We start from the raw sequence: 144,179 nt of genomic DNA on the forward strand, positions 1-144,179 counted from the left end.
AAATTATTTTCTTTTGATGTATGACATAACATAATCATGCATTAAGTTTAATTCCTTGTAATTAAGGACAAATGGCATTTAACGACACTTATTGACAAGTGACATCCTAGGTGGATGTCTAATATCTCTAGAATGCCTAGATAGATATGCATGATCCCTAGATTAGGGAAAAATCAAAATCCCACATCTCACAAGGACTATAAGGTGACTTTTCCGTGTTTTAGTGTACATTAGATACAAGTGAGATGTTAGGAAGATGAACAAAACTCAAGATGTTGATTTAGTGCATTCTTTTGAGTTTTAGGTTCATCAAAACACATAGTTATGTGTTTTCCCATCATTGGGAAAGCTAATGTACAAGTCATGTGCATTAAGCCCAAGGAATGTGATGGGATATTGGTTTTGAAAATTATTTTAAAAGACTTTTGGAAAACCTTGGTGAAGGCTATCTTTTGATAGTAATCACCATTGAATAGTTAGACATAAACTTGAAGAAAACGCTAAAGTTTTTGCAAGTTCTCAAGTTTGTGTCAATCTTTGAAAATATGATGTATTTTCATAGAAAACTATTTTTCCATGATAAATTATACCCTAAATAATGTCTACACAAATTTTTACGATTTTTGGAATTTTGTAGAATTTTCTAGGGGTTTCTGAAATTGGCTGAAATTGAATTTCAGCAATTTCAGGCCTCCAATCGATCAGTGGATCGATTGGAGTGCCTCAATCGATCAGTCGATCGATTGAGAAGGCATTTCTCGCGAGCAGAAGCTCGCTGGATCGATCAGCCGATCGATCCAAGAAGACTGAATCGATAAGTGGATCGATTCAGCAGGGTTCAATCGATTGGAACCCAACTCCAATCGATCGAAGATGCTGATTTTGGCTGGGAAAGCTTATTTTTAGCATTTTGAACCTATTCTAGTCTAGGTAACCATTCCAAACCCCTGAAAATACATTTGTATACATAAAAAAGGTGTTTTCGTGTGGAAAACAAGGATGGATTGGTTAAGGAAGGCTAAGTTGAAGTTTAGGTTGAGGTTTGTTTCAAATTTTGAATATTTGAACCTCAAAACTTCTAAAATTGGGTTTCCTAAAGTTTTGGGGATTCCAAGTCATTGTTGGTGCAATGACAGAAGTTACCATCATGTCTTTAGGGGGAGGGACTCTTTAAAGACATGAAAATTATTTTTCATGAACCTTGGAAGGTGGTTAACCTTCCGTTAAGAACATGCTCAAGGTTGAGCGTTTGAACTTGAAATGGGGAGTGGATATCCTCATTATTTCAAGTGGGAACTCAAGTGGTTAGATAATGCTCAAGGTTAGGTATTTGTCTACATTGAGGGAGAAGTTAAGGATAAATGAAGGGTATGGGACCTTCTTTATCGTGTTGATCACAACGAGTGATGTTGTGAACAATGATGAGTAACTCTTCAGGGGGAGAGTCGTCAACAAATGGATTTGTTGATGTGTACCCAAAATTGGGGCATGGGTTGATGTGTGCCCAAAGATGGGTTGATGTGTGCCAATAGGGGGAGAATGAAAGGACCTATGAATGGGTGTAAGTTAGGCTTTCATTACCTAGAGGGAGTGTGCCCTCGTAGGGGGAGAATGAAGAGCTTAATTTATATGTTCATTACCTAGTGGCATGAAGATTGAGGCTATAGGATTAGCCTAACTTACATGTGGTATTGTAAGTGTTATTGTGGTATTGTCAAACATCAAAAAGGGGGAGATTGTTGGTGCAACATCCCTCAGGTCAAGGTTGACCTGGGTGACCAAGCTGAGTCTTGGTTTGAGTTTAGATGTTTGACAATAAGAAATTGATTGAAGAAGAGTCAAGTAGGTCAAGGTTGACTGGATACTTGACAGGGAAGTCCTGGTGAGTGAAGCCAGGCAGAGTGAAAGTCCTGGTGAGTGAAACCAGGTGAAAACCCTAGTGAGTGAAGCTAGGTGAAAGTCCTGGTGAGTGAAGCCAGGCAGAAGGAAAACCCTAGTGAGTGAAGCTAGGTGAAAGTCCTGGTGAGTGAAGCCAGGTGAAAGCCCTAGTGAGTGAAGCTAGGCAGATGGAAAACCCTAGTGAGTGAAGCTAGGTGAAAGTCCAGTGAGTGAAGCCGGGCAGGAAAATCCAGATGGATCGAGGATGATCGGACATCGGTGTTGGGAAGTCCAAGTAGGTCAAAGGATTGTTGGATACTTGGCACGAGGAAATCTGATGGAGGTCGAAGGTTGACCGGACATCGATGGAAGTCCAAGTAGGTCAAGGAGTGACCGGATACTTGGCATGAATAGAAAAGTCTAAGTGGGTCAAAGGGATTGACCGGACACTTGGTGGGAAGTCCTAGCGGTCAAGGGTGACGGATGCTAGGCATGATGTACCAACAGTCAAGGTTGGCCGGATGTTGGTTTGAGAGGCTTGGAACTTGGTTTGGGCAAAACCAAGTGTTGGATCGATCGATGGATCGATCCAGAGGCTGGATCGATCGGTGGATCGATCCGGACTTCTAAGCGACAGAGCCTGCGGATCGATCCGTGGATCGATCAGATATTCAATCGATCGGTGGATCGATTGGGACGCTGCTCGCGATAAGCGCCGGATCGATCCGTGGATCGATCCGCAGCCGATAAGCGCCGGATCGATCCGTGGATCGATCCAAAGCCTCCGATCGATTGGGAACATTCGAATCGATCGGGATCCGACCGTTAGGCGTCGATAAAGGCCGCAGCGTTCATTTCCTTGACATCTCTTCTCCAATTCACTCCAGTTTCGACTCCTCCACGACTCACAAAGCTCGGATCGCGGTTCTTGAAGGATCTTGGAAGTTTTCCAAGTCAAGAGGCGGATCAAAGCCAAGAAGAGAAGCTAGGGTTAGAGTTTATACTCATTGTAAGCTTGTAAGCTTGTATTTCTTGTATCCTTTCCCTTTCTTCTTGTGTTGAGTCTTGTAGGGCTTCTCCGCCCTTGGTAGTTACCATAAAGGAGAGTTTTATTTAGTGGAGGGTGTGTGTGTTGGTGTGGATCCTTGGATTAGTCACCTCTTGTGAGGTGGATACCAAGTAAACCAACCGTGTTAGCGTTGTGTGATTGTTTCTTTGTATTTCCGCTGCACATCTTTGAAGGAACAAGCAACGCCGAGCAACGAGCGAACGCGACGAGCTATTCACCCCCCTCTAGCTACTTTTGGTCCTAACAAGGCGTACACGTGTCCTATACCATACCTTAGTATGGGCTTGCCAGAGGAGCATGCCTGACACCATACTGCTACAGTCTGAGCACCTCTTTGATGGGACAGCAGAACCTTCCTTCGTACGATTCTGCATATGGCCTGGTCGTCGAATATGCTTGCTGTCAGAAGATGATGTTCCCTAATGTCCCCTTGTCCTTGTCTCCTTTCTCCCCGAGCCGAGCGTCCATCCGCTCGGCAGGCATTGGTCCGACCGGGCGTAGGTATCGGTCCGACCGGGTGCTCGGCTGAGACTGTTCCTTCACAGCATTGATGCTTTACGCCTCGGCTGAGCGGGCTACCTGCTCGGCCCGGCGACCCTATTCACCATGAGCGTCGGAAACCCGACTCCCCGTCGGGTTGTCTTTGATTCCGCCCGGACCTGATCGGCCGGTTGACCCGACCCTTCTCCGATCGGATGGGCCTCATGCTGACCATTTTGCCTTTTGACCTCCACGTGGCGTTGACTCCCCTCCAGAGGGGGTCCCCCTACCTTTTTTAATTAGGTTTAATTAGTTTTAAGTTAACACATATTTTAGGTTAATTAAATTTTGATAAAAATAATTTTAAGTTAATTTGTTAAATTAATTTTGAAAAATAAATTAATTAATTTTGAAAAATAAATTAATTTTGAAATAAATTTTAAACGATTTAAAATGATTTTCTAATATTTTAAAAAGATTTTGAAATTACGTTTTAAAATAATTTTGACATTAAGTTTTAAAATAATTTTGAAATTAAGTTTTAGAATTAATTTTGAAATTAAGTTTTAGAATAATTTTGACATTAAGTTTTAAAATAATTTTGAAATTAAGTTTTAGAATAATTTTGAAATTAAGTTTTAAAATAATTTTGAAATTAAATTTTAAAATCATTTTGAAATTAAGTTTTTAAAATCATTTTGAAATTAAGTTTTAGAATAATTTTGAAATTAAGTTTTAAAATAATTTTGAGTTAATTAATTTTGAAAATAATTTTGAGTTAATTAATTTTGGAAATAATTTTAAGTTAATTAATTTTGAAAATAATTTTAAGTTAATTAATTTTGATTGGTTTAATTTAGTTGAATTAACTTGATTTAAGTTTAAGTCAATTTTAATTTTAATTTCTTAGTCATCTCACCCAATCTAAATTTTCAAGCAGGGAACCCTATAATTGTTGTGAGATGAATTATGGTTAAATTTTAGGGTCTGGTTTAACTTTGTGTTAGATTCAGGTTTAGCTTTGGATTCAACAATTAAGCATTCTTTGGATAAACTTCTGGGCTATGGTGAGTCACAAGGAACTCATTAAAGTAACCATGCCTTCGAGGTTTCCCAAATAGTCCTACCCATTGAACTTAATATTAAACCTTGGTCTAACTAGTTAGGATCCATTTAAGGGTAGCTTCGGTTAGTTCCACTTGGCCAAATGCACTAGGTCGAAGCCATATCTTCCTAGGCATGCGATGCCCAAGCTTCCCTAACGTACTATCATCCAAAAACTTCACCAGTACTGTGGGTCAAGTTAAACCTAGCCCGTTTTAATCTAACCTTAATTACCCTGCCGGGTAATCTGTTGGTGCAACCTTAGGTCAAGGTTGACCTAGTTGACCCGACTCGAGGTGACTTGACTCGAGTTGTATTTTGATGTTTGACTTGGGAAGATTGTTGGTGCAACCTTAGGTCAAGGTTGACCTAGTTGAGTTGCATGTTGATGTTTGACACTCGTGAGAGAGTTCTATTCTTGATATGGGACAAGAATAGATGTTTGGGAGATTATTGGTGCAACCGTAAGTCAAGGTTGACTTGGTTGACCTGATTCGGGAAAAGTCCAAGCAGGGAGACTTGACACTGGAAAAGTCCAAGTACGGAGACTTGGCACGGGGAAAAGTCCAAGCAGGAGCTTGGCACGCGGAAAGTCCAAGTATGGAGGCTTGGCACGGGGAAAGTCCAAACAGGGAGTTTGGCACGGGGAAAAGTCCTGGTGAGTGAAGCCAGGCAGTCGGGAAATCCTGGTGAGTGAATCCAGGTGAAAATCCTAGTGAGTGAAGCTAGGTGAAGGTGAAAGTCCTGGTGAGTGAAGACAGGCATTCGGGAAAATCTTGGTGAGTGAAGCCAGGTGAAAATCCTAGTGAGTGAAGTTAGGTGAATGAGAAAGTCCTAACTGGGATGTTAGGCAGTTGGAAAGTCCTGGTTGTTAGGACCAAAAGTAGCTAGAGGGGGGGGGGGGTGAATAGCTCTTCGCGTTCTCTCGGTGCTCGGCGTTGCTTGTTCCTTCAAAGATGTGCAGCGGAAAATACAGAAACAAACACACAATGCTAACACGGTTGGTTTTACTTGGTATCCACCTCACAAGAGGTGACTAATCCAAGGATCCACACCAACACACACACCCTCCACTAAATAAAACTCTCCTTTGTGGTAACTACCAAGGGCGGAGAAGCCCTACAATACTCAATACAAGAAGAGAGGGAAAGGATACAAGAAATACAAGCTTACAAGCTTACAGTGAGTACAAAACCCTAACCCTAGCTTCTCTTCTTGGCTTTGATCCGCCTCTTGACTTGGAGAGCTTCCAAGATCCTTCAAGAACTGGCGATCTTAGCTTTGTGAGCGCTGTGGAGGAGTTGGCGAGAGCTCTGGAGTGAATCGGAGAAGTTCTTATTGCAGCCATCGAACGCCTGCAGCTATAAACGATGTCAACGGTCGGATCCCGATCGATTCGAATGTTCCCAATCGATCGGGGAGGCTTTGGATCGATCCACGGATCGATCCAGAGCACCTCCGAAAGCGCTGGATCGATCCACGGATCGATCCAGCGCTATCGCGCGAAGCGGCCGCGTCCCAATCGATCCACCGATCGATTGGGACCTCGGATCGATCCACGGATCGATCCGAGCTTCTCGATCGATCGGTGGATCGATCGGAATGGCCTGATCGATCCATCGATCGATCCGGACATGGTTTTGTCCAAAAGCAAGTCCTAAACCTCCCAAACCAACATCCGGTCAACCTTGACCTGTTGGTATGTCATGCCTAGCATCTAGTCACTCCCTTGACCTGCTAGGACTCCCTTACCAAGTGTCCGGTCAATCCCTTTGACCCACTTGGACTTTTCTCTGTGCCAAGTATCCGGTCAATCCCTTTGACCTACTTGGACTTTTCTTTCATGCCAAGTATCCAGTAACTTGGACTTCCCAGCACCAGATGTCCGATCATCCTTGATCCATCTGGATTTTCCCTTGCCTGGCTTCACTCACCAGGACTTTCACCTAGCTTCACTTACTAGGGTTTTCCATCTGCCTAGCTTCACTCACTAGGACTTTCACCTGGCTTCACTCACCAGGATTTCCATCTGCCTAGCTTCACTCACTAGGACTTTCTTTCATTTTGCCTAACATCCCAGTTAGGACTTCCCAGTCAAGTATCCAGTCAACCTTGACCTACTTGACTCTTCTTCAATCAATATCTTATTGTCAAACATCTAAACCCAAACCAAGACTCAGCTTCGTTACCCAGGTCAACCTTGACCTGAAGGATATTGCACCAACACTGGTGAGTGAAGCCAGGCAGTTGTGGAAATCCTGGTGAGTGAAGCCAGGTGAAAACCCTAGTGAGTGAAGCTAGGTGAAAGTCCTGGTGAGTGAAGCCGGGCAAGGGAAAATCCAGATGGATCAAGGGTGATCGGACATCTGGTGATGGGAAGTCCAAGTAGGTCATAGGAGTGACCGGATACTTGGTACGGAGAGAAAAGTCTAAGTGGGTCAAAGGGATTGACCGGACACTTAGCGGGGAGTCCTAGCAGGTCAAGGGAGTGACCGGATGCTAGGCGCAATGTACCAACAGGTCAAGATTGACCGGATGTTGGTTTGGACTTGGTTTGGGCGAAAACCATGAGCTGGATCGATCTGGTGATCGATCCAGCGAGATATTCTGATCGGTCTGGTGACGATCAGTAACACATCAGTAGCATATTGTGTGTTAACTGATCGGTGCGGTGACCGATCGAGTCGATCGAAGCGAGAGGCGAAGCGCAGAGGGCTGATCGGTCGGGACCGATCGGCACAAAGCTGATCGGTCCCGGACCGATCAGAGGTTGATCGGTCCATGGACCGATCGGGGACGGAACAGAAGCGAAGGATTCTTCCCTGATCGATCTGCTGTGCCTGATCGATCCAGGCACTAGCCGTTGCGACGCAACGGCTAGATTTCTTCTGTGTTTCTTCGTTTTCTTCGCAGGTTATAAAAGGAGGGCTGCTGCTGCGAGCCTCGAACTTCTTCTTCCTTCTTCCTGTTCTTGGTGCTGCTAAGCTTGCTGTTGAGCTTTGTTGAGCTGCTTTGAAGCTTCGCGTGAGCTTCCGGCTGGGTCACCTGCTGCTGTAGGCACTTGGAAGCGGCTGCTTCTTCCAGTCGAAGAGAAGGCAAGAAAGTTTACATTTGTATTGTACTTTATTTCTTGTTTTCCTTGTACTCTTTTCTTGCTGTTGCAAGAAGTTTCTGTGGCGAGGTTTCTCCACCCAGAAGGAGTGTTTTTATTAGCCGGTTTTCCGGGGACTCATCCACCGACGGATTGATTGGGTTCGTCCACCTTACGGACACGCCGAGGAGTAGGAGTTTCATCTCCGAACCTCGTTACATCCTTGCGTAGAGGTTTGATTTCTTCTCCTGTTTTCTTTCTGCATTTAGTTTCCGCTGCGCTAACCCTAATTTGTAGAAAGAAACGCGAGCAATTGGGGTCGGCTATTCACACCCCCCTCTCTAGCCGTACGAAGAGATCCTAACATAATCTACTCTTGTTTTACCCATTTCGGGTAGATTAAGTTCGGTTACCCAGTCGGGTAGCTTAGTTAGAGGTGCCAGCTATTCTGGATCCTCCTTCTAAATTTTTATTTGATTGAATTTTGAATTTTAATTTAATTTCGAATTTTGAAGTTTGAATTTTGAATTTCGATTTTTTAATTTCGAATTTTAATTCTTGAATTTTGAATTTCCATTTTTTGAATTTTGAATTTTGAATTTTAATTTAATTTAATTTCAAATTTCAAATTTTGAATTTTACATTAATTTTGAATTTTGAATTTTGAATTTTGAATTTCGATTTTTTGAATTTTAAATTAATTTCAAATTTTGAATTTTAAATTAATTTCAAATTTTGAATTTCGATTTTTTGAATTTTGAATTTTAATTTAATTTAATTTTGAATTTTGATTTTGAATTTTGAATTTTTGAATTTTGAAATTTAATTTTGAATTTTAATTTCGTTTAATTTTAATGGTTTTTCTGTTAACTCCCCCTGGATCATAGCCTATCGAGGTAGTGTATTTGATCTTTCGGGACCCAGTATTGACCAAGTCCAATTTGATTGACCAATTTGAACTTGGAGACTCATGCTTGGATTACCTTTCTATTTAGTTTGTTTATTAAGGATAAATAAGATTTATATTTGTTTTTAGTTTTATATCCTAGCCCAGTTCTATTGTAAACGACTCTTTGTGTCCCAAGAATTTGGTCAAGATTCTTGGAGCCTAAAGAAAACCGTTCTAAGGTATTTTTTAAATCCTTGACCTGATTTTTCAAACTTGAATTTTCTTCCTCAAGTTTTTGAACATGAGTAGAATTTTCAGTCTGAACTTGATCAGGTAAGGATTTAGAGTTAGTCACTTCTTTAAGGACAACTACTTCCTTTAAAAGTGACTTAATCTTAAAGTTCGACTTAGCTAACTTGCGTAATAAATAATTGACTAAATTATTAAGTCTAGGAATACTTACAGTGGAGTCTCGCCCTTCGGAAATGGATGCGGATCTGTGGCTTCGCTCGGACTCGGCCTCTGACTCGCTCTCGCTCTCAGATTCGTCGATTTGGTCCTGGGCCATCAATGCGAGTAAACTCGTCTGATCGAGTTCGTCGTCGTCGTCCTCCGAAGAAGATTCGTCTCACGTCGCCTTCAGGGCCTTCTTTCTTCTTTGGTTTTTGGCTTCCTTTTGGTTAGGGCAGTTGGCTTTGATGTGCCCCTTCTGGTTGCATCCGTAGCAGGTTACTTCAAATTTTACCTTAGAACTCGGTTGGGCCTCCTTGGATTGTACCGCCTTCTTCAGGTCTTTCTTGTTGAAGCTCTTCTCCTTCTTGTAGAGCTTCTTCACGAGGTTCACCAGTTCGCTGGTCAGTTCGTCTTCTTCATCTTCTGAGTCAGGTTCGTTTTCCGACTCCGGTTCAGTTCTTCGTCGTGATCTTGGATCGCGGGTTCGACTGGTACCTGCAACCAAAGCAATGCCCTTCTCGGTTGGCTGTGCATTAGTCTGTTCATGAAGTTCAAATTCACTAAATAATTCATCTAACTTTAAAGAAGACAAATCCTTGGAGACTTTGTAGGCATCTACCATTGATGCCCACAATGTACTCCTTGGAAACGAGTTAAGAGCGTACCTTATTATATCCCTATTTGCTACCTTCTGCCCGATTCCGTGAAGGGAGTTAAGGATATCTTGGATTCGCGTGTGTAGCTGGCTTGCTGTCTCATTTTCCTGCATTTTAAAGTTATACAATTTATTGAATAGTAAATCACGCTTACTTACTTTGGTATCGGAGGTCCCTTCGTGAAGTTCGATTAGCTTCTCCCATAGCTCCTTGGCGCTTGAGAATTGACCGACGCGGTTTAGCTCCTCCTTCGTTAGTCCGCACTGGAGGGTACAAGTTGCTCTGGCATTTGCCTCCACCTTCTTGATTAATGCAGGCTCCCAATCTTCGCAGGGTGTAGGATTGTTGTCTTTATCTGTTGGCAAATCCAAACCAGTCTTGACGATCATCCAGGTTTTGAACTGGATCTTCAGGAAGTTCTCCATTCTGCCCTTCCAGTAACCAAAGTCCTCTCCGATGAAGAGCGGGGGACGGACAGTGCTATAACCCTCTTGTTGGGCCATTTTAGATTAACTACGAAGAAAATAAATGACAAGAAAATTCCAGGACTTGGTCTTGGATTAGTAGTGCGGGAAGTATTTAAAAATAGAACACGAACTCGGGTGGTGTTGCACCAACCTTGAGCAAAAACCGATTCGAGAAAAAGAATTAGAATATAGCTATAAAGCAAAATTCTAATTGACTCCGAAAATCTGAAATTACCACGAAAAAATTATTTTGAATGATGGTTGCACCAATTCAAAACGACCCCGCCTTGATACCAATTGTTGGATAGAGAAGCGCTAGAGGGGGGGGCGGTGAATAGCGCTCGCGGCTATTTTGTTCGATTATCGAAATCGTAAAATGTTCGTCGAGTAATTAAAGCAGCGGAATAAAAATAAGCAAACACACAAGAACACAGTCGTTTACTTCGTTCGGAGCCTAGATCGACTCCTACTCGAAGGCCCGCGATCCTTGATCGCTTTCCGTGGGCAACAACTAAAATATCGTGAATAAGTACAAGTAGAAATAAGTACAACTGAAATTGAAATAATACCGACAGTAGAATAATAATAAATGAAGCTTCGGGTCGTCGGCGACTGCAACAGTACTTTAGAATCGACTCTTGAGCAACACACAGCAGAAGGAAAGCTTGTAAATTGTTGTATTAGCTGCTGCCTCGACCCTTGCTTTTATACAGTGTTTAAGGCGCCTTAAACAAGCTCCAAGACGCCTTAAACAAGCTCCAAGGCGCCTTGAAGCTGAATTCTATCCCGATCAGTTCGCTGCGATAAGCCTTTGACTGCTGCGACCTGAAGGCGCCTTCAACGCCCTTCAAGGCGGCTTCAGGCTTCTGTCCAAGGCGCCTTGACTTCCTCTAAGGCGCCTCCAAGCTGGTTTCGCAGCCAGATCAGGTTTTGCACCCGAGGCGCCTCCAAACTCCATGGAGGCGTCTCGGACACTGTTCATCCAAGGGAAGACTTCATTATTTTGTACCTGCAAGACATGTTAGTCTCAAACAATATCCTGCAACACAAAGTTAGCACATAAAGCCATAAATAAGGTAACAAAATATTATCGATAGTCATCAGACTATCCGGGTCTGACTTCGGATTTCCGTCCGAAAATCCTAGATCGACCTGACGCCTACTGTTCCCTCTACGGGGAACGCATCCTCACCTACTCCACTCAGGAGATTTACCTGTTGCCAGTGCGATCCTCCAGATCGACTGGACTTTTGCTCAGCACTCGACGCTTCTGGACTTTCTGCTGGACATCCGTTTCCCGGCTAGTCCAGTCTTTCACCTGGTTCGCGACACCAGGACTTTCCACCTAGGGTTACCACCCCCTAGGGCTTTTGCTTGAAGCCATCGACCTGCCAAGACTTTCCGCATAGGGTTACCACCCTCTATGACCTAGGGTTACCTCCCCCTAGGATTTTCTCTTTGCCTAACCGCAACTAGGACTTTTCTGAAATACTCAAGCAGACTTGTTAGATCACAAAACACCTTAACTTTGAATCCTTTGTCATTATCAAAACACGAGTTCGATCGTCGGATGCTTCCCGCACCAACAATTTTTGGATAATGACTCGATATTAGGTTGTTTAATTTTGATTGAGTTCTTATTAGTTTTCTCCACAACTCAAAATAATAACCATCTAACCTTTTTACCTATTAAAGTCTTGTTTCTAGTATTGTATAGATCACCCTAAGTCATTGAACGCTATTCCTTATTATAATTTAATTTATATTTAAATAAATTTTATCATATTTTATTATTATTAATATATTTTTCTTTGTTATTTCTTTTTCAATTAATTAATGTGTATATTTATTAATATCTTAAACCATCTAATGATGGCACAAATAAACACAAAGCTGATCAGTTTAACCTCTCAACATGAAGATGATGATGACTCAATGACTCAATCCATTACATCTTAAAAACCGGAGAAGAAGAAACTTGATTCTCCTGATCAACTATGGTATGATGTATCCTGGTGGCTACTGCAAAAGCCAAAAGCATGAAAAAGAAAGGAAAACCAGTACCAAAACTGACATGTACAGATTCCCTCACTAGCCTACTCTCCATATCAGTTTTCTTTCACTTAACTATTCGAACACTTTTACTACTACTTCTTCTTCTTCTTCTTCTTCTTCATTCTTGTTTCTTCCACTTGGAAGATGAGAGGCCCTGGAAGGCCCCTCTCTGAGCTGTTGCAAGAGCAGCAGGAGCCATTTGTGTTGGACGTTTACCTGGCTGAGAGAGGCCACTACTGCTTAGAGAGGCTTCTTCTCCTTGCATCCAATAAGTCTTCCTCTTGCACCTTTTGCTGCCATGGTAATGCATCAAAGAAGCTGCAGTTCTTTACCAGCCACGGCTTCATCAAGTGTTGGAAGAATGCCTTCACCTCGTGTCACAAAACTCCTAACCACCACCACCACCACCATCATCATCATCATCATCATCACAGCAATTACAGTGTTGATCACTGTAAGTTAGCTGCTGAGCTCTTCTTTTTCTTTTTCTTTTTCTATTTCTATTCTAAAGATTCTGTCTGCGTGATCAGGTAGTAAGTAATATTTCAGTTTCTTGTTTCAGATGATGCGGAGGTTGTTCTTAGCTTGCCAAGGAAATTTCTCAGCATCTTCAATGAGATTCTTGAGGCTGCTTACACCCCTGCATTTCATCAGCTCATCGGATCTAAAAGAAGAGCTGTAACCGAGAAAAACATTCATGAGAAGATACTCTTAGTGGAGAGGCAGCAGAGACATTTAACATGCAACAAAAGGCATTTGGTGATCTCTTCAGAGTTTTCATGTCTCAGTAATTTGGAGTGGAGTGGACTGCAATCTGATCTGGTTGGAGAGGTTGGAGTGGAGATAGGAGCTGCACTTTTGGAAGACATCAAAGAGGAAACAATCTTAGACATGATAGGTCCTTATCACTTCAGAACTTTGACGAGTTCATCGCCATTGTTGTAGTAAATTTGAGTTGTCTTGTTCATTGTTATTCAGCTCAGGAAGTATACTGCCTGTCTCATGTAAAAGTCGTAGCAGCTGGCACTGCATCGAGAGTAGAAGGACCGCAACAACTTCCAAAAAAACTTTTCATATTTTGATCACCCAAATGATCATATTAATTTTCTCTTCCAACATTGAAGACATAAAGAAACAAAAGTGTGGCCAGATTCAGGAAGAAGACAAAGTGAAGACTGTAAGCATCTTGATACAGCTTCCTTTCTATCTCGGTCCAACAGTTCAGTTTCAATTCACGAGCGTACTGTCTTTTTTTGGGTTTCAGTTGGCGCCAATTGTCCAATTTATGCCGATTAATATTGGATCACAGATCTGGTCCATAGAAATTTTCACCAATCTATCCGTCTAACATTTTTAATTAAGTCAATCTTTCATTAAGAAAATTTTATTAATTAATTTATCAAAATTGAAACTCGATCCTGATATATAAAAAATGGAAAAAGTATCTTGCCGCTGAACTATTGTACCCTAAGGCTTTGCATTGCTCATTTGCTACGTTATTAAGTTGTAGGATAAAAAAAAGTGTTTTATGTGACTTTTACTAATACATATCCTACTTTTATCCAATCATACACCTCTTTTTAAAAATACTCTTTCTCTGGACATGTGTTTAATATAATGGTTTTGATTTGGCTCAAACTTTAATTTCAAAGCCTAAATAATATGTTATGGATTTATAAAATTTAGACAACTTAGTATAATTGATACAACTTGGTACTACATTAAGATCTATCATATTTACTCAACAACAATATCAATGTACCCCTGGACAATGGTGTAGTGGGAGGATACCTTCTCAGTTTCCTAGACATATAAGGATCGAATCCCAACTTCAATGTATTAGCGGATGAATTTTACTTAATAGACGGTTGACCTAAGTACGTTAAGCCCATGGTGAGTGCTTTCCAATTTACCCTAGTGGTTAGTGAAAAACTTTCATGGGGATGAAATGATCACCCCAAAATTAGTCAACATAAATTGGATATCTGATGTCAATTAAAAAATAACATTAATGTTTTCTTGGGACTCTTACCATGGTAAAAATTTAAAAATATGAGCATTGTACCATCATAAATGAGTAAGTTTTGACTAAAATTTACTATAGTCATATAATGTCTAAATTTTAAAATTTTTGATATAGTCAAGAGAGTTCCAGGACCACATTGATGTTGAGTGAATATGATATGTGATTCTATCTAAAAGTGAGAAAAATGGCTTGCTGACTAGGTGACTCCGATGTCGACTGTGAGAAGACTCTAGGTAGCAGGAACCTGGTGCTACGAATAATCTTGTATGGAAAAAATAAGAACTGAGAAAAGAAAACATTAGTAACTATGCTAGGGAGGAGCCCTGGGCGCAAACACTCCGACGCTCAAGTCAGGCAAGTGGTGGAAGAAGAAAATGAAGAGCAGGGATGGTGAACAGTGAACTCTGATGATGAAGTTTACTTGCACCTGTAGGTGGAGACCCCCTTATATAGTGTTACTTTTTCTCTAAGCACGAATATTAATGCATTACCAAAATATGATGGCTGTTTTGTCAATTTAACAACTTTCCTAAAATAGGCCCATCATTTCTATACTTTCTAGCGTAGAAGCTTCCGACGTACAACTCGCGCGAAGCATATTCCCTTGATTCTCTGATAACGGTTACACAAGATGTCAAAAAAATATTAGGTCGTTGATCTGATGGGTCATTAATATAATTTATTTGTAGGTCGGCTGAGTCCCCTTTAACGTCCGCTCAGACCTTGTTCTCAAATGGGGTTAGGTCGACTAAAGAGTATTGACCATCTCGAGAACTCAGCTTTTTTGAGGACTTGGCCCCCTGAAGGACTCAGCTCTTTTGAGGACTTAGCCCTTCTAAAGGCTCGGCTCAGGATTTCATTGAACCTGGAGGACTCAAGATCTGATATGGCAAAAGGTCCAATCCACCTAATTATTCTGCTAGTCCCTGTGATCATGCCACTTGGTTCTGAATTGAATTAGGATTCGGCTCGTGATTTCATCAAGCAAGGAGGACTCGAGGATCCAATCGAATAAGAGGTCCGATCGACTGGAATATTCAGCCAAGTCGTATGCCCGTGCTGACCCCGAGTGTTGACCCCTTTTTGATTTTGATCGCCACATTAGGCAGCTTCCATGACTTCGGCTCTCACATCAGATGCCCTACCTTATTTGTCATATCAATATGCAAGTCCAACAATGATTTTGTGTTAAAATTATATAAAACTATCTAAATTTTAAGAATCCTATAATATGCTATCTAAGATGTGAATTAAGGTGTGAGGACATAATGAAACTCAGGAGGTTTATAGAAGTATATAATTTTGGTTTGAAATGATTCTGATATTTCTAAGGTTATTAGTGAGTTTTGGCTAAAACATACTATAATATTCATATTTTAAAATTTTAAACACGGTCAAATTTAGGATAATTCTAGAAATGCATTGATGTCATTATTAAGTGAATATAACATGTCTAAATTCAATAGTAAGTTTGAGTCAAATTAGATAAAATTGTCTAAATTTTAGTAATTCATAATATGTTATCTAAGTTGTAAAATTAAAGTTTGAGTCCATAATAAAACTCAGGAGGCTCTTAGGAATGGATTAGTTCTGGTTTGGATTGATTTTGATATTCTTAAAGTCATGAGTAAATTTTGATCAAAATTTATTGATGATTATGTAATTGTCCAGATTTTAAGATTTTAAATATGGTAGAGTCGAGAGAATCCAATAAATACATTGGTGCTTTTATTGAGTAAATATGATATGTGTAAATCCAATAGTGAATTTATGTCAAATTTACTTAAAAGTTATATAAATTTTAAAAATCACAATAATCCATCTAGGATGTAAACTAGTGTTAGAGGGCATGGTGAGACTGATGAGGTTATTAGGAGTGCATTGGTCCTAATGTTGATTTAGATGTGGCTAAAGTCATGAGTGAGTTTTGATCAAAACTCATTAATAGTCTTATAATATCCAAATTTTAAAATTTTGATCATGATTAAAATCAAGAGAGTCTCAAGAATACATTCAATGTTGTTGACTGAATATGATATACCTAAGTTCAACAATAAATTTGTATCAAATTTACTCTAAGTTGTATAAAATTTTGAAACTCAAATCAATCTACATAGGGTGCGAAAAAATCATGGTTGGATGGTACGGTGAGACTTAGAATGCCATTCGAAGTACTAGTCCTAGTTTAAGTTGATTTAACTATAACTAAGCTATTATTGATTTTTGACCGAAACTTACTAAAGACTTTAGCCTTGTGAGATTTAATCCAAATTAAGATCATTATATTCTTGGAATCTTCCCTAAGTGTAATTATACCATCCAATTCTTGATTCCACCTTATAATTAATCAGCTAGATTTTCAAAATAAATATTTCTTTAAAAAACATTATACTTATTTTAAATGTTCCTCACACAGTCTACCTCAAAATTTTACAAAAGAAGATGAGAGAAGATAAATCATAAGCTCCTCAAAATCTTATAAAGTTAATTTTTTTTTAAGATTTCAAACTCTGGTCAGAATTCAGAAAATTTTGAGTTATTTAAATATTAATAAAAGTATAATGCCCCATAAACATGATGACAGTGATTGACTTGAAAAAAAGATGTATCCAGTAGTTAAACACTGTAATCTATTTTTGAGCACTATTTCTCGAAAGCAACCACTCAATGCGGCAATAAGAAAGATATATGCAGATGATGGGGCGATCGATGCTTTGGCAATCAGAAATGCACTTGTATCGAGACAGACATGAGAGATGCTTCTTACCTCTACTTGTTCTTAGATCTGCTCTATCCGACCATTCTGTCATGAACAAAGAAGTACTGGGCGTACTTGAGCGAACCAAAAGATGCCATTTCATCACACAGTTCAATTTTAATTGTGGCATCACCACCTTCATTGAAACTAGTTGCATGATCTGAGATGCCTTCATATTGGACATAGTTTAGGGTGGAGGGAGATAATACTTGTGAAGATATTAATTGATTCATGTGAGCATTCTCAATCATTAGATAGTACAAAGCAGAAGAGGCAATTGAAAATAATTTTCGAATTGAATCAGTGGAGTAGACAACAAGATGAGTGAACAAATTAACTAACATTAAGCCAACTGCGAAAATTACTGTCATTACAAAGTAAATACAAAGTGATAGAAGCTTTCAGTTCCCAAACATATAGAAAATAAAACATTATCAACTGAAGATTCAGAGAAGACTGGTGCTTATAGTGAACCAGGCAACTAAAGTTTGTACAGGAACAAAATAAACATATAGACTAGCATATCAATTCAGACTCACATAGTTTCATGTTCTTGATTAGCTAAGTCAGCACTCTTTTTTTTCGGTTGAAATTCTCATCATACTGTTGACTCAGATTTCAGAGTGGAGGGATTGTTGGAGCATCGACAAGGGTTGAGTCATTCAGGTCATTGCAGTGGCTGCTTGTACCCTCATGAAGCATGCGGTTCTCTGCCCTCGGACTGCTTCCCGTGCTGCTACATAATGATGCTAATGAAGTTTTCTGCAGTACACCAGTTGGCGAGAACTCCATTCGACTTCTTGAATCCCAGTCATCTGCCAAGAGATTTAGAGATGTAAAAGAGTTCTTGCTTTGATCCTTGGGTGTGCTACTGGTGCTGTTCAGCACCTCTCCTAAGGGTCCAGATATGGAAGCCTCCCAGGAGAGAGGTCTCCAATTCATCTGCCTCTGGGATGCATTGGTTAGAACTCCCATGCCTAAACCCATATGGACATGGTCGTATCCGTATTCTCTCGACAACTTAAGTGGTGAAAGTGCTAGTATGTCATGGTTAGATGAGGTGGTGGACGAGAAGTCAGAACAAGATATTGGATTGGAGATGGAGAGTTGGGTTCTATCTGTCTGTGTTTCTTCAACTCCAGGCCAGGTAGCGGTCAGATAGTTGGACTGGACTTTGGGGCAGTCATCGAAGAAGTGCCGAAGGGGGTTGGACTGATCATGGTGATTGAGCTTGGGGGAGGGAATCAAACTGACACTATCAGATAACGAGCTCCATGAGGAATTCAAAACTGAATCGTTGGCAAAGGCACCCAACTCAGCACTGGAAGGGGTTCCTTCAAAGGGCGTGTGTGGCTTTGAGATCGGATAGAAGTTACTCTGAGGTCTTTGGCAAACAAGATTTGGCACAGAGAGGCTTTTCAGATTCTGAGAATAATTATTTTGTTCTTCATTGTTCACCTGCATCCTGCAGATCCGTACATAGATCAGCATTGCAAAACAAAAGCAAAGATCTAATTTAAAGGTCCATCATTCGACAAATGAAAGATGTAGAGATAACAGATGCAAAGTTGTCAGCTCTATATATAGTACTAGAACAATATAATGGAGACAATTCATCCTCTCATCCAAGTAAATTTTCTGAAAGATTTGCAGGTAAATGTAGGCTGTTGAGGATTTCAATTTGGTACAGTCAGGAGAATCAAAATAAACTTTTATCATAAAAAACAAAGTACCCTAATACAAGTTTAGGGAACAATGTAAAGAAAGAAGAACGACTTGTGACAGTTTCGAACAGAACAATTTTTAAACCTAAATTTCTTTCTTCTCAAACACACTATTCTTATAAGAGGAAAATCTAAGTAATCTCTAGTATCATAATCTAATCTTTACTTATTACTTAGTTCTCAAGCTTTTAGTTGTTTCTTTTGGCCGGCTTTAAGAGATATTTGGTGTAAAATTTCTTCTACCCAATTAAGGCAGAAGTAAAAGGAAAATCCTGGGAAAGAATTCTCAAACCCTTTCTTCCCTCGCTCCATTTCCGTATGACAGAAGAGGGCATCAAAGTTACTTTTTTCTGGCATTGTTTCCTTCCTCAGTTGTGTGTACTCTTTTCCCCTATGTTAGATGAATCAATCCCTTTACCGAAAGTTTTATAGTGTTGCTTAGATATTTATGCATCTTATAGAAAACATTCATAAACCCTGCCAATCAACTTCAATGTGCTTTGCTTCAACTGTTTTTATACATATTCCTTACTGAAGGCATCAATTTACTAACTTTACCAACAAATGCATAACATCAAACAATTATGGAAGCTATATACTGAAAATCAAACCGAACCAATCACTAGTGTTGACTTACCCATTGTACTGCACAGGATCTTTGATGTTAGACTGCAAGCTTTTACTCAGCTGCTGCGCAGCCGTGAGAGCACCAGACGAAGCACCACCATCAGGAAGAGCAAAAGTCGGTTGGGAAGAGGTAGCTATGGGAGTTGCTTTGGCGGCATGGCCACTCTGACCTTCCACATGCTTTCTTGAACGATGGCGGCCCCTGTTCATGTGTCGCTCGCAGTATTTCTTGTCAGCAACTGCATCCCTGGAGCATCGCCATTTCTTCCCGTCGGTCCGACGGCATCTACCAGGCTCTGGGTCAGCATTCCCAGAATAGAATGACCCCCACCCCACTGCAGCAACCAGAAAGACAGCACAACATACCACCAATTTAGTCTCTAATGGTCGTTAGAAGACATTTCATATTTCAACACTTTAAACGCAGCAAGATCATGAAACGTTATGGTGATTAAATATACTTTTAATTTCTTTTTCCATAAAGCTCAACCTTTGATTTTGATCATAAAATTCAGCCATGAAAAAAAAGGGGGGAAAAGGAAAAGGAGAAAACAAAAACAAAAAAAAAAAAGGAGAAAGGACCTTCTCAAATTACATTTAATATAGCAAAGTTTGAATCTTGAGATGCATTAAGATGAGGAATCAAAATAATTGCTGAAAAGATTAGATTTTGCAAATCTATCTACCAAAACGAGCATCTTCAGCTTACATGCCACTGAATAAAGATGTCGGAAAGCAAATGAAGATTCTGAAAAGATAATATTCCACGCGAAGCTGGAAAACCAAGGATCAAAGCTATGATATGGCGACAAATCTGTTCCCGAGATAACAATGTTTCTTCTTTTTGCTAGAGAGAAAAATTCAACAAGCACCTGAGCCAAAAGATCCAGCTGACAGAGGAGAGAACCAGGAAGAAGCACCTAGACTCCGCCGTAGGGGGGCGATCAGAGTGGCTGGAATGGGCACATTTGCAAGGAGGTACTTGTAGATCAATGCCTGGTGTTCCAGCTCCAGCCACTGAGAAGGAGTGAAGGGTCCCCTTACCCTCGCCAAAACGCTTTGCGAGTTACCATTAGAACTTGCTGATAACAAGCCTGAGATAGAGATCCAAGAAATGCACATCAGATATAGAAAGAGATCACATCATGCCGCATAAAATGTCAAAAATATAATCTTTTTAGCGACAATATCTTTTCGAGAGGAGAAGTATCAGAGAAAGCAACTAAAATGATTCATGTGCTCTTTCTCCGTCTCGATACTGTTTAAAGCTTTCTTTTACCACAAGAAAGAATCTAAGCCCCTAAAAACTCAGGCTGGGGACGATAAGACCTAACCGAGAAGCAGAAAGTGAAAGGAAGCAACTTTTTCCTTGACAAGACTCAAACATCAGCCGCGTTACCAAAAAGACCCTCCTCCAATCAATGCCGGAATCAAATAGACAACCTAACTAGCTCCAAAATCCCTAATCTCAAACCCCCAAAAAACGAAAACCACCACGGCACAAAACCTTATCGACAGCGCCGCCCTAGCATGGGTTACCTACCTGCATTTCCCCTGAGGTAGCACTGCGCGGAGGAAGAGCTCACGGAGGGGCGGTTGTAGTAAGCCAAGGTCGCATCAGTCACCATCTCGCTCTTGGATGCTGACGAGAAGCTGAGCATTTGCTCGCCGTCAGGGAACAGGGGATGGGTTTCGGATCTGAGGAGGAAAGGAACCGCCTTTGCGGGTGCTGCGGTCAATGCATCGGACCTGGCCACCTTGGGCGATCTCCAATCGTACTCTTCGGACTCACCGGACCCTCTGTCGTGCTTCTGCAGCACGGATCCGAAGGGACCTCTCTGGTTACTGACAGCAGAGGCTGAGGACGAGAATAGGCCACCAGTACCATTACCGCCGCCACTAGCAGCAGCAGCAGCAGCTTCAGAAGAGTCTCCAGCTAAGGCGTCCATGGCGAAGTCAATGGTCCGCTCCGGCGCTGGTACTAGATAAGATCGAGTAGGGAGGCGGTGAGTTCGTGTGACGACGAGGAGGAGGAGGAAAAAGGAAGCATTTTTGCCGGCGAAGGGAAGGGGGACAGTGTGGCCGTGTTCTTATAGAGCGAGAAAAAACACAGGGTGGTTTTTCTTTTTTGAGAAATAGTAGGAGTAAATAGTAATGTTACATAATTGTTGATCAGTTTTCTTTTTAAAAATAATAATAGTAATAATAAAAATAAAAATAAAAATAAAAATAATGAGATATTTGTGGTGTTTACATGCGCTCGCGTCAACCTAATTTTATTTATTAACAAAAAAACGATTTATAATTATTTTTTATTTCAATAAAATTTTATAATAATTAATGAATCAAAAAGTAATGTAACTACTCAAACCAAAAGTAATTGCACTACAACAATTTAATGGGGTAGGAGTGGTCCCCCCTCCTCACGTGTCCTTCCACTCTCTTTGATTTGTTCTCTATGTCTTTGACCTGCTCTTTGATTCTTAATGGGCCAAATTAATCATATTTAATGACTAATTAGTTTAATTTAATCCTCCTGCCTTTTCAATTATATAAGAAAAGCACTGATAAGATTTTTATATTAAATCTCATTTCACATTAAAAAATATTTATAATATTCAAAATTACAAGTGTTATTTTTTTTAAAAAAAACGTAGTAATTTAAAATTAATTAATTATGTATTGATTCAGTGTTAATGAAAGGAATTAGCCTTTGCTCTCTCTCCTCCTCACGTCACGTGCATGAGCACGGTGTGTGTTCATTAGAGTGACTGTGTCATGCTTTAGGTGTTTCTTCTCCATTTGACCAAAAACACCACAATTATTTTGTCCGTACGTATTCCCATTAACGCTATGAGTTTTTTTAGCAAACGAATAAATAAATAAAGGAGGAAAAATATTCGGAAAATCTAGGAAGAGTGCACTTAAAGTTACAAAGTTTTTAAAAGACTCAATTAATTTTTAAATTTCTCATTTAATATTAAATTTCAAAGAATAATATCATCTTGTTACATTTAAAAAATCAATAATATTGATTTTTAAAAAATCAGCATCACTATGATTTTAATTTCTTAAATTTAATATAACTTTCATCTGCATAAATTTTAAAATCATTATCACATCACTTCTTTAAATGTAATACAATAATGATATTATTTTTTGAATGTAATATTGTTGTAATTAGACGGAGGAATAAAATAACAAATAATTGCACTCTTTCGCATGCTCAATTGACAGAAAATGGAGTCTCAGTGGCTGAGAGGGTAAATAGATAAAAATTTGTGTGTGAAATGAGCGTTTAAGCTTTTATTACTTGCCACTTGTCACGTGCCCATAGGAAGAAAAAGGAGAGAGGAGACAAATAAAAACAGGAAAGTGGAGGGAATCCGACACCATCGCATGACAGGGACGTCTCATAAACTCATCGGGGGGTTTCTGAATAAAGAAAAAGTAAACCCGGGTTTACTTTTACACCCCTATGTATTTTTCATATTACCGAATCCTTCAGTCTTCGTTGCGGATCGACACGGACAATTATGCATAACGATCATAATTCAGAAATAGAAAAGAATGTGGATAGGAATATTTGAATAAATCTGAGACGGAAATAAAAACAGATACAGTTAGGTTTTAAATTTGAATAACTGACAGGGACTAAAGTGGAAAAAAATAAAAGTGAAATTACTACAAATCGAGAGGACTTCGCCTCCTCGTGGCCGACATGTGGTGGACCCCGCCTCGGCCGCAATTAGTCTTCTCGCACGTCACCGGCGCATCGATTTGCAGTCGGAAGTTTTAAAATTTTGAGTTTTTAATAAAATTATTTTATTTTTTTTTAAAAAATCTAATAAATAATTTACTCGTAATTAATATTAATTTATATTATCCATTTCTATGTCGTATATTGAAAACCACAATCTTTTACTTATTCTTTTCTTGTTTTTTTTAATAATAGAAGTTAGTTTAAGAGATAATGATTAATTTATAAGAACGAAACACGATGCTTCGTAGGGTTCCACAAATTACACAATTTCCAAGCATTGTGTCCCATTGTGTTCTTGATATTTTATGCATTAAATTTTAAAATATATAAAAATAAATAAATTTAGATAATTATTTAACAATTATTTAATAATTTATACTTGAGAAAAATAACTTATTTACTTTGATTTGAAATTGCGAATAATTATTATTTTACTGTTAATAGAGAGTAATCTCTAGACATTTCGAGATCCAAACGGAAAATATATAAAAAAATACAGATAAATATAATAATAAAATAACACGAATCGCAAAAGACAACAAAAGAGAAGTCTTGCTCGGCATAGTTCACACATTCCTAGTAACACAATGAAAGATTCCACACGCCTTCATGCCTTGAAATGCTCATATCAAACTATCCTAATCGACAGCTATGTCATAGTATTACTTGTCTATTTATTAATAATAGATATTTATAGTTTTTTGATGAGAAAAATGCTAATTATTTGTATCATCAAAATCTCACCTCACTTTTAATTAAAAATTATCAAAACAAACTCTACGTACACTTTAATATTCATCTTAAAGATGAGACTTAGATAATTTTGATTTACAAAAGAAACAACTTTGGGACCATCATAAAAAATTATGTTGGATTTGAATTCCGACAGGATTATATTAGTCAAATAAACGAATCGAAGAATAAAAAACTTAATCCAGTTTAGCGAAATGATTGATTAAAACAAACATTTAGGCATTGATTTTAGAAAACAATAAATAGTGTGGTATGATGCTTCCCCCTAACCAAGGTCTCATGCATGCGTTAACTCACATGCAAATGTTGATTACATTAGTGATTAGCCAAAGCGTGCAATTTAAATAGTGATTTGCAAAAGCATCACCCCATGTTATAGGAGTTGGGCTTCGTGAAATAATCATATTATTATTTAGTGTATGTTAAGCATTAATTATTATATAATCGTTGTTTAGTTCCACGAATAATTGTGTTTATTATAGAATTAAGATTTTTTATTTGCCTCCAACATTATTTTAAAATCATAAAAAGATCCCAAAAATACAATAACAGCTGTGGCTAATAATATTAGTTGGGCCTAAATCAACAAGTATCGGGCCGGGCCCATACAGAACGAGACAATAACAAACGGCTTTTCTCTCCTCTTCGCCTGGATCCCTCGCTCTACTCTCCGTCGATCACCGCCGGAGGCGTCTTTTTTGTGGACTTCGTCAGCGGCACCGACGCGATCACCATGGATGCTTGGAGGCGCGTTCAGTAGGGTTTCTACCTGGATCGAGATGAGGTAAATTGGTTTCGTTCTCTTGCTTTGCAATTCTCCTTCAGAATAAGCGGATGGATTGGATCTCTGCTCGATTTGGCGTGCGATTCGTGATTCGATCGGATCGTTTTGGATTCGGCAGCTCGTAGGCTAAAATTCTGATTTTGGCTCAGTGAACTGCGGTTTCATCGCAGCCGCATCTGGTTTTCATCAGTTTGGTCTGATGAAGTGGACTGCTGTGGACCTGGGAAGGGAGTCGAGTTCTTCGTCCTATTCACACGTGCCATGGTTTCTCCCGCCTTCCGGATTCTTCTCTTTCGCCTTCCATGTCGCACCCGCGTTCTCCAATGAAAATGGGCGAAGGCCCTAACGCCTCCCTCTCAGAGATCTCGATACTAGTGCTTCAATGGCCTCTTCCCACTTCCTCCTCGTGTCTCTCCCTCTTACCCCTTCCCCTGTCCCAAAATCTTTTCGCCCCAAGCTCCAGTCTTGGCAACCTCGCAGATTCCGGCTCCGCTCCCGCCGCAGAGATGGACGTCTACCAATGTTCTCAGTCCGGGATCAGGAAGAGCTACCGAAGTCGTCTTCTTCACCTGTTGCCGTCGCTACCGATGAGGTTGGTGATAGCAGGCCGGATAAGGCTGTGGAAAGTGGGTCGGCGGTGGGTGAAGTCGCGGAGGGAGGAGAACTGGATGAGGAGGCTCGGCAGCAGGAAGTGGATTGGAAGACGGACGAGGAGTTCAAGAAATTCATGAGCAATCCTTCCATAGAGGCTGCGATCAAGCTCGAGAAGAAACGGGCTGAGCGGAAGCTCAGGGAGCTTGACAGGGAATCCGATGCCAATCCCCTCACTCTTCCTTTGAGGATTCTGCTCAGGGGTAGCCTAGCCAAAGAGAAGGAGAGATTGGAGAAGGCCGAAGAGACATTCAAGGCTCTGGATCTTAACAAGGTAATAATTGAGTTTGAAAGAACAATTCTTTTGTGAATTTAATAGTACCTTTGGGGAAAATGGACTCTTGAAATGGAATTATGCATTTGCAGCTCAAGAACTGCTTTGGTTTTGACACATTCTTTGTTGTGGATGTTCGGAGGTTTGGTGATGGTGGTATTTTCATTGGCAATTTGAGGAGACCGATCGAAGAGGTCATGCCGAAGCTTGAAAAAAAGCTCTCTGAGGCAGCTGGCCGGGACGTGGTGTTGTGGTTCATGGAGGAGATGAAGGACGACATAACCAAGAAGGTTAAATCAACTCAACTAAAATATAGCTTGCACCTATTTGCATTTTCCTTTTATGATTTTTATGATCATAGGAATTCCTGATAACTTCTCTTTCAATTACTGTTGATTTCTTAACTTCTATATTCACTCATGGAATTTCTCTATTTGATTTAGAATAGTCGTTTCTAGAATAGTTTCTTCATAAAACCTGGTTTTATCATGTCCCAATGCCTTAATAAACCTCAATCCACTGCACCAAAAACTTCTTCCTCTTTCCTTCTTCATGCCAAAGAAAGCATTTGCACATTGAAGAAGTTAAGAGAGGAAGGTTGAATGTTTTGTGCAATGTTCAGAGAATCTGCTACAATAACATAGTCCCACACCATTTTTTTTTTCAAAAAGGATCACGAAAATGCAGTAAGAGAGTAAGCATGAAAAATGTATTTTGTTTAGTTAGGAAAATACCAGAAAAAAAAAAGAAATGGTGAATAAGAGATTAAGTATGGGAAGTGTATTTTTGTTTAGCAATCTTGTTTTCTCTGTGCATGAGTTTTGTTATTCTACAGTATGTATGGAATTTCAAATCGTTACTATGTAGGTGTGCGTGGTGCAACCCAAAGCAGAAATTGATCTTCAATTTGAGTCCACAACGCTGAGCACACCATGGGGATATTTGAGTGCCCTAATGCTGTGTGTTGCGACATTTGGAACTATAGCATTGATGAGTGGCTTCTTCCTTAAGCCCGATGCTACTTTTGACGACTACATAGCAGATGTTCTCCCCCTTTTCAGCGGTTTTCTTTTGATCTTAGGTGTATCAGAGGTATGAGATCCATGTTTTGCTAAATTGTCGGCTGCATGTTGAGTTCTAATTTGGATTGACATTTCTTGTTCTACATTTTGGTCACGACACTATACTTTTGCTGGCCATTATTATGGTAATGAAAGGTTTGCTTTACAGATTACAACAAGGGTAACAGCAGCTCGCTATGGTGTTAAGCTCAGTCCATCATTCCTTGTGCCATCAAATTGGACTGGATGCATAGGGGTGATGAATAACTATGAATCACTATTGCCCAATAAAAAGGCTCTATTCGACATCCCTGTTGCACGCACTGCCAGTGCCTATATAACATCACTAATCCTTGCCATCACTGCTTTTGTAGTTGATGGTAGTTTCAATGGTGGAGACAATGCTTTGTAAGTATCCAGCCTTTCTTCAAGGCCAAACATGCCTTTTAGTTAACTAGAGATCTTAACATTATCGTTAACTCATGTCTTTCTTCTCATTTTCTCCTTGCTGCAGATTTATCAGGCCACAATTCTTCTATAACAATCCACTTCTTTCATTCATTCAACTTGTGATAGGACCTTATGCTGATGAATTGGGCAATGTACTACCAAATGCAGTTGAAGGGGTTGGAGTACCTGTTGATCCTCTTGCTTTTGCTGGACTTTTAGGTATGTTGGTTCTTCCTAGAACTGTGTTTCTCTTTTTCCCTTATGTGGTATGAATTATTTGTTAAGCATGTTCTAGTTCGGCTCAAATTGGATAATTTTGAATACGAATCAATTAGTTTTTTTTTTTGAGCCAACTTGAAAAGCTTGCGAGCTGGCTCTATATATAGCCTATCTATCTTCACTAGTATCGAGCTCCTAAGCACCAAACCTCATTCTCAAGTCCCATTGTCGAACATGTGAGTGTTGAATTTGTGAAACCAAATGAATCAGAGCTTAGTAGTTCACATAATTTGACCAACGAGTCTCTTTAGGCTAAGTGGGTTGGTTGATTGGGAGAATCAAGTTGAACAGGTCGACCTGAACAAGTTTGGTGAGTCGATTAGGTTGGACAAATTGAGTAGGTTGGACCAACCAGTTGGACAAGTTAGGTCCAATGATCTGGACAGACTAGTTGATTTGGTCATGTTGGACACATTGAATAGGTCAGTAGAGTTAAATGGATGAAACAAATTGATCAAATGGATCGTGCTGAGCCAGAGAACTTGTTGAATCATGACTCAATTTCATTAGTACCTTTATTTTTTCATCCTCAGAGGGAACAAATCAGAAATTTCTTCTAGATCTCTAGAACCTTGATGGCTGCTTACTCAAAATTTTATCTATCCTCTAGATTGCCTCAATTGTCTTCTCATCTCTACCAATCACTTGTGTTCTCGCTTTGGCATTTGAAAAGCACTGTAGTATGACAATATATGGTGCAGGGATGGTTGTGACATCCTTGAATCTACTACCATGTGGAAGGCTTGAAGGCGGGCGCATCGTACAGGCTCTTTTGGGAAGGAGAACTGCAGCCCTATTATCATCCGCGACATCCTTGCTCCTCGGAATCGGTGGCCTCAGTGGCAGTGTGCTCTGTTTAGCCTGGGGCTTATTTGCTACATTCTTCCGTGGCGGGGAGGAACTGCCTGCCAAGGACGAGATCACCCCGTTGGGCGACGACCGTTACGCTTGGGGTTTCATCTTGGCCTTGATTTGCTTCCTCACCCTTGTTCCAAATGGTGGTGGCACATTCTCCAGCTCCTTCTTTAACCCGCCGTTCTTCAGAGGAGACGTCTATTAGCTGAGGCACTACCTCATATGTTCTTTCCGTTGTCCATGTTAAAATATATTTTGACTTGTATGCAAATCAACTTTCTCATTTGGATAATCTTTAATGTTTAGGATTTTGAACTTATTCATGATGATTTTAAAGTACGAAAAAATAGAGCCCTCTAATTACATTTACCCCTTTTCAATCTTTTATTTACATATTCCATAAATATATATATATATTCATTTATCTTCTAAATTTATCTGTTCATTCTCATATTGTAAGAATTATCTCTTTCATTCTCATATATGTAGTAATACTATTTTAGAATTCACATTAAATGTTTAGCATTTTAACCGCTAAATTTCTATAAAAAATTAAAATAAAATTCACATTAAATGTTCGGCAATTTACCTAACGAATACCTAAATTTTGAGATTTTGAAAATTATTAAAGATGCATCGCATTTTAATTTTTAACAAAGCAGGTATTTTTTTTTTCTCAAAATTCCCTTTTTCATCAATTTTTGACTCAAATTAAAATTAAAATCTATTTTTTAATTAAATCGAATCAAAATAAGAAAAAATAAATTTATATTATTCATTTTGTTTGATTTATTTAATTTATTTATTTATTAAAATAAAATTTTCAATAAATAATGTTTTGATAGAATATTATTGATGGGTTAAAGAGTTTAATTTTATTCTAAATTTAAGTCGTTGCATCCTCTAAATTTATCTATATTTTTATTTTTATTTTTGTGTGTCTTAACAAAAAAACCTAAAACAATTATTTTTATAAATTTTATTTTGTAATATATAATTATAATAAAAAAAGGAAAACGAAACACAATTAATAAAAGAAAAAAATATAAAAAGTTAGTTATTTCATTGCGACTTTTATACAAAAATTTTTATGACATTAAAAAATATAAGATTTATATCAAATTAATATTGTTTACAATTAAATGACCTCTTTAATTTATTTATAATTTAAAATAAAATTGAGCCTTTAATGTCCTTAATCAAAAGTCATTGCTGAGTGGAAAATCAAGAGGTTTGTTTTAATAAGTTTTATTATGATAAAAAACTCTTGACTCAAGATTCTAAGATTCTATATGAAAATATTATTTAAAAAATTTATTTATCTAACTTTTGGCACAATATTATTTCTGGAGATAAAACCTCTATAATTCATTTTGAGATAATACCAATATTTTTTTTATATTTTCTTTATCTTCTTAGTGACAAAGGTTTAGAATTTTAAAATCATTTAATCCCTCAATAAATTTGGACAAAAACTCATTAATTAGAGAAAAAAAAAGCCAGATTCAATACAAACCAAATAAGTTCTTTTCGCTCACCCATAATCACCAAAAGTAAAGAAAATTAAAATTTTTAAATATATTTTTTTTAAAAAAATTGAATGTGGTAATCAAGAGTTTTGGGGCATTGTGAGATTCAAGATAGTAGAAAGAATCTATTAGATAAAGTTCGGGTTGAATCTAACTTATTTAGGTCCATTAATAAATTTTATTCAAAAACTAATTAATCACTTAAATACTTTTTAAATCCTAAAACTTTAGAACCAATAAAATCAAGAAAATGTAAGAAAATTATTGGTGTTGTACGTCCTATTGTGAATCAGAATTGGCTATCTTCCTTCAAACGGGATATGTAATTATGAGATATTGGATTTCTAGATTGTTGGTCATCCATGATTTATTTCCTTCATATTAGTCTAGGGACAGATTGACGGGGATACTAAGATGGATGAATCACCTTTTACAACATAAAAAAAATAATAATGCTTGGAGACGGTACGTATGAGGTGTTACTAGATGGAATTTTAAGGTCAGTATTCGATTATGCCTTACTTTATATCTTGATGACTTATACTAATAATTAGTAGTCATCTGTGATTTATTTCCTCCGTATTAACCTAAGGACAAATTGACGAGGGCGCTAGGGCAAATGAATCGTCTTTTGCCACACAAAAAAGATTATATTTTCAATGTTTTAATAAGGTATATCTAGAAATAGATATTTTAAAGGTAAATGAACACAAACAAATAAGTACTTTGAACAGTCTAGGGTGCCTCCCCATCCCGAGAACTTTATCTTCAAAGTTCATCCACGTGAGGGCGCCTCCGAGCCTCTCTGAGGCACCTCCTTAACCCTCCGAGGCGCTTTGAACACTATTGATTCGAAGATACTTTTAGATTTTCGCCCCTATAAGAAGTGTTAGTTCAAATAACAAATTATACCCTACAAAACAGAGTTAGCACAATTAAACATAAGGGGTTATTAATTAGATCTTGTCTTTCTAATACTGGGATCTAATCATAGTCTCAGCTTAGACTTCTAAAATGGATCTAAGTTGAACCAGTGCCTAAAGTTTTTAATTGGGACTCATCCTCACTGAATCACTCTCCTCCAGTGACTTAGCTCACTTACCATACAGAATAGTTTGACTCTCCTTTAACCCACCAGGTCTTTCTACTAGTTGTCAGGTCTGCAGACCTAACTGGATTTCAACTAGTTGTCAGGTCTCGCGGGCAGTCGGACTTCCCGCCAGATATCGAATCACTCCTTAATCTATCTGGACTTCCCACCAGCTATCAGGTCCAACATGCCTAACTGAATTTCAGCCTGATATCAGGTCCTCCAGACCCGTCTCATAGAGCCTGGAAAGCTCCCTAGTATGGATAAAAGCACAGTTTACGGAGCTTATCGAGTTCGAAGTTTGGGGGATAATTTTTGCAACTGATGGCGCCTAAGACCAGCTAGCAGTTGGTCGTTTAGAAAATATACCCCTGTTTTTTCCATTTTGATATCTGACCACCCTAATAAGCAGGGAAAAGTTACAGAGACGGATTCAGTACGATATCCTCACTCTACATTTATTTATATGGAGAACAAACGGCTTCGCAAACGCACGAGTGCGCGCGCGCGTTAGAGAGAGAGAAGGCAATGGCGGATCAATTCCTCCCGGGCATCGTCATGGCTTCGATCCTGGTGTTTCTTCTCCTGATAAGGTTTCGGGGATGCAGGCGGAAGGCTCATCTGGCCCCAGGAAACAGAAGTTCCTGTTCTATTCGAGATGGAAAGGGTGGCACTGGCACAGACGTTATCATCGTCGGCGCCGGAGTGGCAGGCTCTGCCCTAGCGTACACGCTTGGGAAGGTGAGACGTTTCTTTGCTGCTCTCTTCGATTTTTGCTTCTCTTAGTTATGATTCATGTTACCTTTAACACGATGGTAGACGTGTACATGTAATCGAGAGAGATTTGTCTGAACCTGACAGAATTGTTGGTGAAATTTTGCATCCAAGAGGGTACCTAAAATTGCTAGAGCTGGGCCTCGAAGGTAAGCCATCAAGTTGATTATTGTTGATTGAATTTCAATAATTATTATCAACATTGAAAACTCCAATTGAACATTGAAAGCTCATACCATCTTTCCCGGTATTTGTCCCAGAATGTGTTGATGAAATCGATGCTCAACGAGTCGCTGGTTATGCCCTTTTCAAAGATAGGAAAAGCACCAGGCTCGCATACCCCCTAGAGAAACATCATGAAGATGTTGCCGGGAGGAGCTTTCGTAATGGGTGTTTCGTCCAAAGGATGCGAGAGAAAGCAATTTCCTTACATAAGTAATTTCTTTTACGTTTGTAGAGACTTTTGAATATCTGCCATTCATGCAATAAATATTATTAGAGTATCACTTTTGAGATCAATGGATCACGAATCCTTCTTCCAGTGTTCAGCTGGAGCAAGGAATCGTCACGCCCTTGATTGAAGAAAATGGAACAGTCGAGAGAGTTGTTTACAAGACTAATTCTGGCGAAGAGCAGCGCGAAGCTTTTGCACCACTTACAATTGTATGTGACGGTGCCTTCTCAAATTTGAGACGGACACTCTGCTCTCCAAAGGTAAAAAGAAGACCCAAAGCTCTTCGTTTAGATTTATTTTCTATTTTCATATCGATCATTCTAACAATTTATTTATTTATTTATTTTCTTAGGTGGATGTGCCTTCTCTCTGTGTTGGTATGGTTCTTGAAAATTGTCAGCTTCCATTTTCCAACTACGGTTATATCATCTTAGGAGACCCTTCGATCATACTGTTTTACCCAATAAGTAGCACTGAGGTTCGTTGTCTGGTCGATGTGCCTGGAAACAAGATACCGTCTGTTGCTACCGGTGAAATGGAAAATTTCCTGAAGACTGTTGTGGCTCCTCAGGTACTTCAGATTTACTCGAATAGAAATACAAGATGCATTACTCCCTCACCGTAATTCCTGTAATAAATCAATTCAGGTTCCGACTGAACTGCATGATCCTTTTATTGAGGCCATTGATAAAGGAAGCTTTAGGTCTGTGCCAAACAAAAGCATGTCGGTCGCTCCACATCCTACACCCGGAGCACTCCTGTTAGGGGATGCTTTTAATATGCGTCACCCACTTACCAAAGGCGGAATGACGGTCGCCTTGTCTGATATTGTTGTGCTCTGTGACCTCCTGAGGCCCATCCCTGATCTCCATGATGCAGCTTCTCTGTGCAAATACCTGGAATCCTTCTACACCTTAAGAAAAGTAGTAAAGGAATCTGACTTTAATATGCTTGTCACACTCATTGTTTGATTGTGCCATGTGCACTGTCATTTTCTTTCACGAAGATATTTCGTGCCTCATCTGATAGAGCTAGAAGCGAAATGCGCCAAGCCTGTTTTGACTACCTGAGCATTGTAGGTGTTTATTCAAGTGGACCGATGGGCTTACTCTCCGGTCTTAATCCTCGTCCTATCAGTTTGATGGCTCACTTCCTTGCTATTGTGATTGATATGGTGCATGACTTGGGACGGGTTGGCGGGGGCGCTGGGGGCGAGCGTATTCGTCTTTTGCCACAATTGATACGGTGCATAACTAAGGGGTCGGATAGCCGACATGGATAGAAGTCAAGCCCATGTGGAGGTAAAGAGTCAAGCTTATGTGGAGGTCAGAAGTCAAGCCTACGTGGCGTCAGTTAAAGGTCTAGCTTACGTGGTGGTCAAAAGTCAAGATGACGTGACAGCCAGGGGTTAGGCCCACTCGGTAAGAGGAGACTCAGGAGGTAAGGCGAATAGGTCGAGATAAGCGAAACCGGACTAAGGCGAACTGGCCAGGACAAGTGGAAGGAGATTAAAGCTTACAGGTTGGGAATTACAGGACAGGATAGGCGGATTAGGGAAAATAGGTCGGGAGTCATAGGTAGAGATATGTAGGACAAAACACGCGGACCAGAATGTGCGAGGCGGGATAGGTGGAAGCAGACTAAAGCTTACAGGTCGGTAATTACAGGTCAGGATAAGGAGAATTGAACTATGGCGTACAGGTCGGAAATCGAACTAAGGCGTACAGGTCAAGACAGGTGGAATCGGACTGAGGTGTACCGGTTAGGACAGGTAGAATTAGATTAAGGCATACGAGTCAGGACAGGTCGGGACAGGCGGAATCAGATTAAGGTGTACAGGTCGAGACAGGTCGGGACAGGCGGAATCGAACTGAGGTGTACAAATCAGGATAAGCGGAATCAGACTAAGGTGTACAGGTCATGACAGGACCGGGCACACATGTCTGAGTTTACAAACCAAGACGTGCAGGTCAGAATAAGCGGACTGAGGTGTACAGGTCAGAATAAGGCAGACTGAGGTGTACAGGTCAGAATAAGCGGAATCAGACTATGGTGTACAAGTCAGGACAGGGCCGAGCACACAGATCTGGATTTACGAACTACGGCGTACAGGTCAGGCTAAGGGGAATCGAACTAAGACGTACAGGTCAGGACTTACAGGATACAAGATATTAAGGCTTGCAGGGTAGGACTTACAAGATACAGGATATTAAGGCTTGCAGGGCAGGACTTACAGGATACAAGATATTAAGGCTTGCAGGTCAGGACTTACAGGATACAGGATATTAAGGCTTGCCAGTCTGGACTTACGGGATATAGAATATTAAGGCTTGCAGGTCAGGACTTATAGAATACAGGATATGAAGGCTTACATGTCCGGATTTACAAGATATAGGATAAGATAGGTGGAATGAAATACTTGAATCGGGATGCACAGTTCATGGTAAGCGGATTAAGATTTATAGATCGGGATTTACTACAGGATGAGACACATAGAGTAGGCTGGGCGGATCAGGACATGCGACTCGGAACAGATCTGGGTTTATGAGGAACCCAGCCTGGGTTAACAGGCTGGGGCAGACAACGTTATATGAAAACCAAGCCAAGGAATCGTAACAACCTGTCAGAGAATAATCACCACATGTCAGGGAATATGCTAACGGTCTAGGGCTCGTTGCCCCCTGATTCCTCCTCCGACCTACAGGAGGAAGCCACGTGTTAATCACCGCTAGACAAAGCCTGACACCCGACGTTCCCTGACACTCGTCAGACTCCAGAAACACCCACAGCCGTATAAAAAGGGAGGCTTCGTCCTTACACAGGTATGCTCACTCGTCTTTACACACTCGTCTTTTACTTTTCGTCTTTTCACTGTGCTTCTGGGGAAAAGTACCTGACTTGAGTGTAGGAGGGCCTGACCCGGGGACTTTTTTCCTGGTTCTTGGTCTCTAATGTGAGAGCGACTTGTTTGAGTGTGCACAGGATCCTTACCTCATCGTCCTCGTCACCCACCCGTGGAAACCCTATTGGTAGGTGCCAGATCGATCAGGCGTCTCCGCGACTTTCCGTCAACACCAACGACAGCACAGCCCGCCTCTGGCCGACTTAGCTTCCGGACGGGATCAAATTTAGTGTCGTCTGTGGTAACACAACTACCTGTTCTGGGGCTTGAAGATGGAGGATTATGGGCGAATCAACGTCACCATGACAGCGGGAGAGTACGAGTTATTCAAAGAAGCCAAGAAGCGGACGACCTCTGAGAAACAAACTATCGCCTCCCGACCGCGAAAGATGCAGGAGGTTTCCAAGGATCCGACCCACGCCTCGGATAGAGGGTCTAAGAGAAAGCAACCCATAGAATTTCCCCCTGCTTTCTATAGGGAGCCTGGCCAGGGTTATTATCAGCCGGAGTCTGTATGTTATAGCCACAAGGAGCAACCGCAAGTCTCTGTGGCTAAAAGTTCCCTGCCTAAAGATTCAAGAAGGGGAAAGGCTACTGTCCGCGAAGAAAGGCGAGTAGAGCCAGAGGAGAAAGTGCCCTTCTCCTACAAGATACTGGAGGAAAAGCTGCCCAAAGGATACAGAGCCCCAACTATTGGGGAATATGATGGCAGCAAAGACCAAGAAGATCACCTCTGTAAATTTAGAAACACGACCCTGCTACATCAGTATAGCGATGCCGTTAAGTGCCGAGTGTTCCTGAACACTCTATCAGGCTCGGCCCAGAAGTGGTTTGATAGACTACCGCACGGGTCCATCACTTGCTTCTCGGACTTTAAGATCGCATTCCTGCGTCATTTCACCAGCAGAAGGAAATATCAAAAGACTGACCATTGCTTGTTCGCTCTCAAGCAAGGGTCCTCTGAGCCGTTGAGAAGCTATATCAAACGCTTCAATCAAGTGGCCTAGGACGTTCCCTCAGCCACTTCAGAAATACTTATGAGCGCTTTCTCCCATGAACTGACTGAGGGAGAATTCTTTGGAGACCTCATCAGAAATCTCGTAAGGAATTTTGATGAAATGTTGGAGAAGGCCGCTAGTTACATCAACGTGGAGGAAGCACAGACGGCACGAAGGAAGGCAGATATACCGCCTCCCTCTACTAACAGACCGGAGAGAAGAGCACCTCAACCGCCTGTTCAACCTCTCCCACGTGCTTGAGAAGTCAGACCTACCTCCCGTCAGGATATTCGGCCTGGCCCGCGTATAGCTGTAGTTCATGTCCCCCGGTCTGGGCCTTGGGGACCTCGCTATTGTACTTACCACCGGTCACACACGCGTGCCACCAGCGATTGTGTGCAATTCGCTCGTGACTCCCGTCGTGCTGCCGAGCTGGGTCTGCCACCCCCTGAGCTGGCCCTGCAGGTCCAAAGAATGATGGAGGAGCGACACCACACGGCAAGACAAGCCAGCAGACCTCTAGCAGATCAGTGAGGGCCTAGCATGCATCAACAAGGGCACACTAGGGAGCCAGGAGAATCTCACGAGGCCGAGAATAGGGGCAACGCGGCCATCCGGGACATTGGCATGATCTCTGGCGGGCCCACTGATGGAGATTCGGCCAGGGCACACAAGTCCCATGAACGTCGACTGGAGATCCATGCTGTTGGGTGCAGCTAGGAACAAGCTGCTGGCACTGTCATTAGTTTCAGGCCACAAGACTTGGAGGGCTTGGAGCTGCCTCACGCCAACGCCCTTATCATCAAAGTTGTTATCGCCAATAGCCGCGTGGCTTGAGTCTTCATTGACATTGGGAGCTCTGTCAACGTATTATTTAGGTCTGCTTTTGAAGAGATGCAGATCGACGCCAGCGAGCTACAGTTGGTGGCCATCTCTTTATATGGTTTCACCGGTAATGAGGTAAAACTCATGGGTCAGATCAAGTTGGTCATATCCTTGGGGAGTGAGCCACTAGTAAGAATTAGGAGGAGCACCTTTATTATGGTGGACTCACCCTCCTCTTACAATGTTATTCTAGGCCGACCAGCTCTGCATGAATTCAGGGCTACTATCTCCACCTTTCACCAAAAGATCAAGTTCCCCGTGGGAGAGCAGGTCGAGGAAGTTAGAGGGGAGCAGCGGGTTTCTCGGCGATGCTATATCGACATGGTCAAAGTGGAGGCTTGCAAGGCTCAGAGGACTCAGGACGGGGTCGTTCACGCCATTCAGGAGGAGCCTATGTCTATAGCAGAAGAGCTCATCCCCTGGGGGGAAGTCCAGCTATATCCTGAGCGCCCTGAGAGTCTCACCCGTATAGTTGGTGATCTACCGCCCGAGCTTAAAGAAGATCTGATTTAGTGCTTGGTTCGTAACAGAGATGTCTTCACTTGGTCCACTAAAGAATTACGAGGGGTCAAGCCTGAAGTAGAAGAGCACAGATTACATCTCTTGCCTGACGCCCGGCCCGTCAAGTAGAAGAAGAGAAACTTCTCGGCTGATCAAAATAAAATTATTCGAACTAAAGTAGACCAGCTCAGGAAAGCAGGCAACGTTAGGGAAGTACAATTCCCGTCCTGGCTTTCTAATGTGGTCCTAGTGGCGAAACCCAACAATAAGTGGAGAGTCTGCATAGACTTCCGGGATCTCAATCGTGCCAACCCTAAAAATTGCTATCCTTTGCCTAAAATTGATCAACTAGTAGATTCAACTGCCGGCTGTGAAAGAATATGTATGCTGGATGCTTATCAAGGGTACCATCAAATCCCCCTGGCCTTGGAGGATCAAGAGAAGGTTAGTTTTATTATAGTAGATGATACTTTCTGCTATACTGTCATGCCTTTTGGGATCAGGAATGCTGGAGCTACTTACCAAAGGATGATGGACAAAATCTTCCGGGAGCAGGCTGGGCGTAATGTGGAAATCTATGTAGACGACATACTCATCAAGTCTCCCTTAGCCGTGAATCTAATAGCTGACGTGGAGGAGACCTACGACACCCTCCGACGGTATGGGGTAAAATTAAATCCCTTGAAGTGTCTATTTGGAGCCAAAGGAGGGAAGTTCTTGGGATATCTCGTCACTGAGCGGGGAATTGAAGCCAACCCCGAGAAAGTCCAAGCACTTCGAGACATGAAGACCCCCCCAAAACCTGAAGGAGGCTCAAAAGCTGGTAGGCAGGATAACAACTCTGTCTAGATTTATCTCCCGATCAGTAGACAAAGCGGCGCCCTTCTTCAAAGTGCTCAGAAAAGCCTCCAAATTCCAGTGGGATGAGGAGTGCACGCGGACTTTTGAAGATCTAAAGAAGTATTTGAAGACTTTGCCTTCTTTATTCAAGCCTGTCATGGGAGAACCGCTCTGGATCTACCTATCAACTACCCCTGAGGCCGTGGGGGCAGTATTAGTGAAGGAACAAGACAATGTACAACGGCCGGTGTATTTTTTCAGTCATCTATTAAAGGGAGCTGAGTCTCAATACACAGCTCTAGAAAAGTTAGTCTACGGACTGGTGCTCATGCATCAGCGTTTAAGGCTCTATTTTCTAGTGCATCCCATCACGGTCTTGACTAACAGCACCATGGAAAAAGCTCTTACTAATGTGGAGGTCGCTGGTCGGCTTATCAAGTGGGCGACAGAACTGGGAGAGTATAATATAGCCTATCAACCTCGCACCGCTATTAAAGCACAGGCCTTAGCTGACTTCTTGACTGAGATTCATCAAACAGATTCAGAAGAAACTTGGAAAGTCTATGTGGATGGGTTGACCACACAGCAGGTAAGTGGCGTTGGAGTTCTTCTGATATCCCCTCAAGAAGACATCTTGCAGCTAGCTGTATGGTTGAATTTCAGAGTCACTAATAATGAGGCAGAGTATGAAGCTTTATTGGCAGGACTGCAGGCAGCCCGACATGTGGGAGTTGCTCGAGTGATCATATATTCGGATTCCCGATTAGTAACTCAGCAAGTAACCGATAACTTTGAGATCAATAGCGACAAGATGCAAGTATATCGGGAGGCTTATGAGAAAATGAAAGAAGAATTCAAGGAAGTCACGGTGAGCAAGATTCCAAGAGCAAAAAATGGCCGAGCTGACGAGTTAGCCAAAATGGCCAGCTCTCTGACCACATGGGTACTGGATAGGTTAATAGCACAAACCTTCCTCATAACCTAGATAGATCTGCAAAATAACAGGGATGAGATTCTTGATTGGAGAGCACCCGTGATTAGCTATCTTCAACAAAGTACCCTGCCAACAGACCTGGAGTAGGCACGGCTGGTCAGGAAAAAGGCCTACACCATGATAGGAGATCAATTATATAAGCGGGCGTTCTCCAAGCCTCTACTCAAGTGTTTAAGCATGGAAGAGGCGGATCAGGTCTTGAGAGAAATGCATTTGGGGTGCTGTGGCAGTCATGCCGGAGGTCGAATGCTAGCTCGTAAGGTGTTGTTGGCCGGATATTTCTGGCCCACTTTACAGAAGGATACTCAACAGCTGGTGAACACTTGCTTGTCTTGCCAGAAGCATCAAAATCTGACGCATATGCCCACCTCAACGCTAAAGACCTCTATAGTTTCTTGCCCCTTCGATCAGTGGGGTATGAACATTGTCGAACCCTTTCCTATTGTTGGTTGCTACTCGGAAAACCTAGAGGTTCCACTGTACAAAAATTTTGTACAAAGGTCTGAACCTTTTCCTAGCTACCATGTGTTCTTTTAAATTAAATTTTGGATCGCCTGCGGAACTTAACACGTTTGATCCAAAACTTAATCTATTTGTTCTTTAAGGTTTAGACTTGGATCTCCTGCGGAACTTAACACGTTTGATCCAAATCACCTAAGTTATTAATTCCATTAAATATTAATTTCCATAATTGGTTCCCAGTACTGACGTGGCGAGGCACATGGCCTTCTTGGATATGGGAACAACCACCACCGACTAGACAAAACCTTTTATGGAAAGCTAATATTTAATTTCCTAAAATAACTTTAGGTCAACCAAAAGGAACAATCAAATCACAAGGAAAAGAAAAATAAAAGAACACAACTTCGAAAAACATATTCGAAATACTAGAATCGTAAGCCTCTTGTATTTGGTATTATTTCCATAAATAACTAGTATGATGCGGAAAGAAAAATTATTAGTTATACCTTATAGAAAAACCTCTTGATCTTCTACTGTATTCCTCTTCTAACCTCGGACGTTGTGTGGGCAACGATCTTCCGAGATGAGAAACCACCAAAGCACCTTCTTCTCCTTTCTTCAAGTTTCGGCCAAGCACTATGCTTCCAAGAGATGAAGATCTTTTTCCATCAATCAAGCTCCAAGGGATGTAAGCTTTCTCTCCTTCTTCTCCAAGCTAAAATCCGGCCACCACTTGATCTTCAAGGAAGAAGAGAGGTCCGGCCACAAGATGGAGAGAAGAGAAAGGAAGGAGGCCGGCCACACCAAGGAAGAAAAGAGGGAGAAAATAATAGAGGTTGTTCACCCTTGAAGGCTCCTCTACCTCCTCTTTTATAATCCTTGGTCTTGGCAAATAAGGAAATTTTAATAAAAACTTCCTTAATTCTTTTGCCATGAAAAGGAAAATTTTATTTTAATTAAAATAATTTTTCTTCTCACTAAAACATGGCCGGCCACTTACTTCCTCAAATCAAGGAGAGTTTTAATTAAACAAGAATTAAAACTTCCTAATTTGTTTCCGGAAATTTATAAAAATTTCTCCAATAATTTTATCCCTTCATGATTGGTTTATAAAAAGGAAATTTAATAAATTAAAATCTTTCTTTTAAACATGTGGATAAAAAGAAAGTTATCTCTAAAAATTAAAATCTCTTTCAATCTACAAATAAGGAAAGATATCAAATCTTTTCTTAATCTTTTGTAGAAACTTATAAAAGAGAATATTTAATTTTTAAACTCTCTTTTAAATCATGAACATGTTTAAAAAGGAAAGTTTTCTTAAAATTTAAAATCCTCCTTTAATCAACAAATAAGGAAAGATTTCAAATTTTAAACTCTCTTTTAATCATGTAGATGATTTACAAATAAGGAAAGTTTTTACCAAAAATTAAAACCATCCTTTTAAACTACAAATAAGGAAAGAGATTAATCTCTTCTCTTAATCTTTTGTAGAAAGTTATAAAAGGAAATTTTTAATTTTTTTAACTCTCTTTTAAAAACATGATATCCACATAAGAAATAATTTTAATAAAAATCCTTTTTAATATTCTAGTGGCCGGCCACCTAAGCTTGGGACCCAAGCTTTGGCCGGCCACCAACTTGGCTCATCCACTTGGTCTTGGCCGGCCCTAGCTTGGGTTCCAAGCTAGCTTGGCCGACCCCATTGGATGGGTAAGAAGGTGGGTATCGGTGGGTATAAATCTCTATATACTAGAGGCTACGATAGGGACCGAGAGGAGGAATTGGTTTTGGTCTCCCGATAAAATTAAGCATCCGTGTTCGCCCCGAACACACAACTTAATTTTATCAATAATAATTCATTCCACTAGAGAACTATTATTGAACTACCGCACCAATCCCAAATTACATTTTGGGCTCCTTCTTATTATGAGTGTGTTAGTCTCCCTGTGTTTAAGATAACAAATGTCCACTAATTAAGTAAGTTACTGACAACTCACTTAATTAATATCTTAGTCCAAGAGTAGTACCACTCAACCTTATCATCATGTCGGACTAGGTCCACCTGCAGGGTTTATCATGACAATCCTTATGAGCTCCTCTTGAGGACATTATCAACCTAGTATCTCTAGGACACAGTTTCCTTCTATAATCAACAACACACACTATAAGTGATACCATTTCCCAACTTATCGGGCTTATTGATTCATCGAACTAAATCTCACCCATTGATAAATTAAAGAAATAAATATCAAATATATGTGCTTGTTATTATATTAGGATTAAGAGCACACACTTCCATAATAACCGAGGTCTTTGTTTCTTTATAAAATCAGTATAAAAGAAACGACCTCAAATGGTCCTACTCAATACACTCTAAGTGTACTAGTGTAATTATACAGTCAAGATAAACTGATACCTAATTACACTACGACCTTCTAATAGTTTGTTCCTTTCCATTTTGGTCGTGAGCTACTGTTTATAATTTATAAGGTACTGATAACATGATCCTCTGTGTGTGACACCACACACCATGTTATCTACAATATAAATTAATTGAACAACTACATTTATCACAAATGTAGACATTTGATCAATGTGATTCTTATTTCTAGATAAATGTTTATACCAAAAGCTAGGCTTTTAGTATACACTCTAACACCTATGGTATCCGGTCAAAAGCGATTCTTACTGGTGGCCGTGGACTACTTTTCCAAGTGGATAGAAGCCAAAGCTCTGGCCAGGATTACCGAGAGAGCGGTTATTCAATTTTTATGGAAGAACATTCTGTGCAGATTCGACATACTCCATAAGCTGATATCAGATAATGGAAGACAGTTTCATGGTCGGAAGATCCAGACCTGGTGTCATGGGTTTGGAATTACTCAGGCCTTCACCTTCATAGCGTATCTACAAAGTAATGGGCAAACAGAGGTTATTAATCGAGAGATTGTGCGGGGATTAAAGCTTAAGTTGGATCACGTCGGAGGAGATTGAGTGGAAGAGCTACAAAGTATTCTATGGACCTACCGTACAACACCCCGAGAGAGCATAGGCCTTACTCCGTTTCACCTTGTCTATGACAGTGAGGCAGTGGTACCCGTGGAGGTCAGGGTTCCTTCAACTAGGAGAATGCTATACAACGAGGAGAATGCCGAGCGACGACTGGCAGAGCTGGACCTTATTAGCGAAACTCGCGAATGAACGACAGCTAGGCTAGTGGCCTACCAACAAAGAATGAGACAGAACTATGATAAAAGAGTGGTTCCTCGCTTCTTCGGAGAAGGGGACCTGGTCTGGAAGTGAGCGAAACCCGTGGGAGACGTAGTCAAGCTAGCACCTCAATGGGATGGACCCTATAGGGTTATCAAAAAGTTGGCATCAGGTGTGTACTACCTGTAGGACGACCGGGGTAGGAATCTAGAACGACCTTGGAGCGCTAACTACCTTCGGCCTTACTGCACATAGACAACTCCACTGTCTGTAAAGCCTGGTCCCTATAAGTGCAAGGGTGAGGTAGGATAGAGCAGGTCATGAATATTCACCCAATTGGTCAGTAAAAATGCCTGCCTGGTTAAGATTGTTACATCCTCTTTGTAAGTCATCAAACTTATTTTGGACTCGTACCCAGAAAGTAGATAACAAGAAGTGGGACAGAGCATTAAGCATAGAATAGTTCAGCCTACACAATGTACGAATACAAATCACTTGAAAGCATAAAAAACTTCGTCGGGTATTTAATCCAAAATGCGACCATGATCTAAAAAGTCTTTGGGAGGAGCTGTGGTAACATACCCTTGCTCGAACAGTTGCCGCACAACCCCTGCCGCACCATAAGCTATAGAGATCACGAAGCGGTCCCCGACCTGGACGCCGAACTCCCTGGAATGGAGGTAGGCCTTTCAGCTCTGCCTGCAGCGTTCATTCTCTCTCGCCTTATATATTTCCAGAGCTGAGGTAACTCCAGAAAGGCCAGAACGGGCCTGTGACAGTTCATCTTTTAGGGCGAGCAGTTCGACGGCCTGGGATTCCAAAGTTCGGCTCTGCTCTTGTAGGAGGGCCTCTTTAGATCTCAGCTCCTAGGTCAGCTGATCTATAGTCTGCTTATGGAGACCCTCGGCCTAACTTTTTTCTTCACGAAGGGCTTCGAGCTCTTGGTCGGCTGCCCGTAGAGATTGAAGATGTTGAGTGTTGGTCCTCTTCAATGCCCCTATTTCGGCCCTTTGGGCGCGGCCGACTGCTGCAGGATCATTCAGTTGCAATTCCAGCTCAACTACCCTATCTAATAGCACCTTATTACGGTGGTAATGAAGATGAAGTGTTTGATTCACCACCAGAGATTCGACATGAGCCCGAGCCAAAAAAATAGAGTGTTTAAGAATGGAAAGAGTTTTTTTTGCACAAAGGGGTGAAGCTCACCTGGACATACAACTCAGAGAACCTATCCATCCGATCAGGTACAGACAGGCTCTCCATTTGCTGAATGCTTTCATCCTAACAGGTAGCCAGTTGGCCCTTAGAATAAGGCAGCTAGTGGGAGCATCCTGTTGTCGCCTTAGCCCTTGCTCAGAAGGCTTGGTGGAATAATACTGGTGATAAGAGGGGCCCTGCGGCTGTGAAGTTGCTGCCATCGGTTCAAGAGGGTTAAGGGGGGTCGAGTGAGATGGCCCCAGTTGGGATTCATCAGGCAGGGGATTAGTTGAGGGACCTGCCGTATCGCCTTGTACTCTTGAAGGAGCATTAACAAGCAAAGAGGAAGAGGCAGGTCAAGAGGAAGTTGGAGCTTGCTCCTGTGAATGTGTGGAAGGGGGATCCGCGGTGATCGCAGGACTGTAGGCAGGTACAGGGGTATCCTGGACATGCAAGGCTGGGGGTGGAATGGAAGACCTGAGGACTGGGTCGGCAGGCGGACTGTCAGCACTTAAGTCTGGTTCTGTATGCCTTCGGCGAAATATGTGAATCAAGGGTTGGTCGTCCGAGTCAGAATCCTCAGGGGAAGGTCGGGATCACCGAGCCGAAGGAGGTACTACAGTTCTGGTAGGATCGACAGTGAGACGCGCCTGCCAGGCTGCTCGGGAAGCCGCTCGGAAGGAAGGGCTGGCAGGGGGTATGTCCACTGACCCTGAAGGAGGTTGGGGGGTCGGTCGGACAAAAGGTTCAAGAATTGGGTGAGGGACAGACCGGGGAGTGTAGGTGCAGCGGAGGCCGGCAATAGGGGGTGAATTGCTCCTGAAAAATAAAATTATACCCTCCTCGGATCTTTCAACTCAAAATTGCAATAGTAAACAATAACAATTAAAAGGCAGAAAAAGAAAGATAGTTAACCTAGTTACAACCAAGGAGGTTGTTAATCCAGGGCAATGAGAAGCGCACTAAAAAGAATCTCCTTTGCTGAAGGCGGAGAAGCCTTTTACACTCTAACGGCTCAGAACTATTGCTAGGAATTGCTTACAGAGTTGAATGTAGAAGTTATCTTTAATTCCTAGCTCCAGGAGCCTTTAAATAGCCTCTGGAAATTCTATCCCAAGGGTCCAAGGCGCCTCCAACAAGGTCCAAGGCGCCTCCAGCTCGGTGAGTGGATAGAATTCTATCCGGTACTCGAACGGTCATTCTGACCTGGCTTAAGGCGCCTTCAACAAGCAATGAAGGCGCCTTCAATGTTGAAGGCGCCTTCAATGCATGTTCAAGGCGCCTTCAAGGTTCCTGCATGGCCCAATTTCTGCATAGCCCAATTTCTGCATAGTATAAATAGCTTCCAACTTCTCTTTTTTCCTTCACTTTGACTTCCGAAGCTCCGTTCTTTTGGGTGATTGCGGCCAACCAGAATAGGGCTCACCCGAACCCAATTCCCGGCCTTCTCCTCGAGCAGCCTTCCTCCCCGGCTTAACGTCCCTCGAACGCTGTGCACGTTCTTCTCGCCCACCGGTGTACTCTTCCGCAGCTCTCTCGTCCTTCGGACGCACCAAGCCCGTCGGCTCCCTTCCCGTGTCGTCCTTCTCGCTAGCTACGTCTTCCGCTCGACTTCCTGCACTCCTAAACTCCTACACACTCAAACACAGGGATCAAACATAAAGAAGGACCTAACCAACTTGGTTGATCACATCAAAACTACCACGGGGTCTAACAGGGAGTTGATTGAGGGACTGACTGAGGAATGGCAGTGGTAGACGTTCCTAACCGGGCAGAGGTAGAATAGGGGAGAGGTCTCATGTCCAGTATGATTCTGCTCCTGCGCATTATTTCTTGCTCGCTAAAGGGGAGAGGCTGGACATCTGATGCGCGGAGCAAGGTATTGGCTATACAGGAAAATCAGAGTTGTAGTGTCAACATCAAAAACTAAAGGGTAGTAATTCAAGACCAAGAAAAACTCACCCAAGGATTGAGACAGCTCAGTAGAAGAGATGCAGCTTAGCTCAGCCTGAAGAAGGACAACACATCCTCAGATAGCAGTCTCGTCAAATCTAGTCGCCAGCACCTCAGGTGAGCCAGAGCGTTTGTGAAGAGGGGGTCATTACTGAAGTCCCCCATATAAGGCACTACGGGAAGGGTTTGCTGCCATCGAGTAGGCCACTCCACAGTAAAAGGAAACTTAAGAAAAAAATATTTATCTTTCCAAGTAGGTTTAGATGAGGGAATAGGACAAAAGAAAGTAGTCCGGGTGCGGGCCTGGAAGCGAAATAAACCTTCACTGTGCTGGCGAGGGGTGAAGAAATAGTGAAACATGCTAGCAGACCAGGATATGGTGCAAACTTCACACAAGACCACGAAGCCACACAAAATCCTTATGGAGTTGGGAGTCAGTTAGCCCAGAGAAATTCGGAAATAGCGATTTACGTCAGAGAACAAAGGATGAATAGGGAAACGAAGCCCCACCACGAATTGCTCCTTGTAAAAGGTGACGTAGCCTTTTGGAGGAGAAGAGGTCTGGTAAAGAATGTTAGGAATTATGATGTGAAAGTCTTCCGAGATTTCGTAGGTGTAACGAAGATCATCTAGATCCACACCAACGAAATTAGAAACCCCAGGGGGGTAAACGATGTTAGGAAAAGCCATAGGAAGGATTGAGATGAGGCAGAGAACAAGAAGGTGAAGTAGAAGGTAGGAGGAAGCGGAAGGCTGGAAGGAGCACGGAGCAAGCAGAAAGCGAGAGCAGAAGGAAGAAGCAGGCGAAAAGTTCCATGGGGTAGCGAAGGAGACCTATTTATAGCCGACATTTACAAGGGCAGCGCGGTCAAACCACCATCCAACGACTCATAATAAAAGCGGTTTAAGATATCCCAGCAAAAGGGGTTGTTGGATCCTCACAGAAAATGAAGCTACTGTAGATGGCTCGATGTACGAGGGTCATCATGGGGAGGCCTCGGGAAAGCACTCTACTGTAGTACGACGCGCTTGAGATCCTCACACGTTTTTTCTCTCTCCTTCGCCTGAGTTTGCCAAAGTGTGGGGGGCAAACCCAATGCGGGAATCAGCTCGGGACACCAAGCGAGCGGAGGCCTAGGTGAGGAGCACTAGTCAGAACGTCATTGTAATCAAAACAGATCCCAGGTCGGGAAACAAACAAATCCTAGGTCGGGGAACAAACAGATCCGGGATTAGGGAACAGGTTTAATAAAGAATTCTCAAGAGCGATAGTGGCCCAGAGATTTCTTAAGCTCCAGTAGAGTCAGATAACCTAGTAGTGTCAGATAACAGCAGACCAAGGGATTTCCTAAAGTTAAATGACTTCAAACAAAAGCAGATTCCAAATGTCTATACATTAAAAGTTTTACATCATGGTTGGGGATCTGTAGGAGGTACATTGCTCCAGAGAGGTACAGGTTGAGTCAGGAAGTCATCATCAACCATAAAGGATGGGAAGACTTCATCAGGAAGTTCTCGCAACAGGCGATCCCTATCCAGGAAATCATCCGAGGGGACAGAGCGAAGAAGACCTTGTTCAAATAGTTGGCATACCGCACCCACACCCCCGTAGCAGACTATCAAGTCAATTAAATTACCTATCTTCTTCCGAAAGAGTGGGGACTTGATGTAGGAGATTCTATAGGCTCTAAGGCGATCGTGTTCGCCTGACCTATATTCCACCAGCTCGACCTTTATTTTGTCTGCGTCTGCAAGGGCCAACACCTTCTCCCGCTTCAGAGTAGAAGCCTCTGCCTGGGCTTTGAGAAGATCCGCTTGAAGAGACTTGATAGTAGCCTGGTCCAGGCCCCGTTGAGCCTGCAGAGCTTTTTCCCGGTCAGCACTGGAAGCCAGGTCCGCTCTGGCAACCTCCAGGTCTTTCTGTATAACTTTATTAGATTCCTGGAGTGCCTTCAGGTCCACCGAGAGAGTCGCCAGCTCTGACTCTTTCTCCTCTAGCTCGGTCGCCAGCTGGCGACGGTGCTGCCCCTCTGAGTTCAGTTTGGAATCACTGGCCTTCAAGGCCGATTGCAGTTCTTTTATCTTTTCAGAAGACTCCTGAGCTAGATCTCAGGCAGTTTGAACGGACTCCCCGACTGTGTGCAGGTAAGAATCCAGAGGGTCGAGCGGATCACGGGGAGTTAGCGGCAACTCCAATTCTTGAATTCGAGCCTTCAGTGACTCGTTCTCCTTCAGCAACTCGGCAGCAAATTGGGTCAGGCTAAGGCTCGCGGAGCAGGCCTGCCCGGCAAAAAGAGGGAAGTCAGAAGTAAGGTCAAATAGGCAGGTCAGGAAAAGGAATACTTACAGATATAATATGTTGCGAAGCCAGATCCAACCCTTCCCACTGGCAACCTCCCCAGAATTGTTCATTAGCCAACCTCCAGGAGGTGGCCAAAGCACCGTGAAGTTTGACCTAACCGCGGAGGGGAGAAGTGCCGCCCACATTTGCTGAACCCCCCGCCGAATCCAGCCTGAACACGGAGGGCAAGCTCCAGGAGGATGTGAAATTGTATTTACTCTAGCCGGACCGAGCCCTGGTACGAGTGACTGAGGGAGAAGGGGCAACAGGAGCAGTAGAAGGGGTCGCAGAACTCCCGGGCTGGTCTCCTGTAGAAGGGCCGACCTGCTCGGGGGCTAAGACCTGGTCAGGCGTAGGCGCGTTGATTTCTGCCGCCAGAAATTCCTGGACGAGGACTCTGGTTGCTTGCGCTTGGACTTTGGGGACCTTGGAAGAAGTCTTTCTGAGCAGAGGAAGCGGCGAAGATTGAACTGAAGGAGTGACTCTCTTACGTTTACGTTGGAGGCGTAGGCGTTTGTCTGGAGGGGGAGAGGGAGCCTGCTCTTCCTCTATGGGTACCAGAGCTGTAGGGATAGCTTCCAGAAGAGGTTGGCTGGAGGATTCTATTGGCTCCTCCGTGGTTTCATGAGAGGAAGTGGTTGAAGGAGCAGTCAGATTTTTCGCAACCTCCTCACCCACAACCTTTAAAATTTGGCTGGGTAGTCTGCTTGACTTACGTGAATAAGCCCGGAACATAGCAGCCTCTGCAAAGCAAGAAGAAAATACCTCGTTAGCAAAGACTGGAGAAAGGAAAAGCAACGTCTTACCAAATGGAGCTCCTATAGCTACGGGGACCGGGCTGAGTCCAAAGAAGTGCAAAAAGCCTTCTCACAGAATCACAGATAGGAGAAGGTGGACTCCCTTTATTTTATCTGAAGCTGTTTGGCAGACAGGTTGGTGCCTATGTTCATGTAGTTCAAAAGGTGAGGGGAGGCTGGAACGCCAGTTAGTCGGCCAGGATACCAACTCAGGCAATCCAATGAAGAAGAAGCGGGACTTCCAGCCCTTATTGGAGGAGGGCATGTCAGGGAAGAATTTACACCTGACCCGGAATTGCACCATGAATACCTCGGGTTCGGAGCGTTTGAGAGAATAGAAATGGTGGAAAAGCTAGGCGGTTAGAGGGATCTGGTATACCCTGTAGAGGATAACCATGGCACAGATCGCACGGAAAGCATTGGGAGCAAACTGCGAGAGGGGGATACCAAAGTATTGACTCAAGGAAGGAAAATTGGATGAAGAGGGAAGCAAAGACCCCCCAAGAGCTGATCTTTGAAGAAGGTTACAAATCCTGGAAGAAGGATGTTCATTCGGCCCGAGAGCTCGTAGTTGATAGTCTTCAGTAAGATGCAGATTTGTACGAATTTGGAACAGGTCGCTGTCGTCTAAATCTGAAATATAATATGAGTACCAGAGCGCCTGATTACCTTCAGCCATGAGGAGATTGCGGGGAAATGAAGAGGAGGAGAAGAAGAGCTCGTAAACAACCGAAAGACTTAACAGGAAGAGCGAGGAGAAGTGGAAGAGTTGGAAGCAGCGCAGATGGTGAGAAGGTGACGACGGGTAGCCTTTAGGGTTTATAAAGCCAAAACCCTAGGAAGCATCGAAAGGAAGGAGGGAATGAATGAGGATGTGAGGCGTTGGATCTAGGGACACGTGCCAAAAGGCGTTGATCAACCACAGTGCGGTAAGGGTTCGTGGGACATGCGTCACTCCCCTGTGAAAGGTATTAAAAAGGTATTAATGATGGATGTGACAAGCAAATCATGAAAAGAAATTTTTGTACGACATTATTCCGGCACAGGAAGGCTATACGACAGAGGGAAAGGCGGTCATATGGTTACCTCGGGAAAAGCAAAGGAAAGTCATAAGTCATGATTATGAAGCCACCTCGGGAAAGAGGAGGGAAAATGAAGAGAAGCAAGAATTTGAATTTCGCGCTCATTAAGATATTAGTAAACAAATAACTTATCTGATTAAAATTTACGTGAGTTATTTGCAGGAAATATCACAAGTAGCGCACAGCTGGCTAGACATCTACAGTATAACACCTCAGCGGGAATTTCGGGGACAACCTCTAGGCCAATCCGTAAATATCAATCTGATTCCTGGACTAGCCCATAAGAGTTTCTTAATGGCTACCAGGTCGGTGTCCCAGTGCAAGTTATAAGTGAGCATGTTCTCACTCCCAACGACCTTCCAAGTCGGTGTCTCATGTTGGTTGGTCTTAGGAAGATCGTACCGGTTCCACTGTACAAAAATTTTGTACACGTGTCGAACCTTTCCTAAACAACGTATTGTGTTCTTTAGAAGTTAAATTAGGAATCGCAGACGGAACTTAACATCATTGATTCCAAATTTAACTTATCTGTTCTTGATGGTTTAGATTTGGATCGCAAGTGGAACTTAATACTATTGATCCAAATCCACCTATGTTATTAATTCCATTAAATATTAATTTTCAAAATTGGCTTCCAGGACTGCATGGCGAGGCACATGACCTTCTTGGATATGGGAGCAACCACCACCGCCTAGACAAAGCCTTTTAAGGAAAGCTAATATTTAATTTCCTTAAATAACTCTAGGATAACCAAAAAGAACAATCAAATCACAAATTCGACAAAGTAAAAAAAAAAACACAAACTCGAAAATAAATTCAAAAACTAGATCTAATGCCTCTTGTGTCTGGAATTCATACAAAAGAAAAACAACTAGTATGATGCGGAAATTAATTACTAATTATACCTTCCTTTGTATGCAACGACCTCTTGATCTTCTACCGTATTCCTCTTCTTATCCCGGACATTGTGTGGGCAACGATCTACCGAGATGAGAACCACCCAAGCCCTTCTTCTCCAAGCAAGTTTCGGCCACCACATAAACTCTAAGAGATGTGAGGTTCGGCTACCACCACCAAGCTCCAAGGGATGCTAGAAACGAAGCCTCCTTTCTCTCCTTCTCCTAGCTAGAACCGGCCACCATGGACTTCTCTTATGTTGATGCCGCCGGCCACAAAGGAGGAAGAAAAGAGAAGGAGAAGAGGCCCTAGGGCCGACCACACCAAGGAAGAAAAAGAGAGGAAGAAATAGAATAGAGTTGTTCGCTATGAAAGCACCTCTACCTCCTCTTTTATAATCCTTGGTCTTGGCAAATAAGGAAATTTAAATAAAAATTTCCTTAATTCCTTTGTCATGAAAAAAAAATTATTTTAATTAAAAATAATTTTCTTTTCTCAATAATAATGGTCGACCACCTTTTCTCTTAATCAAGGAAATTTTAATTCACACAAGAATTAAAACTTCCTAATTTGCTTCCAGAAATTTATAAAAAATTTCTCCAATAATTTTTCCCTTCTTGGTGGTTTATAAAAAGGAATTTTTATAAATTAAAATCTTTCTTTTAAACATGTGGATAAAAAGAAAGTTATCTCTAAAAATTAAAATCTCTTTCAATCTACAAATAAGGAAAGATATCAAATCTTTTCTTAATATTTTGTAGAAGCTTTATAAAAGAAATATTTAAATTTTAAACTCTCTTTTAAATCATGAACATGGTTAAAAAAGGAAAGTTTTCTTAAAATTAAAATCCACCTTTTAATCTACAAATAAAGAAAGATTTCAAATCTTTTCTTAATCCTTTGTAGAAAGCTATAAAAGGAAAGATTTAAATTTTAAACTCTCTTTTAAAACCATGGAATCCACATAAGAAAAAAAAATTATAAATAGAATCCTTTTATGATGTGGTCGGCCACATCATGCTTGGACTCCAAGCATTGGCCGACCACCAACTTGGCTCAACCTTTGGGTCTTGGCCGGCCCTAGCTTGGGTTCCAAGCTAGCTTGGTCGACCACCAAAAAGTGGGTAAGAATGTGGGTATGTCATAAACAGATTGAAAAATCGTTTATATATCTGTTTTTAATTTGATCAAATGAAATTAATTTCAAATATAAATCTCGTCTCTAATTTTGTTTTAAATCCGTTATTAGTCTGTTTCAAATTATATAACAAATATAACTTTAATCTGTTTATAATTCGTTTACAATCCTGTTTATAAATCTGTATATAAAATTTGTTTATAATTTTGTTTTAACTCTTGCATTAGTCTGCACAAATTATATATTAAATATAATTTTAATCTATTTATAAATTTGTTTATAAACATATTTATAAATTCATATATATATTTCATTTTTAATTTTGTTTTAAATATGTTATTAACCTATCTCAAGTAATATATCAAAAGTAATTTTAATTTGCTTATAAATCTATTTACAAAATTCATATTTAAATCTATCAATAATTTTTTATTATATTATATTTTTATTTTTTTCATCTACATATTATTTTAGTAGAAACAATCACACATTTTAAATAAATTAAAAATATTTAAAACAATTAATTTTTAATCCAAAAATATCACATCATCCAAATATTTATCCAAATATTCATAAAATAATCCCACCTCTTGAATCATCTTATGAACTATCCCCTTGAGATTTTCTTCTTTTTGTCTACCTTCCTCCATAAGTTTTTCTTCCCTTTGTCTACCTTCCTCGATAAGTTTATCTTCCCTTTGCCTATTTTCTGTGATACGAGTTCCAATTTGTTTTTGCTTTCAATAATTTCTTTCTCCATCCTCTTGCTAGTAGCACGCATATCTTCAATTTCTTGTGATAGTTCTTTGTTTTTTTCATTGGAGCACATTTCATTGAAACTTCCATTGTATGATCTTCCAAAGTATTGATTGCATCCAAATCCATACACCCTTCCCTTATATTGGTCACCCACCACATCCCACCATTATTTGAGATTGAATGATGGATGTGTAGAATGATCATCAACATTTTGTCGCTCTTTATATTGTTCCTGTACATATTATAATAACTTATATTAGTTTAATAAATATAAAAACAAATAAATGAGATGACAATATGATATTAATAACACTATGCAGTAAACACTAGCAGTAAACCTTACAATCATCTATGTAATAACAATAAGCAATACATATTACAATACTAATCTGTAATGGCAGTAAACAATAGTACAGATTACAAGATGTAAACAGCAGCAACACTAATGTAAACAGCAATAAATACTATGCAGTACATATTACAATACTAATATATAATGGCAATAAACAACAGTACATATTACAAGATGTAAACAACAACAACACTAATGTAAATAGCAGTAAACACTAGTAGTAAATGTGACAATAAGCTATGCAATAAACACTATGCAGTACATATTACAATACTAATCTGTAATGGCAGTAAATAGCAGTACATATTACAAGATGTAAACAGCAACAACACTAATGTAAACAACAGTACATAATCTGTAATGGCAATCAGCTATGAAATCTAGGTGCCTAGATCATAGGGTTACCAACAACGTGTAACAACACCAACACTAAAAAAAAAGTAACACCAATAGAACAGAATCAATAGCAATATAAGAAAAAATGCAGTACACCAATACTAATAGCAGGACACCAATAGAACCAGTACACCAATACTAATAGCAGTAACACCAATGACAACAATAAAATGTGTAAGGACAAAAATTGAATATATTTAACTTATATCATAAGATCAAAAATAGAATCAATTTAACTCTCTGCTAATAACTCCCAAAAACAATAGTACACTATGAACCAAGTCATCTTATTACATTTTGTCTCAAACGAAGATCAAAATCAACACACGAAGATAGAAGCTACTAAGAATTAAATTCCTAGAAAGTGAGTTATCTTTGCAAGATAGAAATCTAGAAATTGATTTTCTTAAGAAGATAGAAGCTTTAAAAGAGGAAATATGTAAATCATTGGTGAACATAAATCATCTTAGGCATACAAAAGATGGAGATGTTATTCTGGATTCTATGAAAGGAACAAAAATTTCTTCTCTTTGTAAAGGCAACGGGAACCAAAGAATATCTTCTCTTCTCTTCTTGTTCTTGACAAGTCATATCTTCTATTCTAGAGTAGAATTGAGAAAGAAATGCAAAAGGAGTGCCCGAGGTATCAAATCAAATATTAAAGCAGAATTTGTCGAAGCATGCCTCAAAATTTGTTGAAGCAACCGACATTGCTCACAAATTATCCTATAAAGGATATCAATCTCACAAATTAGAAATTAATTTGTGAGACAATCTCACAAATTTGTGAGAAACAATGTAGGATAGCAATCGACATGCCTCTTTGCCTCATGCTTCTCTCTGCCGCTTTTCCCTAAACAACATCAATCTCACAAATTTCTGCGATGTGGTTGCTCGCACGTCTAACATGATTGCCCCCTTAAGTAATTATCTGGTGGCGAACACATCTGCGGTAGTGGTCGCTGACAAAAGCAAGGACCTGCGGTGTGGCAGTCCACACAGCAAGAGGAAGAAAAAGAAATTAGGGTTTACCTTTTGAGAGAGAGCAACAGAGGCGAGATACATGAAGTCGGCGATGAGCAGCAGAGTCGGCGACGGCGAGATACACGACGCCGAAAAGATATGCATAGAAGAGTCAGCGAGATGCGAGAAATTAGTCGGCGAGAAAGCAAGAGTTGGCGAGGGAGGTAATGTTGCGAGGGAGTCGGGTTAAACAGGATGTAACATAGGGTTTATTTAAATAAAATAAAATAAAATAAAAATAATTTAATACATTTCTTTATGATTTATATAAATTAAAAACAAAATTTATTTCTGTTTAAAAATATATAAACAGATTTGTTGACAAATAAAATTTTGTATCAAATTCTGTTTAAAATTTGTATTTATTTTTGTTTATAAATATTTATTTTATAAATTTGTTTTTAGTTCGTTTTAAATTCCGTCTTAAATATTTTTTTGTATATTATATTTAATTTAAATATAATAGATTAGTAATTCCGTATTAAATTCGTTTTTGATTTACTAAAATTTAAAACAGATTTTAATTCTGTTTTAAAAATCTGTTTCTGAAACCCTGTTTTTTTGTAGTGTGTGGTGGGTATAAATCTCTATATACAAGAGGCTACGATAGGGACCGAGAGGAGAAATTGGTTTTGGTCTCCCGATGAAATTAAGCTTCCCGTGTTCGCCTCAAACACACAACTTAATTTCATCAATAATAATTCATTCCACTAAAGAATTATTATTGAATTACCGCACCAATTCCAAATTACGTTTTGGGCTCCTTCTTATTATGAGTGTATTAGTCTCCCTGTGTTTAAGATGTCGAATGTCCACTAATTAAATGAGTTACTGACAACTCACTTAATTAATATCTTAGTCCGAAAGTACACTACAAGAAAAACCCTCATAGACATCGGTGGAACAACAGTGGTTTTAAGTAAAAACCGATGTTTTTGAGTATTTTACACCGATTTTTCCAAAAACTGGTTTCTATAAGAGCAGATTTTCGCTCAAAGACATCGGTTTTAAAGCCGATGTCTATGAGCGCCTTTTTTCGTTAATAGACACTGATTTTAACAGCGGTTTTTAAAACCCGGTGTCTATGATAAAATAAAATAATATAATTTTCCCACCAATACTTAGCCGAAATTTGCAACACTTCACTCTTCCCTCTAAACCTAAACCTATATCGCGCCGTCCATCGTATACCGTCGCCTCATCTCCCTCTTCCCCTTCCTAGATCGACACCCCTTCCTCTCCCGATCAGGATCAACACAGGACGTCCTTGCTTCTCCGTCCAACCACACTGCATCTCCTCCAACTCCTCCAACTCCTCCCTTTGGGTGAGAAGAGGCTGCCTGTGTGGCTTGGAGTCGTTGCCGGGTCGCTAGAAGTCACCCTCCTCCACTCTTTCTCAATCCCATATCTGGTAACCTCGATTCCTCATCTCCTTCTTCTGATTTGATCCCTCCTTGTCTATCCTCGCGTGGCCAGGACTAATCGGAGCTCCTTGCTCGCTGATTTTACTACTCGCGGTAGGATTCGGCGCTGCCTCTAGGTGTGTTATCAACTAATCGGTCGGCATGGTGAGGGGGAAGACACAGATGAGGAGGATAGAGAACTTGGCCAGCAGGCAGGTGACCTTTTCCAAGCACCGGAGAGGGCCTTTTGAAGAAGGCTTTTGAGCTCTCCGTGCTCTACGATGCCGAGCACCAAATGTCAAGAATTCCCCAAGTACTCCTTATGGTTATCGATTTGTGAACTGGGTAACAAATGTCAAGTATTTTTTTCTTTCATCCGAAATGAAAGTACCAGTGCTTCCATACTTGACCAATTTGAGCTTGATCAGGAGTTAAATGCATATTTTGCATTTTTGTTCGAACTTATTGCTGAGAGGGGACCTTCTGTGGGTTTGAATGTTAACCTTAGCTGATATGATCTGTTTCATGGCCATCTCTTCATTGCCGACTCTGGAAGACTTGGCATTTTGTAAGTAGAAAATGATCTTCCAATTTCTCAGCAAAGTTATGGCTTTCTTATTGTTTGAAATTCTGTGATCTTCTGCAGTGCTCACTCTATTTTCACACTCCTTTTGTCAGAGTGACAAGTCTTTTCAAGGAATAGTAGCAAACATAGAACGTGTCTTAGTGTTTGTGATGCCTATGCAAATTTAAGTAGAAAAAAAAAATTAAACAATTAAACTAAAATGATTTATCTCTTGGTAAATGATCACAGGCTACTGAAGTCCTTCCTCATCTTCGACAGTTTCATCTTCTTGATCTCTTGATTACAAGTATTAATTAATTGATGCATGCAATGTGTTTGATGAATTTCCTCAAACACTACCCTGACTTGATTTTATCATTTTTGTTTGCATGATTCTCTTGAGTGGTAAATGCTAGTTACTGTCACTTGTGGTATCAATTCTAGTTTGCCCCTAACACAATTTCATATGTCAATAGTAGTTTTTGTGGTACAGAGGTCTATCCATTTACTGTCGAAAAGATCAGTAAATTGAGAGAGGAAGTGGAGAATGCTAAGAAGGATCAAACTCTTCGAAGTATCTTAGTTTCATCTTCCCATGACTACTTGATCACAAATGATAGATCTAAGGTGTTTCAAATGTACCAGTAGTTGTTTGAGATGTTTAAAGTTTCTATTAACTGATACACTAAATGCCTCAACATATACTAAATGCTTAATCACTTGTGTCTATAATTATTGTGCATTAGTTAATTTTTTTTTACTGATTTTGATACAGGTTTCTGTTTCAAATCTCGAAGGAAAAAATAGTGGCTTTGTACATCTCATGCAATAGGGATTGTTGCAGTGAGTTCTCTCCAATACTCGCACAAATCTATAAGAAGCTCAAGGAAATTGGAGAGAGCTTTGAGGTTGTGCTAGTGTCCTTGGAAGACGACGAATCCTATTACGATGAAGCCATAGAAAACATGCCCTGGCTTGCATTTCCTTTCAATGACAAAAGCTGCGATAAGCTTTTTTGCTATTTTGGTCTCCAGGAATATAAATGCTCTACTGTCATCTTGATTGGATCGGATGGGAAAACTATGAATGTAGATTTAATGAACTTATTAAAGAGTATAAATTTGAGGCATGGGAAGCATTCCCGTTTTCTCAGGAGAAGTTGCATGAGTTGTCGGAAAAAGTAAAGGCCAGACTTGAGTCACAGACACTCGAGTCACTTCTTGTTTCGGATGATCTTGATTATGTTATTGGAAAAAATGGATTGAAGGTATTCAATTTTTTGCTTAACATTTAAACAACTTCCGCATCTTCCATATTTTTTTGTTGGAGTACATTTTTCCTTATATTTAATTAATTAGATAGTTGAAACTGGAAGGGTTTAAAGAAAGCTTATTGGTGTGTTATGGAAGAGTCTTGACAAAATGAAATTTCTCAAGTTAATGGGATATTTTACCAGCTCACTGTTGACTCAGTTAGTACCCTCAGTAACACCATGTCAACCTCATGCCAAAGAATTTTGTCCATGGTTCCAATTCCATGTAGAAAATTAAATCATGGTCATCTCAAAAGGGAATGTGAAGACTATTATAGCTAAGCAAATCATAAGAGAAGAACATATTTTCTGACTATAATAAGAAAAAAATAGTAAAACTAATGCTTGTCGTTGCACCATATGCGTGAAGTTTATTATCCTGCTGTTCTTTTATGAGTGTGTGATCATATTTTCAGTTTGGTATATGAAAAAACTACATGGTTGCATTGCCTATTTTCATATGATTGAATGCATGCCATAAGTTTTTACTTTAAAACTGGAATAATAACTTTTTGCTTACATATGTTTATGGGAATAATAACTTTTTGCTTACATATGTTTATGGTATTTCCTCTGCATTCATTGTTTATGGTTAAGTTATTTTCAGTTTTTTCTCCTCTATTTCCCAATTAGTCTATGAATTTTGTTTTTTATCATTTCTCAGTTTTATGTATGAATTAAGTATGTTTAATTGTGAAAAAAATCCTCTTTTCTTTAGTGTGTTTCTGTTATTCAAGAGTCATGTATATATTGTCTTTATTAGTGATGTGAGGGTATGCAGACAAGAGGAACATGTATTCTTCAATTTTATTTTAACATGCATTTGGTTGAAAAGTATTGTGACATTGTTAAATTATTACATAATTTATTGCAGAATGTTCATCATGCTGGTCAACCAATGCCTGGTGAGGAGCAAGAAGATATAGTCATAACCAGTACCCAGAATAACCTATTAAATATGAAGTGCCCTTTGATAGGAAAGCCTGTTACATAATTGCAAAATCCTGCCCGCTGGTAAAGTAGTGCTTCACTCTTTACCAAAGTTTTGTAGTTATGTTTTTATCCAATATAAATTAAAATTCCCTAATTTTTTGTTTGTTAGTAATGAAAGATGAAAACATAACGGTCAAGTGAGATTGTTTCATATGTACAAAGCCATTTTTTTTCTTTATGAATGAACAAATATTAAATGGTTCACAAGTTAACTAAAAACAACTATTTTAAGTGAACTTCTTTCTTAAAATGCAGAGCTTGGTTTCCTTGGAAATCATGTTCCTTCTTGAACCATATTCAATTTGGCATGAGTCCTTATTTGATTAGTTGCGAACTATGAATTTGTGTGCTTTGTAGAATGCAATGTGAGATATGTTAATGTCGTAGACAACATTCCATAGCTTTCTACTTATATTTCATTCTAACAACTCAAAAAAACCTTTTAACCGATTTTGTTGATTCAATTGTTCATGTTCCTTGAACAATGCTTAATGTATATTTATTTATCAAGTGATGAAGAAGCTTATGACTAGTCTGTTTCACATATTTTTTTTGTTTCCCAAGCAAAAGGTATGCTATTATTATTATTAAAGTCATAAACCGTGTTCTTTCTATCTGTTGTTCTTCGTCAAGCAGGATGGACTGCAAGCATATTTATGAGAAGGAACCAGTAATCCACTACATAAGCACAAAGAAACCACATCCTCGATGCCCATTTGCAGGTAAGTGCCCTATCTATTGCAGTTGAACTTTCGTTGTTGATCTTTTTGCTCATTACAGCTACATCCGTTCAGGTTGCCCAAAAATTCTCCAAGTTGGACGGGTTGTATGCAACGCCTTGCTTACAATAGAAATTGATGAAATGCGTTTGGCATCAGCTACAAACATAAATTCAACAATGGTAGAAGATTTTTACAGAAGTTGACTGAAAATGACAACACTGCTCCCTGCAACTGTAAGCTTGATATAATTTTTCAAGGTGATTTAGCCCCTGTCGGTGATTTGTCATCAGCCAATGTGATTTAGGCATCATAGTTAATTATCTTTTGATGTTGTAAGAGGAATATTTGTGTAATTTGTGGATACGGACTTGATGTGTACAATATTTATTATCTTTTTATATTGTAAGAATAATATTATGTATTGGTAACATGGATATTTACTTGGTGTGTTTAGATACACCGATGTAATAATATTAACTAAATTTTGTACTATTAAAATGTTGTATAATATCGATTTTCACTATTTCGAAAATCGAATCGGCGTCGTTAAACAATATTGATATTACATCGGTTTTCCACCGCTGCCAAAACTGGTGTTATTTGTAACGATCCGACCCCTCGGCCCCTTGGGCGGCCACACTAGCGACCCAACTGGCGGCCCAACCTTGGTCCCTTGGGCGGCCACAGTGGCGACCCAACTGGCGACCCCTTATGTCGTCAACCGACGACCCTTCGGCCGTGCCGTTACTCACAAGGACTTCCCACCCCTAGCCAGTGGATTTTTGCCTTCCCCGGGATTCGAACTCTAGATCTCCAGGTTAAATACTAGAGTTTATGAATCCTGGTAGCCAACTGAGTGGCGCTCACTTGACTACCAGGATTCATAAACTCTAGTATTTAACCTGGAGATCTAGAGTTCGAATCCTGGGGAAGGCAAAAATCCACTGGGGTTGACGACATAAGGGGTCGCCAGTTGGGCCGCCATTGTGGTCGCCCAAGGGACCAAGGTTGGGCCGCCAATTGGGTCGCTAGTGTGGTCGCCCAAGGGGCCGAGGGGTCGGGTCATTACAATAAAAAGGACTAGATTGTCACGTCCCAGGGGAGTCCCTGCCCGAAGAAATTTCGGCAGCACCTCCCCTATACGGCTGATAATCTGAATCATTTCTATATGCACAATATACCTCAGCCACAGGCGGCTGGAATATACACACAACCATGCAGTTTATATGCAGTCTACTTGGCTGATACAATAAAAACACAACCACGCAGTTATATGTAAAACTAACAGCCCACTCGGCTGTACCAAAAACCAAACACAACGGAAATCCAATAGACAACACATCCAACTATAACAAAGACTGCTAGCCGGCTAGGCTTACACAACCAACAAACAATACAAAATACCACGTAACAACTACAACACTCCAGAAACAAAAATCGAAGCACAAAAGCTAAATACACTGACACATAAATCAAATAAAACATAAAGAGAAACTGTAAGTTTTCTGATGTGATGTGGGGACCGGCAGACATGATACTCCAAGCGACTCCATAACAACATGGTACCTGAAAAAAAAATAGTGTCCACGGGGGTGAGTTCAACAACTCAGCAAATACCAGTTGACATGTATAGTAAGCCATAACAAACAGTAATAACTATGGAGTACAGACTCTTGGATAAAAACTGGAAATGCACAATAGAATAGGCTGAAGAGAACTGTACTCACCAGGGCCTTTTATCAGAATAGTCAGGTCGTCAGACCGAGAATATCATAAATCCTGTATGCATGTCAAACATATGCATCCATCCAAATGCAGTATATAAGTGCAACAAACACAATCAGTATATGCATCAATGCATATGATGCCAATGACATGGTCACCCCTGACGCCAGTCAGCCATCTCACACACAATGGTGAGACCGAGTGGGTAGGGCTGTGACAACCGTGCACTCTGACGTCACTGCTCCTGATGAGTGACCGAGTGGACGGAATGCTGTCGGAGTACACCTATCCTCCTACCCCAAATCATAAGTGGGGGAGCACAATGCTCTCATCTCCCGGTACACGATGACGGGGAGGAATCCCGACGTGCTACCACGCTGCAGTACACTACCCATGAGCGTCCCAGCGGAGCACCACCGAGCAAACTGATGTGCTACCACGCTGCGTCACGCTACCCATGAGCGGACCAACGGAGCACCGACAGTGATGAAACTGGCGATGTGCTCAACAATAATGGAGTAGACTATCGCGCAGCATGCAATCATACGAATGATGCATGACACTAAGCATTGCAATATCCTGAACCAATCCACACATATATATAAAATGTGTACCCTAGTATCAATAAGTCATATCCGAAGATCTAAGATACACAATACAAGTATGGTATAAATAAAAACCTGGGTCCTGAATATAATAAGGCATGGTATGTCACTACCTCTAGGAGCATATATATAATCATGTGGGTACTAACATAAAATGTATAACAGGTGAGCAAACAAGCATGTAACATGTATCCGATAGTGACATATCAAAACAAGAAACAACATAATTATTACTAAATGTATATAACCTACTAAACATATCAACGTGACATTATCAAAGATAAGTCAAGGTACCCGCCTCCAATAGCAGGTCCAATCCAGTCAAATCCAATGTCAAGATGCTCGTCTCGAATCAGTCCTATAATACATGGTATCCAGATTTAGCTAATTACATATAAATAAATTAGTTAAATCAAATCCTCGAGAAGCTAACATAAATCCAGATCTAATTATAAACCCTAATTGGATCATCTAACTCCTCAATCAATTATAATTAATCCAAAACTTAAATCCAATTACACATGAATCTAAAACATGATCAACCACATGTTCCATTCTAAATTCATAGACCACATCAATTACAAAATGTATTAAGATCCCTACACTTACCTCGATTCACAGCCGAACAAGATGTTGGAACTAAGTGGCTATCGCTATTGGAAGGGTTGCTGCCGGAACAATAATATCCCACAGCACAGAACAGAACCTCTCCTAACCGCACTGCCCTGATCAAGCGGCTGTCCACCAAATCAAATATCCCTAAAATAGCAATCCACTTAATCCAATTCATCAAACTAGGATTAGTTTCATTAACCCTAAATTATTCCACAACTAGAATAAGATCTAGTTCGTACTCGAAGTTACCTCCACAACTTACGAAATTTCTGAAGTTATCAGCCCTCGATTGAAAGAATCACTGCTGGATAATGTGGGTGAAACAACCTGACATTGCTGTCCTCCAACCTAACCTCAGATCAGTACTAAGAACATACTAAACATCCACAAAATAAGTGGCAGCAATTTACCTTATGAGTGCCGGCAAGAAAACACTACGAGTTCTAGAGTCGATGGCTGCGATGCACTCCCGACGAAGGATGCAGTGCAGCGAGGTCTGAGATTTACACACTGAATTGCACATCAGAGCTACAAACCACTCCAAATCATCACCGATCACACTCTAATTCACAAAACATAGCTTACCTCAACCTAGTTGCTCGCGGAAACAGGGAACAAAGGAATGAGGTGTTGAGGTTGGCTGCTCACGACAATCAGGAGAGAAGATGTAGTGAAGTCCGGCAGAGGGCTATGGAATCGGGCTGCCGGCGATAGTGCTAGGGCACCGAGTCGAGAAGAAAAATCCGGAGAATAAGAGAATCAGCCACTGCATTAGGGCACAACAATGGGGGCAGCCGACATTGCTTCATGCGGCAGCGGCGCGCTGCAGATCTAGGGCACAACGGCGTGTCACAAGCTTCGGGAGGTGAGGGAGTCGGTCGGCTCTTGCTCAAACGTCGACGAGGAAGAAGAGAGGGGATGCGTCGGGCAGAGGAGAGGAGAAGAAGAGGAAGAGGAAAGGGGATCGGGTTCGGCGAGGAGGTGAAAACCGCTGTGTAACGGTTAGGGCAGAAGATCGGGGAAAAGGAGAAGGCGCGAGGGGGAAAAACAGTGTCGGGGAACGACGTCGGGCTTAAAACGCAGTGAGGAGAAAAAGAAAAGGAAAGGAAATAAATAAATAAATAAATAAATAAATAAATAAATAAATAAACATTTTCTCGCTAAAACGGGTAGCCTAAACAGGCTTTCCCGGGACCTTATTTTTATCCCCGTAAACTCGTCCATACGAGCTCCGAAAAATTCCTAAAAAATTTCTAAAAATTTCAAAAAATTCCCTTATCATTATTCGCCATTTTTCGATATTTTACATTATTAACATATAATATTACATCGGTTTTACACCGTTGATGAAACGATGTCGTTAAGTGATACTACACTGGTTAATAACCGATTCGAACACCGGTGTTGTTAAGTGATACTACACCGGTTTTAACCCAATGTCTAAAATGGCAGACATTTTACATCGCCTTCATAGACATCGGTCGAAAATGTAATAGACACCGGTGGAAAATCGATGTCTATGAGGGTTTTTGTTGTAGTGGTAGTACCACTCAACCTTATCGTCATGTCGAACTAAGTCCACCTGCAGGGTTTAACATGACAATCCTTATGAGCTCCTCTTGGGGACATTCTCAACCTAGATAACTAGAACACAGTTTCCCTCTATAATCAACAACACACACTATAAGTAATATCATTTCCCAACTTATCGGGCATATTGATTTATCGAGCTAAATCTCACCCTTTGATAAGTCAAAGAAATAAATACTAAATATATGTGCTTGTTATTATATTAGGATTAAGAGCACACACTTCCATAATAACTAAGGTCTAGTTCTTTTATCAAGTCAGTATAAAAAGAACTTACCTTAAATGGTCCTACTCAATACACTTAGAGTGTACTAGTGTAATTTATTAGTCAAGATAAACTAATACCTAATTACACTATGACTATTTCAATGGTTTGTTCCTTTCCATCTTAGTCGTGAGCAACTGTTTATAATTCATAAAAAATCGACAACATGATCTTCTGTGTGTGACACCACACACCATGTTATCTACTATATAAATTAATTGAACAATTACATTTAACAAATAAATGTAAATATTGACTAATGTGATTCTTTTATTTCTAAATAAATATTTATACAAAAGATAGGCTTTTAGTATACACTCTAACATCATCTCAGACTCTCGCCCCAGTGTGAATTATAAGTGAGCATGCTCTCACGCCCAACGACCTTCCAGGTCGGTGTCCCAGACTCTCGCCCCAGTGCAAGTTATAAGTGAGCATGCTCTCACAACCAACGACCTTCCAGGTCGGTGTCCTAGACTCTCGCCCCAGCGCGAGTTATAAGTGAGCATGCTCTCATGCCCAACGACCTTCCAGGTCGATGTCCCAGACTCTCGCCCCAGCACGAGTTATAAGTGAGCATGCTCTCATGCTCAACGACCTTCCAGGTCTGTGTCCCAGACTCTCGCCCCAGTACGAGTTATAAGTGAGCATGCTCTCACGCCCAACGACCTTCCAGGTCAGTGTCCCAGACTCTCGCCCCAGTGCGAGTTATAAGTGAGCATGCTCTCACGCCCAACAACCTTTCAGGTCGGTGTCCCAGACTCTCGCCCCAGCGCGAGTTATAAGTGAACATACTCTCACGCCCAACAACCTTCCAGGTCAGTGTCCCCCAACTCCTACTTTGGTGCAGGTCATCAAGGGACACACTCTCGTGCTCAACAGGTCTGTAGACCATACGTCCACTTCAATCAGATATAAGATACAAGCATGCCTGTATGAGCCAGGTCTTCTCAACCCTTGTGGTAAGCAAAAGGTTCTATAAGTAAATTATTCTTTCTAAATTATCCTTTCTTGAAAATATTCTTGGGGAGCATGCGCTTATGAAACATGACAACAGAAGGAAACAAGAAAATACAGCCACACTTGAGGAATATCTTTCAAATGTTCACATTATTACAAGCTTAGGAGGCTTGGTCCCTCTTCGCCAGATGAGCCTGCGCTTGAGCCAGGTCTTCCTTGATACATTAGAGACTGCTTTGTAAACATGCAATGGTTTCATCCTTTATCCGGCCTTCCTCTTGCAAGAGAGCTACTATGTCCTCATGTTTCAGCTTCAGGTAAGCGATAAAATTGGTCTGCCTCTTCAAGTCTGCATGAGCCTTATGCTTCAGAGCTGCCTCGGCTCGAGTCCTGGATTTAGCCGCCAGCCAGAGCTCTTCCATTTCCCGACGGAGAGAGGACTACAGGTCTCTACTTTGCATCATTTCAAGCAGAGCTTTATCTTTATGAGCTAACAACTGGGTCAAATGGGTGAGTTGGTGGCGTAGAGCAGATATCTCATTTGTTTCCATGAGCAGGGAGGAAGGCAATTTGAAAGAATAAAGTGGAAGTATACGTGCACTCTTTTATAGGGATGGGAAGGCAAAGAGGTTGCCTCGGAGCACGGAAAGACGTTTGGGGAAGTGTGGCATTTAAAGGGATGCAGCATGCTCGAGAATCGATCGGGCATCGAAAAGTTAGTGCGCATGCAGTAAAGTCCCACCCACCATTTACGGAAGGTGATAAATTCTGAGTGGGATATTGGGAAAAGGGTCAGCAAGTAGAGAGACGCAAAGGCCAGGTCAGGTAAGAACGGGACTTGGATCCAGTCAGTCGGACTGAAGCCTCCTTCGACTAGACTTGAGGGGGAAGCTTGTGATACGGTGCATGAGTGAGGGGTTGGATAGCCGACGTGGATAGGAGTCAAGCCCATGTGGAGGTCAAGAGTCAAGCTTTGGAGGTCAGAAGTCAAGCCTACGTGGCGTCAGTCAAAGGTCTAGCTTACGTGGTGATCAAAAGTCAAGATGACGTGGCAGCCAGGGGTTAGGCCCACTCGGCAAGAGGAGACTCAGGAGGTAAGGCGAATAGGTCGAGATAAGTGAAACCAGATTAAGGCGAACCGGTCAGGACAAGTGGAAGGAGATTAAAGCTTACAGGTCGGGAATTACAGGATAGGATAGGCGGATTAGGGAAAATAGGTCGAGAGTCACAGGTCGAGATATGTAGGATAAAACACGCGGACCAGAACGTGCGAGGCGGGATAGGTGGAAGCAGATTAAAGCTTATAGGTCGCTAATTACAGGTCAGGATAACGAGAATCGAACTATGGCGTACAGGTCGGAAATCGAACTAAGGCGTACAGGTCAGGACAGGCGGAATTGGACTGCGGTGTACCGGTCAAGACAGGCGGAATCAGATTAAGGCGTACGGATCAAGATAGGTCGAGATAGGCAGAATCAGATTAAGATGTACTGGTCAAGACAGGTCGGGACAGGCGGAATCAGACTGAGGTGTACAGATTAGGATAAGCAGAATCAGACTAAGGTGTACAGGTCAGGATAGGGTCGGGCACACAGGTCTGGGTTTACGAACCAAGGCATGCAGGTCAAAATAAGCAGACTGAGGTGTACATGTCAGAATAAGTGGACTGAGGTGTACAGGTTAGAATAAGTGGAATCAGACTATGGTGTACAGGTCAGGACAGGGTCGGGCACACAGATATGGATTTATGAACTACGACGTACAAGTTAGGCTAAGGGGAATCAAACTAAGGCGTACATGCCGGGACTTACAGGATACAGGATATTAAGGCTTGCAGGGCAGGACTTACACGATACAGGATATTAAGGCTTGCAGGGCAGGACTTATAGGATACAAGATATTAAGGCTTGCAGGTCAAGACTTACAGGATACAAGATATTAAGGCTTGCCGGTCAGGACTTACAGGATACAGGATATTAAGGCTTGCAGGTCAGTGTTGGATCGAAAGTGTTAGAGGGGGAGTGAATAGCGCTCGTGGCTTTCACTCGTTTCAGATTCGTAAAACGTTCAATTAAAACTAATCGGGATAATGCAGCAGAAGTAATAAAGAAAAGACAAACACAGACAGACATAGGGTATTTACTTGGTTCGGAGCCTTGTGCGACTCCTACTCCAAGGCCCATGTTCGTTGAACGTTTACTTTGGGCAACACTTACTATTTCGTAAAATGATTACAAATGAAGTACAATTGAATACAGAAAAATATACTGACAATAATAGAAATCGCAGATTCAGAGCTCTGGGTTATCGGTGTTAAGTCGCAGCTTCGTCGGAAGGTCTCTTTAGCAGCTCGTAGCAGAAGGGTTGCGTTGCTTGTTCAGTGATAATGCTGCTGCTGCCTCGAGACTGCCTTTTATTGGCCATTGAGGGTGCCTCCAATGTCCCATGGAGGTGCCTCAGATCCAAAATTATATCCCGAGTTGACCGCTAGGATAAGACTTTGCCGCTGCCTCTTATCCGCCTGAGGGTGCCTCCAATGCACCATGGAGGCGCCTACAAGAAGCAGTTCAAGGCGCCTCCAATCTCCATGGAGGCGCCTCCAGCTCCTCTGCGCAGACAGCTCATCTTTGCACCCGAGGCGCCTCCAAGCTCCATGGAGGCGCCTTGGACACTGCTCGTCCGAGGCTTAGCTTGTTCTTTTTGTACCTGCAAGACACATTAGTCCTAAAACAACAGCATACCCTGAAAGACAAAGTTGTAATAGATATAAACATGGTAAATAAGTGATCGACAATCATCAGACTGTCCGGGTCTGACTTCAGATCTCCAATCGAAAACCCTAGGTCGACCCGACGCCTACTGTTCCCTTTGCGGGGAACGTGTTCTCACTCCCCTCAGGAGAGATTACCTGATGTCAGTCCGGTCCTCCAGACCGACTGGACTTTCTGCCTAGGGTTACCACCCCCTAGGACCTAGGGTTACCGCCCCCTAGGGTTTTTCTCCACCTAGGGTTACCACCCCCTAGGTGTTGGTTGCTACTCGGAAAACCTAGAGGTTCCACTGTACAAAAATTTTGTACAAAGGTCTGAACCTTTTCCTAGCTACCATGTGTTCTTTTAAATTAAATTTTGGATCGCCTGCGGAACTTAACACGTTTGATCCAAAACTTAATCTATTCGTTCTTTTAGGTTTTGACTTGGGTCTCCTGCGGAACTTAACACGTTCGACCCAAATCACCTTAAGTTATTAATTCCATTAAATATTAATTTCCATAATCGGTTCCCAGTACTGACGTGGCGAGGCACATGACCTTCTTGGATATGGGAGCAACCACCACCGACTAGACAAAACCTTTTATAGAGAGCTAATATTTAATTTCCTAAAATAACTTTAGGTTAACCAAAAAGAATAATCAAATCACAAGGGAAAAATAAAATAAAAGAACACAACTTCGAAAAACATATTCGAAATACTAGAACGTAAGCCTCTTGTATTTGATATTATTTCCATAAATAACTAGTATGATGCGGAAAGAAAAATTACTAGTTATACCTTGTAGAAAAATAACCTCTTGATCTTCTACCGTATTCATCTTCTAACCTCGGACGTTGTGTGGGCAACGATCTTCCGAGATGAGAAACCACCAACCACCTTCTTCTCCTCCTAGCTAGGTTCGGCCACAAAGAAGCTTTACCAAGGAAGAAAACCAAAACACTAACCAAGCTCCAAGAGATGCTAGCTTCCTCTCCTTCCTCTTCTTCTTCTCCAAGTAGTATTCGGCCACCACAAGAGCTCCAAGCCTTTGAGAGAGGTTCGGCCACCACAAGAGGAAGAGAGGGAGATGATGATGATGATGATGGCCGGCCACACCAAGGAACAAAAGAGGGAGAGAAAATAATAGAGGTTGTGTCTCTTGAAGGCACCCTCACCCCTTCTTTTATATTCCTTAGCCTAGGCAAATTAGGAAATTTAATTACAATAAAATTTCCTTAATTTCCTTGACATGATTTAATTGAGAAAAATAAAATAAAATTTCCCCAATTAAATTCAAGTGGCCGGCCACATCAATGAAAACAAAATTGGACAAGTTTCAATCAACAATTAAAACTTCCTAATTTGTTTCCGGAAATTTTAAAAAATAAAATTTCTCTTCAAATCTCTTCATGGTTGATAAAAAGGAAATTTCTATAATTTTAATTTTACAACATGTGAATAATTTTTAAAGAGAAAATAAAATATCTCACCAATCTACAAATAAGGAAAGAGATCTAATCTCTTTCTTTAATCTTTTGTAGATCTTTTACAAGAGAGATATTTTAATTTTAATTCTCTTTAATAAATTATATCTTCCACATAATAAAAATTAAAATTAAATTTCTTTTTTAATTTAATTTGGCCGGCCCCACTAGCTTGGGTTCAAGCTAGGGCCGGCCACCCAATCTTATACCTAGGCCGGCCCTAGCTTGGTTCCCAAGCTAGCTTGGTCGGCCCCCTATTGGTGGGTATAAAAGGTGTGTATAGGTGGGTATAGTACTCTATAAATAAGAGGCTACGATAGGGACCGAGAGGAGGAATTGGTTTTGTTCTCCCGATAAAATTAAGCATCCCGTGTTCGCCCCGAACACACAACTTAATTTTATCAATAATAATTCATTCCACTAGAGAACTATTATTGAACTACCGCACCAATCCCAAATTACATTTTTGGGCTCCTTATTATGAGCATGTTAGTCTCCCTGTGTTTAAGATATCGAATGTCCACTAATTAAGTGAGTTACTGACAACTCATTTAATTAATATCTAAGTCCAAGAGTAGTACCACTCAACCTTATCGTCATGTCGGACTAAGTCCACCTGCAGGGTTTAACATGACAATCCTTATGAGCTCCTCTTGGGGACATTATCAACCTAGTATCTCTAGGACACAGTTTCCTTCTATAATCAACAATACACACTATAAGTGATATCATTTCCCAACTTATCGAGCTTATTGATTCATCGAACTAAATCTCACTCATTGATAAATTAAAGAAATAAATATCAAATATATGTGCTTGTTATTATATCAGGATTAAGAGCACACACTTCCATAATAACCGAGGTCTTTGTTTCTTTATAAAGTCAGTATAAAAGAAACGACCTCAAATGGTCCTACTCAATACACTCTAAGTGTACTAGTGTAATTATACAGTCAAGATAAACTGATACCTAATTACACTACGACCTTCTAATGGTTTGTTCCTTTCCATTTTGGTCGTGAGCTACTGTTTATAATTTATAAGGTACTGACAACATCATCTTCTGCATGTGACACCACATACTATGTTATCTACAGTATAAATTAATTGAACAACTACAACTAAATGTAGACAATTTGACCAAATGTGATTCTTTATTCATAATGAATGTTTACAAAGCTTAGGCTTTCAGTATACACTCCAACACTAGGACCTAAGGTTACCCCCCTTTAGGATTTTCCTCCACCTAGGGTTACCACCCCCTAGGACCTAAGGTTACCACCCCTTAAGATTTTCCTCCACCTAGGGTTACCACCCCCTAGGACCTAGGGTTACTACCCCCTAGGGTTTTCACCTTGCCTAACCGCAGCTAGGACTTTTGCCTAAGAACCCTTAGGACTTTCCTGCAATCTCCATCAGACATGTTAGATCACAAATAAGGTTAACTTTGACTTCTTTGCTATTATCAAAACTTGGGTTCGATCGTCTGATGCTTCCCGCACCAACAATCTCCCCCTTTTTGATTATGGCAACTGAAATTTAAAGTTAAGTAAAATAGATGCATAAATGATCTTCAAAGTTTAAGTGAGAAGCATAAGCAAGCTTAAGTAAATAAATTTAAATGCAAGCATAACTTAAGCTAAAACATACTTAAACTTTTAACGATGTAAGGCTCCCCCTTAATAAGAGCTCTTAAATTTTAAACTTTGTTTTTTGAATTTTCCTACTCTCCCCCTTTACCATACATCAAAGTCAGGGAGTAGAAAGGAACAGTGATTAATAGCCTTAGCTTTTAGGAGTTAATATTATTGTAAAACTTTTAACTAAATGAAACTTTTAACTTTTAGAAATTAATATTCTTGATTAAGTTTGAAAAATGACTTTAGCCAAGGAAAATTATTTTGACTTTGAAAAGTAACTCAGCTAAATTTGAACAAATATTGAAAGGCTTAAAAAGATAGGTAAGCTTGTAAAATGTTTTTTCAAAAAATACTTAGCTTAATTTTAAAAGAATCTAAAAAATATGTAACTAAATTTTGAAAGAAGTTAAAGGATACTTAGTTTAGAAAGCTTTTTTACAAAAAGAATTGAATTTTGAAAATACTTAGCAAAAGGAACTTTAAAACACTTAGTTAAATTTGGAAACCTTGTAAATAATATTTATCAATTTTTGAAAAAGCTAAAAAAACTTAGCTAAATTTAACAAGCCTTTTAAGGGATATCTAGCTAGGATTTAGGTTAATTTGAAAAATATTTGGTAAAGTAATTTGAAAATCTGAATTTTGAAAATGCTTCGAAAAGACTAAGTTTTAAATAAGCTTGTAAAGTTGCAACTAAGGCCATTTTCACATAAGTTCAAGAAGTCCTAAAGTCCAACCATGAGTAACTTAAAAATATTAAGATTAATCACTTAATCCTTTTGACCACATGTCTAACTATTTAGCTATTAGCTGATTACCTAGAGGGCAACAACTTCCACTTGGTTAGTCAAGTTAAGTCAATTGATCCAGTTAGATTTGACTAGGTCTGGATGACTTAACTTGATTAATGTAATGTTGGTTTTTAACGCCCAAACTTACTGCGATGCACAGAAATAAGCATTCTGAAGTCTAGGTTGTACCCTATGCATCTTACTTCATTCTAAGTTTTTCAAAAACAAACAAGTTATGCCTAGTGTGCTTGTGAGATGCTCTGGCTTAAACTAGAGGAACATGATTTCTAGGGGGTTAGTGCCTAGGCTAAGTCCAAGCTTTTGAAAGTCTAACAGAATTGGATTTTGAAAATATTATTTTTCCTAAAAAATTTTAAAAGAAACTAAGCAACTTAAATATAACAAAAACTGGTAAGCAGAAAAATAGGTTGAGTAACTAAATTATGATAGGCAAAAGTTTAACTAGGTAATGATAGAATAGCAGAAAAGTGTTTGTGTCCAAATTCTAAAGTACAATGCATGAAATAACATCAATGAGTAGGATCATCAACTAGAGGGTCGTCAGCTGGAGGTGGTGCAAGAGGCTGCTCGGGTGTAGGTTGTCCCTGACGAAGAGAGGAAAAGCCGGAGGCTATCTCTGCGGGAAGCATGCGAAATTCGTCCAGGATAAGCCGTCGTGTCTGTACAGATTGAACCTCGAGACGCGTAAGTCGGTCCTCGATCGATAAGGAGATGGATGGTTGTGTCGAGGTCAAGGGCCTTGCCGAAGTGGAGGACTGCCCATGAATATCGACTGTAAACTCTAACCAGGCCTCTCCCTCAGCTGGAGCAAAGAAGGCAAAAAAACTCGTCGTCTGCCTCGGGCCCTCTCGGAGCAACGACTAGTTGTGGTCTACCCTTCCAAGCTAGGATCCCCTCAGCGGTGATGTCTATGTGGGCTAATATGAGATTACACTGCCCAAACTCATCATAATGTCGTAGAGGGACAACTGCCCCTGAGTGGTATCAATCACAAGGGTCGAGAAAATAGATGTCAAAATATGACAGTAGGGCATGTGGATCTCAAGGGACGTGACTAGACTGGATGCATGAACAATGTTATGGAACATATGTAATACTATATCGATGTCTAAGCGGTGGCATAATGCATACAGGAAAAAGGAATGTGAAGGTTGCATCATCGGGACATCCCGAGACGTGATCAGCAAAATACATGCTGTCAGGACTCTGTACATAACATAGTCCTGAACCCTAAGGGAGAGTGACCTGAACTCAGTCAGGATCTCTGGTCTCTGCTCCCCAAAGAAATACATGTAGATGATGTCTAATGTGATGTGGGAATAGGGGTCAGCAAATGGTAAATCCCGAGCCGGGTAACACAAAAAGAGACATGCAAATGATCTAAGGTCTAAACTAGAGCGAATCAAAGAAGGGGTAAACTGGATATCCTGTCCACCTACTCTGGAGGAGTAGGTCAAATCGTCAACCTTCTCGAGGTTATTGAAGAACTGAGCACATAGGTCCTGATTTATTGCATGTCTGCAATAAACTAGTTTGCTAAGTTGATAGTGCTCTATCATCTGGACCGTAGGCTGACAAAACTGAGCAAAAAAATGTCCTATTCAGGTATCTAGGTTTAATAGTGGTAAACTTATGTCTAGTGAACTCAATCCTATGCCACTCTGAGGGGAACCTAGGATCAGTGGAAGGTATGCTAGCGGAAGTAGGATCAACGTTTCGACGTTTCCTATTTCGATTCAAGCAATTCATACAGAAATGAAATAGACAAAAGTGATATATACGAACAATAGATAGGTTAAGATTATACCTAGGAGACATTCTGAGGTGTTAATAGAGGTAGAAGGCAGAAAATCGGGGTTGAAGGCGCCTTGGATCGTCGGTTTTGAGCGAGAAATCGATTTGTAGCGAATTTTCTGTTCGCTGCATATTTCGGTGTTGAAGGCGCCTTCAAGCCCTTTGAAGGCGCCTCTAATGTTGCGTTCAGGGACTCGGTCCGAGGCGCCTTAGGGGTTTTCGGCAGGAATTTTCCCGCCGATCCTGGAGGGCGCCTCTACTATAGCAGAGGCGCCTTCGTTCACAGCCTTTAGAGAATTTTTTTTAAAATAAGTTTTTAAAAGAATTTTTAAATAAGTTTTTAAATAAGTTTTTAAAATAAGTTTTAAATAAGTTTTTAAAAGAATAAGTTTTAAAAGAAGTTTTTAAATAAGTTTTTAAAATTATTTTTAAATAAATTTTTAAAAGAATTTTTAAATAAGTTTCTTAAAAGAATTTTAAATAAGTTTTTTTTGTTTTTAATTTTTTTTTATTTTATTTAAATTTTATTTAATTTTGATTTTAATTAGTAATTTGATTTAATTTTAATTATTCTTTGGTCATCTCACCCGATCTAAGTTTTAAATCAGAGAATCATATAATTTTGTGAGATGAATTGGATTCAATTATAGGGTTTGGTTTAACTTTGTGTTAGATTCAGGTTTAGCTTTGGGCTCAGCAAATAGCCATTCTTTGGATAAACTTCTAGGCTATGGTGAGTCACCTGGACATCATTAGAGTAACCATGCCTTCGAGGTTTTCCAAATAGTCCTATCCACTGAACTTAGTACAAAACTTTGGTCTAACTAGTTAGGATCCGTAAGGGGTATCTTCGATCAGTTTCACTTAGTCAAATGCACTAGGTCGAAGCCATATCTTCCTAGACATGCATAGACTAAGCTTCCCCAGCGTACTATCATCCAAAACTTCACCAGTACCTTAGGTCAAGTTAAACTTGTTCCCTTTCTAATTAGTCCATTAAATACACATTTCAAAGATTGGTTCCCAGGTCGTGGTGAGGCACTCGACCTTCTTGGGTATGAGATCATCCACCACTTCCTAGACAGAACTGCTCAAAGAAATTATATATTTAATTTTCTTTTTGAAATTCCTAGGTTTAACTAACAAGTGTAAATCATGCCTAGGACCTTAATCTAGCCTAATCTAAGTATTTAATAAAAGCAAGAAAGAAAAGTAAGACAATCATCAAACAATTTTAAAAATGGTCTTTTTATTTGCTCCCCTGGATCATAACTTCGATATGGTCTATCATGGTAATGGATTTGATCCTTGGGGACCCAATAGTGTCCAAGTCTGACTTGATTAATCAGGTTTGACTTGGGGACTCATGCTTAGACTACTTTTCTATTTGACCGATTTACTAGAGATAGATAGGATTTGTATTTGTGTTTAGTCTTAAATCCAAGTCTGAATTTGTTGTAAACAACTCACTATTTTCCAAGAATCAGATCAAGACTCTTGGAACCCAAGGTGAATCGTTCCAACGTGTCCTTAAGTTCTTTAACTTGAGTTTTCAATTTGAAATTTTTTTCCTCAAGTTGTTGGACTTGGGTTGAATTTCCAATTTGAACTAGCTCAGTTAAGGGACTTGAGTCAGTTACTTCCTTAAGGGTTGTTACCTCCTTTTGGAGTGACTTGACCCGGATGTTGGATTTAGCCAACTTCTTTAGTAAGTAAGGAACTAAATTTTCTGAATCATCTAAGTTAATACTAGAAATTAAGGAACTTAAAGTGGATTTAGAGCCTTCATAAACGGATACGGATCTATGGCTTCGCTCGAACTCGATTCTATATTCGCTCTTAGTATCCGACTCGTATTCAGACTCAGTGTTCGCCACAGATGTTAGTACTGGTAGAGCGATGAAGCTGTTGGTTGCTACTCGGAAAACCTAGAAGTTCTACTGTACAAAAATTTTGTACAAAGGTCTGAACCTTTTCCTAGCTACCATGTGTTCTTTTAAATTAAATTTTGGATCGCCTGCGGAACTTAACACGTTTGATCCAAAACTTAATCTATTTGTTCTTTTAGGTTTTGACTTGGATCTCCTGCGGAACTTAACACGTTCGACCCAAATCACCTTAAGTTATTAATTCCATTAAATATTAATTTCCATAATTGGTTCCCAGTACTGACGTGGCGAGGCACACGGCCTTCTTGGATATGGGAGCAACCACCACCGACTAGACAAAACCTTTTATAGAAATCTAATATTTAATTTCCTAAAATAACTTTAGGTTAACCGAAAAGAACAATCAAATCACAAGGAAAAGAAAAAACAAAAGAACACAACATCGAAAAACATATTCGAAATTCTAGAATCGTAAGCCTCTTGTATTTGGTATTATTTCCATAAATAACTAGTATGATGCGGAAAGAAAAATTACTAGTTATATCTTGTAGAAAAACCTCTTGATCTTCTACCGTATTCCTCTTCTAACCTCGAACGTTGTGTGGGCAACGATCTTTTGAGATGAGAAACCACCAACCACCTTCTTCTCCTCCTAGCTAGGTTCGGCCACAAAAATAAAGCTTCACCAAGGAAGAAGAAAAACACCAACCAAGCTCCAAGAGATGCAAGCTTTCTCTCCTTCTTCTTCTTCTTCTCCAAGTAGTATCCGGCCTCCACAAGAGCTCCAAGCAATAGAGAATTTCGGCCACCACAAAGAGGAAGAAAGGGAGAAGATGTTGGCCGGCCACACCAAAGAATAGGAGAGGGAGAATAATAGAGGTTGTGTCTTGTGAAGGCACCCTCACCCCTTCTTTTATATTCCTTGGCTTAGGCAAATTAGGAAATTTAATTACAATAAAATTTCCTTAATTCCCTTGACATGATTTAATTGAGAAAAATAAAATAATATTCCCCCAATTAATCTCTAATGGACGGCCACATCAAGAGGAAATAAATTAGACAAGTTTTAATCAACAAATTAAAACTTCCTAATTTGTTTCCAGAAATTTTAAAAATAAAATTTCTCTTTAAAAATCTCTTCATGGTTGATAAAAGGAAATTTCTATAATTTTAATTTTATCAACATGTGGATAATTTTAAAGAGAAAATAAAATATCTCACCAATCTACAAATAAGGAAAGAGATTTAATCTCTTTCTTTAATCTTTTGTAGATCTTTTACAAGAGAGATATTTTAATTTTAATTCTCTTTAATAAATTATTTCTTTCACATAATAAAAATTAAAATTAAAATCCCTTTTTAATTTAATTTGGTCGTCCCCCACTAGCTTTGGTTCAAGCTAGGGCCAGCCACCCAATTTTATACCTAGGTCGGCCCTAGCTTGGTTCCCAAGCTAGCTTGGCCGGCCCCTTATTGGTGGGTATAGAAGGTGGGTATAGGTGGGTATAGGTGGGTATAGAACTCTATAAATAAGAGGCTGCGATAGGGACCGAGAGGAGGAATTGGTTTTGGTCTCCCGATAAAATTAAGCATCCCGTGTTCGCCCCGAACACACAACTTAATTTTATCAATAATAATTCATTCCACTAGAGAACTATTATTGAACTACCGCACCAATCCCAAATTACATTTTTGGGCTCCTTCTTATTATGCGCATGTTAGTCTCCCTGTGTTTAAGATATCGAATGTCCACTAATTAAGTGAGTTACTGACAACTCATTTAATTAATATCTAAGTCCAAGAGTAGTACCACTCAACCTTATCGTCATGTCGGACTAAGTCCACCTGCAGGGTTTAACATGACAATCCTTATGAGTTCCTCTTGGGGACATTATCAACCTAATATCTCTAGGACACAGTTTCCTTCTATAATCAACAACACAAACTATAAGTGATATCATTTCCCAACTTATCGGGCTTATTGATTCATCGAACTAAATCTCACCCATTGATAAATTAAAGAAATAAATATCAAATATATATGCTTGTTATTATATTAGGATTAAGAGCACACACTTCCATAATAACTGAGGTTTTTGTTCCTTTATAAAGTCAGTATAAAAGAAACGACCTCAAATGGTCCTACTCAATACACTCTAAGTGTACTAGTGTAATTATACAGTCAAGATAAACTGATACCTAATTACACTACGACCTTCTAATGATTTGTTCCTTTCCATTTTGGTCATGAGCTACTGTTTATAATTTATAAGGTACTGATAACATTATCTTCTGCATGTGACACCACATGCTATGTTATCTACAATATAAATTAATTGAACAACTACAAACAAATGTAGATAATTTGACCAAATGTGATTCTTTATTCAAAACAAATGTTTACAAAAGCTTAGGCTTTCAGTATACACTCCAACAATCTCCCACTTATACTAATGACTAAGCTGCCATATCTTCTACCATACATCTGATTCCCATTCCCTCCACATGCCGATCGAAAGCTTTCGCCGGAAGGGCCTTAGTGAAAGGATCTGCCAGGTTATCTGCTGATGCAATCTTGGCGATGACAACTTCTCCTCGCTTCACGATATCTCGTATCAGGTGGTACTTGCGCTCTATATGTTTACTTGCCTTATGAGCTCGTGGTTCCTTCGAGTTTGCAACTGCACCGCTATTATCACAATAAATTGTGATGATTTTGGGCAAACCAGGAATCACATCTAAGTCCATTAGAAAGTTCATGAGCCATACTGCTTCTTTAGCTGCCTCAGAGGCTGCTACATACTCAGCTTCCATGGTTGAGTCCGAAACACATTTCTGCTTAACACTCCAACATGAAATGGCTCCACCTCCTAAAGTAAACACATAGCTGATGTGACGTAGATTATATTATCCGTGTAACCTACAGGGAGTAAATCATCTGCCAGTAAACTAGCATATAATCTCTAGTCCTTCTCGTACTTTAATATATGTTTTACATGATCCAATGTCCTTGTCCGAGTTACTCGATATCTTCATGCCCACGGCAAAACAGATATCGTGTCTCGTACATAGCATTGCATACATTAGGCTTCCTACGGTAGAATAAGGAACTGCTTTCATGTCCTCTATCTCTTTTGACGTCTTTGGAGACATCTCTTTAGATAGAGCTACTCCATGTCTAAAAGGTAAGAAACCTTTCTTGGAATCCTGCATCCTAAAACGAGCAAGGATTGTATCTATATATGAAGCTTGGGACAGACACAACATTCTTTTCTTACGATCCCTTATAACTTTGATCCCAAGAATGTGTGCACAATCTCCTAAGTCCTTCATATCAAATTGTTTGGACAACCATACCCTTACGTCTGATAATACCTTGACACTGTTGCCAATTAACAAAATATCATCTATGTATAGTACAAGAAATACCACCACGTTTCCGTTACACTTCTTATATACACAAGACTCATCCGGACTTTGAATAAATCCATATGACTGGATTACTTCATTAAACCGGATGTTCCAAGATCTTGAAACTTGCTTTAGTCCATAAATGGACCGATTGAGCTTGCACACTAGATGCTCTTTGTCACGCCCCCAGAAGAGTCCCTGTCCGAGAAAATTTCGGCAGCATCTCCCCTGTACGGCGGACAATCAAAATTTTCTACAAGCACTAAATACTCAGCCACAGGCGGCTGGAATAATAACAGTAATAAAAATCAATCACCACGCAGTTTATATATATATATTCAGCCTCTGGCTGACACAATCACGCAGTAATAATACTCTGACTCGAAATCAACCCTACTCAACTACACTCGTAAAGCCCAAATCCGATTTTTCTTACCTCTTCTGCCGTTCAGGCAGGCATGTAGTAGAGTAAATCCAAATCATACGAAAAGTTCATCCAACGGAAAGATTCCATACAATATCCATATGTAAGTCCAAAATAAAACTAAAATAAAGTCTGATAGCGAAAAGCTAAAATGAAACAACTCAAAACCGGGAGTAGCACCACGTGCGATGGGGACTAGCGGCGGAACTCCCTCTGACGAGATCAACACGAAAATAACAATAATGGGCGGGTGAGTCCAACACTCAGCAGTACAGTTGATATGCAAAGTAAAGAAACAACACCTAGCACTAATCGTGCGTCTCGATAAGAAAGATAAGAATGCATCTGAAATAAACAGGAGAATCTTGTACTAACAGTCCCGAGTATAAGGTCAAGCAATCAGGGATAAGGAATCACTATGCATGTCAAACATAGGTATCCAAACAATATGCAGCATATAAATGCAGAAACACAAACACAAGCAATAAATGCATCATGCACATGATGCCAATGATGCCTGGTCACCCCTGACGCCGGTCGATCATCTCATACAAAAGTGAGGCCGAGTGGGTAGGGTTGTGACAACGTGCACTCTGTCGTCACTACTCACGATGAGTGACCGAGTGGACGGATGCTGTCGGAGTACACCTATCCTCCTACCCCAAATCATAGATGGGGGCGCGCAATGCTCTCAACTCCCGGTACTCAAAGACGGGAGGAATCCCTGCCGGATAACACGTTGTGTCACACTACCCATGAGCGGACCAACGGTGCCTAATAGAGTCCCTGCTGCAACACACTCTCCCTGAATCGACCACTAACCCATGAGTGGTGGTGTGTGCAGATCCATGTAACTGGCGATGTGCTCAACAATAAAGGAGCGGACTATCGCACAGCATGCAATCATGCAAATGGTGCATGGCAATAACTATAAAAACATCCTGACCTAATCCGTATATATAGAAAAGTGCACCCTAGGTCAGCGAATCATATCGAATCAAAGGTACACAGAAGGTATAAAAACCTAGGTCCTGAACATGGTCAAACATGGCATATCACTACCCCCTATAAGCATGTATAAACAGTAAAATATACGAGATGCAAAACCCAATCAATCAATCAAGCATGTAAGATTTGGGTAGTGATTAACCGAAACAGATAAGAAACACAATTAATGCAACATGTTAATTTAATTACTAAGCATATCAAATGACATAAGTCAAAAGTACCCGCCTCCGATAAAATGGTCCAAATCTGACTCCGAGATACTCGTCTCGCGTCAAAGTCCTGTAATACCAAACATATACGATTATTTAGCTAAATTCTTATAAATAGCTAAATAAATTCTTTAACCCTAAATTAGGGCAAAAACCCTAATGCCAAAAACACATAAACCTAATCAACTGACACATGAATAATCATCTAACAAAAATCAAGTACACTACGATCTACAACTAAGCAAATGCTTAATCTAGATACCCAATAAACCTTACCTACTCTCACAGCCACTCTTGCTGCCAATAATCCTGACCGAAGTGAGGTAAATGGTGTTGCCCTCTAAATCAAATACCCTACATCAATAATCCACACTTAACTGACTTAAAATTTATCACTGCACAGATGCTCACCTTAATTCACAACAGGGACGTTGCTGCCGAAGAAAAAAAAAACAGCCGCTGGAAGGTGGCTGTCGGGACCCAAATTTTCCAACTCACCTTACCTTCTTCCTCTCCACTGATCGGAGGTGATCCAAGACTCCGGCGACAGTGCTAGGGCACAGATGAATCGGCTACCAGCGCTAGGGCACAGCCTAAATGAGGCAGCGTAGTGAGGAGCGGCACTGCTACGGGCGACGCCGACGGCTTGCTAGGGCACCGACACAGAAGAGGGGCCGGCACTGGGGTTCTCTACCGTGCGGAGGTGGCCGAAGAGGGAAAGGAATCGCGGGTCGGGCTAGAGCTGAGGAGGAGCAGTGTCGGCGGTGGAATCTCCACGGCGAAGGCGTCTGTGTGCGTCGGCGGTGTGGCTCGGAAGGGAAGAGGAGAGGAAGATGGAGAGATCGCCGGTTAGAGCACGGGAGAAGACGCCGCGCGGAAGAAAAGGCACCGGCGTTGCTGTCGGGTGGAGGAAACCGGCGTCACGGCCCAAGCACAGAGAGGAGAAGGCGTCGGCTTTCTCCCTTGGTCCGGGACTTATGCTCGCGTGGGAGAGGAGAGGAGGTAACCGCCGAGTGGCCGGCGGTTAGGGCACGGAGGAGGTGCGGCTCGGCGTCGGCGCGTGCGGGAGGGGAAGGAAACGGTGAGAAAAGAAAAGGAGAAAAAAAAAACAAAAACTAAATAAAGAAAAAGGAATTAAGAAATTCAACTTTTCCTCATTTAAGTTGGGGTAACCCAAACAAACTTTTCCGGGCCCCGTTTTTATCCCCGTTAACTCGTCCATACGAGCTCCGAAAAATTCCCGAAAAATTTCCAAAAATTCCGGAAAATTCCCTTATTAATATTCGCCTATTTTCGGTATTTAACACTCTTTGCCTTTTTCAATGAACCCTTCTGGTTTCTTCATATGGATGTTCTCTTCAAGACTTCCATTAAGGAAAGCTGTCTTGACATCCATTTGCCAAATCTCATAATCCATATGAGCAGCAATGGATAAGAGTATCCGGATAGACTTAAGCATGGCCACTGGTGAAAATGTCTCCTCATAATCGATTCCCTCTTTCTGAGTGTACCCTTTCGCAACAAGCCTAGCTTTGAAGGTTTCTACCTTCCCGTCTGTCCCTCTTTTCTTTTTGTAGATCCACTTGCATCCAACGGCTTTTACACCATCAGGTGGTTCTACAAGCTCCCAGACCTTATTAGAGTACATAGACTCTATTTCAGAATTCATTGTCTTTTGCCAAGATGCTGCATCTATATCTTGGAGTGCTTCGTCATATGTTCGTGGATCAGGTTCATGTTTACCCGGGATCAAGTCCGAAGACTCTCCCAAAAATATGAATCTCTCAGGTTGCCTTACAACCCTCCCACTACGACGAGGCATTGTCTATGGTTGTGTATCATGTGTGACACGTGTTGCAGTCTCTTGTGGTACTTCATCTTGTACTATTGGTACTGAAGTAGACGTGTCCTCTCTAAGTTCTTCTAAAACAACTTTGCTACTCGCATGATCCATTATATAGTCTTCTTCTAAAAATTGGGCATTGGTGCTAACAATGACCTTCTGGTCTTTAGGACTATAAAATAAACCACCTTTCGTTCCTTTGGGATATCCTACAAACACGCGAACTTCTGTACGAGATTCTAACTTATCAGCATCTGGTTTCAGCACATGTGCTGGACTACCCCAAATCCGAATATGTCTTAGACTGGGTTTTCGCCCATTCCACAATTCTATGGGAGTAAAAGAAATTGATTCAGAAGGTACTAAGTTCAGAACGTATACTGCTGTTTCCAGAGCATATCCCCAAAACGAATTTGGTAATTCTGAATAACTCATCATCGATCTAACCATCTCCATAAGAGTCCTATTCCTTCGTTCTGCTACACCATTCTGTTGGGGTGTTCCAGGTGCAGACAATTGGGATTGAATCCCGGCCTCTGATAAGTAATTCCTAAACTCTCCTAAGAGGTATTCGCCACCACGATCAGATCGTAGTGTCTTGATACTTTTACCTAATCGTTTTTCCACATCAGCCTTGTATTCTTTGAACTTATCAAAGCACTCGGACTTGCGGCGCATTAGGTAAATGTATCCGTATCTTGAATAATCGTCTATGAAAGAGACAAAATATTCAAAACCTCCTCTTGCTTGGACAGACATAGGACCACACAAATCAGAGTGAACCAATTCTAACACTTCTTTGGCTCTATACCCCTTGGCCTTGAACGGCCTCTTGGTCATTTTTCCTTCTAAGCAGGATTCACAAGTTGGAAAATTTTCCAACTCTAATGAACTCAAAAGTCCATCGTCTATAAGCCTCTGAATCCTACTTAAGTTAATATGACCAAGCCTTAGATGCCAAAGATATGCTTGGTTCATTTCCGAAGGTTCTTTTCTCTTATTAGAATTAGAAGATGAGTTATAAATTTCCATGTTTTGCTTTGTGGAAGAAATTGGATTTAAAGTATACAAATTGCCAACTAATGCACCAGAACAGATAATCACTTTATTTCTTTTAATAACTACATCGTTACTAAAAGAAACTGAATATCCATCTAAAAATAGTTTAGAAACTGAAATTAAATTCTTTCTAAAACTGGGTACATAAAGATAATTTCTTAAAATCAAATTTCTATTTCTACTAAAATATAAGTAGACGTCTCCCACTGCAACAGCTGCCACTTTAGTAGCATTGCCCATGTAGACGGTAATCTCTCCTTCAGATAGTCGTCGGGTTTCCTGGAACCCCTGCAGGGAATTGCAGACATGATCAGTGGCTCCCGTATCTACACACCAGGTGCTGGTAGATAACACCGCTAAACATGTTTCAACAACTAGAGCATGAGATATACCTTTGTTTTGGTTCCTACGAGGACAGTCCGCCTTCCAATGTCCTGCCTGCTTGCAGATGAAGCACTTGCCCTTGGGCTTCTTCACTCCAGCTTTAAATCCCGTACTCTGAGATTTATTCACTTTCTTTGCTGAGCCGGCTTGTTTCTTCTTCTTCTTTCCTCTCGGTTTAGAAGTAGAACCATTTTCAGCATAGTGAATTTGAGAATTGTGACGAAATAATCCTTCTACCGCTTGAAGTTCTATCAGTAGTTCCCCTAATGAATAAATCCTTTTATTCATATTATAGTTCAGGCGAAATTGCTCAAAACTTCTAGGTAGCGTTTGGAGGATCATATCGATCTGGGTTTCCCCATCAATTTCTCCTCCAAGGATCTGTATCTCGTTCAGATAAGCCATCATCTTTAGGATATGATCCCTTACAGGAGTACCCTCTTGCATGGTGGCTGTCATTATCTTTCTCATAGCTTCTTGTCTAGAAGCCCTATCCTGATGACCAAAGAGTTCCTTGAGATTGTTCATAATATCATAAGCTATTGGTAAATCTTGATGCTGATGTTGCAATACATTTGACATTGAAGCCAAAATGTAACACCGCGCCATCTCATCTGCCTTTACCCATCTCTTATGATATTCAATCTCCTCTTGGGTAGATTCACCAGTGGGTGCATCAGGACAAGGTTCAGTCAGTACAAATTTATAGCTTTCAGCAGTCAGAACAATGTCCAAGTTCCTTTTCCAATCTATGTAATTAGGTCTAGTAAGTCTATTATGTTGAAGTATGATGGACAGTGGGTTGAAAGCCATCCTAAGAATCACAAATAACTTTTGGTCAGAACTCTAAATTTAGAATAATATTGATTCCTCAAACAATACTATTTTAAATTAACCAACACCTCATAACACCGTGAATTTTGTATGCCACGTTAGTGTGGACGTATACAAATTCAACATTTGTAAAAGAAGGGTTTTAACCCATTAATTTTATTATTTTGTCAACCTAACTTTTAACAAATAAAATTAATAGTTGGTATCATTTGGTCACACAAATAATAGCAGTGACTCCGATGGGGAGGATACTATTAGATGTGTCTAAGTGTATACCATTACTTGACACTAAGTCCATTAATAAGATTATGCCCCTTCCGTTGGGGAAGATCACACGCTCTTAATTAACTTCCTATAGTCATCCAAAAATGGAAGTTTGTTCTAGTGATCCGCAAACAAGCTCATCCGTTATGGAGGAAGACACTCAGAGCCAACGCCCAAGCTTGTTTGCATCACTTACAAACTAGTAATGGAGACCATGGGATTTATTTAAAAATCCCTCTCCCACTTAGTTATTTATAAATGAGGAATTTTAACTATGCTAGCCTACTAAACTTGTAAACTAACATGCACACACAGCACAATATAAAAGCAATAAATAGAAAATCTAATTTTCAACTATTATGGCTTTTATATCTAGTTGTTCTCCGTGTGTTGTCATCCCAAGCTGCTGCCATATTTGGCCACCGCCACCGGATCTAGCTGTCGCATCCATCTTGCTCCTCGTTCCGCTGCGCCTCTGGTCCTTAGAAGGTTCCACGCTTTGCAAGATTCGATCCGCGACATAAATAGAATTTTACATTTTTGATCCTATATTCCATAAAAGGAATGTACATGTATCTAGATCAAAAATAAAATCCTAATAAAACTAAATACAGCTCCTGTTGTATTTTAATACAATCATGCACACACATATAAATGCCCTTGACATGTCCAAGGGTCCAATCACACACATAATAACTAAAAGCCATAATAGTTGGATCCTGCATCCACAAAGTTAGCACATCCTACTATTAACCTGCCTAAATAATGTATGACATGTGCATAATTAACCTAATTCCAAATACACAGAGGCAAAACCCTAGCTCTGATACCAATTGTTGGTTGCTACTCGGAAAACCTAGAGGTTCCACTGTACAAAAATTTTGTACAAAGGTCTGAACCTTTTCCTAGCTACCATGTGTTCTTTTAAATTAAATTTTGGATCGCCTGCGGAACTTAACACGTTTGATCCAAAACTTAATCTATTTGTTCTTTTAGGTTTTGACTTGGATCTCCTGCGGAACTTAACACGTTCGACCCAAATCACCTTAAGTTATTAATTCCATTAAATATTAATTTCCATAATTGGTTCCCAGTACTGACGTGGCGAGGCACACGGCCTTCTTAGATATGGGAGCAACCACCACCGACTAGACAAAACCTTTTATAGAAATCTAATATTTAATTTCCTAAAATAACTTTAGGTTAACCGAAAAGAACAATCAAATCACAAGGAAAAGAAAAAACAAAAGAACACAACATCGAAAAACATATTCGAAATTCTAGAATCGTAAGCCTCTTGTATTTGGTATTATTTCCATAAATAACTAGTATGATGCGGAAAGAAAAATTACTAGTTATACCTTGTAGAAAAACCTCTTGATCTTCTACCGTATTCCTCTTCTAACCTCGGACGTTGTGTGTGCAACGATCTTCCGAGATGAGAAACCACCAACCACCTTCTTCTCCTCCTAGCTAGGTTCGGCCACAAAAAATAAAGCTTCACCAAGGAAGAAGAAAAACACCAACCAAGCTCCAAGAGATGCAAGCTTTCTCTCCTTCTTCTTCTTCTCCAAGTAGTATCCGGCCTCCACAAGAGCTCCAAGCAATAGAGAATTTCGGCCACCACAAAGAGGAAGAAAGGGAGAAGATGTTGGCCGGCCACACTAAAGAATAGGAGAGGGAGAATAATAGAGGTTGTGTCTTGTGAAGACACCCTCACCCCTTCTTTTATATTCCTTGGCCTAGGCAAATTAGGAAATTTAATTACAATAAAATTTCCTTAATTCCCTTGACATGATTTAATTGAGAAAAATAAAATAATATTTCCCCAATTAATCTCTAATGGCCGGCCACATCAAGAGGAAATAAATTAGATAAGTTTTAATCAACAAATTAAAACTTCCTAATTTGTTTCCAGAAATTTTAAAAATAAAATTTCTCTTTAAAAATCTCTTCATGGTTGATAAAAGGAAATTTCTATAATTTTAATTTTATCAACATGTGGATAATTTTAAAGAGAAAATAAAATATCTCACCAATCTACAAATAAGGAAAGAGATTTAATCTCTTTCTTTAATCTTTAGATCTTTTAGAAGAGAGATATTTTAATTTTAATTCTCTTTAATAAATTATTTCTTCCACATAATAAAAAAAAATTAAAATTAAAATCCCTTTTTAATTTAATTTGGCCGGCCCCCACTAGCTTGGGTTCAAGCTAGGGCCGGCCACCCAATTTTATACCTAGGCCGGCCCTAGCTTGATTCCCAAGCTAGCTTGGCCGGCCCCCTATCGGTGGGTATAGAAGGTGGGTATAGGTGGGTATAGAACTCTATAAATAAGAGGCTACGATAGGGACCGAGAGGAGAAATTGGTTTTGGTCTCCCGATAAAATTAAGCATCCCGTGTTCGACCCGAACACACAACTTAATTTTATCAATAATAATTCATTCCACTAGAGAACTATTATTGAACTACGCACAATCCCAAATTACATTTTGGGCTCCTTCTTATTATGCGCATGTTAGTCTCACGTGTTTAAGATATCGAATGTCCACTAATTAAGTGAGTTCGACAACTCATTTAATTAATATCTGTCAAGTAGTACCACTCAACCTTATCGTCGTATCGGACTAAGTCCACTGCAGGGTTTAACATGACAATCCTTATGAGTTCCTCTTGGGACATTATCAACCTAATATCTCTAGGACACAGTTTCCTTCTATAATCAACAACACAAACTATAAGTGATATCATTTCCCAACTTATCGGGCTTATTGATTCATCGAACTAAATCTCACCCATTGATAAATTAAAGAAATAAATATCAAATATATATGCTTGTTATTATATTAGGATTAAGAGCACACACTTCCATAATAACTGAGGTTTTTGTTCCTTTATAAAGTCAGTATAAAAGAAACGACCTCAAATGGTCCTACTCAATACACTCTAAGTGTACTAGTGTAATTATACAGTCAAGATAAACTGATACCTAATTACACTACGACCTTCTAATGATTTGTTCTTTTCCATTTTGGTCGTGAGCTACTGTTTATAATTTATAAGGTACTGATAACATTATCTTCTGCATGTGACACCACATGCTATGTTATCTACAATATAAATTAATTGAACAACTACAAACAAATGTAGATAATTTGACCAAATGTGATTCTTTATTCAAAACAAATGTTTACAAAAGCTTAGGCTTTCAGTATACACTCCAACAGAAGCTTGCCAGTTCTTTGTCAGACTCAAACTCATCTGATGACTCAGACCAAGTTGCCTTCAACACCTTCTTCTTTCTAGCCTCCTTTGTCTCGTTTGTACCTGCAACAAACACAACCCCTTTCTCGGCCGGAGTAGTATTAGTCTGCTTAAATAATTTGTCTATTGAATCACACTTACTTACTTGCGTATTGGAAGTACCTTCGTGTAACTTAATTAGATTCTCCCATAGCTCTTTTGCGCTCGAGAAAGGGCCAACCCGGTGTTAGAGTGTATACTAAAAGCCTAGCTTTTGTAAACATTTATTTGTTGAAATAAAAAAATTGCACTGGTCAATATCTGCATTTATTTGTTAAATGTAATTGTTCAATTAATTTATATAGTAGATAACATGGAGTGTGGTGTCATACTCAGAAGATCATGTTGTCGGTTCTTTATAAATTATAAACAAGTTGCTCATGACTAAGATGGAAAGGAACAAACCATCAGAATAGTTGTAGTGTAATTAAGTATTAGTTTATCTTGACTAATAAATTACATTGATACACTTTAAGTGTATTGAGTAGGATCATTTAGGTAAATTCTTTTTGTACTGACTTAGTAAAAGAACTAGACCTTAGTTATTATGGAAGTGTGTACTCTTAATCCTAATATAATAACAAGCACATATATTTAATATTTATTTCTTTGACTTATCAAAGGGTGAGGTTTAGCTCGATAAATCAATATGCCCGATAACTTGGGAAATGATATTACTTATAGTGTGTGTTGTTGATTATAGAAGGAATCTGTGTCCTAGTTATCTAGGTTGAGAATGTCCTCAAGAGGAGCTCATAAGGGTTACCATGTTAAACCCTATAGGTGGACCTAGTCCGATATGACAATAAAGTTGAGTGGTACTACTCTTGGAGCTAGATATTAATTAAGTGAGTTGTCAGTAACTTACTTAATTAGTGGGCATTCGTAATCTTAAACACAGGGAGACTAACACACTCATGATAAGAAGGAGCCCATAATGCAATTTGGGATTGGTGCGGTAGTACGGTAATAACTCTATAGTGGAATGAGTTATTATCGATGAACTTGAGTTGTGTGTTCGGGGCAAACACGGGATACTCAAGCTCATCGGAAGGCCAAAACCAATTTCTCCTCTAGGTCCCTGTCGTAGCCTCATTATAGCCTCAAGTCCATCCAAATGTAAGGCTCTTCTTGGTGTCCAAGAAGTGGGCTGGTCCAATGCTTGGTGACCAAGCAAGGGCCGGCCACATCCTCTTCTATAGGGGTCGGCCCTTTGCTTGGTGACCAAGCATGAAGGGGTTGACCACAATATTCAAATAAGGAGGGTTGTTTTTGAATTTTTAAAATCTTCTTTTTGTAGAAAACTATAAGTTTTAAAAGAGAGATTTTAATTTTAAAAACTTTCCTTATTTGAATTTGGCCACATGTTTTAATAGAGAGTTTTAAAACTTTCTTTTTTAAACCATCCTCATGGTTTAAGAAAAAAGGGAGATAAGTTTTAAAATTAAAATGTTCTATCATCATGTTAAAAAAAGAAATTTTATAAGAGAAGTTTTAAATTTTAAAAATATGGTTTTAATTTTTTAAAACCTTCCTTTTTTAACTCTAGGAAAGAGAGCTTGTAAAATTTTATAAGAGTTTTTTCTCTTGTAAAATTTTATAAAAAAATTATTATTCTTTTCCTAAAATATGGTGGCCGGCCACCTTGCTTGGTGCCCAAGCAAGGGGCAGACCAAGCTTAATCCTAAACCAAATAGGATTGATCACAACCATTGATTGATGATTGATTCAATCAAGAGGAAAGAAAAGGAAAAATAAAAAGGAAAAGGAAAAACTCTTGGATGATTTTATTTTTTGTAAAAGGTTTTTCCTTATTTGCCTTGGGCAAGTAATATAAAAGAAGGGGTGAGGGGGCTTCATGAGACACAACTCTTATTCTTTTGCTTGGAGGATCTCTTGGTGGTCGGCCCTCTCCCTTCTTTCTTTCCCTTTGCTCTCTTCTCCTTGGTGGTGGTGGTGGCTGGATTTTAGAAGAAGAAGGAGGAAGCTTTTGGGTGGTGTTCATCTTGGAGGATCGTCGCCCACATGACGTCCAAGGCGAGGCGAGGAATACGGCAGAAGATCTTGAGGTCATTAGCTTACAAAGAGAAGGTATAACTAGTATTTTTCTTCCGCATCATACTAGTTATTTTTCCTTTGTATGAATTCTAAATACAAGAGGCAATTAGATCTAGTTTATCGAATTTATTTTTCGATTTTGTGTTTTCTTCTTTTTCGAATTTATGATTCGATTGTTCTTTTTGGTTAACCTAGAGTTATTTAAGGAAATAAATATTAGCTTTCCTTAAAAGGCTTTGCCTAGGCGGTGGTGGTTGCTCCCATATCCAAGAAGGCCATGTGCCTCGCCATGCAGTCCTGGAAGCCAATTTTGGAAATTAATATTTATGGAATTAATAACTTAGGTAGATTTGAATCAATAGTGTTAAAGTTCCGCTTGCAATTCAAATCTAAACCATTAAGAACAGATAAGTTAAATTTGGAATCAATGATGTTAAGTTCCGTCTACGATTCCTAATTTAACTTCTAAAGAATACAATAGGTTATTTAAGGAAAGATTCGACACTTGTACAAAAATTTTTATACAGTGGAACAAGTACGTTTTCCTAGGATTAACCAACAATTGGTATCAGAGCTAGGGTTTGCCTCTGTGTGTTTAGAATTCAAATAGGTTATGCACATGTCATACATAATTTAGGCAGGAAAATAGTAGGATGTGTTAACTCTTTGGTTGCAGGCTCCAACTATTATGGCTTTTTGATATTGTGTGTGATTGGACCCTTGGACATGTCAAGGGCATTATTTGTGTGCATGATTGTATGTATAAAATACAGCAGGAGCTGTATTATTTTTAGAATTTTATTTTTTCGATCTAGAATACATATACATTCCCTCGTGGAATATAGGATCGATATATGTAAAATTCTATTTTTGTTGCAGACCGGATTCTTGCGAGGCGTGGTACTTTTGGAGCACCAGAGGTGCAGCGAAATAAGAAGCAAGATGGATGCGACAACTCGACCCGATAGCAGTAGCTAAAGATGGCAGCAGCTAGGGTTGGAGCATACTGAAGACAGTGATGGAAAAAGTCATAATAGTTGGAAAATTAATTTCCAAATTTATTGCTTTTATTTACTGTGATGCTTATATGCATGTGATGTATGCTAGGATAGATTAAAATTCCTCATTTTAAATAACTAAGTGGGAGAGGAATTTATTTTAATAAATTCCACGGTCTCCATTACGGGTTTGTAAGTGATGCAAGCAAACTTATGCGTTGACTCTGAGTGTCTTCTTCCATATCGGATGAGTTTGTTTGCGGATCACTAGATCAAACTTCCATTTAGGATGACTATAGGAAATTAATTAAGAGCGTGTATCTTCCCCATCGGAAGGGGCACAATCTTATTAATGGACTTAGTTTCAAGTAATGGTATACACTTAGGCACGTCTAATAGTATCCTCCCCATCGGAGTCACTGCTATTATTTGTGTGACCGAAGGTGTAACACCCCAAATTTCCTCAATTAGAGTCCTAAAAGTAATTTAAAAATATTTAGAAATGCTATAGAAAAATTCTAGAGATTTTTAGAAATTTTTAGAGTATTTTTATGCAATTTTTGGAGTTCGTTTGGTATTTTTACCAAGAGGAAGAAGTTTAAAAAAAAAAAGTGTTAAGGTTAGGTTTTGAACTCAAGATCTTGGACCGAACTAGACCTTAACCAAGGTCAGCCAACCAACTGAGCTAAGCAAGTTTTGTTAAATATATATGGTGCGAAATATTCTTAAGCCGTAGTTAGATAATAGAAATAAAAGGAAGAAAAGAGGTAGCAGCCGAGAATTGAACCCGGGGCTTTTGACTTGGTCAAAACCGCAGCCAACCAACTCTTCCGCGAGTATTTCGTGAAAAGGTAAGGGTGCGAGATATATATATATGTTATGATTGAAACCCTAGTTATAAGAAAAGAATTAAGTTTTTCTTTTTCCCGAATCCTTTCCCTCTCCCCTTATCTCGAGTTCGACGGCGCAGCTCTTCTCGGCGAAAATGCAGCGAGCAACCCGGCGTCTCCGGTGGCCGGCGAGCGCCCCTCTCTATGAAGTCTTCTCACCATCGAGCTCCTCTCGTCAAGAAGGAAGCCGTGAGCACAAGAAGAGACCAAGAGATCGAGTTATCCGAACCCTAGAACCCTTCCTCTTCCCGGTTTTGAGTCCAAGGATAGGTAAGTTGCTACTCACCTGCAGTAGGATAGCTCCGATTGTTTCTTTCTTTTTCCAAAAGTTTTGGGATAAATTGTAGTGATTTGTTGCTGTGAATTTAGGTTTCGGATTTAGTTTTCTTCAAGCTTTGATGTTAGCAATTCACCTTTTGATTTGGGGTTCCTGTTTGTTACCCTAATTGGCATGTTCGTTTACACATGAGTCCTGCAAGTTTCGGAATTTAGCTAGTGTTTTGGTTTAGAAAGGTCTGATGTTCTTCAGAAGCTTCCCTGTGGTATTGTGTTGATCGATTCATCTATGTATGAACTTGGATTTGAGTTTCTTCTGTGAGGATTTAATTGCCGGGTTTTCTGCATACCAACTGCTTGTTTGAAAATCTTACAGAGATGTTAGCTGGTGGAAGGAGGTTTGAATTTTGCATTCCTGTACAGATGTATTAGATTAGAGTTATGAGCACAACTTAGTATTACTAGAATTTTCTTTAGGAACATGTTTATGCTTGCTGCCATGAACCCTAAAGAAAGAAAGAAGATGATCGGTTTAAATTAAGCATGTAGGTTAGTGTTTTTGTGGATTATAGCATTTCTGCTATAGAGTTTTCTGTTAAACCTGAACAGGAACAACCATGAAGCTTAGTATGGTTTTTAGTTTTAGTTCTTAGAACAATGCATTTCTCTTTAGTGCAGTTTTCATTTGCCAAGAAAGAACTTACCCTAGTTTTTAGATTTAAAGATTTGGCATTCGGCTTAAGTCTTGTTGAGTAGTTCCCATCTGCTATGTGAATTGATTCCTCAACCTGTAAGCATACGGTTTTGTATATATAACAAGTTCTAGATGCTAATTACGCACTGGATCCTTTGAATTGAGACTAAAGATGATTTGAATTGATGTAATGAATTTAGCAGGTATGCAGATTTTTTTTTTTTAATAAGCAGATTTTCATAAGTAATACTTGCAGATTTTGATAAGTATTATATGTGCAGATTTCTTTTGTATTCTATGCATGATTATGTGTTACATAATTAGTTTCATTCATAGATGTATACGAAGAATACCCTAACAGTATTTTCGGTTTAAGAAAAGTATAAGAAAGATAAAGAAAAGTATAAGAAAGATAAAGAAAAGAAAGAAAAGGCCAAGGCCTTAAGTAAATCCCAAAGTCAAGACTTTAGGGATTTTGGCACACAAGGTGCTAAAGAAAATGCCGAGGCATTACATAGAAGTATTAAAAGATAACAAGTATTTTACTTTTATCAGTGGCACTGTGTTGGACTCTCTGTCCTTGGGCTGGGCTCCCATAGTCGTCCCTAGGTTTAGATAACCTAGTAGTAACGGCTCGGCCGACGGTCGACGGTCGACGACCATAGGGTCGCCAAATGGGCCGCCAAATGGGTCGCCGAATGGGTCGGGTCATTACAAAAGAAAAAACACAGTTGCCGGGCCCAAGAAGAAGATGGTTATTATTTTGAAGTATTATAAGTATAAGTTTTTGAAAGTTTTACATAAGTATAAAGTGTTTAAAGAATAAGTCTTTAAACAAGTGAAATAAGATTCAGAAGGTGTTTAGAATTCAATAAGCTTAGTTCTTTATGCTAGCATGATTGTATAGATTTACTTTACATGTTTAGCCTTTCAGTATATTTCTTTCACTAGTAGATGAGCATGATTAGCTATACATATTTAGTATTTCAGTTAGTATGATTCCTTTGCTTTGTATGAGCATGAGTAGCTTTACATGTTAGTATTCAGTTTTAGCATGTTTTTACCCTAAACAAACGTAAAAGCGACAAAAAAAAATGCTCGAACGGTAGTTGTACCAATTCAGAGCAACCCCGCTCTGATACCAATTGTTGGATCGAAAGCGCTAGAGGAGGGGTGAATAGCGCTCGTGACTTTCACTTGTTTCGGATTCGTAAAACATTCAATTAAAACTAATTGGGATAATGCAGCGGAAGTAATAAAGATAAGACAAACACAAACAGACACAGGGTATTTACTTGGTTCGGAACCTTGTGTGACTCCTACTCCAAGGCCCACATTCGTTGAACGTTTACTTTGGGCAACACTTACTATTTCATAAAATGATTACAAATGAAGTACAATTGAATACAGAAAAATATACCGACAACAATAGAAATCGCAGATTCAGAGCTCCGGGTTGTCGGTGTTAAGTCGCACTTTGTTGGAAGGTCTCTTTAGCAGCTTGTAGCAGAAGGGTTGCTTATTCAGTGATAATGCTGCTGCTGCCTTGAGACTGCCTTTTATTGGGCGTTGAGGGCGCCTCCAATGTCCCATGGAGGCGCCTCAGACCCAAAATTATATCCCGAGTTGACCGATGCGATAAGCCTTTGTCGCTGCCTCTTATCCGCCTAAGGGCGCCTTCAATGCCCCATGGAGGCGCCTACAAGAAGCAGTTCAAGGCGCCTCCAATCTCCATGGAGGCGCCTCCATCTCCTCTGCGCAGACAGCTCATCTTTGCACCCGAGGCGCCTCCAAGCTCCATGGAGGCGCCTTGGACACTATTCGTCCGAGGCTTAGCTTGTTCATTTTGTACCTGCAAGACACGTTAGTCCCAAAACAACAGCATACCCTGCAAGACAAAGTTGGAACAGATATAAACATGATAAACAAGTGATCGACAATCATCGGACTATCCGGGTCTGACTTCGAATCTCCGATCGGAAACCTTAGGTCGACCCAACGCCTACTGTTCCCTCTGCGGGGAACGCGCCCTCACCTACTCCCCTCAGGAGAGATTACCTGATGTCAGTCCGGTCCTCCAGACCAACTAGACTTTCTGACTAGGGTTACCACCCCCTAGGACCTAAGGTTACCCCCCCCCCTTAAGATTTTCCTCCACCTAGGGTTACCACCCCCTAGGACCTAAGATTACCATCCCTTAGGATTTTCCTCCACCTAGGGTTACCACCCCCTAGGATCAAGGGTTACCACCCCCTAGGGTTTTCACTTTGTCTAACCGCAGCTAGGACTTTTGCCTAAGAACCCTTAGGACTTTCCTGCAATCTCCATCAGACATGTTAGATCACAAATAAGCTTAACTTTGACTTCTTTTCCATTATTAAAACTTGAGTTCGATCGTCAGATGCTTCCCACACCAATAGTCAGGACTTATAGAATACAGGATATGAAGGCTTACAAGTCAGGACTTACAAGATACAGGATAAGATAGGTGGAACGAAATACTTGAATCGGGACGCACAGTTTAGGGTAAGCGGATTAAGATTTACAGATCGGGACTTACTACAGGATGAGACACATAGAGCAGGATAGGTGGATCAGGACATGCGACTCGGAACAGATCTGGGTTTATGAGGAATCCAGCCTGGGTTAACAGGCCGGGGCGGGCAATGCTATACGACAATCAAGCCAAGGAATCGTAACAACTTGTCAAAGAATAATCACCACATGTCAGGGAATATGCTAACGGTCTAGGGCTCGTTGCCCCCTAATTCCTCCTCTGACCTACAGGAGGAAGTCACGTGTCAATCACCGCCAGACAAAGCCTGACACACAACATTCCCTGACACTCGTCAGACTCCAGAAACGCCCACAGTCGTATAAAAAGGGAGGCTTCGTCCTTACGTAGGTACGCTCACTCGTCTTTACACACTCATCTTTTACTTTTTGTCCTTTCACTGTGTTTCTAGGGGAAAAGTACCTGACTTGAGCATCGGAGGGCCTGACCCGGGGACTTTTTCCCTGGCTCTTGGTCTCTAACGTGAGGGCGACTTGTTTGAGTGTGCGCATGATCCTTACCTCATCATCCTCGTCACCCACCCGTGGGAACCCTGTTGGTAGGTGCCAGATTGACCAGGCGTCTCCGTGACTTTCCGTCAACACCAACGACAGCACAGCCCGCCTCTATCCGACTTAGCTTCATGACGGAATCATATTTGACGCCGTCTATTTATTTGAGTGGACCGATGGGCTTACTCTCCGGTCTTAATCCTCGTCCTATCAGTTTGATGGCTCACTTCCTTGCTATTGTGATCCATGGGGTTGGTCAGCTGCTTTTGCCATTTCCTTCGCTCGAGAATTTGTGGATTGGAGCTAGATTGATTTGTGTAAGTAATAAACTTTGCAAATCGATCAATGTAGTCACACTTAATTGTTAGAGTGTATATTAAAAGCCTAGCTTTTGTAAACATTTATTTTGAAATAAAAGAATCACATTGGTCAAATGTCTATATTTATTTGTTGAATATAGTTGCTCAATTAATTTATAAAGTAGATAACATGGAGTGTGGTGTCAGACACAGAAGATCATGTTATCAGCTCTTTATAAATTATAAACAGTTGCTCACGAATAAGATGGAAAGGAACAAACCATCAGAATAGTCGTAATGTAATTAAGTATTAGTTTATCTTGACTAATAAATTACATACACTGATACACTTTAAGTATATTGAGTAGGATCATTTAGGTAAGTTCTTTTTGTACTGACTTAGTAAAAGAACTAGACCTTAGTTATTATGGAAGTGTGTGCTCTTAATCCTAATATAATAACAAACATATATATTTAGTATTTATTTTTTTAACTTATCAAAGGGTGAGATTTAGCTCGATAAATCAATAGGCCCGATAAGTTGGGAAATGATATTACTTATAATGTGTGTTGTTGATTATAGAAGGAAATTGTGTCCTAGTTATCTAGGTTGAGAATGTTCCCAAAAGGAGCTCATAAGGATTGTCATGTTAAACCCTGCAGGTGGACTTAGTCCGACATGATAATAAGGTTGAGTGGTACTACTCTTGGATCGAAATATTAATTAAGTGAGTTGTCAGTAACCTACTTAATTAGTGGGCATTCGTTATCTTAAACACAGGGAGACTAACACACTCATAATAAGAAGGAGCCCATAATGTAATTTGGGATTGGTGCGGTAGTGTGATAATAACTCTCTAGTGGAATGAGTTATTATCGATGAACTTGAGTTGTGTGTTCGGGGCGAACATGGGATACTCAAGCTCATCGGAAGGCCAAAATCAATTTCTACTCTAGGTCCATGTCGTAGCCTCATTAAACCCTCAAGTCCATCCAAAGAAAGGCTCATCTTGGTGTCCAAGAAGGGGGCCGGTCCATTGCTTGGTGACCAAGCAATGGCCGGCCACATTATCCTCTTAAGGGGTTGGCCCCTTTACTTGGTTCCCAAGCATGTAGGGGTCGGCCACAATAATTCAAATAAGGAGGAGTGTTTTAAATTTATAAAATCTTCTCTTTGTAGAAAACTACAAGTTTTAAAAGAGAGATTTTAAATTTAAAAACTTTCTTTATTTGAATTAGGTCACATGTTTTAAAAGAAAGTTTAAAAATTTTAAAACTTTCCTTTTTTAACCATCCTCATGGTTTAAGAAAAAAAGGAAGAGAAGTTTTAAAATTTAAATTTTCTATCATCATGTTAAAAAAGAAAATTTTATAAGAGAAATTTTAAATTTTAAAACATGGTTTTAATTTTTAAAACTTTCATTTAGGAAATTAGAAGAGAGCTTGTAAAATTTTATAAGGGTTTATAAAAAATTATTTTTCCTTTTTCTTTCTTGATGAGGTGGCCGACCACCTTGCTTGGGGTCGGCCAAAATAAATAAATATAAATCATCATCCAATTGATATTTGGTGATTGATTCAATCAAGAAGAAAGAAAAGGAAAAATTAAAAGGGAAAAGGAAAAATAAGAGGAAGATTTTAATTTTTGTAAAAAGTCTTTCCTTATTGGCCTTGAGCAAGTAATATAAAAGAAGGGGTGAGGAGGCCTCATGAGATATCAATTCTTATTCTCTTGGTAGAGTCTCTCTAGGTTGTCAGCCCTCTCTCTCCCTTTTTCTTTTCCCTTTTGCACTTTTCTCCTTGGTGGTGGTGGTGGCCGGATTTTAGAGGAAGAGGAAGAAAGCTTTTGGGTGGTGTTCATCTTGGAAGATCGTCCTCCACATGACGTCCAAGGCGAGGCGAGGAATACGGCAGAAGATCTCGAGGTCATTAGTATACAAAGAAAATGTATAATTAGCAATTGTTTTCCGCATCATGCTAGTTATTTTTCTTTGTAAGAATTCCTAACACAAGAGACATTAGATCTAGCTTTTCGAATTAGTTTTTCAAGTTTGTGTTTTCTTTATTTTTTCGAATTTATGATTCGATTATTCTTTTTGGTTAACCTAGAGTTATTTAAGGAAATTAAATATTAGCTTTCCTTAAAAGGCTTTGTTTAGGCGGTGGTGGTTGCTCCCATATCCAAGAAGGCCATGTGCCTCGCCATGCAGTCCTGGAAGTCAATTTTGGAAATTAATATTTAATGAAATTAATAACATAGGTAGATTTGGATCAATAGTGTTAAATTCCGCTTGCGATCCAAATCTAAACCATCAAGAACAGATAAGTTAAATTTGGAATCAATGATGTTAAGTTCCGTCTGCGATTCATAATTTAACTTCTAAAGAACACAATAGGTTATTTAAGGAAAGATTCGATACTTGTACAAAATTTTTGTACAATGAATAGGACTAACCAACATTAATCTTCCTCTTTGATTCCAGAATGCATCAAGTATAATTTTCCCTATCATAAAGGCGGAAGGGATCAGGCAAATGTTCTTGCCTGCAACTGTTCCTGCATATTACAGAGGTCCTCCATCCAACTGAGATGTGTTTACCTATTTGGCCAAATGTCATAATTTCTAGGAAGTTCGATCTACTCTGACGAGTTAAAGAGTCAGAAGGTTAATAATTGTGCTCAAACTCAAAAAAAAAAAAATATGTCTGTTGAGCTGAATCTGGGGCTATATCTTTAAAATATCTTAAAGAGTTTTAAGATTGTTAAGACATTCATAATTTTAGAATTCTTAGCATTTTACCCTTTAATTATCGACTTCATTATCTGGAATAATATGGATGTAACAGTTCTCAGCTCCAATGAAGTGATATCCCATTTCTATCTCATTATCCAGTACATTGACTTTGGGTGCTTGAGGAGTTAGGAAACTGAATGATCTTGTGTGTGCGTTGAACTCGGGATCAAGGTTATATGCTTCAGCTGTTCTTCTAATGGGCTGGTAATGGACGTGCTACAGTGGTTCCACTATCGGGGGCCTCTAATAAGTTTGAAAAAACCAGCTTTAATGGAATTTTACGAATATGGTTAGTGTCGGTTGAATCTAATCTAAACATCAAAATCTCATATCTAGTCGAGGTTACATGGGATGAAAACAGAGTATCACATGTAGGGAAGCCAGGTATGTTCTACTTAACCATTCAATAATCCATGGTGTCAAACACATTACCTTAGCAAGCCCAAAAGAAGACAACCAAACAAGAACCAATGATGTTGAGTTGAAATATGAGGAAAATGATCGATTGTTGAGACAAACAACTGCATAACTGTCAAATGATTAAAAGATGGAAGAGATTTATTTTTCCGATGAGAAAGCTATAGTGAGTGATAAGGTCAAGATAATTCAATTGTAAATGAGAAAATTACCATATATATGTGCATTCATTTATCTTTTAAATTTCATATTTCCTTCTCAAATATATACACGAGCTACTAAAAGCTTATTATAAGACCCATAAAAATTAGGATAAAACTTGAACAATAAAATATAATTAATAAGAAGTAAAAATAAAAAATATCCTAGTTTAGTAATTAGAATTTAATTACGGTTCACTTTTTAGTATTCACAAGTATTATTATTTTTTACTATGCACTTTCTATTATTCACAATTATTATTCACCTTTTACTATTTATAATTATGATTCACTTTTTTGAACCACATAAATCTGTTCACTTTTAAGAATCTAAAAATTGATATTAAAATTATGCGATCTTTGATTGTGACTGGATTAATTTTGGAGTGATCAGTTCAATCTCATAAAAAAAATTTTATAGATCATCAAAATAAATTCAAAAGGTATAGGTAACTCTCGGCGTAACTCCCCGACATCTTAAGTAATTTGAGCACCGCATATATAGAATATTTAGTATAAGAATTCAACCCTCATTTCAGGGAAGATACTTATCGCTTACCAGCATACCTAGGGCTTTTTTTAATCATATATAAATATGAGAATGATGAATATAAATAAAATAATCAATCACAATTGTAATTATTTAATCATAAAAAATTTAAAAATTATAGATTATTTAATAAAGAAATAAAATTTAATAATGCAGGTCATTTAACAAAATAATTAAAGTTTTTTAATAAGAAATAAAATTATTATTCACATGCATTATTAAAAATAAATATTTCTTATTTATTTATTTTGATCTTATAATTTTGTCCATTCTTAATATTTTTAAGTCTGGTGTTGGCTGAGTCATTAATTTAGGGCACCTCAAATCTTGTTTTGTTTTTTCTATTTGTCTTTTTTTTTTTTTTTTTTGGAGTGACATGTATTAATTATTCCTCAAAGTTTTGTTATTGTGTATCGTATGCTTGAAGGAATTTATTTATTTCTTCATTTCTCATTTTTTTAAGTAAATCACTACTTGAAAATAAAAATCATTTCTGAAAATTATCTTTTCATCTCTAAATAAATTTGAGACAGGATATTTTATCTCTAAAATTCATTATCAAAAGTCCATAACTAATTTTAAGATGAAGATATTCCATCTTTAATTTAAAAAAACAGATTAAAAAGTATTTATAAATTAATTCATTTCAAATACAATTTGTTTTTAATTTTATCTTAAATTTGTATTTAAATATAATTTTAATCTATTTATTTATCTCTAAAATTCATTATCAAAAGTCCATAACTAATTTTAAGATGAAAATATTATTCCATCTTTAATTTAAAAACGGATTAAAAAATTATTTATAAATTAATCAAATAAAATTCATTTCAAATTGAAATTGTCCTTAATTTTATCTTAAATTTGTATTTAAATATAATTTTAATCTATTTATTATTCTATTTATAAATCTATATATAATTTTATTTCTAAATTTATCAATATATTTATATTGTAATCCATTATCTCATCTACAGATATATATTCCTTTATGAAACAATAACACATTTTAAATAGATGAAAAAAAATTAAAAATAACTAATTTCTCAATAAAAAAGTTATACAATTAATATTAATATAAATAAATATTCACATCATAAATTTTTAAACCACATGGTAATCTAATCTTTTTATCATTTATGGTCACACTCAAAAAGACTAAATACTCCTATATCTCCTCTATTTGGATGGGGTGCGCGAAGATTCATTGACAAAAGGGGAAAGGAGGGGAATGGAGGAGAAGTAAAGTATTTATATTCTCTTTATTTGGGAAGGAGGAAAGATTCATTAACGTAACATGTGTTATCATGTTTGGGAGGAAAGTGAGAGTAATGCAAATTAAATATATAAAGTTACAAAATTACTCTCACTTTTGTTAAAAACTTACGCATTTAAGAATCTAGTGCATCTTGCATATATTTATTGGTTAAGACTTACGCATTTAAACAAAACTCATTTGTTAAAGTCGACGTCGGCGTCGAAGTCGGTGTTGGAGTCAAAGTCGACGTCGGCATCGACATTGGTGTCGGCGGCATCGAAGTCCGCATCAAAGTCGACATCGAAGTTGGCATTGAAGTCGGTGTCAAAGTCAGTGTCAGCATCAAAGTCGGCGTCAGCGTCAACGTCGACAAAGTGCGAGCGTCGGGCGGTGCGAGTGTTTTTCGGTGCGACACAAAGAATATCTAAAACAATAATTTTTGGAATTAATATAATAAAACAAGGATAAAATTGGAGCATAATTTTTTTAAATTTTCCTTACCCTTCCTTACACTCCAAATCGGGGTGTAAGAAATTTTTTGGTTTCATGGGTAAGGAAGGTTAAAGCTTACCCTTCCTTATCTTTCCTTTTAGTAGCTCCATTCCAAACAGAGTTTCAAGTTTCCCTTCCCCTTCTTTGCCCTTCCCTCACCTCCTCTCAAACAGTGCGTAATATCTTATCCTCTATCGAGAGCAGATCTCCTAGTCCACAAAAAAGTGGACCAGGTGATGGTCCACTCCCAATTACGGTTGGATCGCAACTGCGATCTGGTCACAATTGGTTACGATCCCTTCCTAGATTCACCGTCCCCACTAAGTTATAGTTTGGATCGGAGCGAACAGTCGGAGGCCACTGGGAGGTCGCCCCCTGCTCAGCGCTAGACAACCTAGACACTTGCCCACTTTCGGCAGCCTCCGGCCACCCGCTTCGATCTAAACTATAACCTGGTGAGGACGGTGAACCTAGGAAGGGATCGTAACTAATTATGACCGGATCATAGTTACAATTTGACCATAATTAAAAGTGGATCATTTCCTAATCCACTTTTTTTAATCAAGAGATATGGTCTCATCCCCCATCACCTCTCTCTTAATCTTTCTCTATCTTAATCAATATCCTTTTCTCAACTGGACATTGTGCATCAATGTTAAATATATTTAATTAATTTTGATATGGGTTATGATAATTGGACCCTTGGTAGTAAAGGGGGAACAGGGTAATATAACAAGGAAGATCACAGAGAGCAAAAGAAAGGTACAGTGGTACACCCGGGGAGTAAGGACCGATCAGATATAATAGACCGCTCGAGCATGAAGGGTTGACCGAGCATGAAGGACCGACCGAGCATAAAGGCACTTAGCCTTATGACTATACCTGATAGGTCAATATCGGACGAGCATATATAACCGACTGAGCATAAAGGGTTGACCGAGTACGAAGGGTCGACTAAGCGCATGTTAGGGTCGAAATATGCTAGGAGGGGGGAGGTGAATAGTTCGTCGCGCTTGTCGTAGCTTGCTTATTGATGATGATGATATGCAACGAAATGTACAAGAAACGAAAATGCAACGCTAACATAAGGATTTACTTAGTATCCACCTCAAGAAAAGGTGACTAATCCAAGGAACCACACGTGACACACTCTCCACTAATGAAAAACACTCTTTTATGGTAACTACCGGAGACGGAGAAGCCTTGTACAAACCCACACAACAAATACAACACACGCAAGAAGAAAATACAAAAGATACAAATGAAAACTTCTTCTTCTTGCTTACTTGTGGTTTGTTGTTGCCTCTTGAATCTTGGAAGTGTAGCTACACTTGTCCCCAAGAGCCTTCAAGATTTGACTGTGAAGGTGTGGAGAGATCGCTAAAATCGTCGTTGTGCTCACTGTGTAGTCGTTGGAGAGGAATAACGAAGAAAATGCTCGCCAACGGCTATAACCTGTGAAACGGTCGGATCCCAATCGATTGAATCGCTCTCAATCGATTGGGGAGGCTTTTGATCGATTAGTTGATCGATCCAGAGCGTCTCATGCTCTCTGGAAATTGCCTGAATCGATTGCCCAATCGATCTATCACGTCTCGCACGATTGCCAGGGTTATCGCATGATTTTCCAACCTCCCAATCGATCAGTCGATTCATTTGAGGCTCCCAATTGATCGGCTGATCGATTGGGAGAAGTTCTATGCGATGATGATTCCCTCTCAATCGATCCACTGATCGATTGTGAGGAAGTGTTGTCGCGGGAATCACCCGATCGACCCGATAGATTGGGCATGAGTCAATCGATCAGTTGATTGATTTAGCTCACCTATGACTTGCCAAATCAAGTCCAAAGTCCCTAAAACCAACATCCAGTCAACCATGACTTGTTGGGACATCATGCTTAGCATCCGGTCACCCTCGACCTACTAGGACTTCCTCACTAAGTGTTCGGTCAATCACTTTGACCCACTTGGACTTTTTCTCCTCATGCCAAGTGTCCGGTCAACCTTGATCCACTTGGACTTATCGATACCAGGTGCCCGGTCAATCTTGACCCACCTGGTTTTTCACGTGCCTAGCTTCACTCACTAGGACTTTAACTTTTGCCTAGCTTCACTCACTAAGACTTTCACATAGTTTCACTCACTAGGATTTTCATACTACCTAGCTTCACTCACTAGGTCTTTCACCTAGCTTCACTCACCAGGATTGCCCAACTGCCTGGCTTCACTCATCAGGACTTCTCTTCTGCCTAGCTTCACTCACTAGGTCTTTCACCTAACTTCACTCATCAGGATTTTCCAACTACCTAGTTTCACTCACCAAGACTTCCCAATCAAGTATCCGGTTAATCTTGACCTACTTGACTCTTCTTCACGCTCAAACTGGTCAAACCCTAACCAGAGGAGAATTGCTCCAGCAATTTTCCTAATCGGATGATTGCACCTGCAATCTCCACGTATTATCAGTCTCCATGTATTATCAAATATCGAAACCTAAACAACAAGATTCAAGCTTGAGCCAACTCAAGCTTAGTCAACCTAGTCAACCTTGACCCAAGGGATATTGCACCAACAATCTCCCCCTTTTTGATGTTTGACAATACCTTTAAGTTATGCTAATCTCATAGCCTCAACTTCCTTCATGCCAATGTATGAATGAAGGTTCCCTTCATTCTCCCCCTTTCCTAGAAGGCAACCTCCCTCTTTAGGTAATGAAGGCCTAACTTTAACCACACATTCTCTCCCTATTGGCACACACATCAAAAACTCTCCCCCTAAAGAGTTACTCAATGTTGTTCACAACTTCCTTAGTTGTGTTCAACACGATAATGAAAGTCTCATATCTTTCATTATCCTTAATGTTCACCCTTTGAGCCTTAACTAATTCAACAATGAAGGTCTCATACCCTTCATTATCGTTCAATCCTCACCCTCGAGCATGAACAACTAAACAATGAAGATTTCCATTCTCCATTGTGTTTGCAATGCTCAACCTCGAGCATTTACGCTAAGCAAGGTTGACCACCTTCCAGGATGTATAAAAAATAAATTTTCATGTCCTTAAAAAAGAATTCCCCCTAAAGACATGCTCATAACTTCTGTCATTGCACCAACAATGACTTGGACTCCCTAAATCTTTAGGAAATCTAAAATCTGAAGCTTTGAGGTTCAAGAATTCAAAATTGAAGTCAAACCTCAACCTAAACTTCTACTTAATCTTCCTTAACCAATCCATCCATGTTTCATCATGAAAACTCCTCCTAAATGTGTACAAATATATGTTGAGGAGTTAGAATGGTTGCCTAGACTAAAAATGGTTTAAAATGCTGAAAAAGCTTTTCCAGCCAAAATCAACATTCCCAATAGATTAGGGTTGGGTCCCCATTGATTGAAACATGTTCAATCAATCAATGAATCGATTTAAGATGTTTGAATCGATCGAAGAATCGATCCAGCGAGCTCGCAAAAACATCCCTCTCAATCGATCACTCGATCGAGTGATCGATTGGAGTACTGAAAATTTGAAATTCAAAATCAGTGAATTTTAGAAACTCTCCAAAAATCTAAAAATCATGAAAATTATTGTAGATAATATTTAGGATATCTCCTATCATGGAAAAATAGTCTTTTATGAAAATACTTCCTATTTTTGAAGATTGACACAAACTTGAAAACTTGTCAACACTTCAATGTTTTCTTCTAGTTTGTGTCTAACTTTTCAATGATGATTACTATCAAAAGATATCCTTCATCAAGGTTTTCCAAAAATATTTAAAAATGATTTTCAAAACCAATATCTAACCATGTTCTTTGAGCTCAATGCATATGACTTGTGCATTAGCTTTCTCAATGATTGGAAAACACATAATTATATGTTTTGATGAACCTAAAACTCAAAAGAATGCACTAAATCAACATCTTAAGTTTCGTTCATCATCCTAACATATCACTTGTATTTAATGTGCACTAAAACACATACAAGTCACCTTATAGATCTTTGTGAGATGTAAAGTTTAGTTTTGCTCTAAACTATGGATCATGCATATTTATCTAAGCATTTTAGAATTATGAACATCTACCTAGAATGTTACTTCTTAGTAAATGTCATTAGTCCTTAATTGCAAAGAAATTAAACTAAAGCATGATGATTTATGACATACATCAAAATAAATAATTTTCAAAATAAAATCTGCTATAACTACATGATGTATGTATGACATAACATGGTATTTTTGTGTTTTTCATATTTAAAACATGAATGAAAAATATGATGTCATGGCATATGATGAGCAAACAAAGTATGGTAAATTAGCATAAGTAAAATATACCTAGATTACCTATCTAAGTATCCTTAAACCTTAGCTAACTTAAAATTTAATCCTAGATTGTCTACTTTACTCATAAAGATGTCAAACCCCCAATTTTGACATTTATTTTGCTTTTCTTAATTTATGTCAATTTAAATTAAGTATAATTCCTCAAGGTTTGACGCTTATTCTTCCAAGGAATAATCAATTTTAAAGTAAGGCCTAGATTTGCCTTTAATTCCCTAAGAAAATAGCAAAATCCCAACTTGGTATTTCTAGGAATCCAAAACATATTGGTACTCCTCCTTGGATGCTCTAGATACTCACTAGGGATAACTCCCCTAGATACCTTCCTAATGACCTTGTTAGGCTTCTTAGAAGCCTTGGTCACCTTTTCTATGTTAACTTTAGGGATTGCTTCCCTTGTGACTTTCTTAGTGACTTTATTAGACTTCTTAAAAGTCTTATTCACATTTGTTATTGCAAAGATACTCCTAGGGATAACTTCCCTTGTATCCTTAACTTGACCCTTAGATCTAGAGTTGGTTCCATAGCTATAGGAACCCTATGGTAAGAGGTAGCATTCCTCTTAGCCTTAGGTTTGTATCCCAAACCTCTATGACCATTGAATGACTTTTGTACCCCTAGACCTAAGTTTTGCTCATTTTTTTCCTTTTAGGATATTTTCCATCCTTTTTAGGGTCTCTTCCATTTTATCAAGTCTTGACCTCAAGATTTGATTTTCTTTTCATAAATCTTTAGATTTTGGTTTTCCATTGTGTCCTTGGGCATTTTTATTTTTAGGCTTATAACTAAAATCCTTAGAATTTTTGCCTAAATTTTTATCTACCTTCCTAACCCTAGGTGTGGTGATCTTAGCATAAAAAATCATATGATTTTCATTAATTCTATCATGCCTCCTATTTTCATGATAAATAACATTTAAATGATATAAACTAGAATTAGCATGCTTTTTACCATAATTCAAGGGGATAGGCTCAATAAATGATACGTTAGATTTTACCTTTGAAGCTCCCTCTTGACTTGTGCTTCCTCCTTTGACTTTGACCGCTTTCTTCCCCTTTGGACATTGGTTCCGATAATACCCTTTTTGATTGCACAAGAAACACACAATGTGCTCCTTTCTCTTCTTTGTTGTGGAAGCGATCTCCTTGGGCTTCTCTTTGCCCTTTGTCACTTGGCCCTTCTTCTTGGCCAATTTATGACACTTACTCTTGTAGTGCCCATGTTCCTACACTCAAAACATATAATATAATTTTTATTTTTAATTTAAATATTTATACCTTCACATGTAGGGATGACACTCAATCCTCCATTTGATGTCTCTTGATTTTTAGAGGATGCATCATCTTCTTCTCTACTTGACCCGGATGTAGAGGATTCTTCTTGATCCGGCAATGATGTTCCACGCTCCCCCTCAATCTTAGAGGTGGAGGCTTCTTCCTCTTCATTATCAGATGTTGAGCATCTCTTAACTTCCGAATCCTCATGCACATGAAATAAGGAGTACACTCCTTTGCCTTTATCTTTGTGCTCTATTGAGGATGGACTTTCTTCTTCTTCCTCCGGTGTTGGGTACCTCTCAACCTCGGAGACATCTTCCTCTTGGTCTTGCTCTAATGAGTTGTCCTCTTTGAATTCGTCTTTATTTGGTACAGTGGAGGGTTCTTCATAAAGCTTTGCCAATTTGCTCTATAGCTCTTTGACATCTTTAAATTCTCCAATTTGCTCCAAGATGTTGCTAGGCAATAGATTGACCAAAAGCTTGGTCACTTTATCATTGGCCTCACATCTTTGGATTTGCTCTTAGCTCCACTTGCTCCTCTTGAGAATTTTTCCTTTTGAATTTGTTGGAGCCTCAAAACCTTCCATTAGAGCAAACCATTGCTCTATCTCCATCATAAGAAAATTTTCAATCCTTGATTTCCAAGAATTGAAGCTCATCATTGTGAATGGTGAAGGCACCCTTGTATCGAATCCAAGTCCATCTTGGAATTCTATCTTGAAGTTGAGCCTTTTGATGGAGTCTTCGACTTGTTGATCTTGCTTCAACTTCTTTACCCTCTAGACTTGTTGTCCCTTCCGACGATGATTCCGGTAAAGAGCGACCTCACTCTGATACCACTTGTTAGGGTCGAAATATACTAGAGGGGGGAGGGTGAATAGCTCGTTGCACTCATCGTACCTTGCTTCTTGATGATGATATGCAACGAAATGTACAAGAAACAAAAATACAACGCTAACACAAGGATTTACTTGGTATCTACCTCAAGAAAAGGTGACTAATACAAGGATCCACACGTGACACACTCTCTACTAATGAAAATCACTCCTTTACGGTAACTATCGGAGGCGGATAAGTCTTGTACAAACCCACACAACAAATACAACACACGCAAGAAGAAAATACAAAAGATACAAATGAAAACTTCTTCTTCTTGCTTACTTGTGGTTTATTGTTGCCTCTTGAACCTTGGGAGTGTAGCTACACTTGTTCCCAAGAGTCTTCAAGATCTGGCTGTGAAGGTGTGGAGAGATCGCTGAAATCGTCGTTGTGCTCACTGTGTAGTCGCTGGAGAGGAATAACGAAGAAAATGATCGCCAACAGCTATAACCTATGCAATGGTCAGATCCCAAACGATTGAATCGCTTTCAATCGATTGAGGAGGCTTTGGATCGATTAGTTGATCGATCCAGAGCGCTTCTGTGCTTTCTAAAAATTACCTGAATCGATTGCCCAATCAATCTAGCAAGTCTCGCGCGATTTCCATGGTTATCACGCGATTTTTCAGCCTCCCAATCGATCAGCCGATCAATTGGGAGAAGTTATGTGCGATGGTGATTCCCTCCCAATCGATCCACTAATCGATTGGGAGAAAGTGTTATTGCGAGACTCACCCAATCGATTGGGTATGAGTCAATCGATCGATTGATTGATTTTGCTCACTTGTGACTTGCCAAATCAAGTCCAAAATCCCTAAAACCAACATCCAGTCAATCATGACTTGTTGGAACATCATGCCTAGCATCTGGTCACCCTTGACCTGCTAGGACTTCCTCACCAAGTGTCCGGTCAATCCCTTTGACCCACTTGAATTTTTTCTCCTCGTGCCAAGTGTCTGGTCAACCTTAACCCACTTGGACTTACCGATACCAGGTGTCCGGTCAACCTTGATCCACCTGGTTTTTCACGTGTCTGTCTTCACTGACCAAGACTTTAACTTCTGCCTAGCTTCACTCACTAGGATTTTCATACTACCTAGCTTCACTCACTAGGTCTTTCACTTGGCTTCACTCACCAGAATTTCTCAACTGTCTGGCTTCACTCACCAGGACTTCTTTTCTGCCTAGCTTCACTCAGTAGGTCTTTCACCTGGCTTCACTCACCAGGATTTTCCAACTACCTACTTTCACTCACCAGGACTTCCTAGTCAAGTATTCAGTCAATCTTGACCTACTTGACTCTTCTTCACACTCAAACTGGTCAAACCCTAACCAGAGGGGAATTGCTCCAGCAATCTCCCCGATCGGATGATTGCACCTGCAATCTCCACGTATGTCAGTCTCCATATATTGTCAAACATCGAAACCTAAACAACAAGACTCAAGTTTCAGCCAACTCAAGCTTAGTCAACCTTGTCAACCTTGACCCAAGGGATGTTGCACCAACAGCGCAAAGGCACTTAGCCTTGAGTAGCCCAGAATGTTGGGATACGTCCGGTAGGCTAATACCGGACGGGCACATATAACCGGCCGAGCATAAGGGGCCGACCGAGTATGAAGGGTCGACCGAGCATAAAGGCACTTAGCCTTATGTGGTCCAGAACGCTTGACTACGCCCGGTAGGCTAATACCGGACGAGCACATATAACCGGTCGAGCATAAGGGGCCGACCGAGTATGAAGGGTCGACCGAGCATAAAGGCACTTAGCCTTATGTGATTCAGAACGCTTGACTACGCTCGGTAGGCTAATACCGGACGAGCACATATAACCGATCGGGCATAAGGTGCCGACCGAGTATGAAGGGCCGACTGAGCATAAAGGCACTTAGCCTTATGCAATCTAGAACGCTTGACTACGCCCGGTAGGCTAATATCGGACGAGCACATATAACCGACCGAGCATAAAGGGCTGATCGTAAGAAGGGTCAACCAAGCGCAAAGGCACTTAGCCTTGAGCAACCCAGAATGCTGGGATACATTCGACAGGGTAATATCAGACAAGAATATATAACTAGCCGAGTATGAATTACCGGTCGAGATTAGTGTAACATAAGGTATTCTTATACTGAGATTAAGTGATTAATCAAGCACATGTGATATATGAATAATATAAGAATAATATGTGATCATATGACATCTTAACTAATCTAGCGGGAAATGACTTTTAGAAGTTTCTGTAGGTATGCTAAATGATAAAGGAGGTACATCTGGGGTATAAAAAGATTCCTTAAACTATTTTCGCAGGTTGCACTTATGTCATCTCCTAACAAACTTTAACAAATCGGGGTCCATCTCATGACTATGGGGTTAAATGAGGTGGTATAAAAAGGGGAATCATCTCCATTGGCTAGGTACGCAAGCACATGCATTGCATCTGAATCAAACCCTAATTCCATTCTCACTGTTCTTCTTCTTCCTCTCGCCGGAAACTGACTTGAGCGTCGGAGGGCTTAGCCAGGGATTTCCACCTCGGTTTGAGGTCACTAACGCTTCGTTGGTTGGTCTAGTGGTGCGCAGGAGGAGCAGGTCATCCATTGGGCCACCTAGCTTCCGTTAATCAGCGGTATTCTTCACCGGAGTTCACCTTCCCACGGAGGTACTTCGCCAGCATTCATTCGGCTAGGTAACGCCTACAGATCCACTTTGGTTTTCTCGGATCCTTTATTCTGCATCTAAGCTCTTGTGAGGTCCGCTGTGATTTTATCGGATCCTCTGTTTGTCGTTGTTGGAAACATCATTCATCATCGTCCATCACCGCCCAGCATTTTATTCCGCCGCTCTAAGACATGATCAAATATATTTAACAAAGACATAATACAAGGTTTTATTCAAAGAAATAAACATAAAAAATAAATTTCATGGAAAAGACATATTTAAAAGATGAAAATAAATAATCTTTAAATAAAATAGAAATGTTCACCGAGTCGAATAACATTGTCTAACGTATTAAAAGAAATTATAATTTCAATTAATTTCATTGATTATTCTTGGGGTGATCAATCTGACCTATAAAAGTTTTCTATCGATAGTTAGGATAAATCGGGAAGCGCACACGGTGGCCAATCCAGAAGCCCATCATCCTTTGATTACGCCCTCCATTTGAAGGAAAAATTCTTACAAATACGCCATAACTGAGATTCGAACTATAGATGACTGGATGACAACTTGAATATCCTACCGTAATACCATACCCCGGGGATCATTGTCCAACATATAAGCTTTATAATGATGTGTACTCTAGAAAAATATATAAATCAAATTAATCATAGCTCATGTGGAAGGTAATTATGTTTACTAAATATAATTGTGTGATGAGGAAAGAAATTTATATAGAACATACACTTCGATATAAGAAATTTATTTTACCTGCCCCTCCTCCCAAGCATATAAATCTAATATAAGTGTATACACTGCGCCATCCTCATCATGAATTGTCATGTGTGCACAACACCTCCAACTTCATAGTAATCTCAAAATTATTGTGTTTCCAACAAGTAACCAAGAAGCAAGTCCATATGACAATGTTGGTTCTATTTTTACATTCTCATCTTATTCTTATTTGCCTCTTCTAACCTCCGTGCCTTGGCAAAAAAGATGTTCCATGCACCTATATATATCTAAATTCTTTAACCCATATTGACATAGTACCTTCGGCCCTCCTCGATTAAAATGGAATCAACATCATCTCCAATTACAAGGATAACAACATGTAATCTAATTATATTCCAAATCTAATATTTAACTAAAATTTAAGTGCCAAATATAATCCCAATCTTATCTCTTCGAATAAACCAACCTTCAAGTTGCACCGACACCACCTCCCTTGCCTTTGCCCTTTGTACGGATGTGTGCACCATAATCCTAGTGCCTCCGTCAGCATCAGTGCCGACACCACCTCCCTTGTCTCTGCTTCCCATTAAAACCTTGCCAAGACTTTGATCCACTACCTCCATTAGCATCGACGACTACACCAAAATTCCTTAATCTATGCTTTTGATTTTGTTAGTATTATGAAAGGTGAGTCCAGTAGCCGACTTGAGAAATGATCATTTTAGGTGTTGACTTTTTAACATATGATGAGAAAGAAATTTAGGTGAAAGCATTCTTGAGTGGAGAGATTTGAGGGGTAGACCTTGTATGTTCTTTGGGTATATGTTAAGTTTTTAATTTCGTAGGTGGTTAAACTTTATTTTTTCATGCAACAGTATCTTAAGTTTCTGCAACAAGTTCCATAAATCTACTATAACTGAGTATTGCTTAAAGCTGCTACAATAGTATCTCAAGTTCCTTAACTGACTTGATTTGATCAACACAAAGTGACTCATTTGATACGGGTTAATTTGATTTAGTTTAGCTAGTCTGATTTTGTTCTATTCGATAAAATTTAATTTGATTTAATTCGATCTTATTTATTTTAGTCTGATTTAATTTGATTTAATTAAGAGGAAGAATAAAACTACTTATATTTAGTTATAAGGATATTTTTATCATTTATAATAATATGATTTATATTTCTTATAAAAATAATGAACACTATAAAAAAAAAATGTAATCATTCTTATAATTAAATATTTCATACATAGTATATAATTTTTTCACCAAACATAATAATATAATATAAATTACATTACATTAAATTATTAATTTTATTACATTATAAGTTTGATTACAATACTCCTAATCAAATATAGCCTAAATAATAAGATATGGAAACTTTTGTTGATGAAGACAAGCTACAAACGGTTGATACCAATAAATTGCATTTACCCAACTTCAGTACATGAAATGTATCAACATGAAGGAACCAGGGGATTTATCTTAAAAAGTATAAGAAGCACTACCCATAACAAACTGTCTGATGCCAGAGCCAGAGGAGACACTTCTTACCATTGTCTAAGAGCAGGGGATTAAGAAATCTTATCCATGTAATGGACAAATTGCTCCCACAGAAGATCTTGATAGTTCGAAGAGAAAGTGGCAACAAATCATTTGGTTTCGTTCCAAAGCAGTAATACTTTTAAATCACTCATTAGATGGAAGAGCTGATCGCTCTCATAGACTATTTTGTTCCGGTCAAACTCCATACTTCCAAATGTCAAAAACGAAAAATAAAACCTAAAATCTCATTTTTGGATAGTTTGAATCAGTAGAAAATATAAGATTTTAAGGCACTAAAAACCCACCAATTGTGACATTATTTACTTCAAAACCATCTGCAAGGTGACGAAGTAGGTAGAGATCGCAGATAAGAACTCTTCAGCTTCCTCACAACGGGGACATTGGTGAGAGGGCCTAGGAGACCTCGACCGTGGAGCACTCCAGGAGCAAAAGAACTTCATGGCATCCAAAGGAAGATCTGATAGATTGTTGTCTCCATGGAAAAGAATGACCGCCCATGCGAAGAGGAATTGAGGGAACATGATTAGGGAAAAGAAATTAGGTTTACTAAATTTGAAAAAAAAAAATTAGCTTACGATGGACAAGATGACGGATACGGATAATAGGAAGAGCGCCCACGACGACCAAGAAGTTGAGTTGTGATAATGTTAAGGGAGGTCAATGACTATCTTTTCTGACTAATCCGACTAGTCGATCTGCCACTCTTCCTGATCGACTCATCACTTTTCTTGGCCAACCCGCCACTCTTCCCAACCGATTCTCCACTCTTCCAGTCGATTTGCCACTTTGGCCGATCCACGACTTTCCTTGGTCGATCTTTCATTCTTCCTAGCCTAGCCAAGCCAACTAGTCCGCTTGGTTGATCCACCACTCTTCCTAGCTGATCCTCCACTCTTCTTGGCCAATCCTCCAATCTTCTTGGCCAAGCCAAGCCAACCAATCCACCTGGCCGATCCACCACTCTTCGTGGTTGATCCTCTAGTCTTCCTGACCAAGCCAAGCCAACCACTCCACCTGACTGATCCGCCACTCTTTCTAGCTGAATAGAGCCAGTTATAAGTGAGTCCACTCCCACAGTCCCACGACCAAGTCGTAGACTCTATGATCGTTCGGCTAAATTATAAGTGAGCTTGTTTTCATGATCAACTCCAGATTCTTAGATCGTTCGGTCGAGTTATAAGTGATCTTGCTCTCATGACCAACTCCAGAGTATCAAGCTAACCATCAAGTTATAAGTGAGCCTACTCTCACGACCAATAACCAGACTATCGAGTCGATTGGCCGAGTTATAAATGAGTTTGCTCTCATGACCAAGTCTCAAACTCTCGAGCTGGCCGGTCGAGTTATAAGTGAGTCTACTCTCACGACCAAGTCTCAGACTCTCGTGCCGACTGGCCGAGTTATAAGTGAGTCTACTCTCACAACCACATTCTAAACTCTCGGACCGTTTGACCGAGTTATAAGTGAGCTTGCTCTTACAACCAAGTCCCAAACTCTCGAGCTGACCACCCGAGTTATAAGTGAGTCTGCTCTCACGACCAAGTTCCAGACTTTCGAACCTTCGGTTGAGTTATAAGTGAGCTTTCTCTCATGACCAACTCCAGACTCTCGAGTCGGTCGACAAAGTTATAAGTGAGCATGCTCTCACGACCAAGTCTCAGACTCTCGCACCGACCGTTTGAGTTATAAGTGAGCATGCTCTCAAGACTAAGTCCCAGACTTTTAAGCCGACTGACCAAGTTATAAGTGAGCTTGCTTTTACAACCAAGTCTCAAACTCTCGAGCCAACCAGTTGAGTTATAAGTGAGTATGCTCTCATAACCAAGTCTCAGACTCTCGTGTCGACCAGTCGAATTATATGTGAGCATACTCTTACGATCAAGTATCAGACTTTCGAGTCCACCGATCGAGTTATAAGTGAGTCTGCTCTCACAACAAAGTCTTAGACTCTCATATCGTTCAGCCAAGTTATAAGCGTGTCTGCTCACGTACCTAGAAAATTCAGACTCTTGGTCCCTTGGCCATGTTATAAGCGGGGTCGTCCGTGCCTAACGACTGTTTAGATATAAAATCCAAACTCTTGGTCCCTTGGATGCTCACTCGGCATGACTCAACATGACTCGGCTGCTCACTCGGCACAACTCAACGATCGACATTTTCAAACTCAAATTCCAATAACTCAGTTTTTGATCGAAAAAATTCCATTTTGTAGAATAACGATAGTTTGCTCATAGGCCGAGCAACCCCTCCTCCAGCCACTCACCAAATTAACAAAAAAACAATTAGCAAAAAACAGTCAATTTCAATATGAAAAAGTCAATTGAGTTTCGGCTAAGCTTAGTTTAGCCAGTTAGGAGCGATTCGGCTGAACAATAAGTTGTCTAGTAAGTTAAACTCGCGCCTCCTTCGACTAAACTTGAACAAAAGGCTTGTAATACGGAGAATAGGAAGAGCATCCACGAGGGAAAAGAAGATTAAATTGGCAAGTTGAGTTGTGATAAAGTCAATGGAGGTCAATGACCATCTTCCCCGACTAACCCGACTAGTAGATCCGTTATCATAGCCAATCTACCACTCTTCCTGGTCAATCTGCCACTCTTCCTGGCCGATCCACCACTCTGGCTAATCTTGTTACTCTTCCTACCCGATTCGCCACTCTAGCCTATTAGGGTCGATTTGTAGCTAGAGTGGGGGAGGGGTGAATATCTCGTCGCGCTTGGTTTATTTGCTTTGTGATGAAGATATGCAACGGATAGAACTCGAAGTAACACTTACAATGCTAATATAAGGATTTACTTGGTATCCACCTCAAGAAGAGGTGACTAATCTAAGGGTCCACACACGACGCACTCTCCACTAATAAAAATACTCCTTCTCGGTAACTATCGAAGGTGGAGAAACCTTGTACAACACTCACACAACGTACAACTTGATGCAAGAAGAAAAATACAAGTACACAAAGGAAAAACTTCTTCTTGCTTGACCTTGGAAGTGAAGCAACACTTGTCCCTAAGAGCTTCCAAGAATTGGGGGAGAGTAGGCGAAGAAAGTCGCATGAGCTAGAGAAGAAAGGATTACAACGTTTAAACTCGTCGTCGCCTTTATATCTGCACTTCTAGAGCTCCCAATCGATTGAGCCTCCTCCCAATCGATTGCCACGTAAGATCCCAGCGATCTCAGCCATCCAAAACCTGCATCCTGCGCAACAGTCGTTTCCCAATTAATTAACTAATCGATTGGGGAGGCTTGAATCGATCGGCTGATCGATTCATCCTTCCTCGCTTCCGCACAAGAAACAACCCTCAATCGATCGCCCGATAGATTGGAGGTTGCCAATCGATTGGTCGATTGATTGGGGAGCATTCTGTGCTTGAGATTTAGCTTCCCAATCGATCGGTCAATCGATTGGGCCAGCCTTCACTTGCAGCACACCTTCAATCGATCGGTTGATCGATTGACCTTCCTTTGACTTGCTTAACTCAAGTCCAAGGTTGCTAAACCCAACATCCAGTCAATCGTGACCTGTTGAAAGTTTTCATGCCTAACATCCAGTCAACCTTGACCTGCTAGAACTTCTTCACCAAGTGTCCGGTCAATCCTTTGACCCACTTGGACTTTTCTCCTCGTGCCAAGTGTTCGGTCAACCTTGATCCACTTGGACTTATCGTCTCGTGACAAGTGTCCGGTCCTCTATGACCCACTTAGACTTCCTTCCACCAGATGTCCGATCACCCTTGACCCATCTTGATTTCCTTATGCCAAGTATCTGGTCACTCCTTTGACCTACTTGGACTTCTCAACACTGGGTGTTCGGTCAACTTTGACCCACTTGGATTTTCATGTGCCTAGCTTCACTCACTAGATCTTTCCATCTGCCTAATTTCACTCATTAGGACTTTCACCTAGCTTCACTCACTAGGATTTTTACCTAGCTTCACTCACCAGGATTTTTCCACTGCCTAACTTTACTCACAGGGACTTTCACCTGTCTGACTTCATTCACCAGGACTTTCACCTGTCAGACTTCACTCACCAAGACTTTTCTAACTAAGTATCCGATCAACACTGATCCACTTGGATTTTCACTTATGCCAACCTTCCTATTGAACTTTCCTTTGTCTGACCTCCAATTAGAACTTTCCCAGCCAAGTATCCAGTCAATATTGACCTACTCGACTCTTCTTCACACCGAACTGGTCAAACCTAGATCAGAGGGAAATTGTCCAACAATCTCCCCAATCGGACGATTGCACCTGCAATCTCCACATATTGTCAAACATCGAAACTCAAACATCAAGACTCAAACTTGAGCTAACTCAAGCTTAATCAACTCGGTTAACCTTGACCTAGGGATATTGCACTAACATAGTCGATTTGCCACTCTAGCCGACCCACTACTCTAGCCGATCTACCACTCTTCCTGGTGATTCGCCACTCATCCTGACCGACCCACCACTTCGGTCGATCCATCACTTTGGCTGATCCGCCATTTTGGCCAATCCGCCACTCTTTCTAGTCGACCAGCCACTTTTCTGAGGTTGACCGACCGATCACTCTTCTTGGCTGAGGTGAGTCCTTACAAAAGCTGAGTTCTCAGGATGGTCAATATTCCTTAGTCGAGTCGACCACATCTAAGAGTGAGGTATGACTTGATGCTAGAGGGGACTCAGTCGGCTTATCCTCATAGCGCATAATGGTCCATCAGCTCAATATTCTTCTTTTGACATTTTATGTCATAGAGAATAGAGAATATTCTGCATGTAAGTTATACATTAGAAGCTTCCTCTCTGCTAAACACAGAGATTATGAGTTCATTTTGGGAAATATGTTAGAACATCTTTATGGTCTGTCCTTATATAGAAACACTTTGAGATTCGTGGATATACAAATAAGGACACTATAAAAGGGAATTTCCAGTTACAGGCACAAGTATGCAATGTTATATAATTTTACACACTCGTAGCTATATTACTCATCTACTCGACTTAATCACTTACTTGAGCATCAAATGACCTATGTCGTAGACCTTTTTTTTTGAGTCGGTTGCTAATGTTTTTTGTGATACGCAAGACAATGAGGAGTCTTCGTTTGGTCAACATTAGAGTCATCTTTTTCGAACAACTATCTTTTTCTCTTTAGGACATAATGAATGACTTATATAAAAAGATATCATTATAAATAATCTAATATATGTTATTCTAAATTTATATTTTAATAAATATCTACATTCACATTATATAAAAAAATATATCCCCATGAAAATATCATAATAATGATTTATTCTAAATCATGCCCATTTTATATAAATTTTAAACAAATTTATTTTTCTCTTAAATTTTTATTAAATTTTAAATATATTTTTAACAAAAAATTATACAGTTTCAAATTATATTTAAAATATTTATTTATTTATTTTTTAAAAAACTTATTTATAATTTCACCTCAAATTCATTTTAACTTTCTTCTAAAATATTCTGCTTACCTGATATTTTATTATTCGTGAAACAGATTATTATTTTCATAGTCACTGATTTATTTAAATTTGAAATAAATTTTAATTCCATCTTAATTTTTATTAAATTTTAAATAGATTTTTTTTATCCGAAATCATACCATCCGTTTGTAATCTGTATAAAAAATTATTTATAATTTCATCTCAAATTCAGTTAAACTTCCGTCTCAAATTTATTTTTTACATTATATTTTATTAAAGTGAAACATATTAATATTTCCATAATCAATCTATGTCTCCAACTTATCTAAATAAATTTTAATTTCATCTAATTTTTTATTAAAATTTAAATAGGTTTTTTTCTTAAAAAAATCATGCCGTCTCAAATTCAGTTTAAAAATCATAATTAATTTTCTTTATAAAATATTATATGTAATTTTTTTTATCAAATTTGTTTTAAATTTTCATTCAAAAATAAAAGTGAAAATAGATTAATAATTTTATAGAAAATCTGTCTAATTTATAAAAATTTAGAATAATTTTGTTTTTTTTAAAAAAATCTATTTCTAATACGCTTGTTGCATCGAATTGAATTAATTCTTCCTACATGCATAGCTTTGTTAATGTATAGTTTTTATCATGAGTGTTTTTGACCTTACCGAATAGTTACATTGGAATTGAAATAATAATAATAATAATAATAATAATAATAATAATAATATTATTATTATTATTATTATTATTATTATTCATCCAATGTAACTATTCGGTAAACTCAAAAACACTCATGGTAAAAATTATTATTATTATTATTATTATTTCTTTGAATAATTTTAAAAAATTAAAGGATTGTTTCGTGAGAGAGAATATTCTTATGTGGGTGCACGTGGTTAGAGTTGTCCATTTGGACTGGATCCATCATATTAGTCCTTTGTTAAATAATTTAAGTACGTTGGGTTAAAATTTTATCAATCTAAACTCAACGCGAGCTGATTCGTCTAAGCCCGCGATACATATGGATCGACTTACAGCAAGCTTGGGTTGTCCGCAGGTTGAAAAATATATGTAAGCCAAGTTTTATGTCAATTTATTATCTTTCTTTGTTATAATTATATCTCATTTACCTTTAAAATATCTATTTTTAGATATACTTTATAAAATATGACACCAAAATAATAAATAATTAATAAAGATATTTGAGAAATAATTTTATTGAATTTTTAAAATTTTTTAAAAATTTTCTGAAAATTTTTTGAAACTACGAATTTAAGAAGATGAATTTATTAGTTAAGTGAAAATCTATTTGTAATGTTCCAATTAATTTAGAGTTGATTGAGAAAATAACCTAAACGTTAATTGGGAAAGCCTTAAGTTTATTTTTTTTTCCCTATTTCATTTGCGCCGATTTCCTTTTCTATTCTTCTCGTGCCCTAGCCATCACCACCGTCCGAACTCCTCTTCCTCTCGCCTTTGCCCAACGCCGTTGCAGACGCTGCCGTGGGAAGGAGGGAGCTGCGGATCTCTTCGTCGCCACTCCTCTCCTTTCTCTCTGCGTCGAGTTCCCCTCTTCCTCGCGATTTTCTCCTCTCCCATGTTCTGCCGAACGTTGCCAACCCGTCACCATCGCTGGTCGTCGTTCACGGTCACCTCGTCGCCGCCTCGGCCGGAAGTGGCTAGCTCGCAACCAGACGCGGCCAGCCGCAACCACTGCTGCTCACCCCAATTTCGATCAGTGCCCTAGTTCTCCATCGCCGCCCTCTGCCCTAAACCGAGCACGTTTCCTTCCTCTGCACAGGAGCCGCCGCTGGTTTCTTGACAGCCATGAGCGAGGTCATCAAACTGTCGCCGAATGTTGAAAGATATCAGATTTGGCTTGAGCGTAAGTTATTCTTAATGTTAGAGTTGTGTGGATTTGATTGCATACTCTGCTTGGGATGTTGAGTTCGGTTGTGTGATCGATTATTGCAGATGCCGGATTTCTTCGTTTGTTTTGATGTACGTCTATATGATGGTGGGGAATTTCTGTACTGGTGTGGTTCCCGGTGAGTTCTGGAACTTTGTTTTAGATATGTGATTTGGTGATGTTTTCTGGGATTTTGTATAGATGGGAGGTTTTCTGTTTTGGTTCCAGATGAATATTTGGATGATGGGGTAAGCTGTGTGTAGAATATGATTTTTGGTTGTTGGAATTGAGTGTTGTCAATCCGTTTATGAATGGAGGTTGGTTATCATATTGGGGTGGTTAACAATTGATCATGATAGATTTGAAGATTATTTTAATTAATTGGTTATCCATGTTCATGATTGATAGTGGCATGTGTATGATCAATGGTTGGATTGATAGTTCATTCTTATTGGAAGGATAATCAATTATTGTGATAAGAGCTAATGGATTAGTTGAATGACCAATTCATATTTTGGTTTGGATAATTGGAGTATGTTAACAAGAATGATTAACTAATTGAACTGGATTAATTCATAAGGAGATTAGTTGTGAAAGAAATGTTGGATCATTAAATGAGATTAAAATGTGAATTCTTAATCGGATTAGGATTATGTTTAGTTATTTAGTTATGATAAAACTTAGCTATACTGTACATCATGTGATTTGCAGGATTTTGATCCGAGATGAGACACGTCTCGACGTGGGATTGTATTGGCACGATTATCGCAATGAAGGCGGGTACTTCTTGCTTTATCTCTTTAGTACATTAATCTTAGTGCATGAGCTATATTTTCGGATAGTTCCTGTATTTATCTTGACTCCACTTATATTTTTCCTGCGTTTGATACTTCTACTCAATCTTTGAGCTACTCATTTTTGTATCTATACGGTCCCCCGTTGCTGTCCATATGATATTTAGCAGATACTGGATATATAGATACCAGATACCATGTTTACTTGCTTTGACTGCTACTTATTCATGTTTAGTATTGAGCATGCGACTTCATGTAGCATTCCTGATTTCATATATATATATATATATATGATGACAATAACATTGTTCGCATCATGTCATTGCATGCATTGCCGGTGACTTTGGCTCCCTTGTGGTTGAGACAGTCGTTGGCCTGGGTCGCATGCTCGGCCACTCATGGGTAGTGGTAGCTGGAGCGTGCCACTTGTCTTGTCGTGCCCCCCACTCGCACACTCATGGGTAGTGATAGCAAGAGTCGCGGGCAGCAGGGACCCCGTTGCAGACGTAGCTATTCAGCTGCTAAGCAACTGTCCCCTCGGTCATTCGAGAGTAGTGGTAGCTGGAGTGGTGTACAGTCTGTCATTGTACCGACCTCTTGACCATACAGGGGTTGTGGTGCAGAGAGGTGAGCGGGGTGACCATCCGCGCATACGCTGTTATTATTATACCTGCTGTTATTGTTGTTTACTTATGCTGCTGTTGCTTACTTATGCTGTTATGCTGACATAGGTTGAGATATATACCTGTGATATGTGTTTAGACACTGGCTTACCTATGGTTATTATGTATATATTTCACATGTTACCCATGTAGATATGAGCAGTATTGTAGCAGGTCTTTGCTACACCTTACCTTCTACTACTAGCCTAGAATATGGTTTCAGGTATGGATACTTAAAGTAAGCTATATAATAAATATCAGAAAGAGACTAGAAAGTTCAATGTGTCGTTGGAGCTATTTTAGCCATGTAAGTCTCATACAGACAAATCCAACTAAGTAAGCTATATTTGCAATGCATGTATGAACTTCCACAGAAACACCTAGGTAAGTTATTTAATGGATGTAATTATATATCGTAAAACCAAGGTAAATTAAATTTTGAAAAGCATTGATTTCCAATTTAAAAATCTCATTGGTTGTCCTCCTAATATAAAGACATTAGAATGACAAACTATTAGATTTTTATACCATACTCATTTCGACAAGTGTATCACCTTGACATGGTTATGAATGAGAGTTGTGACAAGTCGAGTAACAAAGAAAAACAAACTATGCATAACTCCTAAGCTACAAACAAACTATGCATAACTCCTAAGCTGATTGATAAGGGCATGTTTTGGCATTAAATCATTAAGAATTTAAACATAAATATAAATAACATTTTAAAACATAAAATAAGAAATTAGGTAATGGACAATTAATCAACATTTCAATTTTCATAAAGTGAGGAAGGACGATGAAACTTAATAAATAGAGGAATCCCTAAGGGTGCGTTTGGTTTGCACCGTTTTCATTTTCATTTTCTGGAAAATGCGCGTTTTCTAGAAAACAGAAAACGACTTTTTGTCATTCTCTGTTTTTCTAGAAAACGATAGCCAAATTTTTAGAAAACGCGCGCGGAAAACGCAAACCAAACACCATTTTCTAGAAAACGTGCGTTTTCCAGAAAATGAAAATGGAAAATGCGCGTATCAAACGCCCCCTAAGCATTGCATGGGTCAGAAAAGCTACCCATTCCTACACATATTGCAGCTGCAGCCTGGAAGGAGATAATCGACACAAGCACAATTGATGATTAGCAAAGTTACCAAGAAAACAGGACATTCATGCAATTAAATATATTGTAAGATATTCAGCAAGCATATTTTAGGACTGTATTAGAAGACGGATCTAGGTCCAGAGGCTACTATGTTTAAAAGGTTTGACTACAGTTTAAGGATCATAGTTTATGGTCATTTTCAACTTCTAAACAAGTGGTTAGCTGAGTAGGTATAACGATACAAAAAAAATCATGACAATACAAGTCAAAAATTGTTATCAATAGGATTTTGGTTCCCACAACTGACTACAACAGCAAGTGCCATCAATGGTTGACCTTCTTGGGGAGAAGAGTTTTTCCCTCTGTCTATGTCGTCGTCCTCCTCCACGAAGGAGTCCCCATCGGGACATCCTCCCATCAAGAAAAATATGATGTTCAAGATGAGTACATTTTCAATGCTCACAAGATATTAGGTTTGCCGAAAATAGAAAAGGTAAGAGTTTCAGTTATTTGATGAATTTCTTCTAGGAAACAAAAGTACAATACATTCTCAAACTCCTAAAGACGAATTGGCAAAAATACTTACTGGCATGCCATCTTCTGAGAGACAATCCACTGAAACTCAGCTCAGTTAGGGAGTAAACAAATTACATCACATTGATCAGGGTCCATGAAACTTTAAATTAGGACCAAATCCGAAAAATTGAATCTTAAACACAGACAATGACTCAACCAAGAAAATACAAGCAAAAGATTGCAATACTAAGCCACAAAATGATATAGCACCAGGAATACAAAACACATAAACAGAAAACTAAGGGTGTATTTGGTTTGAACGTTATCCATTTTCATTTTCTAAAAATGCACATTTTCTAAAAAATAGAAAATAATTTTTAGACATTCTCTATTTTTCTAGAAAATGTTATTTATTTTTTTTAGAAAACAGACATGGAAAAACAAACCAAACACCATTTTTTAAAAATGCGCATTTTCTAGAAAATAAAAATAGAAAACATGCAAACCAAATGCACCCTAAATTTTTTAGGCTAAGACAAAATAACACGAAATGGAGTCTCCTTAAACAAAGCAATGGTTAAAAGCTTCTTCTAAAAATAATGCTAAACTTGGTGATAAATAAAAGTTCCTATTTTGCAACAAAATAATTGAAATAAATCTAATATATATATATGATCCTGTCCGAATCGCTGAATCAACGGACACTGGACACGTGGCGCTCTCCGCGTTGCTGACGTAGGTCCCCAACCGATCGTACGGACCTTTGGTGAACCTGCAAAGAAATCGGGCCGGGAAGGGGTTCCTGGCTACGATCCTCCGACGCTCAAGTCAGGCAAGTGGACAACAAAGAAGTGGCTCCGAATATCAAAGAACGCGTACCTCCGGTGAAGTGCAAGGCTCCTTATATAGAGCTGGGAAGGAGCTCATGCACACATACCGAGGCGAGTACGTGTCCCCAGCCCATACCTCAGTAAGGGCTCGTCAGAAAGCTTGCCTGACACCTTACTGCTACAGTCCGAGCACGTCTCTGATGGGACAGCGGAACCCTGTCATAAGATCCTACGTATGGTTCACTCGTGGGCCATATTCGCTGTCAGAGGATGTTTCCTGGTCCTGTTCTCTTCTTACTCTATGCCGAGTGTCCGGCCGGTCGGCAACCCCTTGCGTCCGGCCGGTCACACGTGCTGGTCCACTTAGGATATTCCCGGTAGTGTGCTCTGTGGAGACTGTTCACAGCATTGCTATCTTATGCCTTCGGCCGAGTGGGTTATCCGCTCGGCCATATGCCTCTCTTCAACCCGAGCGTCGGAACCCTGACTCTTCGCCGGGTGCCTGACTCTGATGAGACCTCGTCCGGCCGACCGGGCTCCCCCTTCTCCGTTCGGCCCTTTGACTCCACGTGGCGTTGACTTCCCTCAAAGGGGGGTCCCTGTTCTTACCGCCAGATCAATATATATATATATATATATATATATATATATATATATATATATATATATATATATATATATTTAATATATAAGTACCCCGGATTGATTTTAATGTAATTAACTGAGTCAAGTTATGTTCTATTGTGTTTGATCCTTGTGTCTAAGTGTGCAGGAATTTAGGAACACAAAAAGTCGAGCGAAAGACGCAGCGGACGAGAAGGATGGCATGGGAAGGAAGCCGACGAGCTCGGTGCATTAGGTGGACGAGAAGCTGTGGAAGAGCACATTGGTAGACGAGAAGGACCTGCATAACATTCGAGGGACGAGAAGTAAGGGAGGAAGCCTTCTCGAGGAGAAGACTAGAGTTAGATTCGAGTGAGCTCAATTCCAAACAACTAGAGCATCATCCAAGCGAGCACGGAGAAAAGATTGTTCGTTTATCCAACCGAGGGTGCCTCGGATGTCCTTGAAGGCACCTTCAAGTCACGTCAGCCAACGATAACATCATCCCAGAAGGCTATAAAAACCCTCTCGAGCTATGAATTAAACAACAACTTCTGTAATTCATTCCTAGTCTTTTTTTGAATTTCCAAAGAGTATAAGAGGCTTCTCTGCCTTCAGCCAAGGAGATTTCGAGTGGAGCTATTTCAACGCCTTGGATTAACAACCACCAAAGTTATAACCAAGTAAAATCTATAACCTCTTTTATTTTTATGTTATTCATTTTAATTAATTATGTTTAACTAATCAAGTCCAAAAATTGAGAAAGGATTTTTTTCAGGAAATTTACCCCCCCTTTTGCCGGCCTACGTGGACTAACAATTGGTATTAGAGTCCAACTGCCTTAGAAAGACTAACCGTCGATTGAAGCAACAAGATGATGGTCGAACCAAGCATCTATCCGCCTAAGTTCGAGGGGAATTTACACTCTGGAAACGCCGTATGGAGGTATTTTTTAAAACAAATTTCGAAATACTTTTAATAATGAAATATGGTTTTGTAGCACCGAAATATCAGCAAAGGGCAGAAAAAGAAGAATACCTATGAACCAAAAAGGAACAAGTTGATTTTAAAGTGAACAGACGAGCAGACACCTCCTAAGCATGCTACCGTTGCAGGAAGTCAACATAGTTGGCACCTATGACTCGGCAAAAGATCTCTGGGAGAAGTTCCTAGAGTTGCATGAAAGAATATCGGAAGTGAAACTCACAAGACGGAATTTGCTCCAGAACCAACTCATCAACCTCTGTCTAAAAGGAGAGTCCACTCAATTTCATGCCAAACTAAAGGAGTTCATCACTAGACTCGCGAATCTTGGAGAAATAGTAACAAATCGAGATTCATTAAGGTATGCATTAAATGCTTTTCCGAGAACACCCGATTGGTCCTCAATAATTGACTCCTACTATATTTCTAAGGATCTAGAAGTAAGTTCATTAGAAAGTTTATTTTCTACATTAGAACATCAGGAATCTGGATGTTTAAAACTAAGGAGCCAAATCTGAACATTGTTCTAAGGGCAAAAATGGGCGAACCAAACTCCGAAGCCTCTATCGTCGAAGATGAAGCAGCCTTAATGTTAAGAAACTTTAGTAAATATCTCAAATCTAACAAATTCAACAAGCTGTAAGCTAGGAAGTATGCGAGGAGCAAAAGGAAGGTACGATGCTACAATTGCTAAGAAGAATGACATCAAGGACGACTGCCCTAAACTAAAGAAGAAAGAGAAAGAAAAAGACAAAGGACCAAAACGAACGAAGCACAAGAACTTAAAAGCTACATGGGATGAATTGTCGTCCTCTGAGTTTGAGATCAAGGCCTATGTCAGACTGTCACTAATGGCAGACCATCAGAAGGATGAAGAAAGTATCTCAGAAATAGCATCAATAAAGGGGGAGAATTTTCAGAAGAAAGCAGCAACGAAGGGGAAGCATTGGATAATGAAGTCATCACGGTAAGTAAGATATGTTCTTGATCTCCTGAAGAGTTATTTGAATTTATTAAAATACTTGCTAAAAATATGGTTAAATTAGAAAAAGAAAATGTAAAGTTAAAATTAACATTAGCAAATGCATGCAGACTAGAAGATTTTGAAAATTGTAAATGAAAATTTTAAAGTACAAATAGAAAAATTGAAGAATGACTATGCATGTGAAGATTCGAAGATACTGTTGGAGCGTGGTCGGCCAGCAAGAGGGGGGGTGAATTGCCTGAGAAAAATAAATAAATCCTTTCTTGATCTTTTGACTTGATTAATTAAGCACAATTAATTAAAATAAACAACAACATAAAATTAACGAGGCTATAGTATTTACTTGGTTACAACCTAAGTGGTTGTTAATCCAAGGCGTTGAAAGAGCTCCACTAGAAATCTCCTTTGTTGAAGGCGGAGAAGCCTTTTACACTCTTTGGAAGCTTAGAAAAAGACTAGGAATGAGTTACAGAAGTTGTTGTTTAATTCCTAACTTCAGGGGGATTTTTATAGCCTCCTGAGATCAATTACCATTGGTGGGAGGTGCCTTTAAGTGGGTCAAGGCATCTCCAAGTGGATAAAATTTTATCCGTAACTTAACGGCAACAAATGGTCATTTGCGGCTGACACTATTCACTCGAGGCACCTCCGAAGCCACTACATGCGCCTCAAGTACTATTCATCTGAGGTGCCTCTGAAGCCATTGGAGGTGCCTTGAGCATTGTTCATCCGAACATGGTTAACTTTCCTTGTTAATCATTTTTCGCTCACTTGGATGATGATTCGGTCGTCCGGAATTTGGCTCACCTGAACCCAACTCTAGGCTTCTTCTCGAGAAGGCCTCCTCTCCGCTTCTCGTCCATCGAACATCGTATTGGTCCTTCTCGTCTATCAGTGTATTCTTCCACTGCATCTCGTCCCTCGGATGCATCGAGCCCATCGACTCGCTTCCCGTGTCATCCTTCTCGCTAGCCGCGTCTTTCGTTGGACTTCTTGTGTTCCTAAGCTCTTACATACTTAGACACAAAGATCAAACATAACAGGACCTAACTTGATTTGGTTGATCACATCAAAACCCACCCGAGGTACTTACAGATACTTCGAAATTCAAAATTTAAGAATTATGAAGGGCTTAATTGGTATTTTAGATTTCACAAGAGTCAAATTAGAAAAATCTCTAAAAATCATATGCCACAAAAAATTTTGTTCGATCAGTAGAAAATAATTTATTTTGGATATCAAAATTATGCTTAGCTCAATAAATTAATTTCTATGCATATTAGAAAATTAATTTGCTTGATTTATTCTTTTTGGAAAAATCAATTATTTCATCAACTTTCGATATATTTTATTCTCAAAATTTTATCTTTCCAAAATAGAAATATTATCTACTAACAAAAAAAAAAATAAATTTTTTTAACTGTTAGGTTATTTTCTATTAATTTTTCAACATTGTATGTTTAAAATTTAAAATATGTTGCAGACTTATTATTGAAAAAATTTATTTTTCTAAGATAAAACATGATGTTCACTATCATAATAAAATTTTTTGATATTTTTGAATATTATCTGAATTATTATAATTTTTTGCCAAAAGTAAAATTTTTATTATTAAAAACTTTAATTTTTCTATGGATAAACACTAAATTTTATATATTCAGAAGAATTATCACGATTTTTCTAAATCAAATTCTATTTTTTTAAGCATTTAATTGTTATAATAAATATTTCTAGTCAAAATTAATATTTATTTTTCATGAAAATTTTTCCAACGATCTAGCTACTTATGTTTGACTTTGACAAAAATTTCATGATTTTTCGAAACTAGAACTTATTTTAAAATTATTTTTGTCGAAATAGAGAATTAACTAGTAAAATTGAGAAAATAAAGTTTTTAAAATTTAGTTTTGAAAAATATGAGTTTACTATTAATTTTGTTTACAAACTCCTAGATAATTTTTTCAAAATTTTTATAAATATTTTTCATATTTTTTCCTATTTTTTTATTTGATCAAAGGGAGAGAAATATGAAGGAGGTATATGAAGTAAGTTAAGAAGGAGGTTTTTGTACTTAAGTGCAAATTCTTGTTGTAATTGTAAATTCATTTACTTAGTACGAATTATTTTATTTTGGGTTAAACCCTAACTTAATTCGGGTTGATGCACATCAAAAAGGGGGGAGATTGTAAGTATCCGCGTTGATTTTGATGCGATCAACCGAGTTAAGTTAGATTCTATTATATTTGATCCTTGTATTTAAGTGTGTAGAAACTTAGGAACATAAGAAGTCGAGCGGAAGAAGCAGCGGATGACATGCGAAGGGAGCCGACGGACTCGGTCTATCTGAGAGACGAGAAGCTGCGGAAGAGTACACCGGTGGACTAGAAGGACGTGCGCGACGTTCAAGAGACGAAAAGCTGGGGAGGAAGTCTACTCGAGAAGAAGACTGGAGTTGAGTTTGGGTGAGTTCAATTCCAGACAGCCGGAACATCACCTAAGCGATCATGGAGAAAAGACTCTTCGAATGAACAGTGCTTGAGGCGCCTCCAATAGCTTTGAAGATGCCTCGAGCTTCAACAGCAAAGCTGCATATGCGGGACCCGAGGCGCCTCCAGTGTGCTTGAGGGTGCCTCGGATGAACAAAACCAAAGGCGCCTTCAAGCAGATTGAAGGCACCTCCAACGCGGCAGAGCTGTTAAGTGACCGTTGTTGCGTGGATAAAAGTTTATCCAACTCAGGGTGTCTCGGATGTCCTTGAAGGCGCCTTCGAGCCACGTCAGCTACTGGTATCATCATCCTAGAAGGCTATAAAAACCCCCTAGACTAGAAATTAAACAATAATTAAACAACTTCTGTAACTCATTCCTAATCTTTTTCTAAACTTTCAAAGAGGGTAAGAGATATCTTCGACTTCAATAAAAGAGATTTCTAGTGGAACTATTTCAATGCCTTGAATTAACAACCACTTATAATGTAACCAAATAAAAACTATAACATCTTTTATTTTTTATGTTGTTATTTATTTTAATTAATTGTGTTTAACTAATCAAGTCCAAAGATCGAGAAATGATTTAATTTTTTTTCGAACAATTCACTCCTTTTTACCGGCCTACGTGGACCAACAATATCTAATTATAAAAGAAAATCCTATACAAATACTCTTTTGAGGTAATATCAGACAAAGGAAATGCAAGTAAAGCAAATAAATTGTCGACCATAGATGACAGTGGAGGCAAATTAGAATGGAATAGGAGAAAATAAGAGATATAAATGCTCTAGAAAAGTTGTAGTAGCAAGAACTAAATCAACAACAGATATAAATGTGGCAGATTAACAATTGTCAATGCCCATTCTGCAGGCGAAGCATCCAAGAATTCTCAAAGATCATCTCCATTAGGCTACAACCTTTTTCAAAAAGAACGGACACAAATGTATTTTCTCTTTTTTAAAATATTACAGCAACAAAGTCCAGTTTTCCTTCTTCCTGAAAGATCAATTTGAAGTGGGACTGTGGGAGCACCATTACATCCTATGGATCTATGACTATATGATTCAACATAGGCGGAATCCATGGTCTGAAGGCTCCATGCTGATTAAGGTTCTGCAAAAGAATGTTCAAACACTAATTTTAACAGTTGTAACACTAGTTGTAGCACATGCTTGCAAGTAAAATTCAAAATGAGAGCCAATGGTAAGATGAAAATAAATGAGAAAGATCAAAATTAATTAAACTATTACATATTAGACAAAAGTTTGTCAATATTCCTGTATCATCTTTTGAATTTTTTCCTGACAATTCTACTGAAAACAAACTTCAGCAAATTATAATGTAAAGAGTAAGAAAGTAAAATAATTTATAACTATTAATTAACCTAGCTCTCTATGTTTTCAGGGTTATTATTTTTTATTAAAGTCGATGATAAACCAATTGAATAAATAATCTACACTCATTATAGTCAGAAGACTCATACATATTTGAATTACATCTTTACGTGATGAATTAGTTAAAAGCAAAGTATGAGTGGCTATAATGAGTGTAGTTTGTTTATTCAATTGGTTTATCATCGATTTTAATAAAAAATAATAACTCTGAAAACATAGAGAACTAGATTAATTAATAGTTATAAATTATTTTGCTTTCTTACTCTTTACATTATAACTTGCTGAAGTTTGTTTTCAGTAGAATTGTCAGGAAAAAATTCAAAAGTTGATACAGGAGTATTCACAAACTTTTGTCTAATATGCAATAGTTTAATTAATTTTGATTTTTCTCATTTATTTTCATCTGACCATTGGCTCTCATTTTAAATTTTACTTGCAAGCATGTGCTACAACTAGTGTTACAACTGTTAAAATTAGTGTTTGAACATTCTTTTGCAGAACCTTAATCAGCATGGAGCCTTCAGACCATGGATTCCGCCTATGTTGAATCATATAGTCATAGATCCATAGGATGTAATGGTACTCCCACAGTCCCACTTCAAATTAATCTTTCAGGAAGAAGGAAAACTGGGCTTTGTTGCTGTACAGAATGTGCATTGACAATTGTTAATCTGCCACATTTATATCTGTTGTTGATTTAGTTCTTGCTACTACAACTTTTCTAGAGCATTTATCTCTTATTTTCTCCTATTCCATTCTAATTTGCCTCCACTGCCATCTATGGCCGACAATTTATTTGTTTTACTTGCATTTTCTTTGTCTGATATTATCTCAAAAGAGTATTTGTATAGGATTTTCTTTTATAATTAGATATTGTTGGTCCATGTAGGCCGGTAAAAAGGAGTGAATTGTTCGAAAAAAAAATTAAATCATTTATCGATCTTTGGACTTGATTAGTTAAACACAATTAATTAAAATAAATAACAACATAAAAATAAAAGATGTTATAGTTTTTATTTGATTACATCATAAGTGGTTGTTAATTGAAGACATTGAAATAGTTCTACTAGAAATCTCCTTTATTGAAGTCGAAGATATCTCTTACACTCTTTGAAAGTTTAGAAAAAGATTAGGAATGAGTTACAAAAGTTATTCAATTATTGTTTAATTTCTAGTCTAGGGGGCTTTTATAGCCTTCTAGGATGATGATACCATTGGCTGATGTGGCTCCAAGGCGCCTTCAAGGACATCCGAGACGCCCTCAGTTGCATAAACTTTTATCCATGCAACAACGGTCTCATAACAGCTCTGCCGCATTGGAGGCGCCTTCGGTTTTGTTCATCCGAGAAACCCTTAAGCACACTGGAGGTGCCTTGGGTCCCGCATATAGCAGCTTCGCTGTTGAAGCTCGAGGCATCTTCAAAGCCATTGGAGGCGCCTCGAGCACTGTTCATTCCAAGAGTCTTTTCTCCATGATCGCTTAGGTGATGTTCCGGCTGTCTGGAATTGAGCTCATCCAAACTCAACTCCAGTCTTCTTCTCGAGTAGGCTTCTTCCTCAGCTTTTCGTCTCTTGAACGTCGCGCACGTCCTTCTAGTCCACCGGTGTACTCTTGCGCAGCTTCTCTCTCTCAGATGCACCGGGTTCGTCGGCTCCCTTCGCATGTCATCCGCTCGGCTTCTTATGTTCCTAAGTTTCTACACACTTAAATACAAGGATCAAATATAATAAAACCTAACTTGACTCGATTGATCACATCAAAATCAACTCGGATACTTACAATCTCCCCCTTTTTTGATGTGCATCAACCCGAGTTAAGTTAGAGTTTAATTCAAAATAAAATAATTGGTACTAAGTAAATGAATTTACAATTACAATAAGAATTTGCACTTAAGTACAAAAACCTCCTTCTTAACTTCATATATCTCCTTCATATTTCTCTCCCTTTGATCAAATAAAAAAATAGGAAAAAATATGAAAATAATTTATAAAAATTTTGAAAAAATTGTCTAGGAGTTTGTGAACAGAATTAATAGTAAACTCATATTTTTCAAAACTAAATTTTAAAAACTTTATTTTCACAATTTTACTAGTTAATTCTCTATTTCGACAAAAATAATTTCTAGTTTTGAAAAATCATGAAATTTTTGTCAAAGTCAAACATAAGTAGGTAGATCGATGGAAAAATTATCATGAAAAATAAATATTAATTTTGACTAGAATAATATTTTTTTGAATATAAATATTTATTATAACAATTAAATTCTTAAAAAAAATTGAATTTGATTTAGAAATATCGTGATAATTTTTCTGAATATATAAAATTTATTGTTTATCCATAGAAAAATTAATCTTTTTAATAATAAAAATTTTACTTTTGGCAAAAAATTATAATAATTCAGATAATATTCAAAAATGTCAAAATTTTTTATTATGATAGTGAACATCATGCTTTATCATAGAAAAATAATTTTTTTCAATAATAAGTCTGCAACGTATTTTAAATTTTAAACATACGATGTTGAAAAATTAATAGAAAATAACCTAACAGTTAAAAAAATTTAATTTTTTTTTTGTTAGTAGATAATATTTCTATTTTGGAAAGATAAAATTTTGAGAATAAAATATAACGAAAGTTGACGAAATAATTGATTTTTCCAAAATGAATAAATCAAGCAAATTAATTTTCTAATATGCATAGAAATTAATTTATTGAGCTAAGCATAATTTTGATATCCAAAATAAATTATTTTTTACTGATTGAACAAAATTTTTTGTGGCATATGATTTTTAGAGATTTTTCTAATTTGACTCTTGTGAAATTAAAATACCAATTAAGCCCTTCATAATTCTTAAATTTTGAAGTATCTGTAAGTACCTCGGATTGGTTTTGATGTAATCAACCAAATCAAGTTGGGTCCCATTATGTTTGATCTTTGTGTCTAAGTGTGTAAGAGCTTAGGAATACAAGAAGTCAAGCGAAAGACGCGGCTAATGAGAACGATGACACGGGAAACGAGTCGACGGACTCGATGCATCCGAGGGACGAGATGCAGTGGAAGAATACACCGATAGACGAGAAGGACCTATACGATGTTCGAGGGACGAGAAGCGGAGAGGAGGCCTTCTCGAGAAGAAGGCTGGAGTTGGATTCAGGTGAGCTAAATTTCGGACGACCGAATCATCATCCAAGTGAGCAGAGCGAAAAATGATTAACAAGGAAAGTTAATCTTGTTCGGATGAACACTGCTTAAGGCACCTTCAATGGCTTCAGAGGTACCTTAGATGAATAGTACTTGAGGCACATGTAGTGGCTTCGGAGGCGCCTCGAGTGAACAGTGTCAGCCGCAAATGACCATTTGTTGTCGTTGAGTTGCGGATAAAATTTTATCCACTTGGAGGCGCCTTGACCCACTTAAAGGCACCTCCCACCAATGGTAATTGATCCCAGGAGACTATAAAAATCCCCTTGAAGTTAGGAATTAAACAAAAACTTCTGTAACTCATTCCTAGTCTTTTTCTAAGCTTCCAAAGAGTGTAAAAGGTTTCTCTGCCTTCAACAAAGGAGATTTCTAGTGGAGCTCTTTCAACGCCTTGGATTAACAATCACGTAGGTTGTAACCAAGTAAATACTATAGCCTCGTTAATTTTATGTTGTTTATTTTAACAACCACCTACGTTGTTACGGAGTCGCTTCTTCGTATTTTTTATTTTTTTTATATTAATTTTTTTTAATAATTGTAAAATAAATGAAAAGAGAACAGCGGCTAAATTAGCCGTTGTATGTCGTTGAACAACAGCTAATTTTTAGCCATTGTTCAACGTTTTAATTTAATTTTTTAATATATAAAAAATCTATAAATATGAGATCTATTTTATTCATTTCATTGCAATCTTTGCTTTATATTCATTTCTTCCTTTCATTCCCTATTTGTATTCGAGATGGATGAAAATCTCAATACTTCCTTTACGAATCTTTTGAATTCTTCAAATATGGAAGAAAATACATCTTTTTAAAATACTCGCACTCCTCCAAATATCCAATATCCTCGTATTTTCTCTCACACACAATATCCTCCAAATGTTCAAAATATTTCATATGTTCCACAATATTATTCAAATTTTCCAAATTCCCAAAGTTCTCAAAATTTCTTGCAGACGTGGAATCCAAGTAACGCCGCCCCAGCTCCATTTGGTATGTATCCATCCCAAGATTGGTCAGCAATGGGTTGCCAACTTAGGATGCCTTATCCTTACGTATTTTCTTCTACTCAACCACCTGTCATACTTCCAAATGAATCAAGAAGGGCAACTATTGATCCATCTATCAGCGACAAAGAATCTCTAACTCCATCATCTGTTCCTCTAACACCATCATCTGTTCCTGCAACTCAGTTGCCACCACACTCGTCACAAGAAGAGCGTGAAGTTGAGCTGGAGGAAAATGAATCGAAACGAAGATTTTGGTCTCTCGATGAAGATGTGGTCCTTGCGAAATCATGGGCAACTATAAGCACTGATTTAATCATTGGTAATGATTAGAAGGATCAAGTTTTTTGGAAACGTATAGCTGATTACTACAACAAACATCGCTCCACTGGATCTATGACGAGAAGTTATCAGCGGCTGAAATCACATTATTATAGGTTTGCACCGATGGTAAATGAATTTTCTGCAACTTATAATAATTTTTATACTCATCGGCAAAGCGGTTGGAGTGACGAGAATGTGTTGGAGAATGCACTGAATATGTGGAAAGCCAACAACAAAGGTAAGGATTTTAAGTATATGCATGTGTGGAGGGTTCTCAAAAAATATGAGAAATATACTCCACAATCAGTTGCTCATTACTCTAACAAGAAGGCAAGGACATCCGAATAAGGGCGAAACACTTCGACATCAAATCCAGATACAAGTGTTGATTTAGATGACTCTGAAGTTCGCATTCGTCCGATAGGACAAAAGACAGCGAAGAGAAAAGGTAAATCTAAAGCCAGAGAGGGCGACACAATGGAACATAGGATCGACAAAGAATGGCAAGATATTAAAGAATATCAAATACAAAAAATGGCTTTGCGGGAAGCCGAGATCTTTCATAAGGATTATGGAATTCTTATGAAGGATACCAGTGAGATGACACCAGGACAACTTTATTTACATGAGAAAATGGTGGAAAAAATTAAACAGAGACATGGCTTGGTGTAGATGAGTTTACGTTTATTTTTATATATTATTATAATTTGTCTTTTTATTTGATGCACTATAATATTTATGTATTTTTTTTAATTATTAATGTTATTTCATGTTAGTAATTTATAAATTTAAATTTTATAAAAATTTAATGATGTGTAATGTAAAATATGAAGGAGAAATGAGAATTATATATAATGAAAAGTGTGGGACCCATGAGGAAGTTGTTGAGAGGTTTTTTGATAGTGGAAAGAGGTATGAGGTTTTTAACTTTTGATGTGGCACAGACGTGGCAACGAAGAAGCTCACAGTGGGTTCTAACCATTGTGGATGCCCTAACACCTCTCTCTCAGAGATCTCGATACTAGTGCTTTAATAGCCTCTTCCCACTTCCTCCTCGTGCCTCTCCCTCTTACCCCTTCCCCTGTCCCAATCTCTTTTCGCCCCAAGCTCCAGTCTTGGCAATCTCGCGGATTCCGTCTCCGGCTCCACTCCCGTCGCAGAGATGGACGTCTACCAATGTTCTCAGCCCGGGATCAGGGAGAGCTACCTAAGTCGTCTTCTTCACCTGTTGCCGTCGCTACCGATGAGGTTGGTGATAGGAGGCCGGATAAGGTTGTGGAAAGTGGGTCGGCGGTGGGTGAGGCCGCGGAGGGAGGAGAACTGGATGAGGAGGCTCGGCAGCAGGAAGTGGATTGGAAGACGGACGAGGAGTTCAAGAAATTCATGAGCAATCCTTCCATAGAGGCTGCGATCAAGCTCGAGAAGAAACGGGCTGAGCGGAAGCTCAGGGAGCTCGACAGGGAATCCGCTATTAATCCCCTCACTCTTCCTTTGAGGATTCTGCTCAGGGATAGCCTAGCCAAAGAGAATGAGAGATTGGAGAAGGCAGAAGGGGCATTCAAGGCTCTGGATCTTAACAAGGTAATAATTGAGTTTGAAAGAACAATTCTTTTGGGAATTTAATAGTACCTTTGGGGAAAATGGACTCTTGAAATGGAATTATGCATTTGCAGCTCAAGAACTGCTTTGGTTTTGACACATTCTTTGTTGCGGATGTTCGGAGGTTTGGTGATGGTGGTATTTTCATTGGCAATTTGAGGATACCGATCGAAGAGGTCATGCCGAAGCTGGAAAAAAAGCTCTCTGAGGCAGCTGGCCGGGATGTGGTGCTGTGGTTCTTGGAGGAGATGAAGGACGACATATAACCAAGAAGGTTAAATCAACTCAACTAAAATATAGCTTGCACCTATTTGCATTTTCCTTTTATGTTTGTATGATCATAGGAACTCCTGATAGCTTCTCTTTCAATTACTGTTGATTTCTTAACTTCTATATTCACTCATGGAATTTCTCTATTTGATTTTGAATAGTCGCTTCTAGAATAGTTTCTTCATAAAACCTGGTTTTATCATATCCCAATTCCTTAATAAACCTCAATCCACTACACCAAAAACATCTTCCTCTTTGCTTCTTCATGCCAAACAAAGCATTTGCACATTGAAGAAGTTAAGAGAGGAAGGTTGAATATGTAGTTTTTGTGCAATGTTCAGAGAATCTGCTACAATAACATGGTTCCACACCATTTTTTTTAAAAAAGGATCACGAAAATGCAGTAAGAGAGAGAGCATGAAAAATGTATTTTGTTTAGTAAGGAAAATAGCAGCAAAAAAAAAAGAAGAAAGAAAGACATGGTGAATAAGAGATTAAGTATGAGAAGTGTATTTTTGTTTAGCATTCTTGTTTTCTCTGTGCATGAGTTGTGTTATTCTACAGTATGTATGGAATTTCAAATCGTTACTATGTAGGTGTGTGTGGTGCAACCCAAAGCAGAAATTGATCTTCAATTTGAGTCCACAACGCTGAGCACACCATGGGGATATTTGAGTGCCCTAATGTTTTTGTGTTGCAACATTTGGAACTATACCATTGATGAGTGGCTTCTTTTTTAAGCCCGGTGCTACTTTTGACGACTACATAGCAGATGTTCTCCTCCTTTTCAGCGGCTTTCTTTTGATCTTAGGTGTATCAGAGGTATGAGATCCATGTTTTGCTAAATTGTCTGCTGCATGTTGAGTTTTAATTTGGATTGCCATTTCTTCCTTGTTCTACATTTTGCTCACAAACACTGTACTTTTACTGGCCATTATTATGGTAATGAAAGGTTTGGTTTACAAATTACAACAAGGGTAACAGCAGCTCGTTATGGTGTTAAGCTCAGTCCATCGTTCCTTGTGCCATCAAATTGGACAGGATGCATAGGGGTGATGAATAACTATGAATCCTTATTGCCCAATAAAAAGGCTCTATTCGACATCCCTGTTGCACACACTGCCAGTGCCTATATAACATCACTAACCCTTGCCATCACTGCTTTTGTAGTTAATGGTAGTTTTAATGGTGGAGACGATGCTTTGTAAGTATCCAGCCTTTCTTCAAGGGCAAACATGCCTTTTAGAACTCACGTCTTTCTTCTCATTTTCTCCTTGTTGCAGATTTATCAGGCCACAATTCTTCTATAACAATCCACTTCTTTCATTCATTCAACTTGTGATGGGACCTTATGCTGATGAATTGGGCAATGTACTACCATATGCAGTTAGTTGAAGGGGTTGGAGTACCTGTTGATCCTCTTGCTTTTGCTGGACTTTTAGGTATGTTGGTTCTTCCTAGAACTGTATTTCTCTTTTTCCCTTGTGTGGTATGAATTATTTGTTAAGCATGTTCTCGTTCGGCTCAACTTGGATAATTTCGAATATGAATCAATTCTTTTTTTTTGAGCCAACTTGAAAAGCTTGCGAGCTGGCTCTATTGGTTTGCACCCCTAGGATGGATCATGGATGATTTTTTGAAAATTTTCATCTCACTTTTTACTCCAAAAGAGTGGTTGGAAAATTGGACAAATGAGAGATTCTATCATTTGCTATTTTTGGTTCCACTAAATCAAGTAGAAACAAGCTGATTTTCCTTTCCCAAGTGCCCACTCATGACTTTTTTCAAAGCAATACTCATCCTCAACTCTATATATAACCTATCTATCTTCACTAGTATCGAACTCCTAAGCACCAAACCTCATTCTCAAGTCCCATTGTCGAACATGTGAGTGTTGAATTTGTGAAACCAAATGAATCAGAGCTTAGTAGTTCACATAATTTGACCAACGAGTCTCTTTAGGCTAAGTGGGTTGGTTGATTTGGAGAATCAAGTTGAACAAGTCGACCTGAACAAGTTTGGTGAGTCGATTAGGTTGGACCAACCAGTTGGACAAGTAAGGTCGAATGATCTGGACAGACTAGTTGATTTGGTCATGTTGGACACATTGAATAGGTCAGTAGAGTTAAATGGATGAAACAAATTGATCAAATGGATCGGTGCTGAGCCAAAGAACTTGTTGAATCATGACTCCTGTTCATTAGTACCTTATTTTTTCATCCTCAGAGGGAACAAATCAGAAATTTCTTCTAGATCTCTAGAACCTTGATGGCTGCTTACTCAAAATTTTATCAATCCTCTAGATTCCTCAATTGTCTTCTCATCTCTACCAATCACTTGTGTTCTTGCTTTGGCATTTGAAAAGCACTGTAGTATGCCAATATATGGTGCAGGGATAGTTGACATCCTTGAATCTACTACCATGTGGAAGGCTTGAAGGCGGGCGCATCGCACAGGCTCTTTTTGGAAGTAGAACTGCAGCCCTATTATCGTCTGCGACATCCTTGCTCCTCGGAATCGGTCGCCTCAGTGACAGTGTGCTCTGTTTAGCCTAGGGCTTATTTGCTACATTCTTCCGTGGTGGGGAGGAACTGCCTGCCAAGGACGAGATCACTCCGTTGGGCGACGACGGTTACACTTGGGGTTTCATCTTGGCCTTGATTTGCTTCCTCACCTTTCGTCCAAATGGCGGCGGCACATTCTCCAACTCCTTTAACCCGCCGTTCTTTGTCCATGTTAAAATATATCTTGACTTCTATGCAAATCAACTTTCTCATTTGTATAATCTTTAAAGTTTAAGATTTTTAAATTTATTCATGATAATTTTAAAGTACGAAAAAAATAGAGCCTTCTAAGATGATTACATTTCTCTCTTTTCAATCTTTTATTTACATGTTCCATAATACACATTCATTTATCTTTTAAATTTGTCTGTTCATTCTCATATATATAAGAATTGTCCCTTTCATTTTCATACGATGATTACAAAATAATATATGATTATCAACTTCGATGTAATATTATTTTAGAATTCACATTAAATGTTCAGCGTTTAACTGTTAAATTTCTATAAAAAAATTAAAAATAAAATTCACATTAAATGTTCGGCATTTTTGAAAATTACAAAAGATGCATCGCATTTTAATTTTTAACGAAGTAGGTTTTTTTTCCCTCAAAATTCCTTTTTCATCTATTTTAAACTCAAATTAAAATAAAAATCTAATTTTTAATTAAATCGAATCAAAATAAGAAAAATTAATTTATATTATTCATTTTGTTTAATTTAATTAATTTATTTATTTTTTAAAATAAAATTTAAAACATATAATGAGTTTTGATCGAATATTGTTGATGAGTCTAAAGAGTTTAATTTTATTCTAAATTTAAATTGTTACATCCTCTAAATTTATCCATAATTTTATTTTTATTTTTGTGTGCCTTAACAAAAAAACCTAAAACAATTACTTTTATAAATTTTATTATATAATATATAATTATAAGAGAAAAAAGGAAAAATGAAACAACATTAATAAATGGAAAAAAAAAGTTAGTTATTTCATTGCGACTTTTATACAAAAAATTTTTATGACATTAAAAATATAAGATTTATATCAAATTAATATTGTTTACAATTAAATGACCTCTTTAATTTATTAATAATTTAAAATAAAATTGAGCCTTTAATGTCCTTAATCAAAAGTCATTGGTGAGTGCAAAATCAAGAGGTTTGTTTTAATAGGTTTTATTATGCCCAAAAACTCTTGACTCAAGATTCTATATGAAAAGATTATTTAAAAAAATTATTTATTTAACTTTTGGCATAATATTATTTTTGAAGATAGAAACTCTATAATTCATTTTGAGATAATACCAATTATTTTTTTATATTTTCTTTATCCTCTTAGTGACAAAGTTTTAGAATTTTAAAATCATTTAATTCCTCAATAAGTTCTTATTGAGACAAAAACTTATTAATTAGAGAAAAAAAAAACCTAAAAGCCAGATTCAATACAAATCAAATAGGTTTTTTTCGCTCACACATAGACCCGACCCCGGGCCGGGTCTGGCCCAGACCCGGCTCGGGCCCGTAACCGAGTCAACGGGCTGGGCCAATTCCGGTTCATTCGCTGTAAAACCGGCGGGTTGAACCAGCGGTTCAGCCGCAAATTTTTTTTTCCTTTTTTTTTCCCTTAAACGGCTTGATCATAGCTGTTGGAACCGGCAGTTCGTAACTGTTGGGAGGATTTTTTGGGTATTTTTTTTCAACGGTTAGGATTATTTAACCGGTTTTTATCAATGGCTATGATTTAGTGTCTGTTACTATCAAAACTCTATAAATAGAGAGCTCATTTAATCATTTTTCACACACATCTTTTGTACTCTTAATCTCATTTTCGTATTCTCTAATCTCTACAGTCTACACGTTTCGTTTCCAATTTTCAATTACAATGGAAGGAAACTGCGGAGATGTATCATCTCGAGCTCAGAAGGGAAAGCAAATAATGAATCCGCAGGAGGAGGACCCCAACATTCAATCCACCGATGATGAGATCGAGCATCTTCCGAATCCGACACCCAAAACACAAGGAAGTACCGATGCAATTACTTCTAAGATTCGGGAACTTCCTCCTTTAAAGTCTTCTATTTTCACTAAATATTTTGAGAAAGTCACTCTTCCTCGGGAGAATGCGTGCAAAATGTAAGCATTGCAATACTTCCTACAAATTCCAAGCCGACGGCGGCTATAGGTCGTTGAAACGACATGTAGAAACGAAGCATCCGACGGAATATGGACTCGACCGTTCTTAAACACAATTATCAAGATTTTCTTCAACTAGCGGTAGTACCGATTCCGGTTTATTTTTATATTCGGATAATAAATTAAGAGAATCATTAGCTAAATTTATTTCCGTAGAACATCTTTCTTTTAGTTTTGGATCTAAATGCACATTTGAAGATTTTTGTAAAGAATCTCTTAATCCATGTGCTAAACATGTTCCTAGGACTACACTTACTCATTCAATTAAAAAATTAGTAAAACAAGGAAAAATGAATTTTATTGATAAATTTAGTAAATTAGATAATAAAGTTTCTTTATGTTCCGATATTTGGAGTGATCATTGGCAAACACATTCGTATATGGGTGTGACTTGTCATTGGATCGATAACTCTTGGAACCTCCAAAAAAGATTATTAGCTTATAGAGTTTTTGATGAATCACATAATGCTCATAATATCGCACAATTATTATGTTTAATTTTAGAAGAATATGGTTTAACTCATAAAATATTTTCAATATCATTAGATAATGCTAGTTCCAATACCGCTTGTATAGATGATCTAAAATTTGTTTGTTAACATATTATTGGAGGTTTATTTTTTCATATTCGTTGTGTATGCCATGTTTTAAATTTATGTGTTCAAGATAGTTAAAAATTTTAGAAAGTTATATTAAACCAATTAGAATTGTAATTTCTTATTTATGGTCTCATCCATCTATAATGAAACAATGGGGTAGGTTTTGTAAAATTAATGGAATGAAACCTAAAAAATTTTCACGTGATGTACCAATACGTTGGAATTCAACATACCAATTATTACAAGATTCATTTTAATATAAAGAATTATTATGTTCATTTTTTTGCACAAAACACTAATACTAATATATATTTATTTTCACAACAATGGAATATTTGTAGTAGTATTTGTGAAATTTTAAAAGTATTTAATGATGCAATCGAACAACTTTCCGATGTTTATTATCCCACTGCTCAATTAGTTTTAGAAAATTTTTCTAATATAATATTAGTTTTAAATGAACATATTAATAATGAATCTTTATCTTCTTGCATCTTAGCTATGAAAACTGGGAAAAATATTTTTATTTAATTCCTGAAATTTATTTAATTGCATTTGCTTTAGATCCTAGATTTAAATTAGAAGTTTTACAAGAAATGTTAACTTTGTATTATGACGCTTTAATTCCAATTAAAAATTTTCTTCCCTTGATCCAGTTAATATTATATATAAT

General features: G+C 39.0%; 4 protein-coding genes, 1 long non-coding RNA gene and 1 pseudogene across 7 annotated transcripts; 5 read left to right on the forward strand and 1 right to left on the reverse strand.

Moving 5' to 3' along the window:
- Positions 1-12,151: 12,151 nt before the first annotated feature.
- LOC122053575 lies at positions 12,152-13,361 on the forward strand. Its single transcript, XM_042615599.1, has 2 exons — positions 12,152-12,596; positions 12,705-13,361. Exons 1-2 carry the CDS (start codon positions 12,287-12,289, stop codon positions 13,085-13,087), a joined length of 693 nt encoding a protein of 230 aa, XP_042471533.1. The 5' UTR covers positions 12,152-12,286; the 3' UTR covers positions 13,088-13,361.
- A 3,886-nt stretch (positions 13,362-17,247) lies between these two features.
- LOC122051222 (growth-regulating factor 6-like) lies at positions 17,248-21,367 on the reverse strand. Its single transcript, XM_042612227.1, has 4 exons — positions 20,821-21,367; positions 20,150-20,371; positions 19,288-19,612; positions 17,248-18,391 (listed from the first exon to the last, which is right to left on the reverse strand). Exons 1-4 carry the CDS (start codon positions 21,224-21,226, stop codon positions 17,545-17,547), a joined length of 1,800 nt encoding a protein of 599 aa, XP_042468161.1. The 5' UTR covers positions 21,227-21,367; the 3' UTR covers positions 17,248-17,544.
- A 2,971-nt stretch (positions 21,368-24,338) lies between these two features.
- On the forward strand, positions 24,339-28,516 carry LOC122051224 (probable zinc metallopeptidase EGY3, chloroplastic). 3 transcript variants are annotated; one of them, XM_042612229.1, is made up of 7 exons: positions 24,339-24,577; positions 24,727-25,502; positions 25,595-25,792; positions 26,370-26,594; positions 26,733-26,971; positions 27,078-27,232; positions 27,994-28,516. In XM_042612229.1, exons 2-7 carry the CDS (start codon positions 24,960-24,962, stop codon positions 28,350-28,352), a joined length of 1,719 nt encoding a protein of 572 aa, XP_042468163.1. In that variant the 5' UTR covers positions 24,339-24,577; positions 24,727-24,959; the 3' UTR covers positions 28,353-28,516. The 3 variants fall into 3 exon arrangements, with proteins under 3 accessions (XP_042468163.1, XP_042468164.1, XP_042468162.1); XM_042612230.1 differs by having other exon boundaries at positions 24,463-24,577; positions 24,748-25,502; XM_042612228.1 differs by having other exon boundaries at positions 24,469-25,502.
- Positions 28,517-31,294: 2,778 nt separating this feature from the next.
- On the forward strand, positions 31,295-99,460 carry LOC122053576 (squalene monooxygenase SE1-like). The gene is made up of 10 exons (XM_042615601.1): positions 31,295-31,507; positions 31,578-31,689; positions 31,801-31,975; positions 32,083-32,254; positions 32,347-32,565; positions 32,642-32,959; positions 33,001-33,115; positions 61,660-61,675; positions 96,788-96,890; positions 99,356-99,460. Exons 1-10 carry the CDS (start codon positions 31,295-31,297, stop codon positions 99,458-99,460), a joined length of 1,548 nt encoding a protein of 515 aa, XP_042471535.1.
- Positions 99,461-120,883: 21,423 nt separating this feature from the next.
- LOC122051225 lies at positions 120,884-122,173 on the forward strand. The gene is made up of 3 exons (XR_006131399.1): positions 120,884-121,367; positions 121,457-121,530; positions 122,103-122,173. It is a non-coding gene; the product is annotated as an uncharacterized LOC122051225 (long non-coding RNA).
- Positions 122,174-134,295: 12,122 nt separating this feature from the next.
- On the forward strand, positions 134,296-140,585 carry LOC122050224 (annotated as a pseudogene).
- The last annotated feature ends 3,594 nt before the right edge of the window (positions 140,586-144,179 follow it).

This window comes from Zingiber officinale, chromosome 3A (genome assembly GCF_018446385.1).
Source record: "Zingiber officinale cultivar Zhangliang chromosome 3A, Zo_v1.1, whole genome shotgun sequence".
NCBI classification, from domain to species: domain Eukaryota; kingdom Viridiplantae; phylum Streptophyta; class Magnoliopsida; order Zingiberales; family Zingiberaceae; genus Zingiber; species Zingiber officinale.

What these genes read in the sequence shown, in the direction of transcription:
- LOC122053575 (XM_042615599.1), top strand. Translation starts at nt 12,287, where the DNA reads ATGAGAGGCCCTGGAAGGCCCCTCTCTGAGCTGTTGCAAGAGCAGCAG. An exon ending in CAATTACAGTGTTGATCACT is followed by an intron (nt 12,597 to 12,704) that starts GTAAGTTAGCTG and finishes TTCTTGTTTCAG; the next exon opens with ATGATGCGGAGGTTGTTCTT.
- LOC122051222 (XM_042612227.1), bottom strand. Translation starts at nt 21,226, where the DNA reads ATGGACGCCTTAGCTGGAGACTCTTCTGAAGCTGCTGCTGCTGCTGCT. An exon ending in AGCTGGATCTTTTGGCTCAG is followed by an intron (nt 19,613 to 20,149) that starts GTGCTTGTTGAA and finishes TGGTTGCTGCAG; the next exon opens with TGGGGTGGGGGTCATTCTAT. An exon ending in GATCCTGTGCAGTACAATGG is followed by an intron (nt 18,392 to 19,287) that starts GTAAGTCAACAC and finishes ACGGATCTGCAG; the next exon opens with GATGCAGGTGAACAATGAAG.
- LOC122051224 (XM_042612229.1), top strand. Translation starts at nt 24,960, where the DNA reads ATGGCCTCTTCCCACTTCCTCCTCGTGTCTCTCCCTCTTACCCCTTCC. An exon ending in TGATCTTAGGTGTATCAGAG is followed by an intron (nt 26,595 to 26,732) that starts GTATGAGATCCA and finishes TTTGCTTTACAG; the next exon opens with ATTACAACAAGGGTAACAGC. An exon ending in AATGGTGGAGACAATGCTTT is followed by an intron (nt 26,972 to 27,077) that starts GTAAGTATCCAG and finishes TCCTTGCTGCAG; the next exon opens with ATTTATCAGGCCACAATTCT.
- LOC122053576 (XM_042615601.1), top strand. Translation starts at nt 31,295, where the DNA reads ATGGCGGATCAATTCCTCCCGGGCATCGTCATGGCTTCGATCCTGGTG. An exon ending in GGACACTCTGCTCTCCAAAG is followed by an intron (nt 32,255 to 32,346) that starts GTAAAAAGAAGA and finishes TTATTTTCTTAG; the next exon opens with GTGGATGTGCCTTCTCTCTG. An exon ending in TTGGAGCTAGATTGATTTGT is followed by an intron (nt 96,891 to 99,355) that starts GTAAGTAATAAA and finishes CTTTGATTCCAG; the next exon opens with AATGCATCAAGTATAATTTT.